The sequence below is a fragment of the Antennarius striatus genome, chromosome 10 (genome assembly GCF_040054535.1).
Source record: "Antennarius striatus isolate MH-2024 chromosome 10, ASM4005453v1, whole genome shotgun sequence".
Taxonomy (NCBI): Eukaryota; Metazoa; Chordata; class Actinopteri; order Lophiiformes; family Antennariidae; genus Antennarius; species Antennarius striatus.
The window spans coordinates 16,359,466-16,491,589 of record NC_090785.1 but is presented as its reverse complement, the minus strand read 5'-3'; the positions used below and the strand labels follow the sequence as shown (position 1 = coordinate 16,491,589).

Here is a 132,124-nt window from a genome sequence, read left to right as displayed (position 1 = left end):
CTGCTCTCCTGATCTTTCTGTCTCTCACAGTCGTTTACTACCTCCATCCATCTTCCCCTCAAGGTCGTCGTCTGCTTCTGTCAGCTGAGATGGACAGTTGTGAAGCAGAGGAAGAGAGGCAGGGATTGCGTTTTCGGCATCCCTGAACTTCAGGAGCAACTTTCGTGTTTCCACAACAATGAGAGAGCACATATCTCAAACAGGGACAGTTAATCTTAAGAGCAGTTGCCTAACCAGCTCTGTCTCGTGATTGACTGTTCCTTTCAGTCAGTCCCTGGGTGACCCTCAACAATACAAAGACGTGAGAGGACCAATAAAGCTCCAGCTGGATAATAACTCATCACACCTCATACGTTTTATTTACTGAGTGATGTAACGGCGTTACCAGTAATAAATCAGCAGTTAATGGGATAAGTGAAGCTTTTAACTGTGGGCCTTGATGTGTGTTCTGACTGAAGCAGTATTTAAGGAGGTCCAACCACAGGCTGGAAAAGGTACCTACTGTCTACCAGTGCAGTACCTTTCTTGTTTTGTTGCCTCTGCGCCATAACCCAGTGGATATTAGACAATATAATCACTGTAGGGTTAAATATATGACTTTATGTTTATGTTACGTAATTATTTACAATTAAAAATGGTAATATATATTATTATGGGTACAGTGTGTGGGGGCTTTAAAGAGATCGATTTAAGGCTACAGTATGCATATGAAAAACACACAGAAACCCCCCCCAGTAATTTATGGAAGTCTGTGAAGTTTAAAAGTCAACGTGATTATTTTGTAATTTGACTCTTATGAATAAATGTGACGTCAAAATCAAATCAAATCTTTCTCTCCCTTTTTGCGGACGATGTTGTCCTGTTGGCCTCATCAAATCTGGACGTTCAGTGAGCTTTGGGTCATGACTGAAAGAAGAAGATCCCGGATACAAATGGCTGAAATGAGTTTCCTCCGTAGAGTGGCTGGGCCCACCCTTATAGATAGGGTGAGGAGCCCAGTCCCCCAGGGAGGAGCTCGGAGTAAAGCCGCTGCTCCCCCACCTCAAGCAGAGCCAGCTGAGGTGGCTCAGACATCTGTTCCAGATGCCTCCTGGACGCCTCCCTGGGGGGGTGTTCCGGGCATGTCCTACCAGGAGGAGACCTCAGGGAAGACCTAGGACACGCTGGAGGGACCATGTCCCTCAGCTGGCCTGGGAATGCCTACGGTTCCCCCTGGAGGAGCTGGAAGAGGTGTGTGGGAAGAAGGAAGTATGGGCATCCTTTCTGATACTGTTGCCCCCGTGACCCTGCTCCGGATAAGCAGTGGAAGATGGATGGATGAATAGTGATTAACTTATGATCAGTGTTTATCATTGTGACTGGTGTCTGCAGACTAGACGGATAATGCTGTTTGGTGGTTTGATCAATCACAGTGCAGCTCATAGACCCAGAAGAACCAAGTAATCCTACACAAATCTGTTTAGTGTTCCTGGTTCATGCCCGACTTCCAAAAAGTCTGGTTGATTAGTGTAGCATTTTATGTCCAAGTCTGTTCTTTTTGTTTGTTTTGAAAAAGTATTATATATTGACTAAAAAGATGTAGAAAAAAGTGTTTACATATTCTTTTACTAATATTTGTGTCACATTTTCATGGTTCTTTCCTTATTCTGGTTCATGCCTCATCCTTGTACTAAAAACCAATGAAGTCCATCTGATTGTTTTTGTACAAGCCTTCTGACAAATTAAACAACCAGTGGACACTGGTGGAAACCTAACCTGCTTGATAGAGGTGATATTTCATGAGAGTGGTTAGCCTCTACACTTCTATACATGGAAAAACAAGCACTTCAATAGCATGCTCTAATGTGTGTCACACACGTGCATGTGTGTGAGTCCTTGGAAATCAAGCAACACTAACACTGTCCTGAGGCAATGCCATATTGTTGATGTGACAGTAGATGCTGTCTTCGCATTTGCCATCCTACTGTGAGTGCCGCTATCTTAGACTGAGAAACGGCCTGAGGGCTGGATATATGAGGGGTGAGAGGTGCTACATGCTGTTGAACAGGGTGTGCAACATCTCTGGGCAAAGAGTATATGCTTTGGCTCATGCACACTCATGTCTGTCTGTATAGATGTCTTTGTGCAGAATTAAACTCCCACGTACAAATGTGTGCAGTCGCTGCCTTTAGCTGCATGTGGGTGTATGCAACACGCATGGATGAACAAGGGGCAGGCACAACAGAAGACAGAAAGAAGACAGGTGAATCACAAGTGACTTCTAAGGTAAAAATAATGATGACAAATGAACATCCATGAGAAAAATGTTAGACTTTTGCAGCAGTCAACACAAAGTGTTCAAAAGGGCAGCAAACATTTCCTCCCAACTGGCCACGAGACTTCTCACCGTCTCTCCAATACAAGCTGGCAGGAGCATCTTGACCACTATCGATTTCCTTTCATTCTCCATCTGGAAATACATGGCTCACATGCCGGAAGGAGACACTGCAACAAAGTTAGACCACCACTTTCAGTCCAGCACTATTGAAATGCAAGGAAGAGAAGAACAAACTTGTTTGGGAACAAACCTGCATTAAAAAAACAAAATGCTTCCAGCAATAGTTAGCAGCATCGTGACACACCAAAAAGACCTCACAGTAAGCCAAACCAAAATGGGTACTTAGAGAAGACACCGGAGCTCCAAAACCAAGTGATGCATTGACATTAATTGAGGCAAAATAATATTAACTAATCTCAGAAGTCCACTTGAATGCTCACTTCACCCAAAAAATGTAAACCAGTAGCGTACCTCTTGCAATGTCCATAACATCAGGCAATTATACAAGTCTGTCCAAATAATTATTGATCCAGTCACATCCCACCAGCCATGGATGAAATCATTTATTCTTTTAAATTCCTGATCTGGAAATGAAAATGTTGATAAATTGATGTGTTAATAGTAGCAGTAGCAAGTCGCAAGTATTAGTTAGGCCAAATAGGTAGTTTTGTCACTGCATGCTGCAATGCATTCTGGTATGTATGTACCATCAGTAGCTAACTGGGTCTCAGTACAAATGACTCACCAGAGTCATCCTGTTGATATAAACCTGTGACTGGTCACCTATCTCCTGTGGCGTTCTCCTCTCTTCTGTCTATGTGTTAAGGATCAGCCACACCAGCTACAAGAATAAGGAGGATATGTATGCTACTTAGCCATAAGGAATCAACCGAATCAAACAATGAATTACATAAAAAATAATAAAAGTAATTGGAATGTCTGGAATTTGGATGTTCTGCCTGCGTCTGCGTGGGTTCTCTGTGGGCTCTACAGCTTTTCCCCACTAGGGTTTACCATAACCCAAACCTGTCTGTCCAAATCCACCAGGGTCATCCAGGGATAACTGGAACCTATCCTTGGTTTCAGGGATATCCTGTCTATGCGGAGTTTCTATGTTCTCAACTTCCAAAAATTGCAAAATAGACAAATTGGTCACACCAAATTGTCCATAGGTGTGAATGTGAGTGTTGAGTGTCTGTTTTTCATGTAGCCCTGCGATGAGCTAGCGTCTTATCCGGTGTGTGCCTCACCTTTCCCCTGTAACCAGCTGGAATAGGCTCCAGCAGACCCATGACCCACAATGCAGATAAGTGGCTGTATGGATGGATGGATGGAAGATCACCTTGCAATGTGGAAATCAATTTTTCACAATATCTTGTCGTGGCTGTTACAGCCGAGGACAGCTTATTGCCAGCCAATCAACTATCGTTTTTAGAGATTTAAAGGAACAGAAACAGGCCAAAGCTTTTCTCCTCACATACCGTATGACATTATGAAAATAGGTGCCGTCACATCTTCCTCCAGCACTGACAAACTGCTGTGGAGATTTCTGTTTTGATGGTAGGATTTAAAAAGAGCACAAATAGATGTAAAGACTGCAATTTCTTCCCTGTTACTCTGTTCTATGTGAATGTGTGTGGTCCGTACCTGTGTATCGAAGTCTCCTGGAAGCTAATCAGGTTTTCCTATTAGAGAATCAGTGAACAGCTTTAGTCTGTCTCTAATGAGACACAGAGAAGCTCTGTTTCACCAGTCGTACGACATACCCTCATTGACTAAGCCTCAGCATCCGCTCTGGAGGGACTCCTCACAGACACCGTTTATCCGAAAAAACAAACAAACAACTGGAGTGGATTTATTGAGATGTTAGTAACTACAACAAAGAGAAGACAAATTAACAATAGCCAAAATAGCAACTTTAGCTATAAGTGATTTAACTTTTTTTAATTAAAAAAAGAGTGGTCCATGTCCAAAAATTATTTTTTTTACCACTTTCTTATAGAACCCCAAGAGCAGCCATTTTAATGCTGCACAAGTCAGTTTTAACCCTTATTTAGGGTTTAATTTAATCAGAAGAGAGTGCCAGGCCTTGGCAGGGGTATAGATGGGTCAGAGGACATGATGGAGCTCTTCAATGACAGGTGTTAAATCATTTTAAGTTCCTGTAAGACACAATACATGGAATTAATGACTTTATGCTAGTCTATGGTGACTATTGACGAGAAGATTGTATTTAAATTCCCCCCACTCTTCTTCCCAATGCTCCACCTGTACCTTTTGTCCAATGTTAACTTTTATGTAACACCATAGACCATAAGTGTCAAAACTGATTTTCACCGAGGGCTACATCAGCATCATGGCTGTCCTCAAAGGGCCAGATGTAACTTATAAATGTAACTGAATGTAACTCAATGTAATGTAAAATGAATGTAACTTCTCCTTAATGTTAAATAACTCTCAATGTATTACTTATTCAAGTTAAAAACATTACAGTTTGTAAGTTAAAAAAAGTACAAACAGTAATCTGTTAGCTTGATGCTCTGTTTTGGCATAAATCCTTTTAATTTGTCAGGTTAGGAAACCCACAGAACTCCATCAATCAAGGATCAAACTATCCAAGATAATAAAAGTGTGTGGGAAATCTGTATCTGGACAAACCAACATTTTCTCTGGATTCGAACAGGAACTCTCCCCATGATTTGCATACCTTAAATGTCTTTGTTTTCTCACTTTCTGTTTTCATCAATACTGCATGTCTTCTTGTCTGTCTATAATTTTCGGCCATCTTTGCTGTTTATTGTTTGAATATGACAATCTTCATCATTTTTCAATTGGAGGCACTTTTTTTCCCCTTATTCTTATATTTACTCCTCAGACATGAGTGTCAAAAAGTGCCAGAATTGTAGGAAGAATTACTGGTCCTCAAAGATGCAGGACAGTGACAAAACCAGATTTAATTTTAGATTAGGCCTGATTACTTGTGCTTTTAGAATCTGGAGACATGATGTCATTTTCCAAAGATAAAATTCATTAGAAGTGCAAGCTCAAAATTTCCAATTACAAACCACAACCATGGTAACGACAGGACAATAATTCAGTGCTGAGAATATGAGAGTACTGTACCAATACTAATGTGAATCCTGAACACTGGATGAGAAGTACAAACATAATGCTGAAAACCTTGGAAAAGAGAAGAATTCATTATACAGTTGGCTTTTTAATTGTCTGGAATTGATTTCACTAATCATAAGGTGTGACCCAGCATGGCATCTTGCTTTCTCTATGTAACACACACCTACACAATGAGCACCACCGCATACAACAACACATTCTAAATTTGCATCCTCATCACAATAATTATTCTTCTGGACTGAGAATAAAATGAGAAATGGCTGTCCTAAAACTTGTCTTCCAGTTGATGAAAGCCAATTTTCAATTCACGACATCCACACACTGGTGCACTTAGGATTGATCTACAAACAGCAGACACGGCACCGTTAGTTTGTGTGTCGGGGGAACAACAATCAAGTGAATCAATACAAAAAACTCTGCCACAGAGGTTTGACAATAAACAGGTTGAAGTCTGTCTCGCTAAACTCCAACTGGTTGTTGAAACACGTATTTGACAGATACATTTTATTGTCTTGTTGTTTCTAAACAAAATGATACAGAAGGTACTTCTGAGTTGAAGTCTAACTCCTATACTCAGCAAAAAAAGCACAAATTGAGTTTCATGCTTGAATAAATGAAATGTAGCATTTTCTTAATAATAATAATAATAGTTCAGTAATAATAAGAATACAAATACATATTTTTTACTATAACCGCATAACTAAATGTTTTGTTTACATTATTCCTCTGTGCAAACAAAACAAAACAAAGCATGACAAATACACAAAAAAATACAAAAAACAAACAAACAAACAAACAAACAAAATAATGAGCACCAGTCTTTTGTATGGTAGACTATGGTTGACATTAGCTGGAGTCTGCAAATATTCTTAGTCATCCAAGCCCACAGATGTTTATCTGGAATCATATTGATCTGCCATGTAGCCCTACACTTGCATGCTATTTTAGAGGTAATAGAGGTAAGAATGTGTAAATTAATTACAAAAAAAGGTAATCCTTTGAGTTTGCTCTCTCTGAATTTTCTTTTCCATCTTAGTTGAAAAAACTCGGAAGAATCAAATATTGTGCAGCTTTTCTCCTGCTAAACAGTGCAAAAGTTGTTTTCACACACACACACGCACGCACGCACGCACGCATGCACGCACACACACACACACACACACACACACTCACATTCACACAAATCCAGTGGTCAGTTTACTTTGTTGTCTCTGTCTTTCTGTCCCAGTTTTGTAATAGCTGTACAAAGAACTATGCAGGTCTGAGTGGAGATGAGCTACTTGCGGGGAAACACACGCTGGAGAGGTAGACATTTGGAAGGATGAAGTGCTTAGTTCCTTGGTACAAACTGTAATGGCTGTAAAATGATAAGAAAATTGCATTCCATAAACTCTGTTTGTTGTATTTATTTACTCTCTAGCTTTCTCTGTATCGTCACGGAGGGGACTGTGTGTTTACAGCAATGGACAAATTCTTTATGGCGTACCTCAAAATCTTGTTGTATTGCGACCATGTGGCCAAGACACACAAAAGAAACGCCATTCGTCTCATGCTGGCACCTTGTAGAATTGTAGACTGTGCTGACATTGTTAGACAAGAAAAAAAAGATTTGAGTATAAAGGTAACACGAAGGGGGCAGTTCTGCTGTTTCCTACATCTAAATTTCTAAAAGGAAATAAACTGACAGTGGTGACCAGGGACCAGTCTTAAATACAGTAAGCTGAACTCTATGGAGGTAGTTTGTTGGCTTTTTGATCTCGTGATGTCAGTGCCAGTTGAAATATTTGCTGTTGACTTTCCTAACATAAACAAAATAAATCAAATGCACTAACTGGAGTACTAACTAGCCTTGGATTACTCTCCAGCCCTGCTATAAGTAAGGCAAGGCCTCCTAGAGAGGAGGTGTTGTGAGCTGTGTGATAGAAGGAGGGGGGCATACAGCTGGTGCTCCCTCTGGGCCAAAGACTAAGCCAACAAACCGTCTGTAGCTAATGCCCGCTCTCTGGACAATAAACTGGACTATTTGAGGCAACAGCTACTTTCCCAAGAAGGGATTGCTGTGTTATTATTATCTCAAGCCACTTTCAGGCAGGCATTGCTCAGCAACACTGAAATGAATTTCCTTTTGGTGTGTTCAGTCTGGACCAGGGACTTCCTGTTTCTACCAAATGGTTAATCCCCCTGAAACCTTGACTGAATGTACACACATTCGTCCAGCTGCAAGGGGCAACATCCATTTCTAGTAAGAGCCTTGTTGGTATGATGTGTGTTTACTTTCATAATGTATGATTAGCTGAAACCCACTGTTTGATTACTTTTAGCAGTTAAGTGTGCAATGTGACCTCATGTAAATGTGAGGTATTAGAAAGCATTGATCTCCAGACTTTGTGCTTTTTCTGAGAATGCCTTTTGTAGACCTTGGGATGCTGCTGCTGTCTAACCTCAGCAAGAAGGAAAATGATTTCTCATGTTTGCATATTGCTCCATTTAACTTCTTGTATTTCACTTTCTCATGCTCAACTTTCCTAGAAAAAAACTTCTTACAGATGAGGATAACTGTGATTGGAATTGATGCAAACCTGCATCTTAATTAAATGTTATCTGCACTTGTTAATTTGCATTCCCCTAACAAGGACTTGTAAATGAACCCAAGTCAGTTATTTTTATTGCCTTGTATTTTTTGTAACTCAGGCTTTTTCCTACTTTTTTTCCTCCTGCTTTTTTACGCTGACTGTAGACTGTCTGAGATTATTTTTTGGGATCATTGCATTCCTTTTTGACCCCGCTCTATTTTCCACTCTGCTTGAAATATCTTCAGTCATATCCCATTTGCCCAAGGCATAGAGTAAGATCTGTGAGTCCCATGGAAATAAAACTAAACAAATACACATGGTTTATTCCTTTATTAGGTTACAAAAACATGATGACTTCCTTCCAGGACACTTAGGTTAGAAAAATGTTTTTTTTTTCTCAAAAGTCTGATTCTAATATGTGTCACTTAGCTATTTTTAAGCTGTTAAACCTTTTGTTGATCATAGTTTTAATATGAAAACTCAGTAATGCTCTTTCCATACTTACATACATACAAAAAAACCCCCCAACACTAAAGGTGTCTCTGATGAGCAAACTGTGATGATTAGATTCCTGTATTAAAATAGTGTGAAAAACAGAAAGCGACAAAGAAATATTCAAATGTCAAATTTCAAGCACTTTCAAACACAGACAGGAAATCATTCTTTTTGAAATAGCAAATCAAAATAAACAATGAAATCAACACAAAACTGGCTTTGAACAACATCAGCCTCTGTGGATTATTGAACATCAGCTTCAGTGTTTTATTTTTTTGCACTCTTCAAAGTGCACAACACTTCCCCCCCACATCCAAACTCACCTTTATAATACAAACATTTAGTGTCTTTGTGTTTTTGTCCTTTTTTACAAATCTACTGTGGCATATAAAACATCTTTCTGAAGGTAAAAGCTCCACTGAAGAGTGCTGTGCCGCGTCCTAACTAATACATTATCAGCAAAATGAGACACCTACATGGAGGGAGAAAGGAAAAGTACTCACACGGTAGGTACCCAATTCAGGTACTCTGATGCATGATTGGGAGAACACACATATTAAGCTGGGAAGAGAAAAAGTCTTTTATATACATAATAGGTGAAGATATGCATTATTTCAGTAAACATTGACTGCCCATTTTCCTTGCTATTATGATGGTGTAGTGAAAGAGAGAGGTCATATATTAGATTTGGTACCATATTGTTTAAAGCAAAAAACTGAGAGAAGAAAAATAATTTACAACTGGCTGTGGAAGCAAAGGAGGAATGCTGCCTTTTTACACCTGCTTAGCAACTGTTATGAAATGAGAGGTCAGAGGGAGTGCACAGAACATAATCTGACGCTGACCTCTGGCATTCAACAGTAACAGCAATCCTTTTTCAGCACGACTTTCCAGTCACCTCAAAGTAAAATCACACCCTTTCTGACTTTTTACTACCAGCCGTGTGTGATGATATGTATTTTAAGGCATTTCACAAGTGTAATTTGCTATTTTGATGCACTTACTCGAACTTCCTTCATCTGTTATTACTTATGGTAACATATCTATGTGTTTGAGCTGTACGATAATCCTTGAAGTTGAAAAACATTCTATTTAGAGGTAAGGGTTTTATGGTTTTTTGTAGGAAAAAGGCACAGAATGTACCGTTTCATAGCTTCAATGTGGCTTAAAAATTCACGATGCTCTACATTTCTATCAATGTCAACAAATCCCATGCAAATTTGACTTGACAAAACAAGTGTCAAAGTCTGATGGACTGTAATTAGGTCTAAGCATGTCATGGAAAATGTACTGTAACTGCTGACTTCATCTTATTTGTCGGTTGATTTGATTGACATTCTCTCCAGTGTGTGCATTCATGAACTGTCATTTTCAGCCTCTGCCCTAGAAGCATGAGTCCTCATTCAGTCATAACATGGGTGCAGAGCAGCATGGAAGACATATTAGCAAACTCTGGGCCAATAGTAGGTTTCAACCAGAAGAGCTTATACTTAAAAAGGGGGGCAGTTTTTGTTGTGTGAATACATGTTTATATCAGTAAAAACAGAAGGATCTCAGCATTAAGAATATTTACTAACCTTCTCAGGTAACTTGCAGGCAGTGTAAAAAAATATCATGTAAAATATAGCATATCATGTCATGTAGCATATCATGTAAAATATATCACCAGTGATTTCCTTCAATGTGAGGATCGTGCTTTTGTAATTTACTTTGTAATTTATACTGTCAGATGTCCAGTGTGTGGTTGTGGTCAGCTATCTGCAACATCTATCTTCTGACATTATTTGCTGTAGAATCCTCACTACAATAAAGAAAAGTGAACTGCGTCCTGCCACAAAAGTGATTGATTGATTGAAAAGTGATTGAGAAGATTGATCGATATCAAGCCCTTTGATAGGATTTGTTGACAGAGAAAAGAATTGTGATTATACTGGTGTAATTCTCCCTCTGCTCTTTAAAATGTCAGGCTAAATTCCAGGTTAATTTCTAGCAATATCAATATTGACCAGCCGCCGCCGCCGCAGGACTACGCACCACGATTGCCAAAATAAGCAGAGAAATGCAAAAATGTACATCACCAATAGCCATTCTGTGTTAACACTAGTGAAATATGTACTGGTGGACTCTTCCTTCAAGGCCTTTATTGCCAAACCCAGGCTGTCAGACCTTTGTCATCTCTGGCCTCCACTCTCCAGGGACTGCCACTCTGATTTCTGTTAATGTGACATGAACTGAAAGGAAAAATTCTGTAGCCGAACAGGGTAGTGACCCCCATAACCTTGACTTCCATTTAACAATCAGCTGTGAATCCGTCAGTTAAGTCGAGTCTTCTGTTCTTAACTTTTCCTTTCCTTGCCTTTCCTTTTCATCCCTCTGACAGGCCACACACCATCTGCTGGATATATACTGAGAGTGAATGGCAGCATTTTCTCTATTTAATTAAAAGGGGAAAACACATCACCAGAGAAATTAGATTATGCAGCAATCGCTCCAATGAGAGTTTGAAGAATATTTTCTCTGAATCCATAATTGTAAATTAAATCCATATACGTAAATTAAAAAAAAAAAAAAATTAAAATTGATGTGCTGCAAAATGATTTTGTAGAATATTGATAGATTCTCTATGAATGTCACAAAAGTTGAATGCAGTGTAAGGTCAGTCAGTACTGTACATTAGGGGTCTCTGTTAGGGGCTTCTATTCTATAACTTTCTAACACAGGTCATTTCTGAATCTGCCCTCAGACTTTTTTTTGTCATTATCAAATACTTAAACTCTAGTTTTCTGTTGCAAATCTAATGACCCCATAGCAAAAAGTCTACAATTTGTGTATGGGCATTTGTGAGAATGCTCATATGACACAAAGACAAGGCAAGATGTGTTATATGAGGTGTAGCAGCAATGAATGAGTGTTGTAGCCTTGTCAACCACTGATTTAAACAACAGAAACCTCCAGTTGAGTGAGAATAAAATCAAACTACATTTGACACAGCTTTTTGCGCTATTATAATAGTGTAAACCATATATTATATAATAAAAACCAATAATGCTACACAGAGCACTTTGTAATTTCAACATGGTGTGTAAGTTTGACAGAGAAAGAGAGAAATGTAACAAAACAATATCAAATCATCAAAGCAGTAAGAACTCTTCCTCCTCTGCCACATCTGTGCAAAAACAGGTTCCATGTTCCGTCAGAAAGCATCTAGGTAGTACTAGGTCAGCAGTGGAGGTGAAGATATTGCACACGCAGACTAAAGTCAACAGCTCCATTGAAATGGCACAGCGCAGGCGTCACACTAAAGAAGAGTTTTCTTTTTTTACATAAATGAACACTGTAAAAAATGTCAAAAACACACCCCGATGACGGCTTTATTGCAGCGCATTTCCCTTCCCCTTTTTAATATGTCTTTTTTCAAACATCCATTAGTAAAAAAAACAAAAAAAATCATTGTGAGTCTGTTCATAGTTCATAAGGAGCGTTTTCGAGAGTGCACTTTGGCAGTAAGTTTTGTTCAGGTCAGGAGCATTGGCAGCCGGGTCAGATGGATCAGATGGGTCAAACCAGACAGCCAGGTTGTTAGAGTCTTGAGCTCTTCTTCTGCTCCACCCTGCCTATTCCTAGCCGCCAGCACAGTCATGTGATAATCACATACCGGAGGCACCCAGTCCCATGCTGGCAGTGTGGCTCATACAGGGAAGTGTCTGAACAGTCTTGGGGAAGTCGTGGGTGAGGATTCGTCCGTTCTCTCCACCACTCCCGTTTCCGCTCATCCTGGTCAGGGTGGAGCAGTGCATGGCGTCATTGATGGATTGCTGTTAATAACAAGCAAACAGATGACAGTTAGTCTGCATACTAGATACCAGTCTTACAAATAAGCATTCATTATACAATAATCATAACGGACAAACTAATGTAACTGCAAGGGCTAGTACCATACAGAACTGTGTAATTCTCAGAGATCTGTTTCATGAATTTAGTGTAAGAACACAAACAGGTGTTTACGTCACCATGTGAATGCTGGCAGAACAAGTTTTAAAGTGTCCTAGAGTACTGGTGTTCACCCTCTTTATTGGGGCCTGACTGATATTCGTGGGTGGTAAACCAGGGTGTTAGCTGGTGTGCATCAATGTCCTAATATGTAGCAGAAGGAGCGGAGCAGTAAGAAGGGAGATGAAGCTTGGTTTTATAGCTCCGTTCTCTGGTCTAGCGGTATATAAGACACCAGGCTCGAAAGCTCATCTAATGATGTTTTTTTTGTGTGTGTGTGCCTGTTTGGTATCTGTTCACATCCCCCTATTCTATTGCTGATTAAATTGGGCGAAGCAGGCACGGTCCGGAGCAACGAGTAAGTGCTGCAAGGGGACTCGAGATTTACACCAGTGGGTAATTGAATCGCTGTTGTTGTTTCGTTCAAGCCAAATAGCATTACAGGGCTACTATACTAATAGGCTCCTCACCAATATCATCAGCATACTGATCAGCTGGCCATTTCTGGGCTGACTAAAACATAAAAGCTTCATTCAGGGAATGGCTTCTCATCTTGGCCCAGCTTTGCCTTCTTTGGTTTTCACATAGTACATCACAAAGGAGCTTTTATGTTGCAAGAATGATAAACAGTTATAGTAAATTTATCCTCAAAACAGATGACAAACAACAGTGAAACTCTCATTATCAGAGACACCTCACATTTCCCAGGAAGGCATTGCAAGCAACATGTCCTCACTTTCAGACTGCTCAACGTACAACAACTTGAGTATTAGAATGTTCTAGGCTAAAGCAGTGATGGAAGACACGGGCCTCATTGGGCCTGTCTTATGGCATACATATAAAGGATGTTCACCACAATGGGCCCTGCATTTGCAAGACAGTCAGCAAACAGAGAAGAAGGAGCAGGGGAGAGAGTTGCTCAGAGTGACAGATTAATGTACCACTGTGATTCAAATTGCCTTTATACCTGTGCTGCACAGGGATATTTTTAATGAATTTGTGCCAGAGGTGGGTCCAACTATTTTTTTTGCAAGTCTCAAATCTTTGCACTGAAGTTCCGAATTAATTCCCAAATGATAAAGAAGGCACAATGTAGGGATAGAATCTTTACTGTTTAAGTTATATTCATGGCCATTTGTGAACAGATGTAAATGGGGAGCACCTGAATGCATAATGAAGTCCTTATCCCTGTGTGTGTCAAACTCATAGATATATCGTTTTCTATGAAATTGTAGATGATTTAGGTGCAAAAATCTAAACAACACTGCAGTGCATGGCCTTCCAAGATCTACTCACCGAATGGAAACTGTGTTTTGGGTGATGATGTCAAGTTTTTATTTTTTTTGTCACAATGAGTCTGAAGTCATTAAATGTAGGTAGTCCTCAACTTAAGAACAATTGACTTACGAACTTTTGGAGAAATGAACAAACGGCCAGCTTCATACCTTGGATACTTTACTGTTTAATTTTTTTTAATTTAAATTTTATTTACTATTATAATCCCCGACGGGAAATTAAGAATGCACACTCAATCACACGCATGTATATTAGTGTGTACAACCCTGTGAAGTACACACAACCACACACAAGGGGGCCTGTAAGCATGCAATGGGAGGTAGAGTGGCGGGCAGTCCCTTTCTGGAGTGCCCAAATGAGCAGCTTGTGAGGGGGACGGCGCCCTGCTCAAGGGTGCGTCGGGAGTACTCTGGAGATGAGCTGGCACATCCCACTGTCAGCTCACACTCTGGGTGTTTTTGGGCAGAGCGGGAATCAAACCGCCGACCTTAGAACACTGGACGACCCGCTCTGTCGCTGCGCTATCACTGAGCCACTAATGCCCCCTTATGATGGATGATAAAGCAAAGGCTAGTGAAGATAGTCGTGGTGAACATCTCTCTGATGACAACTCTGCCTCTCGCCAAAAATAATTCCCCTCCTCTTGGCCCTTTGATCTAAAAGTGAGCTACACAATACGATCTACAGTACCGTACAATGAATCGTTATCAACAGCTGACTCTGGCTGTTGTTGTTGGATGCTCTTAAAAACTGGTCGAGAGTTCCTTGAAGTGTTTTCTTCTTCTCATAGAATATACCAAAACAGGACGAAGACGGTTCTGGCCGTAACATATAAAGAGAAAAAGTTTACCCTAAACTAATCTGAATTCAAAGCAAACGCCTGAATGACAAGTGACGGTTAACAGTAGATATTGGAACTATACATATGTGTCGTAATGATTTATGTTTTTATTTTTATTTAATGGACAGTCACATTATATTATGTGTTGTTTATGGTTTTCTAGTAATATTGTTTGTAGTAAACAAATATAAATTAGACTGAAATGATGTAAACCTGATTTTAATTTTTACGTGTATTTTTTTGAAAACCAACTTATAATCGAGAATGACTTAACTCAAAACAACCTGTGCCTGTGTTTTATTTCATTATGTGTAATTGTTTCTGATAAGTTTTAGGGAATAGGACTTCTGTATTTGAGTACAAATGGCATTTAAATTACCTCAAATGGTGATTACAGCGTGCAATTTACTAAGTAACAATTAAGAACAATTCAATTTAAAAAACAACCTCTTGGAACCGATTGTATTTGTATGTTGAGGACTACCTGTATGCAGCTAGAGTCTAATTAATGTCCCACTCATGTGACCCAAGTCCACAGCTCTAATGTGTGCTGCTAGGTCATTCTAATGGGAAATGCTATGTGCTAACAGCCAGGCACAAACACAGGGAATTGCAGTATTTGTCAGTCCCTGTTGTAAATATGAAAACTTTACAATGAGAAGCAAAAGACATAAGGGCAACTTTAGAATCAAGTGATTGAACAACACTGGGGGAGATCAGCGAGGTAAAGACTGAGTGGTAGAGGGAGAGAGAGGTACAGGAGAGCATTTGCATTGCAGTGGAAGCCGTGAGAGGCCCTACTGTGATCACGGTTAGATGGACGGAGAGGGTGAGGAGGCAGATGTCATCAGCATCATCATCATCAAGGTTGGCTCACAACGTTTCCTACCCCAAGGCTGTGCTCTGCCCTTATATCTTAACAGTGTTGTTGGCGTACAGGCCATAGCTCTGCAGCTCTGTGTAGGGGGCACTAGCACCACTGTCTAAGGCTGAGCAGTGAAAGGCCTGAGCGGCTGACGCGGCAGCAGCTCGTGCAGTGGACACCTTCATTCGGCGCGACTCGGTCCTGGACTTGTAACAGAACTCCACCAGTGCCACCAGCATGGCCAGGCCCAGACCACCAATCAGGATGTAGAAGACTCCTGCCACATTGCTGAGGCTCAGAGCGCTTGTCTTGTCCTGGAGGATGGAGGGCAGAGCAAAGGGGTGAGGGGTAACAATATAACAAAACTCTGGAACTTTCCTGACACACGACTCAGACAGACACACAAAAACACACACTTTCAAACCCACTTCAAAGGGACACACATTCATACATATATGTAGATGAGACTGACTACCTGGACATTTACGTACAGCACAAGACGAGATGAAACCTCCACAGGAAAATAAAATGTTAAGAATTAAGAAAGATTTTAGAGGCCTGTCTCATAAAGCAGCCTTTTGTATTTACGTGCGTATCTTTAGAGCTAATATCTAACAATGCAGGACAAACTTGGAAGAATCTTTTCCAGGCCTAGATTTTATTTTATGTTATTAAATACTGTATATTATTATCAGTTTTGTTATTGTGAGATTTAGTTCTATTTACAGTATTTCTAGTGCTAAAAATGTCGTTGCTGTTGTATGTGCAATTTAATCTGTTAACACCGTTCCAAACAGTGTTGTCCAAACTGTGGGATCAATGTTGTATTTAGAGTGACATCACTCAACCCGAGTCACTACTCAGAGCTCAGTGAATTTATGACGGCTTAGCCTGATGCCCACTGAGGGCCTAATGATAGGTCAGATAATCATTTAACATGAATAATGTGCTCCCATAGGATTGCTTAATCAACTGTTGGCACATTTTACCATGTACATTGATAAAAACGATCATAAATCAATTGAGTTACAGCGGAGGTTTTTTGGATGAACTGAAATTCTTTCATTGCCCAAAAGCAGCCATGCTGAACTTGTTCTCTGTCACTGCATTAACGGAGATTATGAGGCGACTTCATGATGGGACTATCATCTAAATAGTACTGACTATTGACACCACAATTACAAGCAGTAATCAGAAAAAGTAATGAAACACAACGTCTGTATGCTGAAAATTAGCACCTGCTAATTTAGTCAAGCTACATTTTGACTCTAGATGTTTATAAATCTTTATTTGCAATTTAACAAATTACACATAAATAAACATTAGCTTCACTTTTCCCACATTTTTGGGTTAAACTATGAAAGCTAGACATTAATTCAAATAAAACATCTCTATCGTGGATCGACTTTGTGAGAAAGGCCCCAGATAAGTAGACACTGTTGTGAAACTAACATTCCAGTCTCTATTATGATAATGAGATGGAGCCACGCTAGGATGAAACATCCAGGATGTGACGAGACAATTACATCAAACCACAAAGGCAACAAAAAGTAGAAAATACAGTAGTTATACAAGACTCTTTATTATATTCCATTTTTGTGAGGAAAGAAGTACAGGTCAGGTTCATAAACACCCTACATAAGATGCATTAATGCACCAGCAGCGGCACAAACAATTCTCTATTTTAAGGGTCACTGTTCTCAAAGTGGCATCACCTAGTTTATTTGTAGCCTTTAAAGTGTTCTCATGGATCTATGCGGCCTAAAGAGGATCTTATTTCATGTAAATCCATTTGTGGAATATCTACAAGTTTCGTGCCACAAGAGAATCTTAAGTTCTACTAGGATGGTTTTCATTTTATTACGTCTCTATTTACCTTTTATGTTAGCAAACAGCACCAATGATATTTAGGTTTTCATTTCTTTCAATCAATTAAAAACTTTTTCAACGCAAAGTATAAATTAGCATTTGAGTGCATTTGTTCTGCATTTCACCAAGATTTTGTAACTTTACGTAAATCTTAATAAGGTTTTTATAATGATGTGCATGCTTGACAAACCAAGTGCCATAGAAGACTCTGACTCATGTTACATAGAGATTCCTATGCCCTGCTGCAACAAGCTCAAAAACACCTTGGATAAGGTGGAGAGAAGCAGGACAGGTAAATGTGAATGTGCATACAACATGTTAAATATATAAGTCAAAAGAATAACCGGCTAACCTTACAGGCTGTTGGTACTAGTTAGCTAAAATGTGAATATAAAAAAAGATTCAACCTTTTCAAAACCATCAAATAATCAATGTAAAGTCAGGGTATGAACTCCAAAAAAACACAATTAATTAATTTACTCTTTTTTTTTTTTTTTACTGGGACATTGCTCATTGATTAACATTTTAATTTGCATATGAAAACAAATATACCAGAGTTAGTTTATATGGCTTATTCTCATCCACATTTAAAGTGACTTTCTGCTGTTTGTCACTGCCTAATTAATACATTAAATGGCCTGGATCTCCTTACCGCAAATCTTCAGCTAAACTCTTATGGAAATAATCAGTTTGCTTGATATATGCCCCCTGGACAGTCTGTCATGGCACATGGTTTGGCACTAAAGTTTCAAATTATGAGTAAAGGCGATAAAAAAATGAGCCTCAAGACCAAAGGACAGCAATAATATGAGATATCTGAGTTAAATAGCAAAAGCTTTCCTGTCAGAAAGTATTACTCCTTTAGAAAGGGTGCGTCATAGAGCACAACTTCATTGCAAAGGCAGGGGAAGACTACACTGATCTAATAGATTGACAGGTTTTACATTTACACATGCATAATCTAGAATGAGAGCTATTGGGCAGGATTATCATGAAGGCCAAAAGGAAAATGTTAAAACTCAATAAAGAGGCTTCATGTCATCGGTGTCATTCATGCTTGTTTGTGTTTTGTTTTCCAACTTTTATCCCTGGGAAGGAGTTGCATTCTAAGAAACGCTGTCAGCGAGATTCAGTCTACAGTACAAACTTTAAGTTAACATCACGCCACATCTATGGCTGTATGTGTGTTTGTGGGACTAGACAATCTATTTAGAGGGGATTTAGCCAATCTAGAGTGTAACTGTAGTCACTACATTTATAGCAAACCATTGTAATGATCCCCAGTAATCCACCAGACAATTATGAACACACTGGTAAGGAACATTAAATCTCTGACAACACAAGCTCATCAGTGGGAACAAACAGACACTAGAGTATAACCCGTGTGTTGGCCTGAATATAAGAAAGTGTTTCCTCTGGAAATTACAGTATATCACACTAGATGATTAAAATTATGTTGTATTACATAGTCAGATATTGTCTTTGAATCAAATGCAACAGAACTAATGATTTAAAAGTAAGCTACATTAAGCTGGCTTGTTTCTGAGCAAGATATTTCCTAATCATTCCTGATTATACACCTGCCAAATTTGATCAAACCTAGAATTGCCGACTAGGCCCAGATGTGACTTTTTAAAGAAACAAAAAAACCTCCTCCAATAAAAACAATATTTAAAAAATCAGTAAAAGTAAGACAGATTTTTACACAAATCAAGACAAATCAAGATATTTTTCTGCTATTGCTTTACCTGTTCTGGTCTGAGTAATTGCTTCTGGAAATTAATGCAAGGTAACAATAGTAAATCCCAAAAAGACTGTTTTGGCTGCTACACATGTAAAGTTTAGCTAAATGTAGTTACCTAGGTTCTCTAAAACATTTTAGCAGTTAATTTGTTCAAACAGTAAGTATTGAACCAAAGTAATATTACAAAATAAAGTAATTCTTAAGTATTTCCATCAGATAAGTTCACGAATCCCTAGATTTGTTGTTTCTGAAAAACTAACGTGTATGTCTACATCTCTACATTCATTGTTACATTTGCAATTTGCAGCACATTGTGTATGCTGCAACTTGAGGGCAGTCTTATGTTCAGACCAATGTAGGAGTATCAATAAGGAGTATTGATCAAAGTTTGATATAGAGGCTGAGGACTGGACTGGGGCTTGTCTGGGATCAGGGTTGTGCGGTGAGGTGACAGATTTGGGTTGCAGACTAACCTTTCTTCCGGAGTCCTTGTTGCCACACTCCCCTTTATCGTACCACCATTTGTTTTTCAGTTTGTCTAAGACGGCTTGTTCATTGAGTTTCAACACCGCTAGGTTTACTGGGATTCTTCAAACCGTAAGAAAATAACATAAATAACATATTATACCATGTTATTTTATGTTATTCAATCAGAAATACAAAGCAGCAAATACATACAGGCATTAATCCTTGAGATTGCTTATAGGTCAAAGAATAAAATGAAGTATATGTCACACACACACATTCAAACACATACAAATATGGCATAAACATCATTAGAAGCATTAGAGTCAAAGTGATATGCATTAATACTCCATCTAGCTCGATTGGCTTGTCCCTAAGGCAATAGATGTGTATTACTATATCACTTTGGGTAACCGGCACACTGCTCATTCACACTGATGCAACAAAAACGCCCTAGTTGCATCTTTTGTCACTGAACAAATCCTAAATCAAAAAGATGCAGAATATCTCAAAATATAACTGAGACTTTAGCTTTTGTTTTTTTACTTTGTTTTAGATGGGAGACATTACATTTGGCCTTTGCTCTCTCCCACACAACAAGGGATCAAACGTTGCCTGAATGGTACTGCAGTGTGGGCCTGCCGGTTACCCTCCCACCCCCCACCCCCCACTCCCATTGGTGGTGGGTTACATTTATCAAACTGGCTCTGACCTTGGAGTCCCCGCCCCCGCTGCCGCACTCTCCCTTGTCGTACCACCACTTGTTTTTCAATTTGTCCAAGAGGCCCTGCTCGTTCAGTTTTAACACTGCCAGGTTTACTGGGTTTCTTGAAAATAATATGAAATGATAGCCATTAGGAGACACCCTATGGGACAGATGTACAGATTGATCGTATGGTGGTGGTGAATATGGCAACATTGACTTACAATTTGAGACTCCAGCATATAACTATTGATATGAAGAAGGAGTGCTGGCTTTAGATGCAAGTGTTACTTATGTTGAGCGCCCACAAGCGAGTCAGGTTTTACCAAGCAGGGGCCTCAGAAGGAGGCAGAACAAACACTATAAATAGAGATGCCTTGGTTGCGGAAGTCTGTCCAGAGAAGTTAATTTCCTTTCAGAGGCAGCAGCATACAAATTGCCATGGTAACGAACCAATCAATATTCATCCCATAAGGGCACTTTTAGTGACTAGAAGCAGGTGGTTATTAATTTACAACCATTACAGACAGATGCACCTTAATGTTTTGACTGTCTGTTTTAAAAAGGCTAATTCTTAAACAGCCTGAAAGGAAATCGTGTGACCAGCTTTTGTCATGTATTCATGAACATTAACTCTGTGATCCACCTCAACCTTCACATCTCTAAAAGGTTTGCTCGCTCTCTGGTGAGTGTGTGTGTGCGCGTGTATTTCCTATAGCTGACAGGCTGCAGACAAAGACTGTATGCATCCAAAGATCAGGGCAGGACAAAACTGGATTCAAAATTTGCATACAAGATGTTAAAAAAGCTTAGAGCCTTTGCCAGGCTGTGTACTCCCTCAATTCAGTTCAAATCCCTCTGTGCAGAAACAGTTTAGTTTGGTGTTTTTTTTTGGCTTTCTCACTAGCAGAGCGGGACAGTCTTTATCCCCAACCTTAAGTGAACAACACAGCTGTAGGGAATACATGTATCCTGACAGCTGGTAAAACCTCTGAATTCTTTCTCAGCCAAGTGACTGAAGAGAAAGAAGTCAAAGTGAATGGACATGAATGATCCTGCCAGCCAGTAGTTAGTATAGTCAGTTGGTCTGATAGGTTCTGATGTTTTGGGAGGATGGGGAGGGGATGCACCAAATGTTAGGTGGGATGGGCTAAATACTCAGGCAGACAGGGGGTTAGCAGGACATCATTCATATCTGAAATTAAAGAGGGAGCACAGAATTTATTCATAACATTTCACAGTAAGAAAATATTGTATATTTCCAGATAGACATTCAGCATGCCCTGAAAATAAAGGGTTATGTAATTTGACTTCATTTTCAAAGTGCTGCAGTTAGTTAGGCCTGCATTGAACAATACATGCATTTTAATATGAAAACAGTGTTTAGTGTTGACAGCGTTATTCCTTGTAAAGCCACATGACCAGTACTTAATATATCATAGTTTAATTGTGCTTTTTGTTCACCAAAGTCATTGAAATCCTGATTAGATAATGATTGAAGATACAAAATATGGAGTAAATCCTTCGGATTTGTTAATTTTAAGATAAAATAAAATACAATAAATTAAAACAAATGTTATATTTCCTTGGAACTTTGAAAATGTACCTAACTAATCCTCAGTGAAGTGTACAAATTGATGCATTAACAAAGCGCTGCAGGTATGACTAAATGCAGCTCTTTGAACATTCACTCATGTCTGATCACAGGTGAGTAGAAGACGTCAGTTCTTAATTCAGTCATAAAAATATCTCAGTCATTCTAATTTCCATCCTTTGACACAAGACTGCCAGTCATAAAAGTATATTATATGTTAATAAAAGTCAATATTAGACATGTGTGAATGGTCTAAGAATAAAGTATCACAGAGATAGAGAGGTAATGGAGCCATCCTTAGCATTCAAATACTGCCTCCCATCTTTCCATATTAAGTTTGGTCCAATCTGACTACACGACTTGAGAGCAGATTAATTTCACCACTTGTCTTGTCAATAAAACAACACTTAGGGCCTATATCAAATGTAATTTTGTATGGAACTTAAATGGAGCTTCACAGACTGTGACCTTTGGCTGTCAACCAAGGTGCAACTAGAATGAATCCTTGGCGAGTTTGAGTGAAATCTTCCCATATGGCTCCTTTCATTAAAATGAATGAGGCCTATTAGAGAGAGATTAAAAGCTTCAGATGGCACCAGCTCCTGCACTTTCTCTGTAGCTGAAAAATGAATGGGGAGCTGGTAAAAGTGTTAATGTAATGTGAAATGACATCTGCTGCTCTTGGACATGGATAGCAGAAAAGTATATCCAGAATAAATAATCACTCATTATGTCAGTTATCACATCACATGTGTCAAATATAAATTTGACTCCACTGACTTCTCATTCAAAGTTTGAGCCCCAGCATGAGTAGAGAAGTAGCCAAATGGGTTTACTCTTTAAGCTTTAATCCTGCCTGTTGGGTGTAAGGGGGATGTTTATATTTGGTGTGAGTGAATGCTTCATTTCAACATAAATCAGACGAGAGCAGTCTCCACAAATGCTCATGATTAGTTTTAGAGAGCAATTAGAGGGGAGCAGGAGGCAACTGCTGCTTAAAGATAGGAAATCTCATTCTCCTACTTGACACTTCTGCTAGTGCTCAGAAGTCAGCAATAAAGAGACTAGCTGCAAACATACATATTTACATACATCCAAAAATACATACATATGTACTGTGTGTGTGTGTGTGTGTGTGTGTGTGTGTGTGTGTGTGTGTGTGTGTGTGTGTGTGTGTGTGTGTGTGTGTGTGTGTGTGTGTGTGTGTATTCGTACACACACACACACACACACACACACACGTATATGTGAAGTCAACTTTTGGAGGTGAAAATGAACGTGATGGAATTACAATTGTTTTTGTGATGATGTGTAAACTATAAATAACAGATGGAAAAGATTTTGTGAAAGTTTCATGCCTCGAAGGAGAATATAAAGATTAAAAAAATATGGAACAAATATAAACAACTTCAGATTTATAAAGGTGGTCATACATGGGATAATAGTGCAAGAACTGAGCTTGATGGACAAATAAATAGAAGACAGTTGATGCTGAGACAGATGATGCACAATATGACGTTCCAAAAGAAACATTTGGAGGCTACACGGCAGCAGCAATGGTTTACCTGAGATGAGAGCCCTTGGGTGTGGCAATGCCATAACCTTTAGAGTCCAGGTTTCCTCCCACCTTCATTGTGTCACACGGTTTCCTTTGTTCTATGTACTCGTTCATTGTGGATTCAAGCAGGTAGGCATACTTGCCCTTTGACTTCCTGACTCTTATCACGCCCTCATCTGTGGTCTTGACAAACACGGATGGGTCAGCAGCCTTCATGTAGGACCACATCTTCTCAAACACGGCAATCTTAGATCGCTGCCAACCAGGATTGTTAATGAGAGAGGGAGAAAGAGCATTAATGTGAATGGATCATTGTCTCTATTTATGTAGATGTCACCATGTTAAAGATTGAATTCTTACTGCAGCGAATGCAGCATATCACACAGGTTATACTGAATGTCAGCGATTATTTATTTTCCTCACCCGGAAGAATTCTTTGGTGGAGCCGGCATCTAATGTTCCATAGGTGATCTCTGTCTGCTTAGCCAAATCCTCGGCACTCTCTATCGGAGACACCATCCTCTCCACTGTCAGGAAGGCAGCCAGATTGGCGGTATAGGATGAGATGATGATGAGTGTGAAGAACCACCAGACGCCTCCAACAATGCGGCCAGATAAAGAACTAAAACACAGGATGGGGTATTTAGGTCAAAACTACACACATAAAGTATTAAAGAAGCAATATGTTTTCATGTTTCCATACATCTTTAATCCCTGGTGATGAATTTCTTAAGCTTTATTCCATTTATTTATATTACAAATAAATCTTGTTTTTCCTGGCCAATTTTACACACAATCAGGAAAAACAATCTGAAAACCTTGTGATGTTCACACCATCCAAGTGACCTACATTACATCACACTCCCTGCACTCACACACTCTTCATTCCTCCATGCTCAAGAGCTTAGTCCAATGTGGTAAGGAAAGATAACCAGTTCCACAAAGGCCCACTCAGCTTCCTGCCTGCCAAATTAATCTCACTTTAAGAAAGTTGCCAATATGTTTCATGGAACTGTGCACATTAATTGTTAGGGATTAATAGAAAGAGGAGGACACTTAGCCATTGCTCTAAATACACTCCATATAAAAAAACCCAAAAAAAACAAAACAAGTGGATGATTTGCAAGCAAAATCCCCTGAGTCAAATCCCCGTCTTTCCATGCTCTCTGCGAGTCTCCACCTTAAGAGAAGCCAGCTTGAACAGCAACAACAGGAATCACGCTGTGTTACATATCGGGCCCTTGACAAGCGCGGAAGCACAGAGCTGCAAAGCTTACGCAATGAAAATGACACAAATCTGAAACAAAAGGGCTTTTCATGATTCACCTTTGTGCTGTCAAGCCATATGGAGCTCGAACATGAAGGCAAGATTAAGCATGAAAAAATGTGAGATGCCAAAACATAAGTATTTAAGATGCTTTTCAGATGATGGGTAGATGATGAAAGAGCAGCTGGGAAGCAAGTGGATCGCAAACAGAATGAATGCGGAACCTTTAAAATCAGTTGGGAGAAAGCAGAGCTGCCTGTAGGGCGTGCGTGTGTGTGTGTGTGTGTGTGTGTGTGATTGTGTGTGTGTGTGTGTGTGTGTGTGTGTGTGTGTGTGTGTGTGTGTGTGAGTGTGTGTTGTGGTGTATTTTGACTTGTTCACTGATCACTGTTCTAAAGGGTGAGGTTTAGGGTTAAGCTTTTTCTGTGCACTGAGAGGAGAAAAATGCTTTCCTAAATACATCAGTGGAAATATGCTACAGCAGCACACAACTCAGCAAGTGGTTGATTCTCCTGTGCCACAGCTCTACTTTCTAGCCCTTATAGTTAAAGAACTGAATACATCCATTTATATTTATGACTTTTGAACACCAGACCATCTTAAAGTAAAACTCACAGACTAGAGAATTGGCATAATGTTATTTGTTACTTCAGCTCAAGAAAAGTCCACCAAAAATCGGGTTGCAGCAGTGCCTTCCTGCATCCAAACAGATCAATAAACTCTGTTCTTCATGAATAAACACATTCATTAAGAAATGAAAAATTTCTTAATTCATGTATACAATGATTTCCCTTTTTAAAAGGTTTTTTCCCCTTTTATACATAGTGATATAATATGTATAAAAGGGGCAATCAAATAGATGAAGAGAATAAAAAGAATGGAATAAATAAGCATATCAGAAAGTCATAATAGTTGATAAATGTCAGTTAATATGAATTATTTTGTAAAATATCAATCCCTATCATATGTTAAAAACATCTATGTAAATGCACATAATAAGCTGCAACAATAAACTTCACAAACAAAGGAAGTGCTGGTGTCAAAGGTGGTTCAGATCTGATTCTAAAACATATATAAACACCATGAATGTTTTTCCGAGTGCAAAAATATTCTGAAAGTGGTAACCATGATACATTTCTGTTCCACTTAAGTGACTGTTGTCTTCTTTTTTCGGGACAAAAGAGGCACAATGTGACAAATAACAAAATCATTTGGGGGATAACAAAGAGTGCCATATTATGTAGGGGCAGCAAGAAAGGGAGAGAAAGGGAGAGGGGGATTGAGAGAGAGAGAGAGAGAGAGAGAGAGAGAGAGAGAGAGAGAGAGAGAGAGAGAGAGAGAGAGAGAGAGAGAGAGAGAGAGAGAGAGAGAGAGAGAGAGAGAGAGAGAGAGAGAGAGAGAGAAATGGTCGAGATGAAAATGAAGGAGGATAGAACCACCAGCGGCTGCCAGCGGCTGAGGAACGCCTTGGCTTTGACTGCTGCTGGCCTACAGAGATGGCAGCAAACAGCTGTGTGGTTCTTCCCTGTCCATTACTTGTCCTGCTTTTATATCCCATTCCTTTTTCCTCTCACTTCCAGTCACCTGACATCTTTGCCGGTCTCCCCCATGTGCTGGGAGGTAGCCAATAAGGTCAAGAAATGACTAACATACATTTTGATGCTAGGTATGCACACAAAAAACACTTGGACATCAATGATTTGTTTATGTCCTTTGCCTGTGAGGAGAAGAGTCACCGTTTGCTATGTGTGTGTTGTGAGATGTTTGTACATGTGGGTAGGTGTGTGTGTTACTTCTTCTGCAGCAGTCCTCCTACACGGTTGAACAGGCGACTGACAAACACAGACCTTTTTGTCTGTTTCCTTCTGAACTCCATCTCTTTGAGTATTTCTTCCTCTCCTCATACATTATTGCACAGCAGCCAACCTCTGCACTTTGGTAAGACATTTACTAAGTGGCCTTATTACAGTAAGTGGAATCTTCCAAGAAGCACAGTAATTTCAAGGAGTCTTATTCAATAGTCTTGTCAAGACAATGATTAATCAATTATTCACTCTGCCTCTTTTATTGAATTACAAAGAAAAAGAATATCAATGGGAGCAGCAGCAACAGTCTTGTCTGAACAGCAGGGAGGTAGACATTCATGTGAATCAACTTTATGTGCTTAACACTGATATTAAAGCATTGTTAACAAATATGTATACCTAATAATGAACAACTAATGCTTATAAAACTTTTGGTTCGCGTAAAGTTTTAAAATGTCACATTTTGCTTTGGGAAATTTTGATAAAAAATCTCATTCAATTATTATTAAGTAAATAAGTACAACATAATCATTAAATTAACTGATCATGAAATACAGTGTGCCCTCGCGCATTAACACATTAAACAGTTGATAAGAGTGTGGGAAAAGGTAATACAGATAGAAGGTGGTTTAATATCAGTATGGGCAGGGTTCATAAACATTTAAATTACTGGAAAAAATAAGATAAATAGTTAGTTGCTCAATCACGGAATTAATTAATTCCGTGTGGTTCCTGGAACACATTAACCGCAAAGAAAGGGCATACTGTAAACATTTATAGTGATGTTAGGGTTTGATAGCATTTTAGCAAACTTTAATCCAGTACAAATTTGTGAATGAGAAAAAATGTTCAAATTCCTTATTTCTTCCATTTTTGGTTTAAGATATTTATGTAACAAAGTTAAAAATCAATGGTTATTCACATTATGGAACTCAGAGTAACATTTCTTAATGGTAATGAAAATGAAAAAGCTTTTAGAGCTTGTACTTAAATGTATTTATTCTTCAGTAAGTTTCAGGGCAAGCAACAACACTGACACAAAAGTCATGAGTTTAATATGGTAAAGGGTTTTCTTATGACTCCTTATTATCATATCTGACAAACATGAACACAGAGGAGGAGATCTGTTTGTAGATTGCTCTAACTTCTAACCTCTGCTCTAACATGACACTAGGAGTTATATGTTGCTGAGTAGGTCTATAATGGTGTTTACATATGGTTCCTTTTGTGAGGGTGGGTGGGGCTGCTAAAAATGTAGGTTACATTTGTGTTCCTGCATGCATGATATTCAAAAAGTATATCCAGTAATGAGCCAATGAAAAAGTGTGTGTTGTTAGCAGTCACAGCTGTGTCTGGAGATGAGAGATGGACGCTCTCTCTGATCGATGGTGGAGCCAGATCTTAAACCTTTGCTGTATGATCTCCACCCACAGCTCAATGAGAATCTGCTGAAACACTAAACTGTAATTAGAAGTCCCCTGAGTTGGCCTCCTCTATTCGATATGATGATTAGCAATGAATAATGACTTTAACAAATGTAAAAAATATTAGTCAGAAATGGCCACAGTACAATGTATTAGTAAATACAGAGGTCTGACTGAGAAAGAAATTTGTCTCTAATTATGGTGTGATTATAAGACAGACCAGGAAAAGTTTGCTTTACACCGCTTTGTTGGTTTTTTTTTTTTTTAAATGAGCGAAACATCTGTGTTTTCTTAATGATATTGTTCAAATATGTCTAAAGTGGCAAAGGCTTGTTTTGTGTAAGTCAATATAAAAGACAAATGACGGTGAAAAAGGCTGGTAAAATAAAGTTTACAAGCAAAACATCCTTTGAAACTAAACATTACTGGATTTTTCCTGTTATTGTGTCCAAAGTGATGTTTTTGTGTCCAAAGTGTTTGACATTAACAGCTCTCTGACTGGGGAGATTTGCTGTCTGCACATAAGCACATGATCATGTAACATTTCATAGTTCATTCTGCACTGATCTGTGTAAACAGTACTAGAATCAATGCAGTAATCATTTTATTATTATGTTCATATATCTCAGCTGTCTTCATCTTCTTGAACAGCTTTTGTTGACTGCAGTTTCCCAAGCTCTGTCTTAGAAACTTAAATGTTACGGGTTGATTAAAGTTCCATGAAGCTCTCAATTCCCTATAGCCTCCTGAGTGCAAACATTGCTTAAGAACATGCATAATAATGTGGGCATATCAGGACATTTAACCAGAATGAAGAATTTATAAGAGGGGTTGCCTTTGTTATGTAATCTTGTAACCCTATAGGTTGTTGCGTTTCCTCTAACCACACACAAAAAGGTGATCCTCTTCCTCCACTGTGTCAATTGTGTCACAACCTTTTAATATGAACGTAAGAATATGTTAAGTGGATTCTTGGCCACAGGAAACAACAGACACATTATGAATTTGTATATATCTATTGCGTACAGTATTTTTATTTCTTTCTAACACCTTATTGTACGTCTGTGTCTTGTTAACGCTAAATGAGGCTGTGAGTGTTGTGGCCAATATAGTTGCAAATTAGTGGGTTTACTTCTGATTTTGTTTGCTTGGTAGCTTTTGCTTCTGTTCTGACAGGCACACAATTATTAGACTGTATATTTTAGAAGCCCTTTCATCTTCAAGGCCACAATAACAAGGAGGCTTTATGCGGGGATGAAGAAATAATGATTTATTAAAACATCTCTCTCTTGCCTGCTCTCTTCCTGTAAAGGTCAGTATTACCATGTTTCTGGAAAAAGAACATTATGCTAATGTTGTTACTAGCCTGCAGCAACCAAGTTGAAAGCTGGCTATTACACTTATTCACGTACGTTATGGAATATTTCGCAAAAAGTATTAATACTCAAAACACTATGAAATTGTTTAATGCCTCTTTGTTTTATTAAGAATTATCTAAGCTAAGTGGTTACCTTGTGACATGTGTCTGCTTTGAATCATGCTGCATGAAAACACATCAGCTGCTGCAGAGGAATCAGTATGATTAAGATACTGCTGCAGTCATTGTTCTGCTGAATGATATCATGGATGTCGTCTCTTCCTCATGTAACCTGAGAGAAGTCGGTGCTTGTGAGCTGTGAGAAGGCTTGCTATGCGCCCACACACATACGCACAACCTCTTAGTCACTGAAGCTGCAAAACAAAACTCCCAACACAGAAACATCACAAAAGATCATGCATATGAACTGAATTTTAAACCATTAAATCTGGCTGTGTGATACAACATAGAGATGGGTTGCCTGTGCTCTCTGCCCAGACACGCTTGATCTGAGGCTGTACTGTAAAGAGAATAAAATATTTCTCCTTAAGGTTGCCATGGTAGCACTCCAAAACAGAGTATCTGAGCTAAGGGAGACTTCAGTCACCTTGCTCCTCCACATCTCTCTGTCTTTGTCTCTATAAGGGCATCCGCCCCTATAGTTGGATAGAATTGCAGCGTGAAAGCTCTCATTTTAGCCTCCTTCAGGCCGGCCTACACAGGGCAGAAAGATAAGCCTCTCAGCATCACGCTGCACATCTTTCCAGTTTAACTCTTGGCAATGTTTACAGTGGTCCAGGTAGATTTCCCTTGTGACCCCAGGCTGGTGTATAAATCAGGTTTGCAGGAAAGGCATTCACATACTGTCACAGTTGGATTACAGTCTTTCTCTGGAAACATATGTGACCCTCTGTGTGAGTGTTTAACATGCAGCTTGGAGAAGCATACCCCTGCTGAAGGGTTGCTGTCTTTGTCTGTGTGATACCACAGTGAAAATCCTCCAGGGGTGGGTATCTTACTCGTTTCTGCTTTTGAGTATGCATGCATGGATGATCAAAAGTTGACTCCATGCAATTTTCAGATAAATAAAACATAAGCAACACTGTGAACTAAACTGAACCGTCTCTTGATAAATAAATTATTCCTCCTACCAAGTATTTCCTAACTGCTTGACAACAGCTCAGTATCACCACAATTATATAACCCAGTGGTGTGTAACATGATCTGATTTCTTCTGGTTAATGATAATGACAACAAGAACACAAAGCGATACGTTATTGATTCCAGTTCAAGATCAATAACTCCCTTCATCACAGTGATCTACTTGGCTCCTCCCTGAGGGCTTGATTAACAACTCATCAGCCTTTTACTTTAGATCCAAAAGCCAACTGGAGAAAATGACATTAATGCATGAATGTCTTGGCTGCAGTACGGCTGTATGGATGACAGAATTTCCTATGAGATTCTGTGAATGACAGAAAATGAAGCTAGCACTGCACTAGAAGTTGAATATCCTAAAATACACACCCTGAAAATAAATAATTTGCACAAAAAAAAAAAGATTACTAAAAAAATTGCAGCAGTGTTACATAACGTCATATGATAGAAAATGTTCGATTTAGGATTTTTAACTAATCAAGTGCATGTTATGCCTAACTGTACCTGGCTTATGAGAAAACAAAAAGTAAAGGTTTTCCCACTGTGGAGAAAATCTTTACTCCCAAAACACACATCTAGCATCATGTTTGCGGTGAGAAAAAAAAATCACATTCTCTGCATACATAAGGAAATGCATGGATGATGTCACAGTCACCAGAACAATCTCCATTTGAGCCAACCAGAAGCCATGGCTGACAGGGGAAGTCCACAGGCTCCTGAGGGCATGGAACGCGGCCTTCAGAGCTGGGGATGAGGTGGGCCCAAGGACAGCCAGGGCCAACCTGTCACGAGGCATCAGAGTGGCCAAGAGACAGTACTCCAGGAGGATCGCCACCCACTTCAGCAACAGCAGAGACACCAAGAACCTGTGGCGGAGGATTCAGTCCATTACGGACTACAAGCCCCTTCCGCAGTCCTGCGACAGCTCCACCACTCTGCTGAATCAGCTGAATGACTTCTTTGAGGCAGACAACAGCCTCCCAGCAGAGAAGACTCCACCCCCTCCTGGCGACCAGGTGTTGACGCTTTCTCCGGACAGCGTGAGGCAAGTCCTCAGAAGGACCAATGCACGGAAAGCCCCAGCTCCTGACCACAGTCCTGGTCGTGTCCTGAGAGACTGTGCTGATGAGCTCACTGATGTCTTCACAGACATCTTCAACATTTCCCTGAGCCAGGCTGTTGTCCCCAACTGCCTCAAAGCCACCACCCAGTTGCGCTCACTCCCATCCTCATGAAGTGCTACAAGCGGTATCCATGCACTACATCAAATCTGCCCTCCCTTCAACCCTGGACACTTTTCAGTATGCTTACCGGTCCAACCGCTCGATCGATGACACCATCTCCACTGCCCTACATTCAACCCTCACCCACCTGGAGACCAAAGACGCGTACAGCAGAATGCTGTTCATCGACTTCAGCTCAGCATTCAACACAATCATCCCCCAGCAGGTCATCCATAAACTGGACCAGCTTGGACTCAACCCCTCCATATGCAACTGGCTGCTGGACAGGGAGACCACAGGCAGTTCGAGCCAACAACACCTCCAGCACCATCACGCTGAACACGGGAGCCCCCAAAGGATGTGTACTGAGCCTCCTCCTCTTCACTCTGCTGACCCACGACTGCACACCAACTTCCAGCTCCAACCTCTTCATAAAGTTTGCAGACGACACGACTGTGGTGGGTCTCATCAGCAACAAGGATGAGACAGCCTACAGAAATGAGGTGGGCCTCCTGGCTATGTGGTGCAAGGACAACAATCTCCATCTGAATGTGGAGAAGATGAAGGAGATTGTTGTGGACTTCAGGAGAGCACACACCCAGCATGCTCCACTAACCATCAATGGTGCTGCAGTGGAAAGGGTCAGCAGCACCAAGTTCCTGGGTGTGCACATCTCCAAGGACCTGTCCTGGGGCCGCAACACTGCATCACTGGCCTAAACAGCCCAACAGTGCCTCCACTTCCTCCGCAAACTGAGGAGAGCAAGAGCCCCACCCCCCATCATGCTCACCTTCTACAGAGGCACCATCGAGAGCATCCTGACCACTGTATGGTATGGCGCCTGCACCGTTTCCTGCTGTATAACCCTGCAGTGCATCGTGAGAGCAGCTGAAAAGATCACTGGTGTCTCTCTCCCTTCCCTTACAGACATTTATAACACCCGCCTCACCAGCAAAGCCATCAGCATTGCAGGTGATCCCACCCCCCCTCTCACAGCCTTTTCAGCCTGCTGCCATCAGGTAGAAGACTCAAGGACATTTTCTTTCACCAAGCGGTCAGGAGGCTCAACTCCCTCCCTGCTCTGCCCCCTGCCACAGCTCTGAACTCTACTCTCACTCTGCCCTGCCCTCCCCCCAGCAACTGACTACCTATCTCTCTCCCCGAGCCAACTCAGGGACTGAGCACACGTCACTTCCCCTACGGGATTACAGAGTGTATAGAGATGTTTACCACCCCTTGTGTTTCATCTCATACTCTGTGCTGTACTGTCTGATGTACTGCCTGTTGTCCTGCCTGTGTTGTACTGTCTGTGTTGTACTGCCTGTGTTGTACTGCCTGTTGTACTGCCTGTCTACCGTGGGTCAGAGAGGACTGCAATTTCATCTGTGTTGTATGTCGTGCACATATGGTACACTTGACAATAAAGCTGACTTTGACTTTCGACTTTATTTATTACAATATTTTTTTTAACTTGCACTCAGCTTTTATCTACACAATTTTAATAACATTAAATGTAATCAAAAATAATTTTAAATAATTTTAAAATAATTATCCAGATATTTGAACAAGGTTCGGTTACTTGTCAGTGCAATATCTTAATGTGGGACATCACGAATAGTCTTACCAGGTGAAGCTATTTTTGCACATATCGTGCAGTGCTGGTTAGCTTGAAATAGAAATGATCAAAGGTCATGTGCTTACAAAAAATCAGAAGCTTGATAGGCCGACATGTTCATAACTGCTCTCATATGATTGTTGTTGACTATTGTTGATCAAGTTTAAGTCTCACTAGAAATGAAATTCAAAGTCTTTACATTGAGTCTACAGTATTTTGCCCTTGCCTCTTTGGAGCTTCAAAAGCTGACAAAAAACTCAGTGCAGGAAATCCCCCTCACCCCACTCCCCCAGGTTATCATAAAACACAACATACTCAATCCATTATAGAATGATTCCAACCGTCAGGCTGAGAAATTGTTGTGGCAGCGGGCCGACTGTGAGCAGTAGAGATGATTTATTTCAGTCTATAATAATGTAAAGGGAGCAGCAGACACTGAGGAGAGGATACAACTCCATGAGACCATGACACACACACACACACACACACACACACACACACACACACACACACACACACACACACACACACACACACACACACACACGGCAACAAAGGATTTCGAACATATGTGCTACTGCTTTTCATGTACTTTCTAAACTTCTGCATCCATCCCTCCATCCCTCCATCCATCCATCAATGCATCCATCCATCCATCCATCCAATCATCCATCCATCCATCCATCCCTCCATCCATCCATCTGTTTGCTTGAAGGTGAGATGACCGTAATCATCTCGTCCTCAGCAGCTCTTCCACTTTGCGTTTCACGGGTCTTGCCTATCACGACTATTGGTATGGGACAGAATACACCCCGGATGTGTTGCCAGCAAATTTCAGGGCCACATGAAAGACAAAGAACCACTCACACATTCACTCATGTGTATGGACAATTTGGAGAACCCTTGCAGACACGGGGAGAAGAAACAAACTCCATGGAAAGGAATCCAACTCAGAAACTTCTCGCTGCGAGGTGACTGTGCTACCCACTGCGCCATCATACTGTCCTGTACAGGAAACCCTCCCCTGATTCTGCCAATGTGAATTGTAGTATTATTCCATTGGTGCTGGTTTAGTGTGTACATCTGTTTAACACAGGTAGGGGCCACGTGAAATGCTCCGAATCAGTTTAGCCATGAGAGGCAGGCAGATGCAGAAAACTGGGGGAGCAGACCAGGATGAAAAAGGTAAATATAGAGGAATGAGGCAATGGATGGATGAATGAAGTCCACATGTCTGCAGAGATAAAGACAGGATAGGACCAACAGCCTGGGCTGGAAATTGTGGGGCGTCCTGACTGACAGTGCTGACATTTAGAAAAGAGCACAGTAAACAAGGTTTCCCAGAGAATAAATAGCAGGGAGAGCAGAGTGGCTGATGCGCACACAAGTACTGTACACATTAATGAATCACATCAGTGTATGAACGTGGGCCTACAAGCGTGCATACAAACACTGTTAGGCACATGCACAGTTTGTCAGGAGAGAAGGAAATGCATTGAATGTTTGCTTTTTACACAACTAGAATGCACACATGCAGGCAGACATGAGGACTAAACAGGGCCACAGATTATTCGAGGGTGCAGTGGATCATTAGTGTCGTTCCTTGACCTTTTTCGTCTGTGACCAAATGGAGAAATGTTTCCAGACGCTTACATCAGAGCTGAATACACCCGTAGATCAAACTGCCCCCATTTTAGCTGTACAGATTAATGAAAGTAGAGAGTGAAGAGTGGCTCACAGACAACCTGCTCAGAAATGTAGAGTATACAGCAACAATTCAATACACATCAGATAATCTGTGTATAATCAAATAAAACAGTATTTTTGTAATATTTGTAAACTGAATCTAATAAAATACCACATCAACTACTTCAAATACAACTTCTACAACTAATAGTAACATAATAGTACGTTGAAATACAAGTTTTTTCTCAGGGATGGAAAACTGAGATGGGGCAGTGTCCCATTGCATGGCTCATATGTCGACCAAAAATATGGACAGAGCGATGCTCATCACTCAAAAAACCTGTATGTCGAGCAGCTCGTATCTCAAGGTAGTACTGTGATAGTACTGTAATAGTAGACTTTATACTTATTACTTCTTAAATGTTAGAGGGAAATATTGTGTAGAATGTTTAAAAGGCTGTTTAAATTTTCATATTACGATTGTAAGAGCAAAAAAAAACCATATGAACAATTTTGGAAAGCATGAATGACGTGTTGCTTCCATGTTCATTCAGTTTTAAGTTTGAGTAGTTGTAGTAGCAGCAGTAGTAATTCAGGTTTACCTGTTTTATACATACTGGTAGTTTGAATCTGCAACTGTGCACTGCATCATCAAATTGACGCTGAGACAAATAATTAATTAAAATTTTCTGAAGATTTGTCCCGATATCAAAAACATATTTCAGTATAAAACCAAGTTTAAGGTCTGATTATCTATTTTTTGGTTGATAGTGCATAAATACATGTGAATGTACATGCATTACCTACGTAAATGAGGCTGGGACAAAAAATATTTCAGCTTAGGGGGTTAAAAATCAAGAATAAGGATAAATTAAATTGATAAATGAAAAAAAATGAAAAATGAAAATGTTCACTGGGTTCATGTGAAGTCCAGACAAAGCGGTATGGCTATAATTTCTGTTTTCGTCTTACAACATGCAAGCAACATAAGTTCACATCCTTTTAAAGCTAGCAGAGGGGCTTGCACCTCTATGTGCTCACAGGCACTTAGTGCCAACAACAGCATTTAGGTCACCTACATTTTGAAGGGGACAATTCCTTCAGGGCAACGCTGAGTGGGGTGAAACATTCACTGTGTTCGTGTTGAAGGTAGAAGCAGAATTAACCATCGCATTGTGGCCTGTTGAACACATTAACAAACTGCTGGTGGTTGGTAAATGCTCTCAAACTGTTTCACCAAAGGCACAAAAAGAGAGGACGAAAAGTCACCTTGGAAGGACATAGTCAGAAAAATTTGACACAAGTCCTTGGAGAACAGAAGACCTTAAAGCTATAACAGTAATTGCACTGTTCCACCTGAAAATGATTTAAATGAGAGCATAAAATGGAGCCATTGCATGTCTTAGTGCTTGTCAACGAGGGCTACATCTCGATCAAAATTGTTCTCAGTAGACAAAACAATTTATTTTGTCCTTGTATAATGTATGTATACTGTAAGTGTACAAGGACTCTACTTCAGTCTTTCACACAGTTTTATCTAAGCAAAATAATGTAGATAAATGGGCAAGTATGCACATGTACGCATACATAGATACAACCTCAAATCCCATGCATAAGAACAATTTCACATTTACAGATTAACCACAGGGAATGAACAATGCATGCAGATGCATGGTGCCATTCTCCCTGTCTCTTGGAAAGCATACAGGGAAATCAATAGTTATTGCAGATGCCTTTCCGGCATTGAGAAAGGAGCACTGTGGACAATAGCCCTCATCTTGCATGAGAAGCAGCACAATCTCAAGGCAGAAAATGGTAAATGTCAGGTGAATGCCTGAGGGGAATAGAAATGTAGCACCACCATCATATACTGATGAAGACCAACGTACCACATGCAGACAAGAACGTGTGGAAATGTTCTTGTAGTTGTGTAAGGTAACGGCACGTATATTTATTAAATGTCACAAGATAGGAGCCAAGATAAAAATGCAGATATGAACATATCTATATTTCATGAAATCAAGAAAGGCTGACTAAGAACAGCTGCTTGATAACTGACCAGAAGGTGGGTATGAGAAACACTTTCATGATCGAGAAGATCCATCAACAGCTACTCAAGTCCGTAACAAATATGACGCAATTTCTGTCTTTGAAGCAACAATCCTGTCCTGGTGAATTAAAGTCTACAGTATGTATTATGCATTTGTGCTCAAGCAAACTGTGCCTATACATAATGTACATGTAGCTTAATGCTTAAAAAGATAAGAAGCTCTATGTCCGTGTCCCAACCTGCCACTGCTGGGTCATGGCTTAGACTGATAACACTGACATTATCTTCTCATCTCCTCCAGCTAGTCCCTCTGGAAAACTCAGAAAGGCAACCTCAGTGTCGCTAATTTCAGACACTTAATGAGATTTTATAATTGGTGACCTTCTGAGAACAGTTCCATACCACAGCTCATGAGAGCACTTGAGGGGAGCCACTCAATACTCACACCAGGATCCTTGATAATAGTGAACCTGGGGTCTGCTATCTCACAGCCAACTGACTGATTGATCAACAGAAATATGAAAGCAAGCAGCTAAAAATACTTATTTTCCCCCCGAGTTTAGTGCATTTTTGTATCAACACAGGAAGTACGTGGAGAAAGGAGAGTGCACACACAACATAACACTCAACACAACACAACCACATCATAATCTTCGTCTGTTGCTCTTCATCAAAGTTTTTGCAGTCTGGAGGACAAGTGACTGACAAAGAACACAATCTAAGTAAACAAAGTCCAACTGAGTTGAGCAAAAAATTGACACGATATTGTGAAGAGATGATAGAGCAGACAGAAACATCTTTGTATGTTACATGTGGATGGTGCTTAGAGTCTCTTGCTATGAAAAAAATCTAGAGACTATAAATGTTAGGACAGCCACTTTAACTGAAAATCAAGTTCGAACTTATTTGAAACAATTCATTTGAATGACCAGAAAAAACTGATCATGATGTTACAAAGATGATTTTTATTATTATTTAACATTAAATTAGGTCTGTTTTGTACCCTTACATGACATAGTCAGACCATTTTGTACACTTTGTACTTGTCTATCAAATCTCAGCAACCTCTCTTGGTTAGCAGTCAGCAGCTTAATCTGCAGATTTGAGGAGGAGCTTTGCTGATATGCCAATAATGTCAATATTTGGAGCTCCATTTGCTGGAACATAAGGCAAACTACTTCAGATGGTTTCTCATACTTTTTGATTATAAATTAAAAAATCCAACAAGTAGAACAAATATGTGCGATGCACCAAAATTTGCGGTCTTACCGTGGAGAAATATCACAGCCCTGCTGCATGAAGGCTCCCAGTGAAAACCAGAGAGAGTTGAAGATACCAAATTCATTTGTCTGCTCCAGACTCTGCTGGTTGGTGTTCTGCTGCACCGGCGTCTGACCCTGCACTCCGTTGGATGCCGATGCCTGGGTGGGAGTTTGCGGCTCTCCTCCTTCCTCGGAGTCCTCAGCATGCCACTCGTAGGGACTGAATCGACTGACGAGGAAGAGGACGACGCTGACGCCAATGTAGGCAAAGACAATGCACATCCAGATCTCGTAAGCCAGTGGGTCCAGGAATGAAAACACACCCGGTTTGGATTTGGTGGGTTTCTTAATCATAATGGAGATACCCAGAGACATGAAGGGCTTGGAGAAGTCGATCACTTCTTCACGAACCAGGGTGATGGTCAGAGGCGCTACTGCTACATCTGCTTTCTGATGGAGACAGGCAGGTGTAAAAACATTAACTCTTTGAAACATCTACGGTAAAGAATATAGTTTGAGCTATACCCAGTGGAATTTTTTAAAGTCTCCATGTACCTTGCTAAAATATAGTCAACAGTATAAAAAGAAAACTCCTTCCACTCACCCCATACACCAGTTCTCCCACCATGCCATTCCACATGTTGCTGTCAGGATCTTTTGCTCCATACTTGCCATCTGAAACAATCTTTAGTTTGTATTGATAGCCCACATGTTTGGCTATCTCTGCAGCCAGCTCGACGATGTAGCCCTCGTACTTATCGTTTCCCACAAGCTGCTCATGGCTCTTCTTCAGCATCACATATGGAGACTCCTATAGGTTAGTCATGAGTGAAAACAGATTTCTTAAAATAAATTTGTATTTAATTTTTACAACTGTCAAAAATCATTAAAAAGCTTGTGAAATAATTCAGAATTTAATTGCTTTGAAAAACAAAAACTAAACTTTTTTATTTATTAGAAAGTGAAATTTAGTTGTCGCTTTTTTTCCCACCAATTCTTCATAGCTGAGGCTTTATACCAAAAAATAAGACTTAGTTGATGGGAAAATTGGACGTTATTGTGGAGGATTTGGAAAGAAATAGAATTATACAAAATTATAGTTTATTATTTTGCCTTTGTTCCTTGAAGGTATGATATACAATTCTTACTCATAAGGTGCTAGAGCATGATCAAACAACCTTGCCATTTTGACGACTGTTGATATCACCACTGGAGCTGAGAAGGCCTCAGATGTGAAATGAATAAGTATTAGTGTGTGCTTGTTGATGTTTGAGCCATATAGATGGTGAAGCAGGCATTGCAGACCTCTGCTCCAGGGCCATGCTGTTCTCGTTAAAGCATGGTGTACCATCATTTGTACATCTCACACTGATTGGACGTCTTGAGAAATTAAAGCTGACATGACACCTGGGGCTCGGCTTCACTTCAAGAAAAATGTATTTCACATAGAATTCCAGTCAAGTCAGATGGAATTGTCTACCAGTGCTTGGAGGGCCTCAATTCCCACAAGTTGTTATGTGTGCCTAGTTTTTGCTAAGACTGTGCTGAGCTGTGCAAATCTTGCCTTCGTATTTCACCAGGGTGTAGAGACGGGAGGAGAGGGGTTGTTACAGTTATCTGGGTTCTCAGTTCTTTATGGCTGAGGTGAAAGTAATCATTGTTACATATGGAGCCCGAGGCCCAATGGTACAGAAACAACGCCCCAGGGAGACAGTGTCGAGAAAGGTCTGGCATGTCGTTCTTTGACAAGGCATGCACAGAGATGTACATGTGTGAGTATGCAAGTGTGATCGTGCACTCTAACACACATGCAGACAGAGATGTGGCGTGGCATACAAGGGGCCCGCCAGGACTCGGCTTCATTGACCTCGAACAACTCTACTGAGATTAGCTGTCACTCAGCCATGTTAAAACTGAAATACAAACACACATACACACAGGAAAAAGCACTGATCAAGCACACATTATGTGTGGAAATGCAACCATACCGACACAGAATGCAAATTAAAGCAAACGCAATATGCAAAATAGAAATTGCATGTTCAATTGGTTTTATAATGGGTAAAATTGTTAAAATCCACTGATTTTCTTCCTTTAGAACAACATAATCTAAGACGGACAAAATTTTGGATATTACACAGTTTATTCAAGTCTTTTATGTGTGTGTGTTTGTGTGTGTGTGAGTATAATATAAAGTGCCATTACGATTGTGAATCTTCAAGTAATTTGTTGTTCATTTTATGTTATACTGGCTGTAAACAGAAGTTGGGCGGCATGGTGACATAGTGGGTAGCACTGTTGCCTCATAGCTAGAAGGTTCTGGGTTCCGATCCTTTCTACCTGTATTTGAGTGGGTTTTCTCCGGGTCCTCCAGCTTCCTCCCAACTACAAATACATTCAGCTTGGATGAATTGATCATCTAAATTGGTCACAGATGTGATTGTGTGCGTGAGTGGTTGTTTGTCTTTCGTGTGGCGTCTCGCCCGTAAGTCAGCTGGGATAGGGTCCAGTAACCCCACGAAAGCGGAATAAGCGGTCAGGAAGATGAATGAATAAATACTAAATACAAGTACCTAAATACAAGCAACCTAACCCCATATTGTGTGTGTGTGTGTGTGTGTGTGTGTGTGTGTGTGTGTGTGTGTGTGTGTGTGTGTGTGTGTGTATGTGTGTGTGTGTGTGTGTGTGTGTGTATACACAGAGAGAGAGAGTACCCTATTTAAATATAATACCCTATTTAAATTTTAGTCACATTCAGGTTTTAGTATTGCGTCTGTGATGTACAGAACTTGAGTGCTCCGTTCAGAATGTTCTGCTTCACTCTACCTGACTGGCCTGGTCTGTATGCACATGTTAAGATAGCAGTGACTGTAAGAAAGCAAAGGGCTACCTTCACTCTGGAAAAATAACACGTTCCATCATGTAACGAGTCAGTGAGCACAGAAGTTATAAGGTGCAAAAACTCTACTACCTACCCACAACCCAATAACACCTTATCTCTCCTCTTAGGTTCCAAGACAAAGAAGCAATTTATCTTCCTAGAAAAAGGGACACTGATAGGAGATTATGTCAAACACACTTATGTTAGGTCTGTACTCATGGGAGACGTCATCCTCAGGGTATAAGTGAGATTTTTCATATTTTTTTAAATGAGATGACAACAGAACAAATTATGTTTTACATGATATTTTACATTATGATCTACAAAGTACTAAATCAAAAGCTCCAAACCTATTTTTTTAATCTATTCAAGTCATGTGAAGTACTTCCTCTTGCACACTTTCAAGACAATGTGAAACAACTTCATGTTAGTTCTCATATAACAAGACAATGTGAATGATGTGTCAGATTTGAGATTAGTTAGTTCCAGGCAAATGACACGTCAGGGGAGACTGAACCACTTAAGCTTCACTTTATTTCTCATGCTATTTGTCATTCAAACCTCTACCGCTCCAACTTATTAACAGTTCGGACCATCAACTGAGTTATCAGCTGTTCTCATCAGCTATTCACACCAATCCATCAGTGTAACACACCTTCATCACCAGCGTCTAAGCACCAAAGACTTTCTGACACTTTTTCCATATTTCAATGATTTATTCGCTGCATTTAAAGAAACACTTAATGAGCTAAATTTTCAGCTTTATTCCTTATTTATGTTTGTGTTTTTTAATTCAGTGATTAGTTGTGAAAGTTTCAGAATGTGTGCATGAAGACAAAAGTTTGATATGACCTGGAAGCATTGACATATTGTTCTGACACTTTTCACTGTCCGCTCACACACCAAGTAAAAGTAAATGTAGCTTCAATTAGAGACCTTCAATAGGTAACATATTTGTTAACAAGTAACAAGTAGCAGGTATAAACTGAAGGAGCTGCACTGCTCCCTTGCAATTAGCCAAATTGACTATATCAGCTTTATTGGCAGGGTTTGTTTAACCTCTCTTTATTGCAGCCAATGTAGTACCATTTTTTGATACTTAAGCAATTCTGTTCCCCTAGTGGGAAATACACTTGCTGTAAAACTCTCCCCAAATCTTAATTACACTTAATTACAACTAAGATGCTGATGTGAACAGTTTTCCCATTTGGGTACTTGTATTTACAGCCAGTATAACATAAAATGAATGAAAAATTACATGGTGATTCACAATGGTAATGTCACTTTATATTATTGTGCTCATCTGTTTCCTGCTGATGCTACAAGGTCCCTTCCTCATTATAGAGATTACGTAGATTGGAGTGAGCCAGTGTTGTTTTTTTCTGTTATTTTCCATTGTCTCTCAGCTCCATTGCATCCTCTAAGCCTTTATCTTAGTCATGAGTTTCCTTTAAGGGAAGGAGATCCTGGTGGTTGAAATCCTTCACTCCATTCATTAACCCTGAGTGATAAGTTGGACTTGCAACATCCTGGCAGACATGAAGTATGCTGCAGCATTTCTAAAACCAGCCATTCTCATTTTAAAGTATATATTTAAATACATTTAACAGCAAAAACAATGCATGCCCCCAGAGTTTCTTGGAGATAAGTGCTGGACTTTCAGGCAACTACATATCTCTCAGTGTCTCTTGATATTAAATATTCAATAAGATGCAGACGCTGAGTACTGCTAGCATCTTAATTACTTTTACTGTGAAACTACCAGGTGTTAAAGCTGTGTTCATTTCTTCTGAGAACACATCACCATTATCTCCTTATTTTACCCGACTCTCTAAACCTTACAGAGCACAGCAGATCAATCTGGACAAGTCATGTTGAAGACCCTGGTGGTGACGGCTGAGCCACATAAAGAACATGGGAGGACAGATAAATGAAAGACGGAGTGATGCCTCACAGCCTCGGCGAGGAGCATTACTTTGCCTTCCTCCGTTTCCCCCATCTCATCAGCCCTCTCCCCCGCCAATCCCTAAATTTACATTTATTTACCAAGATTGTGGTGACTATGTAAGTTCTGTTCTGCAGGCCGTAGGTGTCGTTGCTGCCTCTCATGAAGCTGCCAGTAGTCACATACTTTTCATCTTCATTCCAGTAGCCAACCTAAGACGCAGAGAGCAGGGCAGACACTGTAAGTCCAACTAACTTGCTTTTACTCCTACTCACATAAAGTTTCTGTAAATTTGTGTGAAACCAATTCAAAGGGTTAATTTTTTGGACTTCAAGAGATCACACAAGCAACAGTGACTACTTCCGATTGGTTGGAACATGATCAGTCTTTCTAAACTGTTGTGTTCAATTACTGCTGGGAAAATAAGTTTGAGTTTGAGGGCCATGGTAGTGTTTTTTTTAAAAAAAATTTTAAACCAATTTACAATTTATTAATCTATTTTGCAGAGATAAAACCAACTCTTGGAACCTTAAACAGGACAAATGACTGAATTAATATACGTATTGTTTGCCTTAGGTTGAGAAAACTGATAGCATTCAGGATTTTACATTATGACAATAAATCTTTTCAAAAAATAAATCGACAATTTTTTATAAAAACGAGCAAATACAATAAAGCAGATTCCTGATATGTTAAAGAATGAGAGATGAGCTAATTCTGAATAAACCTCTTGAATAGATTTTCTGGTAGGCTTTACTGTTCAAATAAAATAATGATAAATTAAAAATAATAAATCATGCAATAAATCAAAATTAATAAATTATGCTATTACGTGACTGTTGAACTCCAGGATATTTTATAGTCATCCAAAAAAAACAATTGAGCTACAATTTAGACCCCGTCCACACGATGACAGATTTTTTGAAAACGCAACTTTTCTGTTGCGTTTACGCCTTCCGTCCACACGACAACGCAGATATCCGGAACGAAAACGCAACTTTTTGAAAACGCTGGCCGAGGTGGATTTTTTTAAAAACGCTGGGTCTGCGTTGTCGTGTGGACGGTGTATCCGCAACTTTTTAAAAACGCTGACGTCATGCCTGCGACGAAAACCGCTGTGACGTCATATTTATGGGCCTGTGTGTTGTGACAACAACACACGGAGGATTCCTATTGGATAAAATTTGACTCAATACTGCCACCACATGATTTGGCATGCTTACAGCCGTTTTCGAAAACGCACTGGTGCGTTTACATGTGGACGGAGATTTTTTTGAAAACGTAGTCGTGTGGACGCGGATCGTTTTTGATGTGTTTTTAAAAAGTTGCGTTTTAAAAAAAATCCGTCATCGTGTGGACGGGGCGTAAGTGTTTTTGTATTTTGTAAATACTGTGCATGGACCATATACGATTCAGGGTTATTCCAACAATTGCTCACTGGTGCAATTCAAATTGGTATTTGAGCAGGAGTACATATCTTAGACTGGTTCTTCAGAGTGTAGACTCACCTTCTTTGGCCCTGAAGGAGCTAGTTCCATGATGCCAACGGTGTAGTTGGTTCTGCGTCCCTTTTCATTGAACTGAATATGACCGGTCAATCCATCGATTCGAACCTGTAATGGAGTCACAGATATTGAAAGAGTAACTCATGGACCAAGAGTTTTATGGAAGCTGAGCAAATATAACGGCTGACGTGTTACACAGCTCAATATTCTTTATGCTTGCACTGACAGACAATTGCATGTTATGCTTACACACAATGCATGTTAAGCTTCACTCAATATTTGCATTGTAGTCATCTGTAAAAATCCACAGGGCCTGTGTCGTTGTGGAAGTGAATGACAGACGGTGTGCATGTAGTTGCACAGTGCAGCGTGTTTGTCTTGGCTGTGTGATGGAGTTAATTGAGCGAACACGGCTTCAATCTCCTCCCTATCCGCAGGCAGATGGTTAGATTGACTCTGACCAGGGCTGTTCACTATCACTTTGTAGACAAACACGGAGTCACATGCATACATTTGCATGCAATTACATGTATGGCATCCCAAATACAGCGTAATAATTGCATTATACTTGTATTCTGCCAGTAAATAGTGCTCCAGGACAAATAAATACTACATATGACATACATACATGTGTGACTATTTGCGCATCATATTTTTAGACATACTATCCAACATTTACATTAAAAAAATTCCTCGATATGCAGGCATTATTATGTGTTTGTCTTCAAGAAATCAAAAAGTCAGTCTAACATTTCTATTTCCACTGCCAAATATTGCATTCCTAAACTCAATTGCTGATGTCATATTCCATGATGATCACAGCTGAGTGTTATTGCCTGCAGGTTTTGTTTACTAGCTGCAATGTCACATTTGATACCAGAGAGCTCTCCTACGACTTAATGTGAAGTTTACACGACAGAATGAGACCTAATCTGTTCAGCCAGCCTCAACTCAGGAACTATTAGCCAATGTGCCACTCGAGAATATGCATTTGTGTATTTGGAAGGCCTATGGACACACATGTGTGTGCACATTAGCACTTTCCCATGTATGCTACACACAAACCTGCTGCAAAGCTCTCTGGATGTCTATGCCCTGTCCCCAGGGAGCTGGTGGGTTGGCAAGACATTCTCCAGCGTTGCCCCTGCGAGAGATGTCTATCCTTTGTCTCCTTAGATTCTGGAAGGCTGTGGACATGACCTTCACGCCATCATACGTCAGAGCGCCTGTGTACTGTAAAGACAGAGCTGAGAGTTCAAACAGAGGCAAAGGCACTAATAACTGATAAAATTGTAGTCTATAGAAAGTAAGAAAAAATATCCATATATACAGTATTTTCCGCACTATAAGGCGCACCTTCAATGAATGGCCTATTTTAAACCTTTTTCACATAAAAGGTGCACTGGTTTATAAGGTGCATATGATTATAAAGTCTACCTTCAATGAATGGCCTATTTACAAACTTTTTTCACAAATAAAGCCCACCGGATTATAAGGCGCACTGTCGGTTTTTGAGAAAATGAAAGGCTTTTAGGTGTGCCTCATATTGCGGAAAACACTGTAATGCAAGAATAAAAGACAAACAAGTATCTTTTGAGGATCCACAAGGTTCGTTTTATACCTAATAATATCACTTCTTTTTCTTTTTTTGTTTATTTTAACTAATTTTAATGCTCTATCTTCCTCACAGAATGACAAACAGCATGGTGCAGTTATAGTTGTATGCTCGAGATTGCACAGATTGGGTATGAAGAAGAACACAGACCATTAGTACATTACAATCTGTCCGTGTTGGGAGATTTAAAAAATTAATGCAATTGTTCTTTGAGCAAAAATGGCAAAGATAACAGAGACACACTTATCGTTTAAGCTCCTGGGGGATTGCTGGAGGCAATAACATCATTTCTATTTTGCAACAGCTGCGTGATCTTGTTTTTAAAACAAAAAGACTTGCTGTGGGCCATGATCCAAAGCATCACTTCAGTAAATCTAGACCCTAAGTTACATACTGTCGGCCACATTTGTTGAATAAAAACTGACTCATTGGGACAGAGTATTGGGAGACAGCAGAGACAGAAGGTCCACCAGTAAAACTCACACTCCTAGCTCTTGAGGCTCGTAGTCTGAGTCAACAACATGAATGTCACTATGTTATTATCAATGCTCCAGATGATTACTGATTATTACTGATTGAAATTCAGTAATAAAATGATGACAAACTTCTTGTGTTACACTAACAATGCTAGAAGAAGACAAGGAAGATGGATTAGAGAGCAAATACATCATACTTTGAGTCCACTCTTTGGCATTTTGGAGTCTTTAATGTCAAACTCCATCCACTGCTGGACGACGTGGCTGACGGTGGGCTCTGAATTATTGACAAGCTGGAAGCCGGTGATATTCGCCCCACCTTTCCTCAGGTCAGTTAGGTCGATGTCCAGAAAGCCCTGACACACACAGTGGAAACAGACAGTGGAGAGGCAGAGAGGCGAGCTGTGAGAGAGGTAGCACTTAGGGATACATGCTTATCTGAGTAAAAGGAATTAATTCCTGAGAGGAATTCGGAGAAAATCCCTGTCATGGACATTTCACCATTCCATGGAAAATATGACTGACAGACATTTGTATGTCACATTTTGTGACCAAGTGTTCAGTCTTTATGATATCTGGAGTGACAACACCACTTGATCCACTGCTTACACAAGAAAACCATGGCTGAAAATATCAAATAAGGAAAATGTGTCTGTGGGGTAAAAGAAGTACATAATGACCTTGTTGGAGTCATTCTTAAAACTTTCCTCTTCTTCTTTCCTTTAAAGAATTTACAGACAAGTTCAAAATAGACACTATTTTTCCAAAAGCACCCCCCCTCAAAAAAACAAAAAACAAGACAAAACAGAATAAGAGCAGGAAATAAATAATATGCTGTGTAAAGGGGTATGAAATCGACAAAACCTTTTGTCTGTGACAAGTTTTTCCATTGAGCAAACCTCATCTCTGGTGCAACAAATGGGTCAAAATTGAGTAAGGAAAACAACTTTTTTCACGACTGTAAAAACACAATTTATACTTCATATGAGCAAACTGACAGAAAATTGCCTCAGTTTAAATGTTCCTAAAAGTAGACAAATTCAGGAATCCAGTCATGAGATCACAGCTCTAGAACACCTGCAGGGAATGAGGAAAATTTCACACACGCGCACGCGCACGCGCACGCACACACACACACACACACACACACACACACACACACACACACACACACACACACACACACACACACACACACACACACACACACACACACACACACGATGTTAATGCTAACGTGATTAAAACCTCACAAGCTGCTGTGAACAAAAGATGCCGTCGGCAGACTGGGAAAGAGAAAGAAAGATCTTGCTGTAATGGCATCTCCCACTTATATTTTCTCCCATGACAATTTTGTGGAGATGGCTATCTGTCAGAGGGTGAAAGGCAGAGAGTAGGAGAGGCAGATTCAGCCTCAGCAGGCTGCCTGTCAGCATGGCGGGAAGAAGATGCAGACATGAGAGAGTGGGTGAGATCAGACATAGAGCAGGTGATGTAAGGGCAGATTCTTCTGTGATTTGTCTTAAATTTAAGAGCAAACTTTAGACATATGAGAAAAGAAGGTGCATAGGATTCTGTATGACAACATTCACTTCTCTATCCATTTTCATTCTTCATTACGCTGATGGTAATTGCATGCCATTTGAAGCTTTGGTTCTCTCTTGGCCATGTGTCTGCTTCTGACTGTCACTTGTTTGCTCTCCTTTATCTTCATATCAGATATAGTGAAAGCAATAGACGTCACATAAAAGTGCCTGGCTGCTAACTAGCATACTGCTCAAATATTTTCATGCCCCTCGGGTCCAGATGGTGACAGGTACAAAATGAAAACTAGCTCAATCTTCAGGAGACAAATGCAAAGCAAAGGATCCGTCTTACAGCTGCCTCTCTAATGTTTCAGCTTGTGCGAACAAGTCTCCATATTTCTCAGCTCAACACACACAATTTAGTTTCTCTGCTTCATGTATGAGCTAATGCAGTGGGGCCAGCTGCAAAGGTTACTACAGAGACTAGCCTTCACCAATGCTGGACATAGAATGTGGCGTTATAGATGTCTATGAGTATTTTAGCAATGATAACATTCAAATCAGTTTTACTTTGTCCACCACACTGTCAGTCATAAAGCTGTGTGCACACGACTAGGCGTACACACCAGAAAAGAAGTTAAGAACCTTCAAAAGGTACAAGGACATTGAAAAGTTTTTTTTTTGGGGTCGGGACAAACTTTAGACCTCTTTTAATAGACTTATTATAAATTACTGCGACCACTTTACGTATCAGCTGTTATTAACATCCAAGCCTTATCATTTGAAATTAAAACAGGCAAATGGGCCAGACGAGAGAGATTGAGCCAATCTAAAAGTCCAGCAGTGAGAAATTGTTCAAGCCAGCAGCTGCATATTAATGCTGTTATTACTACATCTGCTGCTGATGTCAATTTTCTCTTCATTTGGCTACAGTTAGTGAGTCTGAACAGTGCTGAAGGGGTCTACATACAATTTACACTACAACAATGGAAGCAGAGAATGGGACCTAATGGATATAAGCTTGAACACACTGGCTCCCTGACCTTTTTCCCCTCACTTCAAATCTGTAGAGATTTGTGCCTCTGACAGATTTGTGCTTCTGACTGTTTCCTGCTCTATGCTGCAGTATGTCTGTGGGTGGGAGAGGGCACGAAGCAAATATGTGATGAGAAGGAAAAGGAGATGAGAGAATATTATAGATATGCAACAGATTGTCTGAGGATAAATTGTTCTGCAGATGCATATCTATTAAAATGACAACAAGGTAATGAAAATCCAAACCTAATTAATGCAAATTCAATGAGTTGTGAATCAGTAAATGTGTGAATACTGCAACACAGTATAATGTAATTCCTTACCAAGTTAGCCAGGATGTAGTGGTAGCTCTTTGCATTCTTCCCTTGTTCAACTATCTGGAAGACAAGGTCACATCAGAGATAGAGAATAAAATACTTGTGATGCACAAACCAGCAGTATATCTGCTGTAAAGCACGATACTCAACCTTGTGCAGGACGGACACAAAGTAGGACGCTCACCTTTAAATGTGATAAAAGGTGAATAATTTACCAGAGATAAGATTTAGCACCAAATTAAAAATTCAACAGGCATACATATATACCCACCCTGTATATTTTAATATTCTGTCCTCTATCTGATTGATAAATGTCATTACTGTGACGGACAACATGTTCCACAGTGCTGGTCAGACAATCATAAAACCACAATTAACTAAATACCAAATACAAAACTAACAATGAGGTTGTTTTTATGTTAATGAGAAGCAGCTACATTGAAGTCAAGTAAGTAAAAATTAAATAGTCAGAAATAATATCTGTAGTCAGAAAGAACTGCATACAAGTGAACATCTTCTTCATATATTCCAGACTTCTCTATTGATTATTGAGTGTCACAATTATTCAATCAATTTCCAAATCTCAAAAGTGTATATTGATACTTCACATCCTCTGCTTCCTCCATGGTTGTCATGAATGTTTTGATTTCATTGTTTATTTGAAATAAAAAAAAAAAAATCCACTTCTACAAGTGGAACATGCTGACTAGTAGTACTCCCATGAGCTCTGACAATGTCATAGTATGATATCTGTCAGCAAAGTTGTCACAAAGCCCTCTGCCTCACTGATGCTAAATCTCTCTTCTGACTGCGGCAGCCTCACACTCAAACAGTGGGAGTCACAGGTCAGCTGGTAACGGCAGTTTGAACACGACGCTCAGAGACATAGCGTAGCCAAGCCGTTTATCTGTAAATGAAGTGGGCACACGGGACGATGCTTTGGTGGACATTTATGAATGTAATATTCCGTGACATAGATTTAAAAAAAACACATGTTGTTGGTGGCTGTTCAAGGAAAAGTTTATTTTGCCAACGTCTGAATAAAAAGCCTGTTGTATTGTATAGAAATAAATGTGTATAATGTGAGTTTTCACTCACATAAAAGGAGGCAGTGCGCACCACTTATTGAATGACGTACAATCAATGAATAGCACACTAGTTTGGATGCTCCATCTGCTATCTGTTCAGGCATTATAAATGACTGCACATTTCAAACCCTCTTCTCCTGTGAGCCCTATCCCTCATTTGCTCCCTCTGTTGTGTGTGGTGTCTGAGTAATGATGCTGTAGGTCATGACAGAAGGTGGCATTTGTTATTAATGGTGACCCCAGTACAATATAGTCCCTGTGGCAAAACCCCCAGGCCAGGAAAAACTAGTGGGAAGGAGGAGAGGCACACGCCAGCACTGACACCAATACACCCGACACCAGGGAATAGCATTACCATCCGAGTGATCCACTGAAAATGCTAAGAATGCAAGAAGCATTTTACTTATGCATGCAAATTTGAAGAGTCAGTAAGAGTTGAGGGCCTAGAGAACTGGTCACTTTGCGTCTCTCATTGAGAAACATTTTTGGAAGAAGCTCTTTGGTCAGGACGAATGTTCTCAGAGGAGACTGCATCATCGTTCAGTAAGAATTCACCCTCAGGGTACCATCAGTGACATTATCATAAGGGAAAGTGTACACTTTATCAGATGACTGAGACAAACTTAGGACTGAGTTTAAAGGGCAAAAGAGGTCCATGAAATTGTGTGTGTGTGTGTGTGTGTGTGTGTGCGTGCGTGCGTGCGTGTGTGTGTCAGTCAGTTCCCCATTGTTTAGGTGAACAGGCAAAGAGCATGGAGGCAGGCAGATGTGGGTGATTGATGGCGGCCGTCTGAATGCAGATCGTCTCTGGCTCAGCTGTGGTAAAATGGTGGGAAGTGATGCAATAACCTTAACTGAAGACACCAGGTCATCAATAATGTTCACACGGAGCAGCCATGACTCACCTATACTTGTATGTGTATCTGTATGTGCATGTGTGTGTGTGTGTGTGTGTGTGTGTGTGTGTGTGTGTGTGTGTGTTTATAACCAACAAGGCAATGGAAGAAAAAATAAAAAATAAAAATCTGACGCAAAACTAAAGTGACATCAAGAAGCAAAATTATTCAGATTAAAATATCAAAGGTGAGGATGTGTCTGGTGTTACAAAAGCCTGCATGAGAACAGAATGGCTCCAGCTGTGTTACTGCTGCAATCCAAAGACCTCCATCCTAAATTTAAAATGTTTTATGGTAGAAATGTTGACGTCTAATAGAAAAAGAAAGACACAGGCAACACCAATTTTCTTAATGATAGCTCAGCTCCATCAAGTGTCCCGGTGAGCCGGGAGGACAATTTCCTGTCTCAAACACCTGTGCTTTCCCACTGTGACAAGTCTGAAATTAAATGTCTACACTGAAAATATCTATAATATCAGCAGCAGCTTTACAACCTTTTTATTTCACTAAAAGTTTCAAACAATTGCAACTTCATTTCATAGGTTGGTCAATTAATGCGGTCTTTATTTTTGGATTGCCAACAGTAATTTCACTGGCTGGAATGACAACTGACATAAGTAAAGGGAGAGAAAACACACAAAATATGGGTAGAAATGAATTTTCTCCATGCTTTCAGTTGAAACCATTTGAGTAAATTCCTTTTAAACTAAAGTGTTAACTCATTTAATTTAATCTTTTATTTTATAATACAATTGTTGGGCTGAATATTTTTATTTCTTAAAAGACAATTCTAACAGATTGACGACTCAATGCAAATTATTGAATATCCGTGAATAAGTCTAACTGGGATTGCTAAATGGACAAAGATGCTGACGTTACTCCAAACACTAAAATCATCTACAAGTCGCCTTAACCTTCCATCCATCCATTTTCAACCACTTATCCAGGGCCGGGTCGCAGCCCTGGATAAGAGGATGCCCATATTTCCTTCTCCTCAGACACCTCCTCCTGCTCCTCCAGGGGGATCCCGAGGAGTTCCCAGGCCAGCCAAGAGACATTGTCCCTCCAGCCCGTCCTAGGTCTTCCTCGAGGTCTCCTCCCGGTAGGACATGCCCAGAAAACCTCCCCAGGGAGGCGACGCTCATGACCATAGGTGAGAGTAGGAACGTAAATTGTTAATCTTGCTACTTAGCTATTTCTTCACCACGACAGACCTATACAGTGACCACATCCCTGCGGAAGCTGCATCGATCCATCTGTCAATCTCACGTTCTATCCTTCCCTCACTCGTGAACAAGACTCCAATGTACTTAAACTCCTCCACAGGGGGGCAAAGACTCTCCACCGACCCGAAGAGGGAACACCACCCTTTTCCAGTCGAGAACCATGGCCTCGGATTTAGAGGTGCTGATTCTTATCCCACTCGCGTCACACTCAGCTGCAAACTGTCCCAGTGCAATCTGAAGGTCCAGGTTTGATGAGGCCAAGAGGACAAAATTTTCCACAAAGCAGAGATGAAATGCTTTGGTCTCCAAACCGGACTCCATCCAGATCCTGGCTGCTCCTAGAAATTCTGTCCATAAAGTTTATTTACAGAAACTATGATAGAGGGCAGCCCTGCTGAAGTCCAACATGCACCAGGACAGGTCTGACTTCATGTCGGCAATGCGGACCAAGCTATGGCTTCAGTCATACAGGGACCAGACAGCCCTCAGCAAAGGGCCCCGAACCCCATACTCCCGAAGCACTCCCCACAAGATACCACAAGGGACACAATCGAATGCCTTCTCCAGATCCACAAAACACATGTGGACTGGTTGGGCAAACTCCCATGAACCCTCGAGCACTTGATGGTGGGTGTAGAGATGGTCCAGTGTTCTGCGACCGGGACAAAAACGGCATGGTTCCTCCTGAATCCACGGTTCAACTATAGGTCTACTCCTCCTCCCCAGTACCCTGGAATAGACTTTCACCGGGAGGCTGAGGAGTGTGATCCCCCTATAGTTGGTCCCCCTTTTTGAAAAGAGGGACCACCGCCCCAGTCTGCCAATCCAAAGTTACTGTCCCCAACTGCAATGCAATGTTATAGAGATGTGCCAACAATGACAGTCCCTGACATCCAGAGACTTGAGGTACTCAAGGCGAATCTCATCCACCACCTCGGTAACTTCAGCTTGGGTGATGAACGAGTCCACCTCTGAGACCTCATCCTCTGCTTCCTTTGTCTAAGACATGGTAGCAGGATTGAGGAGATCCTTGAAGTATTCTTTCCACCACCCAACAATATCCTCAGTTGAGGTCAGCAGCTCTCCGCGTCTACTGTAAACAGTGTTGGCTGTGCACCGCTTTCCCCTCCTGAGGCACCGAATGGTTTGCCAGAATTTCTTCGAGGCTGTCCTCCTCAATGGCCTTCTTGAACTTTTCCCAGACCCGACTTTTTGTCTCCGCAACTACTCAAGCTGCAGTACGCCTGGCCTGCCTGTACCCGTCAGCTGCCTCCGTAGTCCCACAATTCAACAAGATTTGATATATTCTTCAGCTTGGCGGCATCCCTAACTTCCGGTGTCCACCACCGGGTTCGGGGGTTACCACCACGACAGGCACCAGAGACCTTTTTAAAAAAATTTTTTTTTTAAATGCCTGAGCAGTGCATATATACAATTTCCTCCGGGATTAATAAAGTATCTATCTATCTATCTTGCAACTACAGCTCCGAGCAGCCGCTTCGACAAAGGACTTGGAAAACATGGTCCAGTCTGACTCAATGTCCCCAGCCTCCTGCGGGATCTGAGACAAGCTCCCTCGGAGGTGGGAGTTGAAGACCTCACTGACAGAGGGTTCCGCCAGACGTTCCCAACAGACTCTCAAAACACTTTTTTATGGACATCCCTGTGGTTGAACAAGGTGTTTGTTATGGACAAATTGTGACTAGCACAGAAGTCAAATAACAGAACACCACTCGTGTTCAGATCGGGGAGGTTGTTCGTCCCAATCACCCCTTTCCAGGTCTCACTGTCATTGCCCACGAGAGCATTGAAGTCCCCAAGGAGAACAATGGAGTCCCCACTCGGAGCACTATTCATTACCCCTCTCAGGAACTCCAAGAAGGCCAGGTATTCTGCTGTTTGGCCAGTAGGCCGAGACAGTCCTTTTTCATTGCAAAACACGGAAGAGCTCTTTACCTTTTTCAGGATGCCAGTCAGTCTTTCTGTCTCACAGTCGATGATAATTTGGCCCTCCTTCCTCTTGTCCAAGTCTTGGAACACTTTCAAGAAGGAAGCCTCTGTCATGGTCTCCACATTGACTGAGGTCACCAGCCAGTTCCTCTCCGCTGCTGTGTCCAGAACCTTCTGCAGCACCGACAGGCCTGGATAGTAAAGAGTCGAAGAGTGAAGAAGAGTGAAAGAAGGGAGCTAAAGGAGGACCTAAATTTGTATATTTATTAAGCTCTGCAAAAGACTGTAAGATGAATGAAGTTCAGAATGACAGACTGCTAGTCCACTGATATGTAAGGCTATATATTTTATTATATTTGGCAGCATGAGACATAAATCATGCAGGCTGATTTTGCATAGCATGTTCTCAGATTATGGGCTAAAAGATATATTAAACAGAAGCCGTGCAGAAAACTAAACCGCTCTTTATAAGCTTATCAATCAGGATCTCCCCTGTAGCTCTGGTGATAAAGTACAATGAGAGGGTCAGTCCATTAAACACGCTGACACCTACAGGTGTGCCTTCCCAACTCACACAGTGCCAAGCTAAATAATCACCTCTTTCACACAAATCATTAGTCCATGCATCATCACAGATGACACACTCACAGCCAGCTTTACATCCTCGGAGCACCAATTACAGGTGATGCTACTCAATTACTATGTCACCAATATGCTGCTGGGACTCTCAAGCATCACAGCAAGAAAGTCAAGGAGCCAATGAGCAAAAGGCTCATGCAAATGCAGGAAAGGAAGGTGATTAGAGCAGACATTGATCTTGAGCTCTGATTTACAGTCCGATTCTCTGTTGCACTCTTTTGCTGCTGGCAGTGGAGCAATCAGATTCGAGCTGGCAGACACAGTTGTTACCTAAAATAATGAAGTCATTTCACTCGCAGCAGACTGGTAAGCATTACCCAAATGAATTATAGCAATTATGAAATTTAGGAATGTAAACTAAAACAGAAAGCTGTATTTGTTTTTTCTTCACAAAGCTATTAAAATTACACATTTCGTGCCACTACGGATGTGTTTTGCAAATCTTTGTTGTGTGTTCATATGGCGGATTTAGGAATACTGATCAAATGTAAAAATGGCTAATCAACAAGAATGCAGACCTGCTAGAGGAATGCTGAGAAATTCATACTTCTAGAAATAAATACAACCACAAAACAGCACATGTAAATAAAATACACACACAGATCATGTAGCAAAGTATGTCCATAAAGACACAAGGACGCTTGGCATCTTTGTTGGTGACTCTATTCATTTAATGATGATCATGACTCAAAAATAAGCCATTAAAGATTTAACAGTAGTTGTGAAACTGATGACAGTCATTGGAAAATTAGAGGTATTTAATTGTGGTTGTGAATAAGGTCAGTGGCTCCTGAGCTAAATGAACAACTACCAGTGAATGGTGTCAAATCCCAATCACCAGGGAAAGCACCAGACTTGACAATCCGATGCAAGCATTTGGAGGTGCCTTTGAACCTGAGCTCATCAAAATGATAGAATATTTTAATTATTTTCTAACTTGATTTTCAATTACCTTACTTCTCTCCTTATGCAATCATGTGTTTATCTATTTGTTTATCTGGTTGTACATGTTGTATTATGTTGTATTATGTTCCAACTCTTTAGCTTACAGCTGGGCAGCAATCAACATGAGCTAAAATTAGTCCTAATTAAAGCTTAGACATGAGAATGTGTTATATATTACAGAGACCTGCTATCAAGTTTCCCACAGTGTTATCGCTGCAGCTGAATTATTACAACTTGACATTTCATACATCAAATGCTTCCTTCTCTTTTTTGTCTCACTGCATTTACCCTGAATATCATCTCACCTTTTTTAAAGATGATACATCTAATGCATAGCTGTACATCAGAGCCAGCCTGATGTGGAGGCTCGTTCAGGACTGGCTAAGGTAAAAATTGCCCTCCAAAGGAATTGTGGAAGAGAATAATGCCCTAATGGAATTGGGCTGTCATTAACACTCTTCTGGCCCAAGGCAATACACGGAGCCCTGGACACAGAGGAATCGCAAGCAAGGAAAATAATATTTGAGAAAAAACAATTTCTTGACTATTGCTTATAATGGATTTTAATGTTCTATCCAATTTGTTTTCATGTTCTTGCATTTTATTAGAAAGTAAGACAGATGTTTTCAGAAAAAAAGAAAAAAAAGTGTGGCTTTAGAGACATCTGAAAAAAATGTTATGAAAGAAGCTGCATGTGTGTATATGCGTGTGCGTGTATGATAACTTGAGATAAAACACGCGGAAAGCTGAAATGCAGTAGAAATAAGTCTACCATGATTATTTTAGACTTGAATAGAACAGAATATAATGGGGGTTTCAAAAGACACTGAGATAAGTTTAATATGTCGCACATGAACTACACTGTACATCATAGTGAATAGTGTAGAGTCAGCAGTTTTGATGATAATTGTCTGTGTATGAAATTAAAGGAACTAACGGTATTACACTGTTATTTTTACAAATGCACACAGCATTTCTTCTAAAGTAAAGACGCTTTAGCTGTCTGGAACCTGCTATTTATCAAACTGATCCATACCATCACTAATGCCCATTAAACATTTATATGATATGGAAGACAGGTTTCATGCCAAACAAATTCATGCCACACAAATTCCTCACAACTAAATATGATTATTTATTTTTTTGTAAAGGCTTAAAATAGGGATGTGATTGTGACTAAAGCGTAGTTTCCAGGCAACAGAGGAGGACTGATAAGCATTCCACTGACTCCATCCCATTTCCATCTCAACTGCACAGGGGTGACCCCCGCAAATATACACACAAACACACACATGCCCAACAGTTTGTGAGTACATAATGAAAGGATCAAGAAAAAAAAAAGGCCATCGTGGATCAATATGAATCTAGACCGCTGTAAAATCTCTCCTTTCACGGATCGGTTGTGTGCTTTGCAGAGTGAAATGATGGCATCTGTATTTCAAAACTGACACTTTGCAGCTTGTGCACACAGAGGTTCCAAGGCTTGAGATTCAAGATCTAAGACTTTACTTTTAACAAATTCAAAGTGAATTGACATTAAGGAAATGATGGGATGAAGGTACATTTCTTTGTCATTGCCCTGTGTTTCTGGTATGCACATTTAGCTACAGCAAGAGCACGATGATGGGAACACCCACCATATTCGTGATAACGTTTGTCTATTTAACTTCACAGAAGGCCCAAATGTAAGGGCGCCTCAATTCAGCATCTGTTGAATCACCCCTCCGATAGAAGCAAAAAAGCAAAACCTCAGAAAGACAGAAGAAAAAGTTACCAAATGTTTAGATCAGCATATGCTAACTAACACTGGCCAAAGATGACTGAATGTGCATTTAAATTTATTTGATCTTCATGCAAAGTGACTGCACTGACATTCATCAGAGGACGGAGAAGAAATAAAAGCAGGTGGTAACGGGACACTCTGATGGCAAAGCTGCACAGGTCTCCCTCTGTTGTGGTTTTCTGAGTTGGTTCTGTGTATGGTTTCATACTGTAATACTAAAGCATGAAGCCTTGCATTGTTTTGCTTTGTTTGCACAACAGAAATGCATTAAGTTGTCAATAGAAATGAACATACCCTGTGTCCATTGCAATATAAGAGCACTGCAGTATGTTTGTGTTCACTTAGGGAGACTTTCATTATAAACCAGTGGGAGATCTACGTTGTTAAAACCGTCCATACACATTTGAAATCCAGCCACTGCCATTGTCTCTTCTCAATTTGAAATATTGCTTTTTCAAATGAATATACATCATGTCACTGTTATTCTGCCTGATTGTGATGCAGCTATATTCCCATTGATGCCTGTGGTAGTTTCTGCACAGTCTAGTGTGTTTATAAATATTTACAGTACCCCAATCAGATTGTCGATCATGTAAGGTTACAGCATTATTAGATCATGATTATAATGGGTTTGAGAGGCTAGAGGGATGTTTTCATTCACAGCAGATTATAAACCCTCATTAGTTGGAGACCCAATGTTGGTGTAATAAGTCTGTGTAAGTGTTTTCAAAAAGGAGGTCAGCTATAATGTTCTGAAAATAGCATTAGCTTGGAGCCACGTCTTTATCCTTCTTAGAGTTATCATAATTATAATAACTAAGTAAGTTAGATCTCTACATTGTTCAGGCTGTTTTTGCGCATCCATGTTACAAGCAAATTGCAGCTATTAACTATAAAAAGCAACTTTTATTGAAGGTTCATTTGCATGTTGCATTCCATTAATATTGTAGCGACTTCAAAACCAAAGAGTCGCTGAGAGGTTGACGCCGGGGCCTTCCTTTCTCAGACGCGCCTCAAGGATAAATCACTATGATACTACAAAAAAATGTTTAATCTTTTTTTAACGGAAAAAAACAAACAATCAACTCATAAAACTGTGCACAAACTCATAATATAAGTGATCACACAAAGTAGCATAGCGATAAGAGCGTTGCGTTGCGTGTTGTGGTGTTGTGGTCAAAATATGGCAACCCCGCTTACCCTCTCTCTCTCTATCCACACATGTGAGCAGGTACCCCTATTTAACCTATATTAAACGTTCACGCCCACGTTCACGCCCACATCTACTTATTCCCTCAAATGAGATCCCAAAAAACAGCATCAGTAACAACAGCAGATACAATATTTAAACCATCATACCCCTACAAAATACCTATAAATCCATTCATGGCTCCTACAAATATTATAAAGGGATCAATCCAAGGGGAATGATGACTCCACTAACAATTGCATGTGCAAAATGGGCGTTTAAATTGTGTATGTTTCTGCCACACACACGCAAAAACACATACACACAAAAAAAAACAAACTACAGGCTTCACAGTCATGCTCTAACACCCACAGCACCGGGACAGATGGCATGGCATCGTGGTAAGGGTAAAGCTGATTGTCTAGAGAAGACAGGAGCAAAAGCTGAGGCTGACAGGTGTGCTGGTTTATTGCTGCCTGCCTCTGCAGTGGTTCATTTATTTAAATGGTAAGTTATAGCACTTTTTTGTATTTTTCTTTTTAGATGTGATGTGAGGAAAGGCATAGTTGCAAACCAGATTCCTGCTGACAAATACTCCATGAAAAGCTTGATCTTTTTGTTCTGTTGTGTGATTTGTCCTGCAGTGCAGGTGACTGTTTCTTTATTCTGTGTTGTCTTTCTGTGGAAACATGGTGGTCTAAAATACATGCTCTACTAGCTCATTGTTGCACAAAAGCTATAATTGACCCCAATGGGGTCGCCATGGCAATATGAAGAAAACTAATGTTGGTTGGTTTAATGACTGGGTCTGCTTCTGACTGCTATCATGACCATGTGGTTTAGTACATTTAAAAGAAATCCCACGGTGAAACTACACATGCTTCCATTGAAAGGTGAATGAATATGATAATACTTTAGGAGATGTGATTATAATGAAATCCAGTTTAGACTCTCCATATTTCAGAGGATTACCTCAGGTATCTTGGCACTTCGCTGTTTTAATGATGACCACTAAGAATAATGAAATTAAACATAGGCTGACATTTCGTACCTGAGTCAGAACTGTACATGTAAACAAACTTGGTCCATCCGTAGTGATCAATCACCCCCACCAGAGCATCCTGGAGTTCAGGCCTCAGCTGGATGACAAACTGGTTGGCCGTCTCAATGGGGAAAGACGGAGTGACGAAGCAGACGTGCAGCGCTCCGCAGAACGACATGAGCATGTTGACTGTCTTCCTGTCATACAGGCCAATGATGGCATACACACCCTTGGAGAACTGGGAACAAACTGCCAGAAAAAAAAGGACAGGAAAAGAAAACACAGAGAAGCTTAGTTTCTGGATTAATAACGGGATTTGGGAATATTTACAATATAAGAAAACATTCTAGCACAGAGAAAAAAAAACACCACAAAGCCAAAAGAGAAGCTTTCTTTTGTCTTAACTAAAACGCTCTTCATTTACTGTAAATTCCGGCATATTTTAGCAACTCTTTTCATTGTTTTTGAAACCGGCAGCTTAAATAATGATTAGAAAGCAATCAATATGGCTACTGAAGAAGGAAATAGAGCTGCTCCACGTAGGGTTGGCATCATCGATAGTGAGATGTTGGAGATGACCATGTTGTTTCACAACCGTACAGAAACTGTTTGGAAAAAATACATGATTCAAAATTTAAAATATCCCATGTTTCGCCATCTCGATGCCTATATGTAGAATGGACACACACAAATACACACACACACACACACACAGACACACACACACACACACACACACACACACACACACACACACACACATACACACAAATACCCGCTTCACTCGCCATCATGGGTCACAGGGTGCTGGAGCCTATCCCAGCTGACTGGGTGAGCAAGGCAGGGTATTCTCCGGGCACGACGCCAGTGTACTGTGGAGCCACATGTAAACAGACAACCATGCACTCATACCTACGGGCAACTTGGTATTACCAATGCACCTAAGCTACATTTTTTAGGGGTGGGAGGAAGTCAGAAAACCCAGAAAAAACCCACGCAGACACGGGGAGAACATGCAAACTCCGCAAAGAGTGGTACCTGAACTTGAAACTGCCTTGCTGTGTGGCGACAGCGCTACCCACTGCACCACTGTGTCTCCTTCATACAGTATATGTAAGCAATATATGTTTGTTACATATACTGTATAAAGAAGTAGATTGATTGATTGATTGATTGATTGAAAGATTGCAATTGATTGATCTGCAGCCCTATACTGGATTCAGTTGAATTCAGCTTCTACTTTACTTTTGTTCGTCACCTCAATAGCAAACCCAAGAAATGCTAATTCTGATAGGAAAAAATATAAATCTGGAGCAAGAGAAAGAAATACATGCCATCAACCAAGCGGCCAAACAGTCAATCCTTTCAGTTGAACGTGTATTCATTATGTAGTAAATGAATTTTCAGTTGGGCGCACTTTGAAAACTTTTTGTCTACTGAGCGACTAGCCTATGGAATCATTGCTGGCTACCTGTGCACTGCCAGTCTGTATGTTGCTTTCAGCAAGATCCAGGAGTTGAAGACGGATTACGAGTTAAGAGGTTAATCAATGAATCTCATGGGTTCCATTGACATTTTACTGGCAGCAGGAGGCAGTTCTTCTCATTTGCTTTTCCCCCTTGCTCTCTCTATTGTCTCGTCGTCACTCAGATTTCCAACACACTGACTAATATCTTAAAATAGCTCATTTATGGCTTTGGCCTGGTCTTTGGATGGAATATCCTCTCTGTAATTTCATGCTATCTTTGCACATGCAGGTCTGGCTTGGGCTATTTTCTGCTGTAGCTATTGGTGGGCCTTACTTATCACAGTATTTACCAAACAGATTGAAGTCGCTGCCTGTCCCCATGAGAGGTCCAGCTCACTGCTAAAAGCTGAGGCAGCGATGGAGAGGATGGCCCACACCCAAAACGCCTAACCTGTCACAGACATGCACCCTCAGGCAGGCAAATGTGCGCGCATGTGTGTGCGTGTGCATGTGTGTGTGTGATAGAGATAGCTGCAGAATGAGAAAGAGAGAACGAGAGACGAATTCAGCGGTATCACATAAAAGTAAATGTGCACACACATGAATGCACACACACACATATGTAGCCTCTAGTGCTCCAAAAGCCTGGTGACTCACCCTACTTAAAGCAAGCACTGAAATAGACATTTTGAGCCTCGCCACACTGACTCAGTGACAGAACTATCTTTCCTTCATGGTCTGCACACGCTCTTGCTATTAAATCGACACTCTCTCAGCTATTGCTTTCCTGTAGCACACATTATATTCCCCCTTACAATTTTCTAGGACCAATTTCACCATCACTGGCCTCTATGTTCTGCCTGGATAAAAGGTAATGAGAGCTTGTTTGACTTTTTGTGTAGTGTCCCATTATTCTGCCCTACAGCAAGTTGCCATGTTTCACTGAATATGAGTCATTTCTCATACCTACAGTGTGCCGGCCTGACAATAGAAAGCAGTGCCCATGTGGCACAGACCTCCTGCTCTGAGTTTACAAAGGGATCCATGTGCTCCTCTAATTTGACAAAAGTGTGATGGAACATTAGTGTTACTCAACAGTCAAAGGTCTCGCTCACATAGCAGGATAGAGGAGTGGCATATTGAGTATTTGCAGCTTGAGTGAGCGTCTTGTTAACGCCACTCTGTGTGTGTTTTGACATTTGAGACCGGGTTGAGAGGCCAAATGTGATCTTGAAGACCCCAGGAACACCTGTCCACCTTGGCACACCATGTCTTCTTGCCGCAGCTACAGCTGCCATGGTGGCAGGACTGAGGTTGCCTGGGCAACAGTCTGTTTCTCTGGCATGCATTATAGGCTAGCTAAGAGCCACTGAAAGACTTTTGGAAGATGAAGAGGGAATTTGGATATTTAGTATAATTAGGTTTCGCCTCAATGAATTTGTGTATAGCTAACCGACCCAGCTTTGCAAAATCTTAATTCTGGAACCATCACTTTTCATGACTTTTCTCATGCACTGCAATTTTATTTTATACTTGAAACAATCCATAATCCACAAACCAACAAAATTCTTCAGTGTTTGTATATGGATGATGCAGGAGTGCTCACTAGAACTAACCTCACTTTAAAAATGTTTATTCCTTTGAAACTTTCCATATGAATGGAAAACAAGATGATTTGCATTCAGTCTGGCCAAAGAGATTTGGGCTGCAGGAAAAGAGAGGAAAACTCAAATCCTGAAGGGACTGATACTTACTCAACAGGAGGAGCTGTCAGAAACACAACTCACGCAGCTACTGTCTTCCCTGTTCTCTGTTTCGCATGCCCTGCAGCTGTTCCTCTGCTTAGCATGAGCCAAATATCAAATGACAGATGTGTCTGTGCCGGCTGCACAAAGAGGGTGTGTTTGTGTCAGTTGTTCCTGCATCTGACGTTTTGGTTGATAAGAGAGTTGCTAGGGGTTGTTAACGGCATCCTTCATACTTCCCATGAATGTTTATTGCTCTGCACAGAACTGTACAAATCTACTGCAGGGGTCAACATTATATATTTTTTTCTCATTTGCCTGGCTGGGGCAGAGATCACCTTGGACAAAGTCAAATTTTACTCACCACAGACTGTTTTAATTATTAACATAGATATCAAATAACAAAAGCAGTAAGGAGAAGGGACTGACTTCTGAATTACTCCTGTCAATAACCTTGGAAAAAAGTATGTACGTAATTCTTCGCTTACAGTTTGTTTGCTTTTACAAAACGAGATTTGTTTTGTAAAATATCTACAAGAATATATTGTGTTTTATATTCCCCGGGCAATTCTTATTGTGTTAATTACTTAAAATTTTAAATTAATGTAGTAGTGATCTTGTAATTATGGAAAATGTCAACAGTAAACACATCTTATACTGCTTTTATAGCCCAAGCTGTACCAATAGGTAATGGGTTGTTTCCTGGCCCACGCAATCTCACCAATGAAAAAGCTACTACACAAATATATAGATATAGATGACAACAATATGGTAGCAGATTCAGTTACAACGTCAGCTTGACTCGGCAACTAGGTTAAATATTAATCTGGCAAAAAAACAAACAAACAGCCCTATATTTTAAATAATGTGGAATTTTAAAAACGTTCTAAGCAATAGAAACAAATCAATTTAAGCATTGAAACAATTTACAGTGAATTATGCAAATAAGGTCAATTGTTTGCCAGAAATACTGGCCAACTGCATCAGTCAAGGGTATCAAGGTGCCCTTGTGAATGGTACCTGCCTCTCAGGAGCTGCTCGCCAACCTGTATTTAGAGCTGTGCTTTACAGAATAGCTTCTTTATGTAGGTGCATGCGTTTCGTTTTTCTTTTCCAGACCTCTGCATTGTATGATATGCCGAAAAAATGAATTGATATGGAAATTGAATTTCACCAAGTTTGCAAAGCTGTTTTTCAAATGAAATTTGAGGGAAACCAACCTAACCAGGTTTGCAAGAATCCATACAAGTGTAGTGTTTTGGTAGCATTGGCTCAACAACAACTGTAATCCTCATATATTTACTGTTACAACACACAAAACACAAATTCTGATGAGTGTCATATGCTTTACATGCTGCCAGGTTTCTACTTTTTTTGTCTTGACTTGCACGACATTATCCTGAGCAACGTTATGGTCAGAGTTATTTTCACAGCTTGTGGTGATGTACTGCCTGGATGCTTCTTGGTCAGTCATCTCAAAAGGTCCTGCTTGAATGAAGTCTGTGACAAAGTCTGTGTGAACTGTGGACAGAAAAGTCATTAGACTCCACAAAATAGGACAGCTGTTTAAGTAGCTTCTCAAACCATGTGACCTACAAACCATGTACTTTGTATTTTTCAAAAAATATGTTTTCTAAAGTCTGGTATTGTAAATAAATAAACGTATGATATGAGTCTCAATCCTACACATTACCTCCAAGTTTATGTGGTTCATCTTGTGACACCAAAGAGGTAAAGCTGCCCTTCTTTAGTCAAGACAAGCAGCGAAATGGGGACACAAAGATCACAGACACAGGCAAGATCATGAAGTTGCAACGATCATAAGAAAAGATCATCCCTGGAATTTTTTTCTGATCGCTCCATTCTCATTCCAACCTAAAGCTTGAACATAGCCTTTTGATCTCACCTTGACTTATTACGACACAAGGTGACTTCATGCCTCGGAAATGCCATTTATTTCGAAACCAATCTTTTTATTTCCTAAATACCTACCTAATTTCTTCCCTGTCTTTGTGTGCAATTAAAAGTCATACCACTGACATGCTGGAAAACATTTGAAGTATTTGATGATTCCGCACATATAACTCTAGACTGTGAGTCTAGCAACATGTTAAATAATCACAACAATCAATTAGACATATCTGTTGGTAACGTAGTCTGAAAAATGTCTAAATTTGTTGAAAGTAGCCTGAAAAAATCTTTAAAAATGTGACAGTACTGAATGTCTTGTTTATATGTTTGATTTATGACACATTTTCTGTTTTTACATTTTCGATATGTTGTGTTGATAGGCTTGATAATTCCTTTTTATATATTTGAAAACCGGCAGCACAGTGTCTCCGTGGTTAGCACGTCGCCGCACAGCAAAGCGGTTCAGGGTTCGAGTCCGGCTCTGTGCGGACTTTGCATATTCTCCCGGTGTCTGCGTGGGTTCTCTCCGGGTTTTCCGGCTTCCTCCCACCTCCAAAAACATGCGTTTCAGCTTTATTGGCCGGTCCCAAATTGACCGTAGGTATGAGTGTGTGTGTGTCTTTGTCTGTGTCTCTGTGTGGCTTTGTGGTGCACTGGCGTTGCGCCCGGAGTTTCCCCCTCCTCACATTCTCAGTCATCTGGGATAAGCTGCAGAACAAGCGGTTAGAAGATGAATGAATGAATATTTGAAAACCCAGAGAAATAATCTAAAATAGATAAAATAGCAAACCCACAAATGTGAGGAACAGGAACCATAGAATGTGTTGTTGTTGTTGTTGTTGTTACGCTTCCATAGACGGGGTTGTTTTTGTTGTTTTATTTTCCACTAATCATTTATTAATTAATCATCCTCAATCACCTGCTTCACCGTGGCTTTTACATTTCAAACTCTCTTCTCATTACCGCTGCTACGCCATCAAACAAATCCGTGAGGGATTATTTTACATCTCTTTTCCTCATCGCTCTGCTGTCAGCTCTCAGGCGTGAAATGCAAAACAATACATTGTACTGTATATAATGAAAATATGTAAGATAATCTATAGAATATACTATACAAATGTATTATACGAATGCAGCTATGAGAACAGGTTCACACCTTAATTTAATGAAAAAAATATACATATACAGTATATGTATATATATTTATATATGCAATGAACGCTATAATATATTTTACAACACATTTAAAAGCCTCCTTTTGAAAGAGGAGAGTGGTGACAAGGGTAGGAGGGTTGCTGTCACATTTAGTAATTATATACACCAGGGCAAAAGGTCACTCGATCAAACGCAGAGCCCTTTGAAGAGAGATAAACACACCTGACACAGATGCTGGGAGACACACACACACACACACACAGTCGTCCTCCCTTCAGCCACCCATGGCTAATAACTGTCATATGATCTGTGTAATAAAAACGGAGAGCATTTGTGGTCCCCTTGGTCCTATCAATCACTTGGAGAGATAATCAGCTACGCTAATGAAAGGCAAGGCAAAAGAAGTCGACATTTAGTTCACACATGGCTGCATATACATGCATTCAGGACCTGCTAAGATTGTATCCTTCCAGATGCCCCAGCTAAATACCAAATACTCCTTGTGTTTGACAAGAGAGCATCTCACACATAGCTTGTGCTTGTGAATAATCCCCCAGGGAATAGATCGAGGTGACTTCTCTGAGCCCTCCAACACAGCTGACTGGCACAGCGGAATCAATCCTCCATGACTCAGAGGACAGAGACCCAGGAGACCAATACCCAGAACCTACAAGGATTTCAAGCCCTAACTAAGAATGAGGATTTAACTGCGAGAACAGCTTTGTGAGATCTCGGAAAATAATGAGATCTATTCTGGAGTACATGATTCATTTGGTGGTAATTTATTTATTTATTGCAAACAGATTAGGGTAGCATGGTGGCCTTGTGGATAGCGCTGTTGCCTCACAGCAAGAATGTCTTGGGTTTGATTCCGCCTAGGTTCTTACTGTGCACAGTTTGCATGCCCTCCCTGTGTCTGAGTGGGTTCTCTCTGGGCTTTCCAGCTTCCTACCACCTCCAAAAACACACAATTATGGTGAATTGGCCACTCTAAATTGAACATAGGTATAGGTGGGTATTTGTCTCTGTATTTGCCCCTGCCATGAACTGGCAACTTATCAAGGATATACCCTGCCTCTCACCCAATGATATCTGGGATAGGCTCCAGCGTAAATTACAGGTTGTGTCTTCTGCAAAAAAAAAAAAAAAAGAATGATCAATGAAAGGAATGAACAAACAAACCAACAAACAAAGGAAGGAAGGAAGGAACAAACAAATGAATGAAACAAATTGTAACTTTTTTCTGCAATTCTGCAAAAATTCGAAACATGTTTCGAAAAAAAAAAAAAAATGAAGGTGAGTTTTACCTCATTGCCCTTTCACCTCTCTAGAGATCAAATAAGCCCAGTAGCCCTGTATTCCAGAGAGGTGCACTTGCTTCCCTCCACTATAAACGTGTTTGGTTTCTCAAGCTTCAGGAAGATTTATTATCCGTGCAAGAGCAATAAAATGGTGTTTATGTCACTGCTGTTACCAGTGTGCGCCAGGAAGAAAGACATAATAATAAAGAAAAGGGACAAAGAAGGTTGTTAATACAAATATTGAAAGAAGAAAAGGTGCAAAAAAAAGAGAAAAAGGGCGGACAGAGAGACACTATTCCAAACACCTACCCAAAGGGGATATCAGAGGCCGGAGCAGCTGACCAGCAAAACAGATCTAGATTAATGTTATGGAGGGCTTGATACTCAAGAGAGCATTAGTTGAAACAGGGGTAATAAGCTAATACGGATGAGCTAAATAGCAAGCACGACTTGAAATCTAGATGAGGGTGACAGAAGGCAAAACTGCTTGTTACAGAGGAGAAGAAAGAAATTAGTGTGTGAGAGGACATGATAGGAAGACTGCTGTGAACAAAGAGAACAGATGCCAACCTAGCAGTAGGAAACACGGAGACCACACAGCGAAATCTAGATCTCTCCTATTTTCTCAAAGTGCTAAAACAATGGCACCACGTCGCCTCATTACATGGGTAATCGAGGGTGTGAGGCAGCTCTGCTCTGAACATTTCTCCTCCTTCCACTGTCTGTCACGTTCTCCCGTGGGGCCATTGTTCCACCTCCTTGCTGTTCTCTCAGCAGTTCAAATGTGGATTGCTGGAGTCCAGCCACCTACTGAATGAACAGTTACCTCGGCAGTGGGTCAGAAAACCAGCCCAGATCAAATCCTTTATGATGAAAATTATCCCCTGAACCATCATCCCTTCACAATTACCTCCCATCTGCTTATCAGTGTCAACAGGTGCAGGGGGACGAGCCCTCTTATACTTTCATTTCTGTGACTAAACAAGTGATGGAGGTGAATATGTGGATTGAACCCTAAAACACTAATACACCAAGCACTGTTTTACAAGTTAACTAGACAGAACTTAATGCAGCTCAGTTTCCTGGTGTGTTTTTTTGTTTGTTTTTTTTTGACAAATTTGACCCTCGTGATATGAACATGATGATGAGCCATTAAATTATGAAATCCCATGATGATTCTAATGAATATTGAATATTTCAAGTAAAGCATTGTTTCATAGTAATCTGTAGAACTGAGAAAATGGCTTGAGTCCTTTAGGTCAAAATGGAAAATTAAAATATAGCCACTCCAGAATTGCAGAGGTTTTTCCATGCTGTATACCCAGTGAAGTCACAGTCCATCAAGTAGTAGGAAGGATTAATTAATGAATTAATCGATAGAGATGGTAAAAAGGTAGACTTTGCAATATTAGGGAAACTGAAATCAAATTTGACAGCGCTGTTGCCTATCAGGGAAAAGGTTCTGGGTTTGATTCATTTCTGTGTAGAGTTTGTATGTTCTCTCCATGTCTCCGTGGGTTCTCTCTGGGTTCTTCGGGTTCCTCCCGCCTACAAAAACATGCTGCTTAGGTGACTCACAACAAAATTGTCCATAGGTGTGATTGTGAGCACCAATGGTTGTTTGTCTTTCTTGTGGTACTATGAGTGGGTGTCTCGGCCGGGGTATAACCCGCCTCTCACCCATAATTAACTGTGATAGGCTAGATCTGTGACCCACAAGATGGATAAACAGCATTAGAAGAGAACATTGTGATCATCTTGTCGACAAGAAAATAGATGGATGGATGGATGGATGGATGGATGGATGGATGGATGGAAATTAAATTCCAGACCACCCATTTAATTGCATGTCCATAATTTAATGAATTCCTCTGCCATATGCCTAATCATCCAACCAAGCTGCATGAAAATTCATGAGATTTTTTTGTGTAATCCTGCTAACAGACAACCGCTGATGAAAACAAAATCTCTTCGCGGCGGTAACAACTGTCTTCTAGATTCCAGCTGAGCTACTGGGAAATGAAAGATTCATAGCAGAGCTGAGTCTCGGAATCTCTGAACAGCCAGAAACACTGCATAGCTTTTCTTAAAATGACTGACAAGAGGTCCAACTAACAATCACGTTGTTACAGCTCGGAATCTGATGGCTTTCATTGAATCAAATATAACAGAATAATGCTAAATCTACATAATCAAATTTTATCACTTTAAATCTGTCTGATGATTTGCTTACAGCCTCAGATAACTAATTTATTGTCAATGCCACAGGGTAGACAAGTTAGAACAAGTATGAAATATTCAGGATCCCCAAAAACAGGAGCATTTCAATGAAGAACAACTTCAGAGAGATATTCAAGTTGAACCTACTATTTGAAATTTTTATTATATGTCCGATAAAAGTTCAATGTCAGCATAAAAAAATCCCAAAGTGCTTAAAACTCCCAAACAGACGTGTACATGAAGTTTCACAAAAAGTATTTGAATCATGTCCCTGAAACCATCTTACTTGAGTAACATGTTTCAGCCCATCTCATTTTTCGGATGTTGTTGTTGATGTTCCAACACTGATGAAAGTAAAATCTGTCTTAATAACATGTCTGGAAAGAAGAAAATAAACTGAATAAAAAAACCAAAACAAACAAGAATAAATTCTGATCACTGCATGAAGACTGGGAGCTTGGGGTAACAAAGGTAAGAAATTAAAATTGTCTTCCACCAGAAACTTGGCACCATTATCTCTTTAAACATCAACAGAAAGAGCCCCTGCACTAGAGACCATGCTTAAAAATGATAGTCCACCTGACACCACAGGATATTATTAAAATTATGTGAGAGGGAGGTGCATCACCTCAGCGGAGCACTCTTGTGATCTTGGAGAGAACGAGATGGAACAAACAACAGCTTGATATTGTGCAACAGCACAGCAAAAGCAGAAGAGTTTAGAAGAGTAGTTATTGGTCATCATAGTTTTGTTTTTTTTTTCACTTAGAACTAGAAGTGAGATTTTCACTGTCCAATTTAATAGAAACATGTGACATGCCAGGTAACATTAGCATCATGCCTCACCGGGTCCATTGTCATCCTATTTGGAAATTAATCATGAAATCAAGCATTTTTTTCAAGTTTTATATGAACATGTATGCTATTAATCCAGGAGTTATGATTAATGGGGTAAATCAAGATGAAAGCTTGAAAGCTGAAACTTGTGTTTTATCTCAAGGGACTGGTCCTATTGAAGAGTCAGTCGTACTGTGTAGACTATAAACACATGGATCTGTCCTCTCTGATCTGAGACATTAATCACAAAAGACTACTATAATTGCCTAAAAGAATGCCTTGATTATCGTATACATTTATCTTGTTTGTTTCTTCTAGAATTCCAAATATTAGGTGTCACGACCAGCCAGTCATTTAGCACTGTGAGTATCTGCAGTTGCAGTTGTGAAGATGACAACAGCAGTCTTTTGCTGTCGCAGTACGAGCAGGTACACCCTGTCACACTGTTTAATATGCTTGTACACTTTGCTCCTCATTAAAGTACACAGAAGCTCCTCGGATGACAAAAGGGGGGTTCTGCTTTGCTGCGACACCATGACAGCTGTCGTCATCCGGAGCCGGTCCCTCCAACTCGCAGCACAAATCTTGGTCCTAACACATTGTTTTCTAATTGCCAGACCCACACGTCTCTGTTCAGACCTCCGCGTCCCAGCTGCCATTGCTTCCATAGACGACAGATTTGTTTTAAATACTTGGTGAGCTTCCATGAATACAGAGAAGGTTTGGGCGCAGGCCTCGGAAGACGATGAGTGGAACAAATGATGTTAACGCCGCCATTGCTAATGCATGCCTGTTTGTGTGGTGAGGTCAATGTGTGATAAAGATTGATGTAATATCAACATGACAAAATTCTCAAATCTCAAGGAGCTGAATGGCCATTAGGGTTTCCATTATGTGGCAGATGGTGGTTAGAAAATGATTACATAGAGGGTGAGGGGATTAAATGATGGACTGCTATTTTCTCCTTTCTAACCTCACACTCTTCTGTCACCTCTGGGCGGACTTCCCCCATTTGAAAAGCAATGCACACACACCACACGCACACGCACACGCACACGCACACGCACACGCACACACACACACACACACACACACACACACACACACACACACATACAAAATGCAGAAACAATCTTTAGTCCCACTATCACTCTGCTATAAGGGGAGCAGGTTTGGTTGATCTACATTGATTGCTGTCGGCCATTCTCTCTCCCCAGTGCTCTGAAGAAAAAACAAAACAAAAACCCAGGCCTTCTCATTCATCAAACCAGCACCTGCCAGACTCTCGCCCCAGGGAGATCAACCATTAAATTCTTTTTCTTTTTCTCCTTCATCCTCTGTTTTCTACTCAACAGTCACGATCTGTTGTTTTTCCACATTTAGAAGAAGTCATTGAACACACTGTAATCCCACTGAACATGAATGCAGTGGGTAAGCCCATCACTACAGCTGCAGCTCAGTGACTGACAGGGTAGCTACACAATAGAACATGACACCCAAGAGGTCACCAGCCACCAGGTCCGAAACTGTAGCTTAACCTCCTCCCGTCTCCTTTTTCACACATTTCCCCCAGCTGAGACTCTGTATGGTGGCTGTCCTCCTGGAGGAGGGACAGAGTAGTTAAGTGATGCACAGAATACTGTAAGGACAGCAGAAAAAAAATCTCCAGGGGAAAGAATTCTTTTTAAGCCTCTCCAGGCAGACCTTGTTGAGAGATTACTATTTTCAAGCACTACACTGCTTAAGGATTAGTTAAATCGTTATTATAACACATTTATGCTTACAACATCATGAATTGTTTTGGAGATGCTGAGATGAATAATACATTAACTGCATCCACTCAAGCTCTGTCTCTTGTAGCTTTGTGCATGTATGTATATGTGTGTGTGTGTGTGTGTGTGTGTGTGTGTGTGTGTGTGTGTGTGTGTGTGTGTGTGTGTGTGTGTGTGTGTGTGTGTTTGCAAGTGTGTGACCATAAAACAAGAACACTTATTTAAATAAAGTTGGGATGACTTTTAAAACATAAAAAAAAAACCAGAATGTGATAGTTATTGTATTTTACTTTATTTCTAATGAAGTACAAAAAAATTAATTCAGTGTTATTGAAAATGACTTGTGCACTCAGCACTCAGCCTTGGTTTCAGAGTGACAAAACAGAAGAAAAGAGTTGATGAGAAGATTCCAAACTTAAGGTAAAAATGTCAAACTAGCAAAATTGTATGCACAACCATTTACAATTGTGCAGAAGTTCAAAAGTGCTGATAAATCATATTTCAAGTCATTCTTGGTTCCTTCATATTTATTCTTAATAAACTAATCTTGAACTAATCATTACTTACTCTGCAAGCTATCATTTGGAGTTATTCATTAACTACTCAGTTCTTCATTCATTTCAAAATTACTTTTCTGTTTTTTTAAATCATTTGCAAATCCAAAACTGTAATTCATTTTGCTCTGTATCATTGGAAAGCTTGATTAAAGTGAAAAAGAGACAAATAATTCCTCTTGGCAGCGGTGATGGTTGACAAGGAGACACTACTTTGTTAGAAAGTGCTCTGAGTTCTAAAGGTTCAGATCCACACATTTTTAATTGGAGGTAAAATAATACTATTCCAGGAATGCATTAGGTTGTAAATATATTTAAATAAATGAAACAATTGTCCTGTCATGTTCTCTTTCAGATTGATCATCCTAGGGGGAGCCCTGAAAAACCTTTATAAGATCTGAGCACTCAGGTGAAGAACAACGGATCGGGTACAAAGTTATTACTGCTGATGGGAACAATGAGCATAAGAACAAAAACAATGGGCGTACCATTCCCCTTTTTACGTTGGGCTGCCATCAAAGCAATCTGTGAGTATTAGTTCTACCTCTTCGTCACTTCCTCTTACTTTTCCAAATTAATTAAAACACTGCATGAGTGGTGGCCCGGTGGGTAGCGCTGTCGCCACAGCGAGACGGTTCCTGGTTCGAGTCCTAGTCTGTGAGGAGGTTGTATGTTCCCCCCCTGTCTGCATGGGTTCTCTCCAGCTTTTCAGGCTTTCTCCCACCTCCAAAAATATGCATATGAATTGGCTGTTCTCAAAATAGTGTGTGTGTGTGTGTGTGTGTGTGTGTGTGTGTGTGTGTGTGTGTGTGTGTGTGTGTGTGTGTGTGTGTGTGTGTGTGTGTGTGTGTGTGTGTGTGTGTGTGTGTGTGTGTGTGTGTGTGTGTGTGTGCGTGTGTGTCTTTCACATGGCTCCGTGGAGCACCAGTGTCACGCCTGGAGCTGACCCTGCCTCTTGCCCCATGTCCGCTGGGATAGGCTCCAGCAACCCCATGACAGCGGAAGAAGTGAATGAATGAATGAACACTGCATGATATGGTACATGAAATAAAGACAACACATTCATGCAAGGCTAAAAAATATATTTAGGACTAACAATGATATTGTTATGTCTTTTACACTTTTATGATTATATCTGTCAGAAATGTGACATCATCAGTATTATACTGTATCGTTTCTGGTTTTACCAATAACTAAATTAATACCTTCAACACCATGAACATGCAGTCATGACTGTTATGTTGCCATTGGCCTTTTAGTCCATTGGTACCAATGCAGGGTTTGATTTATCTCAGAGGTTCTATGACCCCTGGGCCTGACCTCTAACTGTTGACGACAGCTAGAGATGCAGACCTACAGTCATCCTGTTCGCTAATGATAAATCACACCTATCCTCTATGTCTATCTGGGGGAAAGCTCCCCATCCTCCATATATGTTCCATATTGATCAGCTGGGCATGTTTCTGTACTCCTTTATTGATCATGGCTGCATCCTCTCCCAGACCTTCGTAGACCGATGGAAACACCACAACCCACGTCACAATAATCCCACAAATTGTCTTCTCTCCAAGCACTAATTAGTCTTAATGAAAGATTTATCACCAGGACGGCTGAACTGGATGTAAAATCAAATGTTAGCCAGTGATTCAGAAAAACCTGGACCAAAGTTCTATTGTCTGAAATTTAAATTTTGTTGTTTGGTGCAATATTCTCTGAATGCTTTCAATGTCAGAAATGTCTTTCAACCAAAAATATCCAAAGTCTAAATCTCACCACACACATGTGAAAATCAGAGCAAAGAGTAGATAATATAGGCATGAACCTGCAGGGATTTGACATGAAGCTACAGTAGCATTTCTTTAAAGTCCTTATTATAAACCAAGTCAATAGCAGATTATGGTAATGTGATAGCTAGCCGAGGGGAACTGTGACTAATATTCTCCATGTACACAGCTTCCCTGGCAGTTATTTATAACCACTGGAAACATGTAAAATGAGTCAGTCTAGCAAACACTTTCATTGAAAATGTGAAAACAAAGGCACATGTGGATCTGTAATGCATCGTTTAAACACTTGCTTTATTCAACTGATGGTAAGAAAGAAGTCAGAGAAATGCAGATTCAGTCCATTGTCTCAGGTTACAGCGAAGGTGCTGCCATTATCAATAATATCCTGACAGCTCCGTCTCAACAATCATATTTCTGTTTATGATTTTTTTTCTTCTCGACATTCTTTGTTCTAATTTCTTTCATTTTTTCCTCCTACTCACCCAACTCACTGACCTCAAGCCCTGTTTCTCTTGCTCTTGAAGCAGGTGCCAGTGAATGTGCGTAAGTGTACATGGAGGTTTCTGTATGTGTGTGAGTGTATGTGTGTGTGCGTGCGTGCGTGCATGTGTGTGTTTGTGTGTGTGTGTGTGCGCACGCGCGCGTGTGTGTATGTGGTGGGATGTCTTGCTTGCGCAGGAAGTGATCATAAGTGCCAGCTGATGAGTATTGCCCTAATCTGGAGCCCCTTTCATCCTTTTGCACAAGGGTCCATTCACTCCCAGCTTTTCACACACTCCCCACTCTCACTCCCACACACACATACAGAGGTGAACTGTCACTCACTCAAGACACCCTACACAAATGACAGAATGGACACACAGATGCATGTTCACATGAATACACTCCTCCACACATATTAATAGAAATCCAGGAATAGGCTTCTTTTCACATCTGACTCATTATGCGCAGCCCCAGGAGCCCTTCTTTCTCTTTACAAATATGCCTCTGCAGCCCCCACATCCAAATACTCTTTTAGAGCAAATGACACACAGCAGGGAGAGGTGTCATTTTCATTCATACCATCTACTTCCACTTTGAATCTGTCTGACATGCCCGCACCACAGCCAACCATCACACCCATGAACTGCTGTGATATGCGTGACACAATCACGAAAAGATGTCACATGTGATGAAGTTACACAGAAGACTGAAAGAAGTGACTGGATGGAGAGAACATTTGTGGACATCCTGCAAAGATGATGGCTCCATCAGAAACCCCATGAATATTGGTTATGATTCCTAATTAAATACTGTAACCAGTTTGAAGTAGATTCCTTAAATGGTTTTAAATAATGATATTGCATGTTTTGCTGTATTCTGATCTTTTTTTTAAATTTTGACTTATAAACAAAGGAGACCCTAATCTATTAAGTACCTGACCAGAATGACAAAGTAATACATGCTGCTTATCAAGAAATTAAGCTCTAATTTCTAAATTATTAGCAACCTCCTGTATATTTATTGTAGTCCAACCACTGGATCTATGCTATTTCTAGAAAATCCCTCACCCCCACATCCTATCCCCTTCTCCTTGATTCACCAGGAACATCCCTGGAAGTGTTCAGCACCAGTCTGGCCCTCATATTCACATCACATTCCCCTCTGAGCAGAGGACCATCTTATTAATGAAGGCATCTTGGGTGTGTTTACATTTCATTACACAGCTCTGCTTGTCTCGCTGGTGTAAATGGCTTGGGGGCGGGAGGACGGCCGGTGTGTCGCCTGGGGTGCATCCAGGTTTCCAAATGACTTCTGCCGCTGTTATTGTATAATATAAAATCATAGACATTGTGGGCAGGATATTTATATATACTATATATATATATATATATATATATATATATATATATGAATACATATAAACATATATATGTATCAGAAGGAATTTAAACGATTATCTGCATTATGCTCTTGTAGGCAAGAATTTGCAGTAACAGTCTTTAGCATTCAGCAGGAGCCAGCAATGAATGTCTAATCATCTGCATGATTGTTGTTCCACATTAATACTCTTTCCAAATCCGATTCTAAGCATATCAGAAAGAATGGATACGAACGCATTACATTTAACCTCTGTGATTGATATGAAGATTTGCTTATTTGTTAATATTTATCTGGGCTTACTGTAGCTTGTAAATGTTTGGTATGTGGCTTTTCTTATCTATTTGTTGCACGTACTGACTGAATTGTTTAAGTCTTCCAGGAATCAATTTAATACATCATCTTTGTCCAGACATCTGTGCTCATTCAATCAACATGTGACATTTAAAAAATGTTTTTTTATTATTAGTCCGTCAAGCTGGGTGGTGGAAATTGCAATTTGGTTAGTCAGGGTAATCAGGGCGGGTCTGCAGAGGAGCCTAATGTCTATGCAATAAGATGCGGTATCCATGGACAGAGAATACGACCTAAGTGAGGAGGGACACAGATGATTGTTACCCACTAGATACTAGGTACTCATATACTCTTCACTGGAAAGGTGGAGAAGATGATGAGGCCTCAAAAGACCTGTGGCATTTCTATCTCGCCACGGTGGAATTAAAACATCATACAAACACAGCATGGTGGTGAACTGCAGCACCAAATAGTGACTCACACAATGAGTTGCTATAAGCGTATGTCTGTGCTTTACTCCTGCAATCACTGCTGGCCAGATACAGCACACATTCCTAAGACGGTGTCCAACAAATCAAAGTTCATGAGACAGCGGCAGCATTGCCAGCTCACTGTAGATATCTGGTCTCATTCTCTCAATATTCTACTGACAGTATTCTACTGACAGTATTCTACTGACAGTATTCTAACAACACATTCAACTAGACAATAACTTCAATATAAACACAATGGAGCTAATCATCAGCCATTTGCTAAAGCAATATTAAAAACTTTCTTTCACACGTACTTTGGACCTCTTCACAAGTTTTCTGTGTAGGCAAGGCGACCCCCTTAATTTGACAGTCATTCACACACCATAAAGGATTGTATGTCATGACATAAACATTCATATCTGAATGTACACACACACACACACACACACACACACACACACACACACACACACACACACACACGCTGTTGAGGTTATTCCTGAGACAGGGCTGAAAAAATAACCTGCAGATCATTGGTGAGTCAGTGAAAATCAACTGTGAATGTTCAAAGATGAAACTGGTCTCCATCCTATGTGAAGAGAGTTATCATTCCCAGGCAACAATGACATGAGACGAGACTAGGAGATGTATGATGGGACTATACAACACATCTGTGTGGCAACTTCAGTCAAGTGGAGGACTCATAGCAAACAACAGTGATGACGGACAGTGTTACAACACCAAAATACCAGGGGTTACACTTCAGTCAATTCCAAGCATGACTAAAATCATTAATGACAAGTTAAATACAACGATGAGACAGTGGGTAAAAGTCAGTAAACAAAGAGAACATCATTCTGTTTTACTTCGCAAATACAGCAGGGGAGGCTGAGACCCCAGCAGACAAACATGTGATTACAGTCAACCAACAGATGTTTGTAAGCAGGTGAGAAGTAATTTTAAGCAGGCAACTGCCTCAAGACTTTGAGTTCAGATGACACCAAAGTCCTGGTGGTAAAGCCTAACAATCTACTGGCCATTATAATCCTTAAACTGCAACAGTTGGTGATAAATAACCCATCTGTGCTCAGCCACCGCCCTGCAGATGTCAGATCCACCATCAGCGACTGATGAAAAAGTCATGGCAAACAAAATTCCTGCGGATCCACATTGTTCAAATGGACATGATACCTTACAGACACCATGATGAGATGAACCAGAATGACCTTTCATTGTCTCTTTCTCCAGCCAAACATGAGAAGCTCAAACATGAACAGGTCAGAGGATAAAATAGATGCTTATGTTCTTAGCAATCTGTTTTTTAAGTTGCTTACCGAGCCACAAGGAGTCTTAGTGGAAGGATTGAGATTAAATTCCTTGCAGCAATAAACAAACTGCATGAAAAATAAAAGTAAATTCCATGGCTAGACCTGTGTGTACCATTTAAGTGACACACAATTACTATAGACACAGAAGAAAAGGCTCCGTTTCAGGCCTACAGTATATTTGCCAGCATCCGTGTGGTCGGAATCCCGGAGCCCAAGAATCACAAGACCTGGCACAATTTGAAAAGAAAAGAACAACCTCAGGCGACAGCTGTAGAGAGACTAGTTTGACTGCAGGCAATAACGCAAGTTTTCATTTCGTTGGCGTATGCTTCACGAATGGCCAGCAATGCCATTGCAGTACATCCTCTCCTGATGCTGGCGAAGAGGAGCTCACACAACCTACCTTTAGTCGTGCCACTTCCTAGCGTCCAAACTCTACTTCATCTGAGCAAACACTCCTGGAAGCTACAGCAAACCCCTATGTGGAGTCAAGCATAATACATCCCCATCGCTTTACTGCCTTAGAGCATGACTATAGCGTACGTTATGAATAAGAGCTGCCATTTATTCACATGTTCTATTGTGAGAAGTTAAGATTGTGTAATGGGCAACTGATAATAGATCTAGTGTGCCGAGAAAAATACTTGCTTTCTATTTACTTTGGACTGATGGTCTTTGGTTTATGGCTTTGCTTATTTTGTATAGCACTAAGCTCTAAACAAGTGTTTAAGTGGAGCATGTTGACTCACGCATTTAATAAACAGTTTAATGTCTCACATCTTACAAGACATCTGTGGCTGTGGTGAACGGTAAAGGTTACAGAAAAAAATTACATGACCGTCAGAATGTCATTATGTTTGGGTTTTTTTTCCTGTATTCATAAAACCGAATCGCTTTCTTCCCCCTCAGTAATACAATTGATATCCGTGATGAGCACTGAGCACGCAGACATGGAATAAAGATCAGTTTTTGAATTCCAGACAGGTTTCAAAGTGGAAATGCAACATCCAATGTCTGAAAGAAGTAATTAAAATGTCTGTCACTCTGGCAATGTCACACACTTGGCAGTGAGACAGGAAGGCTGAGTTGTCAAAGGGTATCTCCTGGACTGAGTGAGCTATGGGCATAATCGAAGGAGCTGAATGAGAAAAACACAGTGGACAAGATTCCAGGAGGACAAAATGTTATCGGAATACAAAGGAAGGACACAAAGAAGGAACAATTTAGACCGGCATTTCTTTAGTAATGCTCAGACAGGGAGTAATTGTTTGGCTTACACAATAGCCCACATTATCCCCTGCAGGAGGATGTCATCCCCACTGCTCTCTCCAAGGATTCATATTTTTATCCCTTGAGTGGAGTCTGTGTTTTTGTCACTCAACCAGTGTTCATAGATCTGGTGGAGCCACAATTATTTTGTCTTTAAACGATACAACTCGAACAATTTACGTCAAACAGACACCAATTTTATCTCAATCACGATGAATTCAGATGACAAATATAGAAAACATTGACTGCGAACCTCTGCTACTTCGCTTTTACCGAGGTAACCGGGTTTTTTTTTGTGATCAAATGTGACTTCTGTAAAAACAGAAAGCTCAATCTAAAACCACTGGTGGTGGACTTGGGTGGAGTAAATCATATTTGTGAGCAAATGTATGAATTAAATATTATTCTCATCAGGATTGATGATCGTTGCTTTGAACTGAAGAAAATGGAAGGATAAATGAGACGTATAGAATTTTGTTCCACTCAAACACTTTATGCTACAGTATATGTGGAACATAATATTCATGAACACTAAGGGAAGTCTAATGACCTTCAGATTAAAAAATAATGAATTGGGCTTGAATTGAGTGAACATCAAAATGAGTGTGCATTGACCAGAACACCACACAGGGACTAAGCCTTATTGTTGGCATCAAACTACAAATATCATAGGAGAGAAATCAGACAGGTAATCCTTCAGTCTTAAAAGTTGATAGGAACCGTATATGCGTGCGTGTGTGTGTGTGTGTGTGTGTGTGTGTGTGCTCTGCCAAAAAAAAAAAAAAAAAAAAGATAATCGTATTGTGATCCGTGAATAATTAAAAATGCATTTAGAGCCGTTTTTTTTTTTCTTTCTTTGTTCACATCGCCTCAGAGCCCTGATTTGCGCTCTGGCTCTTTGTTTTATGTTATTTAATTATTTATCAACCTCAGTTTAGACACGGGGATGCGCGCAGGGATCGGTGGCAGCCGTTTTATAGCGCACACAGCTCCACAGATGCATTCAGACTGCTGGATCTCTTGTAAGGCTGCGGAGGTTGATTCGAAGTGCCCGTGGCATCCCCGAAGCCCAAAATCACGATGCAATTATGCTTTGGAAATAGGGCAGAATAAGTCCTTAGAGGTCCCCATGCAACAGTTAATATCAGTAGTATGCCTGTTTATTAGACAGATTAAAGCCGGTGCAGGTTTCAGATTATATCAACTGAGTTATTCGTTCTTTATGAAGTCGCTTAAACAGGTTGTTGGGTTGGATAAGACGCTCAACACGCAGAATCTTTGCGTATTTTAGAACATCCCAGCTAGATAATACTCACAGGCATATGTCATGGAGAAGCTGTTCCCCAGTTTGACCATATCCACCTGCGGCACCAGTTTGGGGATGTCCTGGTGATGAGAGAGGGCGAAGCGAAAAACCTCATATTCGTGCGATTCGGTTGGGAACAATCCTCCTGTTGAGCAACAAAAGAATCGGGAGTTAATGTGGAAACACACTGGAACACCACCCCCCCCACCCATCAAGAAAAAAAATACACAAAAGAAAAAGACGCACGGGATGAACTTGAAATACAGATTTTAATGCAGAGAGAAAGGGTCCGTTTCTGACTTGTGTGCGCCATTCTCACCTATATTGATGTTACTTGGGAAACTTAAACTGGAACCCAAGCACATCCCCAGTAAACTGGTGTAGAGGATGGTGAAGCTTCGCTGCATATTTCCGTTTGCATTGGCGAAGGAAAAAGGAGCCGAAATCCAAGCATATAGGTTTGTCCGCTTGTGAAGTTAAATTCCCCGCTTTTCCTCCACTCCAGTCGCCTCCAAGAGTGAACACTCACACCGACATCGATACAGGAGAGAGACACTTATGGCAATGGCGAGGAGGCACCTTTCTCTCTCCTCTTCCCCCCTCTCCTCTCTCTGCTGATGCTCTCCTGTCCTTGGATGCTGTCGTAGGAGACGGAGAATGACTTCAGCTTTCGGCGCACTAGAAAAAATGCGCACATCTTGACGAGCTGACGAGTCTCCATGTCAATCAATCGTTTATTTAATCATTTAAAACACAGATTATTTTTTTTCCCCCGTCGTTATTTAACGATATTTAACCTGTTAATATTTTCTAAAAAAGGAAATATCGTTGAGGAAATAATCATAAAATGTGGAAATTGGATTTAGAGTCCTTAAAAATGTTTTCTACATGGAACACGTGACGTTATCTCATCTCCTTGGAGGATATATTCACGTTTAACAACAAAGGCAACACTTTCACACGTAATGTTTTAACTATATGTCTTGTCTGTTTAGCTTTTTTTTTTTTTTTTTTTAATTTTTTTTTAATGCAGAGTACGTTCTTAGAGCGCACCCACAGGTTTCTCAGGAGCCGGGATTTCATGGATGTCAATTCACTCTCCTGCCCTACGGTGGTGTTCATATTACAGGCTTCACCACTCATCACTTACTTTTTAATTATCGGACAATCGTTTTTCCAATTTCCAAACCCAGTTCAAGACAAAAAAAAAAATTCTTTATTGTATCTGAATGAAAATAAAATGAAAGCAGTTCGAAGCCTACAAAATATTTTTTATGCAAACTCATAATAAGAAAATCAATAGCATGTTTTGAGATTTCATCCTCATGCCTGCTATGTACCTAAACTACGTGCTTTCTTGTTCAAATTGAAGCAGTTTTCAAGCCAACATTGGCAAGAAGTCTTTAAAGTGCTCAAGAATGAAAGAAAATTAAAATAATTGCATGATAACTGGCCAATATCAGTCTGCTGATGAATATCATGTGATGAGTCTTAAAGCTTTGGAACAACTAAATTGGACCCTGTGGCAAAGCCATTTTCTCGGCTGCTCTTCCAAAAACTAAGACCCAGCTTTAACTGTGGTTTTTATCTTTAATAGCAGAAATCTAAATAATTGGAATATTTTAACAGAAATTATGTCTGCAATGGTGACATCATGAGGACTTCATGTGTTTTGAGAATAAAGGGGGACGACACAAGTCGGTTTTAACCACCTTCACCAAACGAAGCCAACAGAGAGTGTCATCTTGTTTTATTAACTCATTTAGAGTCAGACTCTGTGATCAGAAGGTGCTGTCTACAGTAAATGGTGCAGTAAATCCTACCTGCTAGGCTCAGCTGTCAATCTTGAAGTAACACTCTCTTTTTATTATATCAAAGAACTGACTCAAATCTAATGTAATGGAATAAAATGAAGAATTTAATACATGTCAGCCTAATCAGAAAATGGCACAATCTTTTTTGTATGGCCCATCTCACAACTATCAATGGATTGGCTTATGAACAAATCTATCATCCATCTGTCCACCTATTGATTGACCGGTTACATGCAGTTTAAACAACCACAAAGTAGAGGCAGTGGGTAGTAGATTAGATGTAGTTTTATTGTTTTGACAAACTGCTCTTTGGTTTCTGCTGCTGGTTCAACATGCACAACAGAAAATTTCCCATTTTAAGAAAAAATAAGCAATTCTTTCCTTTCCTGGCCGAGCATACAGAATCAAAAGATAAAAGCATTTGGTGAGACTGGTAACAAGCTGACAAGCAGGTATGACTGAAACCATGTAACTGTCATCGCATTTGCAACCAATTATTTCCATGTAATGGTGCATGTTCCCATGCTTTTGTGCACTTTGTAAAATTAACCAACACTTGCTGTATAATAATAAGACTGACTACAAACCAGGGCCAACAGCCCAGTGCCTGTTCAGAAAACGATGCAGTAAATACTACCTCTTACAGAATATGGATTAGGGATGAACTCTCTTATCAGTCCAAGGCAGGGTACTTTCAGTTTAAATCACTTTCACCACTTATTGTTTTGACAGTAAGATGGCAGGCATTAACTCACTTAACCCATAAAATTAAATTTAGACGATTTGGAGCTAAATGTGAGACGTGTTTCCAATTGAGCGGAAACATTTCTGATAAAAAGTAGGACTCTGGCTGCAGTACTTCACACACTTGAACAATAAAATTGCAAGACGTAAAAGGTTATCTAATTAAATTTGACTGATGAATGTCCCATAATTTCTGTCAGAATTGTCAATTTTACCCTCCTTTGTTCAAACTGATGAGGGTTTAGCTCAAACATAAATGGCAAGGCAAGCGTTCATGACAATGTTTCAGTTCTTTCTTCACATCATTTGAATGTTTTTATCTGTGTGCAATACGTTTTATTACGCCCTTAGCAATTGTGGGTGTGCATAAGGTTTGGCTACTCGCAGTGTCCCATGTGAAAAATATCACTCACAGCCTTTTTTAAAATCTTGATTGATGCAAATGGTTCTTAGAATAACTACAGTAACAACGGTTAAATAAGCTACAGTGCAAAGTGGTGGGAATTACAGAGCTTGTTGTTCTTATATAAAAATACCATCGCCACCAGTCTGACACAGTGCAACACAGAGAAAGAAGTACACAGTCTGTGTTCCTAAAGATGTTGTCATACATCATAATGTGAGTGCTTGTCTGATGGTTTTTAATACAAGTCAATATGAAGTGTATAATGAGGCTAATCTGTCAAAACCTGCTGGTTCCACTCCAGTTGGAGTGGGGAAAGGAATTTAAAAAAAGAGAAACTCCCCAGTGTGTTATTCCTATAATTGAGCCACGACACTTATGCTGTCAAGCACTTGTGTACGTCATTCTGCTTGAGGCAAAACCATAAAAAAGAACGTTGCTGCAGAGGTTGACAAACGAACAAAATACTTCAATGGGGTCGAGGAGTAGATGTGAAATAGCACACGTATGTCAAACTGCCACTGATAGCTCTCCAGAGACAGCAGGAACAGGACAATAAGAACGGGAGAGCAGACAGGGATGATGCTCGATATGGCAAGAAAATAATATTACTACAATTGACTCGAGGAGTCGATGTGAAATAGCACACGTATGTGTGGGACATTACATGAATTTATCTTTATTGCTTAATCCAATCTCTCTTATGGCGCATAATATGGAACATCATCATATGGTTGGGTGACTATACTCTGAAGGAAGTACATTGGCACTACAAACTCACATTAAATCAATTTATACCAAATATCCATATTAGAGTGGGTGTTGCTGTGGCATAGTGGTTAGTACTGTTTCCTTACAGCAAGAAAGTCATTGGTTCAAACCTCAGCATTCCCAACATGGCTTTTCTTATCTTCTCTCCGCATACTTTGGGTACTCCAGTGTGTCCTCATCGTCAGAAAAAACAAAACAAAACATGCATCTTAGCAATAGTGGTTTATATTGGCCCATAGTCAGGACCAATTCTCCACAATAAATCGTGTTATTTCATTTTACGTTTGTGTAATGACTAATAAAACGTATGTTTCCTTCAAGAGCACATCTGAATGTATAAGTTGCAGTATCGAGAGAAAGAGAAGATGACATTCTATAGAAGTGTGGCTACGTAATACTCGCTGCAGTATTTGCATTATGTGTCTGATCATTAGAACATGTCTCATATGACCTAAAACAAAAAATGACCACAATTAAATGCTATCATGTGAAATAGTCTAAAAGTACTGGTACCTGCAACAGGTAAATATTTTTACTACATAATAATTTAAACAAGGTTTCGCTGGTCACAGGTGATGTACTATCAGTTCAAAAGTGAAATATACAGTACTTAGCCCATTTAATGTTTCTGTAGTTAAGAGTGTCTAAATAGTTGTTACGGTGAAATGCCCAGGGGGGTGTGTGTGGCCTCAGCGAACATGCATGTGCCAATAAATAATTATTAGGCCATGCGCACAGAGTATTAGCTCTTCTACAGTGGTGTGAGATTTATTGCACTGAGCATGAGAACACACACACACGCACGGCACAATATTTTCTTCTTTCTGGTGGGGGGGCGTAAAAACGATTGAGAAGCAGTGCCATAGATCAGCAAAGCTTTTTGACCTTTCCTGTCCTTCACCTAGAAAATGCCCACATTCGGTCAGACCTGTGCTGGTCAGTAGTGCAGTCTCTTTCCTGAAGATAACAATGCACCAACAATGGCCCTGATCACACCCTATCACAAGACCAACACTCACATCACAACAGAAGAGTGGAATTATATTTGTCACTGGATGTGAAAATGTCAACACTTGTGGCACTGACAGGAGCAGCAACACTTGCACCGGGTTACGCATCATTTTTCAGTAGACGATCAGTCCAAGAGAGCTGACACCGAAGCAGTAACTGTTAATATTTGGCCCTCATAAATGTATTGCAAAATTTTGTCAAAATTTTAGGCTTCACACACACACACACACACCCACGCACGCACGCACGCACACACACACACACACACACACACAATCAGACATGAGTTTGTTTTTCTGGTGAGTTGGTGAAAGACAGATAAAGTCAGTTCAGATATTAATTAGGAATTCCACCATGATCCTGTGAGTTTTTTTAGTCCATTTGTTTTTGAGTGCTCTCATCTTTGGCAGACTTGACGAACTCGGAAAGCCCTTGTTTAATAATCTTCACAAACAAAAGAAAACAGCGAGACAAAAATCATAAAATGATATAGAGTGGGTCGTCCTCCTATCTCTCTCAGTACGATCCCTCCGTTGTGCAGAAGCGATCAATCTTGATGTCACACCCAGACTGCAGTAATAGATTCTGATGGTTTTGGCTTGTTACTGGCTTTATCTCAACAGTTGATTACAGCACTTGTTGACTGACTGACACCATGGAAGTACACCAGCCTTGGATAAATGTCTGGCATTAGCACAGAATCAATAGGAAGCAGATCAGTCTGGACTCAATGCATGCTCATTTCTGCTCTGTACCTTAATGGAGATGAATTATTGACATAGACTTAATTAGATGGTCATCTCATTGATTCAGTAGGTCTGAGAGGCCTGCATTTATGAAAGCCTGAGAAAATACTGGCAATCTTATAAATGGTAAAAGAGAAGGTGTTCATAGCCCTTGAAGGATACAACTTTTATTATTGGCTTGAACATACAAAGGCTAAATTTGACAACAAAATACATTTGATATTTGTCAGTGCAAACTTGTTAAAAAAAGGTTTTAGTTAGTTTATTTGGGGGGAATAAACAAATCAGAGTTGGAATTATGGTTTTCTGTATCTGGAGAGATGGTGCAATGAAAAAAACAGATTTATCTGAAACATGAAATGACATAAAAATAGCCAAAAATGGTTGGTTGGTTGGTTGCTATGTATAACTTGCAAAGTGGCATTGAAAGAAAATAGGCCATTTACCAAAAACATAATGATCCAGGACACTTACCAGAAAACAACACAGTTATGGCTTGAGTGGTCAGTCTCCAGATATTAAGCCCATAGAGAAAACCTGTATGTGGGTGTGTATCAAGGTCAGACTAGTCGGCAGAAAAAGTGGGACCACAGACCAATTGTGTGAAGCAGTTAGAGATGAACAGCGTTTTTTAGCTCACTGCGAGAAGCTCTCAGACTGCAAATGATGGTTTTCTGAAGATATAAGGGGAGATTTTCTCAATTTACAAAAATATATTCTGCACACAGACACTGCTACTTCATTGTGCAACACTGTCACTTATTTAAATTGTGTCTGTTTTTATTTTTTCATAAGCAAAATCAACTGACAACTGACATAAAAGATTAATTTTGTGATTTTTACATCACACTCATTTCTTACTTATTTGGAAAGTAGGTCCTTTGAAAGACTTAAAAGTCAAGAGTTGTCCTCAAATTTCTGTATAAAAGATGGGAACCCTTGCTTTCCTTGCTTTTAAAATTATGGGGAAAAAAACAGTATATGTGGTCACACTTGTTTTTTCTATCAGTGAGTCTTACATAGTCACTGAAGTGGTTTATGCATTGAATGCATAGTCAATTAGAGAAATCCAATGATCAAGCAGGCATATGGTAGAAAGAAAAAAGCCTTCATGTGAAGTGGGAATAAGCATGCGATCCTCCTGTCTATCTTTCTATTCCTATTCAGGTGTTCTTTTTTTCTAGTGCAACCTCTTGCTTTGACATACTATCAGCATAATTGCTTTTCCTCTCCACTGGACATGGGGGAAGTGAAGTTCTCCTAATGTTACTGGTAATACTGATTGATGAGTTGATACTTGTGTGGTTCCACAACATCAAGCATCGCCGTATAAAGACATGACAAATTTCATGGAACAAATTGTAATGACTGATTAATTCCCCACGGGAAAATGGAAATATTGTGAATACCTATATACTTCATCGGAGGCTGTAGAGTTCTACGATTGGCTGGACATGGTGGGGGTTTGTATCCATTGTTCAGTTGTACAGACACAAGAGAAGGATGACAACGGGGAATTTCACAGCTAAAGCTGCCAAATGTCTCAAAGAGAAGTAATTGATTAATCAGCCAAATTTCAAATTTAGATTATTTTTGCAATTTGACTGGGAATTAATTAGCTTCCAAATCCTGGGAAACTATTTCCACTACCCTTTTTCTGACTAATAGGATTTATCTGGTGGAACAATCATGCATTTCAGTAGTTCTACATAAAGATGTTGTTGCATGTTAAAATATGCATCTGTCACCTCAGTTAGTCAATTTACCGTATGATCATTGGGGTAATTATGACTATGACTAACCTGATCCTTCATTGAATCCCCAATGAGAAGACCTAATTGTCTGGTCCATTGAGCTACCGAAACTCATACAAATTATGGCTGATTTAGTGGGAAAATGGCTGAGGTTAGGAATCAAGAAACCAAGAAAGCCTTTTTTAAAAAAAACAAAAAAACCCACAAAAAAACAAAACAAAACAAGCTTTTCTATAGAGTTTTATACAAGTAACTTGAAACTTTTTGGAAGTAATCAAAACAACTTAAAACCATGGAGGTGGAAAGAAAACAGCAATATTGATTTTTATTTGATATATCAATATATAAATATTGTACACACAAAAAGGACAACATGCTGGTGTAATGGGTAGTGTTGCCTCACAGCAAAAAAGGTCCAGTGCTCACGTTCACCTGAGACCTTTCTGTTTGTAGTTTGTATATTCTCCCCTTGTCTGGGTTCTCTGGTCTCCTCCCACTACCGAAAACATGCAGTGAAGGATGAACTGGTGAGTTTGAATTTAAGGTAGGCATAAATATGATAAATATGTGAATGGTTGTGAGCCTATACGGACCTGTAATGACTCGCCTTGACCGAGTGCATCCCCGTCATGTCCAATACTTTCAAAATCTTAACCATTTCGTGGTTCTGGTACACATTCTGTGGTGTCACACGTAAGGGCGTAACAAATCCACCGTCTCTAGTGATTTTTGAAGAAGCAGTCCTGTAATCATATTTGAAATTTATCAAGGTGGCCCAGACCGTCGTTGAGAAAATTGGGAGGTATAAGATTGAATCTGTAAACACATTCTACAACCGGGTAATCTGGGCCAAAAACCAGGACCAATCAAAGCTCAAGACCATTGATTGTAGGGAGGTGTGGAGGCAGGTGAAATTGGTCTGATTCTCCTGTATTTTGAGCCCGACTGAACTGATTTCATGCTTGTGTTATTAAGATAACTACCTGCAGACTTGCAGGGAACAGAGTGGCCAAAAAACCAGAATAAAAAGTTCTTTTCTCCCATTATGCTTTGCTGTGAGTGTTTTTCCATCACAAAGCATATCATGTAAAAGAACTTGTTTACCTCTTGCTTAACACGCCTCCTCAAGCTGAAAGCTAACATGATGAAACAGTGACAGAACAGATATATGAAAGTACAAGAAGGGCTGGAGGAGAAAAACTGCACTTCAAACCACAGAGAATTTATCAGAAGATACAAAGAAACTTTGGAAAGAAAACAAGGTTCTCTCTGGTCTTTTGCACGAGTTGATTCTCGACACTTGCTTGTTTGCGAGTCAGAGGCTGGCTGCGTGAGTCGGCATGATGCCAATCTGTAATTATATTCACAGTCTTCGGGAACAACAGAAAATTCTGCTGATTAATATGTTTATGTAACCAAACTTATCAAGTTAATTAAATCAAGATAGACTCACAAATAAATGTTAACATTCTGACTCTGAGTACTTTTTTTTTTTAAATATTGGGCCAATTTCTTTTTTATTCAAGCAGCTTCCTGTCTGTAATTTTTTAAAAACAAATTAATTGAAACCAATAAACCAACACTAAGGAAGTTGGTTTAAAGGAATAAGCCAAAATTTTAGCTCATAGTAAAATAACAAACTATGGTACTAACAACAATAACAAGGGCTCTGTTGAATTCAAATACTAGTTATCATGACTGCATGAACAATAACATGCATGAAAGACACCCAATAGAAACTTGTGAGACTTCACTAAAGCTACACATCACAAACCATTCAGAATTTTAAAAACATGCTTTCAAGGACACACATGTCTCGACTACCATGATGAAACTCACATGAAAAAATCCATATATGCCTAAAACTGTCAAAATAAGCAAATCAGTGTCATCAGTTATGAGATGCACAGCTTTAGGGACTCTACAAAGCATGTGTTAAGAGATAAGAATAAACCATATCCCAATACTCAAATAAACAAGCAAGCAAGCAAACAAACAAACAAAAACACACTGTTAGAACTAGGCCAAGGAGGTTCTCATATATTCTGTGTAGTGGCTACACAGTAACTAGTATCAATGCATGCCATGTCTTGCTTTTGTTTCACTGTAGAGGGAAAATGCATCTTTTCACACAAAACATTTTAATCCCTCAACCATCTGCTTTTGCAAGAAATGCGCGCTCATCGATTTGAGAAATGATTTGCTTAAGTGAACCAGTTTAAGCAGATTTGTTTTTGGCATGCTGCTTGATAATGGCAATGATACATTCCTGATGCATGTGATCTAACAACAGTACGTTTCAGGTATGGAAACTGATGTGATGCCATGCTGTCTCACAATCTAACATTTTCATGTAAAAAAAAATCTGCCTCTGCTGCTTTTAGGATCAATTGAAACAAATTAGCAATCTGCCCAAATGCAATCAGATATGACTATAAGAGGAGCCAAAGGAAAATAGATGAATGACATGTTGTCAATCATACACTGGTCAGTGGGAACTGCTTTCATGGAATCATTTCAGACTAAAAGAGCTTTTTTGCTGCTTGTGATTATATCATCTTGCCAGAGGGAGAGCGAAGGAAGATAAAAAATATAACAATGAAAACATTAACATTGCTATTTTAAACAATGAATTAATAATTACTTGTAGCTGTAGGAGTGTCCTAAAAGTGCAGAAGGAGAAGCGTGCACTCAAGACTTTCAAATCTTCATCCAAAAAAAAAAAAGAAATTTGGATACAAAGTAATTAATTTTCTAATCATAAAATCCCTCTGAAACATTCGCAGCAGGATTGAATAACCACTTTCTGCTGCCTCTTTATCTCTCTCTCTCTCTCTCTCTCTCTCTCTCTCTCACACACACCCACACACACACACACACACACACACACACACACACACACACACGCACACACACACACACACACACACACACACACACACACAAGAAGGGTCCAATATCATGGCTCATGTACTACAGTATACATCGCAGGTGATGGAGTTGACAGCTCCTTCCCGTGAAAGCAACCACGCATCACATATTTGCCCAGGGAAATCAGCACTGGTCCAATCAATTTGAATGTGCGTGTGCTTGTGTATGTGTGTGTGTGTGTGTGTGTGTGTGTGTGTGTGTGTGTGTGTGTGTGTGTGTGTGTGTGTGTGTGTGTGTGTGTGTGTGTGTGTGTGTGTGTGTGTGTGTGTGTGTTTGTGTTCATATCAGAAACTCACACCTTTGCTGCAGCCACAGTGTATGAGCTCATTACATCAGCAGGTCTAATGATCTTAGTCGCTGTCTGATGCAGTCTGGCTGACTCGATACTTGAAGCAAGATTCTTGGGTAGCTGGTGGGGGGGCGGGGGGTTGGGGGCTGAGAAGTTTGCCAGAGCTGCACAGACAGAAAAGAACAACAGCAGAACTTTGATATTCCACCAAGCAGAAAGTCCAGGCTCAATCAGAGGCCAAACACAACATGCAGAGCATCATTCCTTTATATCCATTTGGGGGGGAAATATGTTTGCTGGTTGACCATTGAATTAGGCTTCTGCAGCACAAGCCTCTGTTTTGATCTAATGGCTGAATGCTCTACAGCAGCCCTGAAACAGCATCCCCTCCAGGTGTCCTCCGGTTTATTTGGAGGTATGAAAAGAGATAGCCCTTCTGTTTGGATGCCCTAGCTGTGCAAAGCAGAAGTGCATACATGTTAGCTCTAACTGAGCATTCATGAGCGTTTCAAGGTCACTATAGAAATTTAATAGACCTCTAAAGGGAAAATGCAGAGTATGTCTGTTTTAGAAAGAAATAAAAAGAGCTTATTCTGATCTGGTAAACACGTTATTCAAGGTCGCGCAGTGTCATGAGTCGGCATTGTGATTTAAATGTACTATTAATATGTTAATGGTTTAATCAAAAGTTTGCTGAATGTTTTTGCATTACATTGTAGAAAAAGAACATAATGTTGATATGTATGTGATTTGTTTGCAATGCAAGATGTCCAAGATGCATATTGCATTATTATTATTTATTATTATTATTATTACATTTTATTTATCTTCTCACAAAGTATGGAAATAAAGAGTCCGGGTAAGTTGTTAGTTACGTCTCCAATAAAATTGAGTTGACTTGTTTAATAATTGCACTTATTAAAACTAACTGATATTTGTTAATATATTCTCAAAAAGGTTGGTGAAACATACACTTATTATTACAAATATTTAAACCACGTAATCTGTCATTCAAATAATACTTTATTTTAAGTAAGTAAACTTAATTTACATGTGTCTATTTCACACAAATATTCCTGTTGGAGTTTTACTCATTAATTTTGATGTGGTCAAATAAAATACTCACCATGATGATATCCAGAATTTTTATTGAGCATGCATAACTACTGTATATATTACTGTCACATTTACTAGGTCCTTCAATCATTTTTTAGTGTATATCGATACAGCAGATGGACAGATTGTAGCTTCAAGTGCCCAAGAGGGCAAAACACAAAATGATTAAAAAAAACAAAAAACTAACAAAAAAAACCCAAAACACTTTCAGCGATGTAGTTATATTTTGCTAGCTTTGAATGTAGTCAGTCAAGTTGATTTGTTTTTAGTCTGTTTGCAGCATTAAGCAACAAAGGTGCTGACTCCAGATGCATATTTAAAGCTTCAATCCTTAAGAGCTGCGATTAATGGTTGCATGTGTGATCTAATACTATACAAAACACTCCTTGAGCATGTTACTCTGTTAGAAGCGTAGTGTTCACTTTCGTTTTTAAGAATTTGCATGTATATTCATTCATTCATTCATTTCCTATACAAGCTTCTTCCACAGTCGCAGGTTGCGCCAGAGCACCGCGGAGGGTTGTATTCCAAATCCTAAATGTTACAGCATCTGAGCAGCATTGATTTCCAGCTCCTGAGAACAAAGTGAATGAAAAAAAAAACCCGCACATCTCTCCACGTATTGTGACAGGGAAAAAAGGCAGTCTTTTTGATCATTCACGACTGACACAGATTCCCATGGGACAAACCACAGTGAATCCAATTCTGTGGTTCTAAAAACTACAATAATCCGATGTATTGACCAGTGTGCTGTGAAACTCTGAGGGGCCACCAGTGGAACTTCACAGCAAACAACGAACAAAAAGCTGAATGATACTCATATAGTAAGGAGAAATTAGTCTAAGGGTTTGGGAAGGTCACAGCACATTCTGGCTGCACAGAAATCAATTTCCTTTTGAGCAAAAAATGTCCCTTGTGTTTTATTGACCCATATCTTTGAAGTCACCAACTCCATTCTCTGGTCACACCAAGAGATTTAGTGCCAAAGATGGAATGCAGTAAAGGATGTGGAGCAGTGTTTGGCCTATTTATTGTATACCTGTATGTGATGAAATTACTGAGCTTCTTTAATTCGCAATGTTCATGTATATTTGTGTTTGCACATTAACAGCATGAGGCCCATGCTTGCACATACACCATGTGGTGTGTGTGTGTGTGTGTGTGTGTGTGTGTGTGTGTGTGTGTGTGTGTGTGTGTGTGTGTGTGTGTGTGTGTGTGTGTGTGTGTGTGTGTGTGTGTGTGTGTGTGTGTGTGTGTGTGTGTGTGTGTGTGTGTGTGTGTGTGTGTGTGTGTGTGTGTGTGTGACAGTGTGTGTGTGAGAGAGAGAGTGCTGAATTGGTGCTTTGCTTTGAAGGACAGAGAAAGATGGTTTGGAAGCCAATCTGTTCCTCTGCAGATTCCCTCTCTCATTCCAGACCCTCTTTTCTCTAAAACACCCACTATCTCAAGCGTCTATCCACCAGCACCTCATCCCACTCCTCCACCACCCACATCACTCCCTCTTTTTCTCCTTTATTGCTTCAGTAGACTTTCTCTTTCTCTCCCTCTCTCTCTGTCAATCAGGCCACATGGTCTCCTGTGTATTTGTGTGGGAGAGAAAGGAATCCTTAGCGATGGAGGCAGCGTGGAGATCCATACATGTTTTCAGTGCATTGTCTCAGCTTCAAGAGCATCTCTCTTCAGAGAGAGAGACAGTGATGGGACAGAGGAAAACAAAAGCAGCAGGTTGAGAGAAAATGAAGAAATCCTCTGTGTCCGTACGTGGGTCCTGTTCAAAAAGATGCCTGCTTTTCACATAACCCAATGAGTGGAACTAAGTGGGAATGGAAAACATTTTTTCCTGTCCAATTAAGACAGCGTCCAACTGCTTCCTGACTTCTGTGAGTAGAGGCAATGAGACAAAAAGAAAGAATGTGAGCAAGGGAAGAAATTAACAAGACTTGTTGGATCCCCATTCCTTACCATCCAGTCTCAGTCATTCTACAATGAAGAAAGGGAACAATTGGATAAAAAAAGAAACAGAGTGGTGGCTGATAAAGGGACAGAAAACCTTATGAGGTTCTGGTACCTCTCCCTCTCCATTCACTGTTATAAATAGGAAGTCAGTCCTAATGGAATGGAATGTAGTAATGAATTTTTGTACTCAACATGGAGAAAAGATAGATATAGTGAGGGCCTTGGACAGATTGGGTGTAGAAGTGGTGTACATTGTGTAACAATCAGCGGGTGAGTTGGATGAGAGGAGGTGTAGGGGAACAGCGAGGTTGCTAGCACTCTGCAATGCTTTCATTAGTTCTCTAAATGCTAATGAATAAGTTCATAGCTTTGAAGATGCAGCTATGTTAAATATGCATGGCTTCTCCAACACAGCAGTGGGAAAAGGGTGTGAAAGAGAAGCAGTAACAATGAAATGGTGGGAGGGAAGGTGGAGGGAAGAAAAGGGAGAGAAACGTAAGCCAGATCTGAAAGTCCCATTTCCTTTTCTCTCCTCTAAACTTCCTGTTCATCTCCAAGCCATTTGTCTCTTCTCACTTCCTCCCTTCTCATCTAGTTTACTTCTTTCGATGTCCTTCATAAACTCTCTATTTGTCTACTCTCCTTTGTGCTCATCCTTCCATTTATTTGTCTGTGCTGAACTACTTCCTCTTCTTTTCCTCTCCATCCATCTCTTCTCCTCTTTTACCTTTTTCTCTCTGCTCTTGCTCTGTCCTTTTTTGCCATCCTCTAATGGGATATGATTTCTTTGTTAACAGGCACATGAGAACTGAAAACATCCTCATGGAAGTAATTTAAGAAACCTGATGAAATGAGAATTGCCATCTTAATCGTTGCAAAAAAGAGTTAGCGTGACTTTTCATAGCGCTCTCGTCCATTCCCTTCCCTGCAGGGACAGATGCAGAGTCAGTCATTAGTGTTAAGTCAAAAGACATTAAGCCAAGCTGCTTGTGGTGCAGTAATGACCCGGCACTTTGAAGCGATGACAACAAGGGACAAATCTCGATGGAGGCTTCTAGTTTTCCTCCTGCCTGTAGGAATGAGAAATGTAGTGTTTGGTTTGATGAGGCACAACACAAAAACAACTATATGTGCCACTGATATTATCTGCGTTTGTTGCACATTTGGGGGACTCTGATTTTATGTTTTGTTTTGATGTTTGAACTGTGCAGCACAAATTGAATAAATGCATGTATAATTTCAGTTAATTAAGTATCAAGGTGCGCCAGTCATTAAAAGGTTAATGGCTTTCCATTAATACCTCTGCAAAAGTGATGGGGGGGTGGAGGAGCTCCTTCATTTTGATTTCCAATTAATATGTATGAGTAGATCTGTATGAGAGACCTGATGTGAAGACATATTAGCAGACCTGAGTGAGGTGACAAAGTTATTTGATGACTTGGTTTAAAGGGGAAGTGACCACACTCCTAATGGTATAGCAGATAGAGCAGGAGTGACAAGGGCAAAGAAAGGGAGATTTGTGTGAATTTAAACAACTGTGGTTTTAAATTTTGCTTTACAAAAGACATAAAATAAATATAAAAAAGTTGCCTTTTAAATAGTGTTTATGTGCTTCATATTACATCATCTGCAGATTAGAATTGTATCAAGAATTTGTTATTTTTAAAAAACCAACAGCAGGAGTAAAAATGTATGTTTTTAACAAAAATAGTGGGTTTTTTATTCCTGATTTGTGCTTAATGTGACTGTGGAAATTGTATTATATTATCTACCTCCTCTTTCAGTAGATTAGTGTAAGTTTTATTTATTTAAAAAATGAGTTGTCCTGTCCAAAGAGGTTCCTCTTTTCATCTATTGCCAACAATAACACTGCTTGTTTTTTCATTCAAGTTTCCAAAGTTTAAAACTCTGGTAAATTACTCTTAATTAAGTCACAGAAAACTGCAAGTAATTTAGTATACTTAAATGCAATGGAAATAATTGGCACAGGAGTCCCAAGATGTCTAAAAATTTACTTTGCCAGATGAAACTGAGAGACTTTTCCAAATATATGAGAGAAATGTCAACAAAAGGAGACAGCTTCTGACTTATTCCATTAGAATCTGTCCAGATTCCCATGATACACGATTACTGTTTTACTTTTGGAAATAACACAGTTTCCTCTGGCTTTGCACTGGCCGGTTTAGAGTTCTTCAGGTTCTATTGTACACTCTCAAGTATACATCTTCAAAATGGAATAGTTCAATTTCTTTTTATTTTTTTGTTGTACTCTACAATCTGAGCTGGCGGGGGCAAATAGATGCTAAAGAGACAAGGCTTGAGACTGGAGTTCCCCAAGGCTCCATTCTCAGGCCTCATTTTTTATTATATGTTATTACTGGTCCAACCACTCTACTAATTTCCCTTAAAATTCTAAACTTCTCAGCATTATGCAACATAGCCTGAAACAAAAATTCTAAAAACAAACAAACAGTAATATGGTTTAATGGACATCTGGTACAAAAAGTTGGACAGATGAGTTCTAAAACCTGCTGATGGCAAACATAAGAGCCACAGAATTCAGAGTTTGATTAAGTGTTTGAAAGTTGACCAAAATTTTCAAATATAGACAGTGGAAAGCATAGTAAGACCCTACAGATCTGCATAAATCCCACACAATGGGAATACTTTAATGTCAAAAAATGCAGTGCTTACCATGACTTACGATAACACCAGGATCTCCTTCTTTTTACTCATGCATTGATATAGGGGTTAATGATCACCCATTTATATACTCAGAGTTGACAGCATTAAGTCCTCCATCCGTACTGCTGTTATCTATGTTGTGAATTGTGCTACTTAAATGGGTTCCCTCCTTTAGAAGAGCTCTGGGCAGGGTCTGTGGAGAGGCAGCTAATGGCAGCTAAATGAATTCATGCCCAGATAAGGCGTAGGCTGCAAACACAGCAAAGCAACAACAGCTGTCATAGATAGACAGGGAGGCAGAGATGGAGACAGAGAGAGGCATTACAGAAGAAGAGAGTGAAAAAGGAACCAGAGATGGTGAGAAGTACAAAGACGTAAAACAAATGAAAGGAGTGACAGAAAAATGAGAGGGAAAAAAATCTGTGATGTGCTATCTAGCCACCCAACAAGCGAGGAGGTGTATGGGAGAGAACTGAACAGGGAGTGGCATTAGTCGTAAGAGTATTTACTGACTCTCAGAGCAGACGTTATTAACAAAGTCAAGATATTAAGGTAAATAAAGGAGGGGTACGTGATGTAGGGAAATTGATGTAATTTTCAATGTCTCATCCCCTGCCCTTTTACTTTGAATTGGTGAGCGTTCAAATGCTGGTCAATATTCAAGTTTGACGGAAAAATTGCATGTATCTTTCCACATGCTATTCATCAGCCTAACAGTGATGCCAGAGCTGCTGGCAGTCTCTGTCAGTCCAATAGGAAGGAGGACAATGGGGGCGAAACAGATTAAATCCATTTACTTTTCCTGTGTGCTTTACTAAACTGATGCTGACGAGCAGCCATGCTTTAGCCCAGAGCAAGCAGAGATATGCCAGAGGGAAAAGGAAAAAAAATGGGGGGGGGACATATACTTACAAACTAGTGGCAGGGGGACAGCTCAGTGATAGAGGGGATAGAGGGATACATTTATGTATGACTGATGAGAGGTGGAGAGGGTTGCAGACTGTCAGATGTTCCCTTTATCTCTCATATACGTTTTTGATATGCAGAGTGAGGGAAGGTTGGAGAGGGGAGGGCAGAAGGGATGGGGAGCAAAGATGGAAGGCAGTGATGGATTGGGGGCGGGGGTAATAAGAAGGAGTTAGGGGGTGTTCTATCACATGTGTACCTAGCAGAATCTTGCCTTCAGCCCTGTTCATCTTAAATGAGACCACAAGAAACGTTATGCAAATGAGTCTTAATGGACCAATTCCCACATCCCCCTCTTCCTCCTCTGTTTTCTTCATCTAACAGACTCTTCATCCTCTTCCAGTATAAATGTGTCCCTACGTTCCACGTTTTCTTTTGTAATTCTCTCATTAATTACTACTTAATAATTTCTGCCAAACATATTCTTGTGTTTGCTGAACTGGCCCATCCTCATCATCTCTTCTTCCTTTTTCAGAGAGTGCAACTACAACATTGCTCTCCTTTTCAGATAAGCTAGCTGATCAGAAGATGAATGAGGTCCTCATGATGTAACGATGAGCTTCACTGCAGAGAGGGTGCTTTGAACTAGCATATGATGAGAGGCAGAAGAGAGAAACAGGATAAACACAAGCGGTGGAAGCTGGAAATGAAAGAAAGTGAGTCGTAGAGAGGACTCGGCATCTCAGATGGAATTTTGAGGGAAATTCCTGAATGAAGGTTCATCAAGCTTCATTCTGTATGTCGTATCTAATTTCTTTTATATCTGTTCCTATGGAAACTGCAGTTCTTGTCTGAGCTGCTGAGCGGGGGGATGTTCCGTCACCTTTTTGTGATGATCTGTATCTGCTATGCTCTGTTTTGCCTTTTCCATATGTTTCTGACTTTGTCTTTTATTGGTTTTCAGTTCATGTACTTTCTGGTTCTGTCACTGCCACATTCATTATTCTTTGCACCTAGTTTGTTTTCCCCTGATTGTTCTGTTTGCTCTTTAGCCAATCCGTGTTTACAGTATTTTCCGCACTATAAGGCGCACCGGATTATAAGGCGCACACAATAAAAAATAAATAAAATTTATTTGATAAACTGCTGCGGCTGTAGTTGCACAGTCCGTCCACTAGATAGAGCCACGCTGCTCAGGCGGTCATGATTGCATTCATGACTTCCTGACCACCTTTGAATGGCCCCTATTGTTATGTCAATAAGCCATTCTGAGCCTCATCGAGGAAACCTGATCACTTGATCACTTTGCCATCTTAGAAATAAATCAACACGCATATTAAAAAACCTGACATTAAAAACTGGTTAAATTCATTACGAGTGCAGTCAGTGCGAACAGAGTGGATTATTTCCTGATCTGAAGTTCGAAGCAGATATTTAACCCCTGACGTTCATCTTCGTTTATTAATTAAATATTGTTTCAATCGATCGGTAGTCCAGTCGGAGGTGAGGTGCACCAATTTGCTGCTGTGTGTCCTAAACAATTTTTTAAATTAGTTTTTAATGTCAGGCTGATAATTTACTGGCAAATATGACACTGTTTTACTCCTAGAACTGACTTTAACGTCGGTGTCTCACCGCCGTGAATCTCACAGCACGTCGCTGCAGACAGAATACACAAACCTGAATGCGCCCCTCCGCCGCCCCCCTAGAGCTATCAACTACATTTGTAAATCAACAGCAGCACTACAGACACCTTTGTCTAGCAGTGACTCTGCTCTTGAAATTTCAGAAAAGGCTGGAAGTTCAGCTTTGAGGGTCTTTCATCCACCTTTATGCCAGTTTCTCCGTGTGTTTCCACAGACTAATAGAATGGACCGTCACTAGATTCCAGATGACAACACAATGGCATTTTTAAGACCAATTAAGTTTAAAGTAGGTTATTTCCGACGCCAAATAGTTAGGAAATACTGAGATCAGTGAGTCAGTCAAACTTTATTAATAGAATTGTTGAAAGTTCCTTATGTTTTGCTACGTAATCACCGGTGCTCCTACAGTCTGCTCTACCGTCTGAGAGCAGCTCAGTCAGAGCCGGGACTTCGGTGACGCCCCTTGACTACCGTTGTTAGGGAGTGTGGGCCCGAGTGCCTTGTGAGGGGGCTCCTCTGGTGGCGGAGTGCGGCATAACAGCCGGCTTTTTTTCAGCGACCAATATTGATATGAATATTAATCCATATATAAAACGCATTAGATTATAAGGCGCACTACGGGATTATGAGAAACTTTTAGGCTTTTAAGTGCGCCTTATAGTGCGGAAAATACGGTAATTCTTTCCCATGGTTCACACTTAGTCAATTAGCTAATCATCAGCTCCACCTGAACATAGTTTAGCACCCTGGTCTATTTAAACTCTTTCATTTCAGTTCAGCGCCGTCGCAGTGTAGTAAGTGTTTGAGCAGAGATCCTTGTATGCCAAATTGTTATTCCCAGACCGCTTTCTTACGACCACGAGTTTTGCCCTGCCTTGTCTGTGATTTTTTGGATTTTGACCCCTGCTTGTTTTGACCAAGATTTTTGTCTTTTGGTGCCCCTTGAATGACCTTGGCCTTTTTATTGGATTACTATTCTTTGTCCTGATTCTCTGGTGAAAGATTTGTAAAATGCTTTGAGTTGTCAGTCAGACTAGGAAAGGTGCTACAAGTGAAGTCCATTTAAATAAGTACAGTGCATTTACTGGATATGAGTACACAGGTTAAAACCAACTAACTGACAAAAGGCTTAATTCATAATTTAGCTGTTGTTGGTGTTTTACTTGTGTATGGATGTACACACTTTTATATTTACCTACAGTATGTTTCTTTTATTCTTCCTATAAGGCCACTCTTAACCAGTAGCTTTACAACAATTTGTAAAAACAAGCCTGCTTCTTTTTAGTGGATGAAAACTGGAACATGGTTATTCACTTGGCTCACAGTTGTGGTTCTTTCTGTCTTGCTAGGTTGTCAAATATTTCTATTTCATAAGCTGGGTGTGTTCAAATATTTCTTTCAAAGTCGCAAATGAATTGTTAGCAATAGTTTATAATTTATAAAAACAGTTTGTTTTTAGTGGGTTGAAAATTACCAGCATTGTAGGGGAATTACAGTAAAGTGTTAAAAATTAATAGTTAATTGAATTAATTTAATATACATCAGAATATTTTGGTAATAGTAAAAATAAATGGTCATGCCTCCTCTGCTTGTCAAGTTCTGTAAGATGTTTTCCTTTTGAGGCTTTAGCTTTTGTTTTAAACTAAGCCGGGTTGAACATCCTTGGGGTATTTTTGGTAAACGGTGATTGTATCTTTATCTGTCTTATGCAGCACTTCTGGTTTGTGACTCCCATCCCATTAATAATGCATGGCTCTATAAATTGTTTGTTAACAGAACAATGAAGCTGACACTTAATCAGATTATGAATTTGTGAATAGCACTACTATCAATTTTTTCCTGCCAGATTTTGAATTTTATCAACCATGAAATGCCAGTCAAATGCAGAAACTTTTATTGTAACTGATGATGAAGATGTCACAACTCATCTCAGAAAGGGTTTAATTGGACAAATGACAGACGAACGGGCAGAATCCAGAAACCAGGTGGGGTCAAACACATGAGGCAATCCAAAAGCAAGCAGAAAGATCTGACAAGGGGTACGCAGTAGGCAGGGTCCCGGAAAACAGGTCTAACACACAATCAGAATAATAGCTAGGATATTAACAAACATACAAATTTACAAAGAAATAAGTACTGAAAATAAGTGTTGTGCATATAAACCAATACATAAATCATTTATAACAACACCTGATTGTTTAAGCCCTTCTTCCTTCCTGTACCTGTTGAAAACCATGTTTTTGTAGTGCTTTTTCAACTGGGTCATACTTGGACATTGCTTGAGCTCCCCTTCCAATCCGTTCCAGAGTCTCAGTCGTGCCCTCTGATGTTTTAAATTTAGCTCCCCCCTCAGATCATAATCCCCATCTCTGTCAAATAATAACCTTTAAATATTCCCAGGAAGTAAATTTAAATATATAAATTGTAATTCAACATTCACTACTTTGCTTTATCTGTTCAACAAGCCTTCATCTGGAATTATTCAGATAATCTGTGTGCTACACCATCAAGAGTAGGACAATTAGACATAACTAACTCTGTTATCTATGTATCTATCTCTTTCTCGCTCTCTCTCTATCCCTCTCATCAAAGTCAAATTGTGGATCATGACAGAGTTTTAAATGGTCGTATAAAATTCAATCTGCTAAAGGTGGGAAAATGGTGACCACGGTTTGAACAGGTTTTGCAAGATGAAAATGTACATAGATTTCAATAGGTTATTCCGTTGTTGCTGTCTTTTTGTTCTGCATTTTCTACGTCTGAAAGGTCAGTTGCACATCCTATTTTTTCTTGTAATTATAGTAATCTGTAGGGGGATTCTTAACACAAGAATGATACTGTCCTCTAAATTTTCCATGGGAAAATTATGTGTTCTTTCCTCTGGGTAATTTTTTTATGTACTTTCCACCAATGTACATGAGTAGAGTAAGGAAAGAAATAATTTTTCAAAGTTATAATTTTAGGTATTTGGCACCTTTTCCAACATGCTTTTCATCCTTATTTACCATTCTCTTCTTTCTGTTTCTCTTTCCCTGTCTATATTCTCTCTCTTTTTTTTTTTTTACATCTATCCTCTCTTTCCATGTATGTCAAGGGCTAGTAATCAGCTGTTTAGATAAGATGCTGCATGAATTCCCCTGGCCCTCATCATGGCTGGTTGCCTTATCGAGGTCAATAGAGTGCTTTGCAACACTTACAGCATTTTATCAGCATCTTATGCGAGTGCAGTGGAAGACAAGGAAACAAGCCTGTGGCTATAGAGTTAACTGGAGAGGCTTATTAAGCCCTTCACTGTTTTTGATGACAGGCCATGAGTATATGTAATGTTTCTTGTTCTGAGGCTCCACAAAGACCTGAGGCTCATTAGAGTCTAATCTTATATCCCCAATCCCTCCCTGTTCTTTGGCAGACTGGTCTCACTAGCTATCATTGAAGCTATGTCTATAAAGCTTTTTTCCAAGAGCTCATCTCAAGGTTCAGCCCTGGTCTGTATTTAAGACATCAAAGACAACATCCGACTTCACATGAAAAAAATAAAATGTATACAAAAAGACAGGGTCTGTGGAAAGTTTTATTTTTTTTAATTTACTAAGTGTCTTAACTATCTTCCAGTCTGTGTGGTAGGGCTCAACACGAAACAGTTAATAGCTTGTGAGGATTTGTTTTAATGGGGAGGATGAGGCAATGAGGAGACTGGGTTTAAAGCTGAAATGTAGGTTTTTAATTTATCCCCCCCAAAAAACAAAAAAAAACCATCACAAACAATATACAATAAAAATACAGTAAGTAGGCCTATAAAATGAACAATAAAATCATCAACACAAACCGATGCAAAGACAAGAACAACCATACAAGATGTACTACCACTACTACTGACTAAATACTAACACAACAAGGGAACAAGCTTGGGCCAACCCAAGTATGAGTGAAGGAGAAATCAAAAATCATGTCAACAACATCAAAAACAAAATAACGAAATCAAAAGTCCCCCGTAACATCACATCTCATGATAATGTGCTCCAGTTACATACGACTTCTCAGACCACATCTTTGTGCTGGAGCAAAAAGGAGCTATCCAACAACCATGCTGGTTACTCAACGACAATGAAAAAAAAAACTATTAATGTGAAGGATAATAACACAACAATGTAAATATAAAATAATAAATCTGAAATACTGTGTAATATGTGTTTACTGTCAGCAAAATTAAATTGTGTATTAAACCAATGAGGTAGGAGAGTGTGGTGTAAAGTTACTATGTGGCCCTGGCCATCACTGTAATGGGAATTTAAAACAAACCATTTTTTTTGACATATGTCTCCCTTTCCTGATAAAAGGGAGTGACAGTTAAAACCCAAATGAACAATCATTTAAGAGTCCATTCAAGAGTCCATTTAAGTATGACATAACTAGAGTAAACAAACACACCAATCAGAACAGAAAGGGTGAATGCCTCATTACATTTTAAAAAGCAGGAGAGTCTTTGAAGAAATAGTCCCAGGGGCATTTGTTCTGTTGGAGGTTGGAGTCTGTGGTTGAGAGGATTAGCACAAAAAAAACCCAAAAAACATTTAATATGACATGAGAAAATAGAATTGTCAGTTTGTACAAAATAATAAATGTACTGTTTTGCTATCCTACTAATAATGGCCTTAGGTAGTGTCATCAGAATCACCAGTAAGCCTGAGTGCAAAAGTGTTGAGTCTACAGAGGATCTGTGGCTGTGAAGTGTCAGGGATGAGTCGGTCTAAATTGGTATGGATGATTGAGTCAGAGGAGTGGAAACAAGACATTTACTTAACACTATGACGGAAATTAAACAGAGACAACACTGCAGAACAACATAATGTACCCCAAAACTCCAAGAGAGATCTGTAAGAAAATAAATACTGTTGGATGGATACACAATGTAGAGAAAGTTGTTTCATTACATATCATGTGCTGATTTGATGTAAGTCATTTTGCTGCTGAAACCAAAAGGGTTGATCATTATAAACTCCTCTGTTCACACGTTATACAGCAGTTATTTGTTCTTGTCAAACACAGGTGCACCTCATGTGGTAGGTATTTTTCTTCTTTCAAATTGTCACCAGCTGGATGAAATGATTTACCAGTGGTCTAATTGCTGACTGGACGTTGTGGGCAGGTGACTTCTGCTCAGAGGTGCACATTTCTTCTCCTTTGGGAGTCTAACAGCTGGTTGGTTTGATCTGCCCGCAGCCTGGCATGACAGGTAATTGTTTTTTTCCACTGGTTGCAGGGTATGTAGTCTCATAGCCTTTTGAATTGAGTGCTCACAGTGTATTGGTTATTGATTTTAAACAGTGTTTGCTTGCCTCAGCTTCTTTCCCTTGTGGCATGGGGAGCTACGTCCCTCAGGTAGATCTGGAATGATATGGTCTGAATATATCACTTCGGTGACTTCAGGAAATTTCAATTTATACTTTTCTTAAAGGGGTCCTATTAAGAAAATCACATTTTTTCAGGTCAACATATACGTAGTGGTCCTCCCTAACCCAACCAACTTCTAGAATCTGGTAGACAAACGCTTCCTGCATCAATAAATATTTGGAATTTTAGGAATTCATGGCCCAGATCGAATCAAAATCATCGGATTTTGCTAGAGCACAATTTGTGACATAACAAATTGCGCTCTGTGATTGGGCAGAGTGATTCACGATATTGATTGGTTGATATGCCCAAGTGCATGGCCATCTCAGAGGTGGAGTTTGTTCAGGTTACAGTAGATTTGTGTGGTAATGTCCTAGCTCAGAACTACACACTGAAAGTTCCTCATAAACTGTTGAAGTCAGCTAGCATTTGGCTTACTAGTTAGCTCTGCATCAGTCATGCGTGTGTGTGTGTCTGCTGAAGGTGTGTCCTCATTGTCATAGCGGACACAGCTGCGTGTGTCCACACCACTCATAAAAAAAACAGCCTCAGCCTTTATTGACAGCCTAACAGATATTCACTGTCACCAGTCAAGGGTTACGTTCAGCTGACATAAAGTCTGCATGTGAAATAATCCAGGCATAAATCAAGAGGTGACATTATCATTCATTCCCAGCCTTGTGAGAGACAAAGACTGGATACGTTCATACACACACACACACACACACACACACACACACACACACACACACACACACACACACACACACACACACACACACACACACACACACACACACACACACACACACACACACACACACACACACACCTTCCCCTGCTCCAGCTGTGTCATAGGAAATCGAGGCCAAACCGGTAATCTGACTGAGATAGAAGTGACTGACTCTATCCATTACAGGATGTAATACCCCTGCATTTTCTTCACTGTAGGTTAGTGGATGCAGAATAGGGAAAATAGCCAACAATAGCCAGTTCAACATACAGTGGTACCTCTACTTAAAAATTAATTGGTTCTGGAAGAAATTTCGTGAGTAGATGTAAATGCCCTAATCCGTTCCAAGCCCCCCAAAATTCAGACCGAAATGTTTTCTAAAGCATAAAAATGCATCAAAACATGTAACAAATACATGTTACAATTAGATTATTACACAATAAATGAACGTTGTGCATAATGTAAAAAACAAAGAATAGAATAAAGAATAAAAGTGATGTTCATTTACCTTTTAACTGCTGTCCTCATTGTTTTTTTGCCCTCTTTGGTTCATGCGCTCTTGCCTCACCATGCCAATCAACAGAGTGAATTCCAGTCCTCCTTTTGAACTTCTCCAACCACCCACGCAATGCCTTAAACTCCTTAAACTTCCTTTTGTTTTAATAACATGGCGATTGTAGATGCATTACGGCCATATTCTTTGGCGAGATCAACCAAACGCATCCCTGCCTCATGCTTTTCTATGATCTCTTGCTTTGTTTGTATGGAAAAAAACCTCTCTTCTTCTTCTTCTTGTCTTTTCCTCGTTTTTCCATCACTTTCTTGGGGTCCATAGTGAATACTCAAAAGTTAATATACTTACGTAAAACCATCAGAACACCTCATGGGTCGAGGGCCGATTGACGAGGACGCTGCATAGACACCTATCTAGCTACACACGGAGGTCCCTCTTAGCCAATGGGATGCCAGGAAGATGCTAGGTAACAGCCAATGGCAGAGCAGCTATGAGAATGTTGCGTTCAGGAACCTTTGGGAGCTACAAGTAGCAGCCCACACTGTATACTTGAAATTTCTTTTGTAACTAGAGGCAATATTTTTCTGTTTAGGCGTTTCGTACGTAGAAAATTTCATATGTAGAGACATTTATAAGTAGAGGTACCACTGTACCACTGTAAGATAGAAAGATGAAAAAGGTGTTATATTCAGGGAGGGAAAGTGATGAAAATTAGATCACAACCCTGATCTTGAAAAACTAGGACAAAGTCAAATTTTTAATTTTATAACTTTTTAGGTACACATCTCTGAAACCTGATAAGATATAATCACAAAACAAAAAGCAACATTTTCAGGAAGCCAGAGGAACACAAATTTGTAAGTCAGAGTAAAATTTTACATTCAGGGTTGTCGTGGGATGTTGCAGCCTCTGACTGCCTTGTTTCTATTTTTTGTGCTTAGTCATTTTACTATCCCCCCATTTCTTAAAATGGAAATGGTATGGGGGTGGTTGGTTTTTTTTTTTTTCCCTGTTTCAGTAGGAAACACTGGTCATTGATCTGAGGTATCCTTTATCAGCCTCATCAGTATTACACAATGCTCCGCTATGTCTTTGGCAAGGAATTGCTTGCTTGGCAAACTAACACTTTCCCTTTGCCAAATCAAATAACATTTAAAGAATGCTCTCTTTAAACATGCCCTCTGCTTTCAGACTCCCATTTACAAATTCAAATCTTTGAATGTAATTTATCATAAATCACAATTCCATTGAATGACAATATATATTTTTAGTAGCTGCAATATTTTCACATCAGGATTTCACTTCTCATTGGCATCTATTCACCCCAAAGAGTAAGCAAAGTAAGTGTAATTTGATCAGCTTGAGAATGAAAAGTCCCTAAACAGGCTCATAGCACTTGAAAACAGCAAGATTTTACTTATGAAAATTCTGCAGGCACATAATCTGCACACACTTCGCCCACATGGGACCTGTCACAGTTATTCTTGAGTAAATAGAAATGTCCTGTGTTTTCACCAAGTAATAAAAAACAGACTTGAATGCGTTTGGAAGCTTGATGCTTTTTCGACATCAACATTGTTCAGCTGAGTATCCCCTGCCTCGTCATATTCATTGTTCCTACAGTGAATTAATTCAGATGTACTTGACATCTAAGATATTTCATTTATCCTAGCTACAGTACTTTGTTAATATGAGGTGACAGTGCTGAAGATGCAAGCATCAATTAATGCAGTAACGACAGGTACCAAGATAAGGTGGTGTGTTAACAGTTTCAGCAGACAGTCCTTATCTCCAGCTGGCAGCTTGACATGGCAAGAATAACTCACTTTTAATACCCATGGCTGTTGCATGATAATGGGTACACTCCAGGCACAATGGGAGACTTCTCACCTCTTTAACCCCATGACTTCATTTCTTTCCCACAAACTGCTGCCACTTGGTTGGAGGAGGCTAATTTTTTTTTTATTGTTTGTCCTCACCAAAAATTTATTCTGGCCCTCATCAATCATGTCAGACATTATATTTTCAAAGTTTTTATTCAGCTCTATCATTTCCTGGCTTTCCGTAAGACATTAATGCTGAATTATTTTCATTTGAAACACCAAACTTATTAGTCTGGTGTAGTCTACTGCAAACTTCACTGTGGTGTCACAGAATCATCACTCACAGTTATGCTGATGTTCAAACTGTTGGAGGTCTGGAGAAACTTTCATTAAACAACCACAGTGCAGCTTCTCAAGAAGATGAGCGTACTACCTAAATCTGTCTGACATTATTTGGACATTTGAAAGGATTTCAATTCAGTCACCCTTAGAGAGCTGACCTATAGTACAACAGAAATGCTTAACAGGCTACATGTGCATCACAGATATTTTCAAACTCTTTTTTATGAGCAGGACCTGAAAACTACCTCTGACCAATTTTTACTTTTCCGCAATACAGAGAAAGGTACCTAAAGGAGGTACTGGTCATGGTAGAGCAAAATCTGGTACTGGGAGGATTGGTTCCAACAAATTAATCTTAGTCTATTTTTGTGATTCCCTGACCTTTTATCTTACAAAATTGCCCACTTCAAGACTGTCATTGACTAACACTTTTATCCAAACCATAGTGATGAAATTGTCTTTTTCTTTTCCATTAACATTGATGTGACTGCTTTAGGCTTTGTGATGATAAAATAACTTCAGAAAGGGCTGGCAAAATAACTGTGACATTCCACAAGCTGAGCATGAGTCAATGATCTAATGTACCAGTCAAAAATACCCACAAAACATCATATTTGAATGTGCACTTATTTACAATCTATTGAATAAGTTATCTTTGAGGAATTAATCCCTGACCTGATAGATGGAGTTTAAGAAAGAAATATGGTGTAAAGTAATTATTTAGATGATGGTTAATCAAAATAACTGTTTATAATTTTATTCTAATTAATGACTACAAATAATGTCTTATTAACCGGGTGCTTTTGTGTAGCCATTCTCCCCTACTCCTGCATCCTTCAGCATCTGCTATATTTTGCTGACCTCAAAACACACACACACACACACACACACACACACACACACACACACACACACACACACACACACACACACACACACACACACACACACACACACACACACACACACACCTGATAATGATTTTTGCCGCTGATCCAATTGAATGACTATTAGGAGGGATAATACGTTGCTGCCCGTTGCTGGACTGATTCTCTTGGGTAACTTAGTTTTATCTAGCAGTTCTGTAGAAGAAAATCAATACAGGAGTTGTTAACTTTAGTCAGTTAATGCATTTGCTTGATAGTCTAAACTGGAGCTAGGTCAATAATAATACGATGCCTTTTGACCAAATGACCAGGTGCCATAATTGGACCACATTTTAGCAAGCGGGGTCAGATGAAGTCAAGTAAAAACCTCTGAGAGATGGCTACAAAATGTGGGAAGGAATGACTATTTCATGAATGGCAGTGGTTGGAACTGAATTCATTCTGAGTAGTTCATGTAAAAAAGCTAAAGAAGATGGAAGGAGGAAGTCAGAGCAATAGGCTTTACCCTGGCAGATCAAATTATTGAACTCCATTTGCTGTATTATCATTGCAGATTAACATTTTATGAGCATGTGAAATTACCCATGAACATCTTTTGCCTTGTAATAAAATCAGGTGCAGAAGAGCCATTCTGTGAGAAAGCTGGAAATAAAGAGGCCTAGTTTCTATCTAATCTGGTTTTTAGGTGTCTTATGAGTCAGTTTGAGGTAAAAGCAGTAAAAAAAAATTATAGACCTTTAAAAAGACACTGGCGACAATATATCAGACGGCATTAAGGTGACCTCTACAAATTTATAATGAGAATGAAAACCACAAAAGCTGATAGTAAGTTTTACTTACCAACAAAGGCCTTTTCTGTTCCAAATACAATTCTGTAGCCCTCTGTGGGGACAAATTTTGTTCAGTGTTACACAAGTCAATGAACTTGAAACTGCTTAGATAATCCCTTCTGATAAGGAATGACATTTTTTTCATGTGGCTCTTCATGTCTTTCCTTTAGTAGCTTTCAATCCTTATTGACTGGATCACATGTATAAATGTATTCTCTATGGCTTTGCTGGTGTGTTTCCATGCTAGTTTGACAAACTTCTCTTGTTCTTCTCTGTTCCAGAGCCCAGATTTACAGGGAATGAGAGTTTGGAAATGTTTTACCTTCCTGGAAATGAAGTGGTTCTACCTCATATGTTGTGCAATTACTTATTGAAATAGAAGCAAAATAAATTGCATCAAAATACAATGTGAATACAATTCCATTTTGGGAAGTTTTCTCACGGAAGTTGTCTGTATTTGAACCGTCACAGAGCAGCATTGGGCGACCCTTCTAATGCCTGGGGAGAGAATTGGCAAGTTTTGCTAAAGGATACGTTGGTGATATACAGTAACTGGGCTGGAACCACAAACATTTGGATATGGGGACAACGCTCTTCCCACCTAAACAATGTAAGATGGGTTTGTGTATCTATACTGTATTTGTATCTTTTGGGACATTGATGAAAATAAAAAATTATATTGTTATTTATATCAAACTGCTATAATCTCAACAGTGTGGAAGCACTGCAATTACAGGAACACAATATTCTGATTCTAAATTGTCTTCAAAACATGTACATTTCATGAGCCTCTTGAAGTCCAACTCCTTTTAGAGTGATGAGTCATTTTCCGGTGCTCCAGGTCAAATTTCAATACACTGACCAGTTGTGGGTAGCAGTCAGAGATGAATAGGTGAACGATGAAGAGAGTTCCTGCAAAATACTGTAAAAGCATTCAGGCAATGAGCAGTTGTCTGAAAAAAAGCGAGCGGAATGAAAGGTAGCCCTGAAGTGCTTATCACAACCATGGTTAGAAAACAGCCAAATAAATAAATAAATAAAAGAACACAACTACAAAAACAAAACACAACAAACCCAAAACACAACAACAAATTTGTAACTGATATTAACAAAATTGTGGTACAGACAGAAATAACTGGAAGGTGGACATATGTCACATGAAATCAGAATGAGGAAATGAAATATAATCTTCTTTTCCTTTCAGCTTTTCCCTTCAGGGGTCACCACAGCGAATCAATTGCCTCCATCTAACCCTGTCCTTTGAATCCTCTTCTCTCACACCAACTACCTTCATGTCTTCCCTCATTACATCCATAAACCTCCTCTTTGGTCGTCCTCTTGGCCTCCTGCCTGGCAGTTCAAAACTCAGGATCCTTCCACCAATATATTCACTATCTCTCCTCTGGACATGTCCAAACCATCTCAGTCTGGCCTCTCTGACTTTATCTCCAAACCCTCTACCATGTGCTGTCCCTCTGATGTACTCATTCCTGATCCTATTCTTCCTGGTCACTCCCAGAGAGAACCTCGGCATCTTCATCTCTGCTACCTCCAGCTTTGTCTCCTGTCTTTTCCTCAGCTGGTCTCACCACAGTTTTGTACACCTTTCCTTTCATTTTAGCTGAAACTCTTCTATCACACATCACACCTGACACTTTTCTCCACCCGTTCCATTCTGCCTGTACATGTTTCTTCACCTCTTTTCCACACTCTCCATTGCCCTGGACTGTTGACCCTAAGTACTTAAAATCTTCCACCTTCTTGATCTCTTCTCCCTGTAACCTCACTCTTCCACTTGGGTCCCTCTCATTCACACACATGTACTTTGTCTTACTGCAGCTAACCTTCATTCCTCTCCTTTCAAGGACAAACCTCCACCTCTCTAGCTTCTCCTCCACCTGTTCCCTGGCCTCACTACAGATCACAATGTCATCTGCAAACATCATAGTCCATGGAGATTCCTGTCTAACCTCGTCTGTCAGCCTGTCCATCACCATAGCGAACAAGAAGGGGCTCAGAGCTGATCCCTGATGCAGTCCCACCTCCACCTTGAACTCCTCTGTCACTCCTACAGCACACCTCACCACTGTCTTACAGTCCTCATACATGTCCTGCACTGCTCTAACATACTTCTCTGCCACTCCAGACTTCCTCATACAATACCACAGTTCCTCTCTGGGCACCCTGTCATAAGCTTTCTCCAGATCTACTAAAACACAATGCAGGTCCATTTGGCCTTCTCTGTACTTCTCTATCAACATCCTCAAAGCAAATGCTGCATCTGTAGTACTCTTTTTTGGCATGAAACCATACTGCTGCTCACAAATGTTCACTTCTGCCCTTAGTCTAGCTTCCACTACTCTTTCCCATAACTTTATTGTATGGCTCATCAGCTTTATTCCTCTGTAGTTGCCACAACTCTGCACATCTCCCTTGTTCTTAAAAATGGGCACCAGCACACTTCTCCTCCATTCCTCAGGCATCTTCTCACTATCTAAGATCCTGTTGAACAACCCAGTCAGAAACTCTATTGCCACCTCTCCTAGGGACTTCCAAACCTCTACAGGTATATCATCAGGACCGACTGCCTTTCCACTCTTCATCCTCTTCAGTGCCCTCCTCACTTCATCCTGACTAATCTTTGCTACATCCTGGTCCACAACAGTCACATCTTCTAGTCTTTGTTCTCTCTCATTTTCCACGTTCATCAACTATTCAAAGTACTCTTTCCATCTTCCCATCACACTACTGGCACCTGTCAATAGACTTCCATCTCTGTCCTTAATCACCCTAACCTGCTGCACGTCCTTCCCATCTCTATCTCTCTGTCTAGCCAACTTGTATAGATCAGTCTCTCCCTCCTTACTGTCCAACCTAGCATACAAGTCATCATAAGCTTCTTGTTTGGCCTTTGCTACCTCTACCTTCAATTTATGCTGCATCTCACTGTACTCCTGTCTACTCTCCTCAGTCGTCTCAGTGTCCAACTTCCTCTTAGCTAACCTCTTTCTCTGTATACAGTCCTGTACCTCCTCATTCCACCACCAAGTCTCCTTATCTACTTTCCTTCCAGATGACACACCAAGTACTCTCTTACCTGTCTCCCTGATCACATTAGCTGGAGTTTTCCAGTCATCTGGGAGCACCTCCTTGCCACCCAGAGCCTGTCTCAACTCCTTCCTAAAAGTCATGCAACACTCCTCCTTTTTTAGCTTCCACCATTTCGTCTTCTGCTCTGCCTTTGCACTCTTCATCTTCCTCACCACCAGAGTCATCCTACACACCACCATCCTATGCTGTTTGGTTGCACTCTCGCCTACCACTACTTTGAAGTCACTGATCTCCTTCAGGTTATACCGTCTACACAAGATGTAGTCTACCTGTGTGCTCCTACCGCCACTCTTATAGGTCACTCTATGTTCCTGCCTCTTCTGGAAGAAAGTATTCACTACAGCCATTTCCATCCTTTTTGCAAAGTCAACTACCATCTGTCCTTCTGCGTTCCTCTCCTGGATACCAAACCTGCCCATCACCTCCTCATCACCTTTGTTTTCTGCATCAACATGTCCATTGAAGTCTGCTCCAATGACAACTCTCTCACTTCTAGGCATGCTCTGCATCAATTCATCAAAGTCCGACCAGAATTTCTCCTTCTCCTCCAGCTCACATCCTACCTGTGGAGCATACCCACTAACAACATTGAACATCACACCTTCTATTTCTAGCTTCAGACTCATCACTCTATCTGACACTCTTTTTACCTCCAGGACATTCCTAACAAACTCCTCCTTCAAGATAACTCCTACTCCATTTCTCTTCCTATCTACACCATGATAGAACAACTTGAACCCTGCTCCTAAAGTTCGAGCCTTGCTACCTTTCCACCTGGTCTCATGCACACACAGTATGTCTACCTTCTTCCTCTGCATCATGTCAACCAACTCTCTACCTTTTCCTGTCATAGTTCCAACATTCAACGTCCCTACTCTTAGTCCTATACTCTTGGCGCTCCTCTTCTCTTTCTTCGAGCGAACGCACTTTCCTCCTCTCCTGCTTCGACCAACAGTAATCCAATTTCCACCGGCGCCCTGCAGATCAACAGCGCCGATGGCGGTCGTTGTTAACCCGGGCCTCGACCGATCCGGTATGGAAGTCATAGGTTTGATTCGCATCTTTGATTTGGCAAAAGTTTTACGCTGGACTCTTGCGGCTACATTAGAAAATGTAAATAGATAATAAACTAAGTTTTATCTGGAAAGATATCAGAAAACATTTTTTTTTTCCTGAAAGGGAGACGACCATTGCATTCATTCATTCATTGCATTCACCAGAAAATTTTAGATAACGCGTACTTACCTTGTCTGGTAGAGGGTTATATGTTTAGTGCTTCATGATTGCGATTTATCATCTGATGTCATGCTTTTTCCATTTCTTGTATTTTGTTTAAAATTTGTCATTATGATTATTATTTACAACTGGGATCTCCCAAAAGTTGTTGCATTTTGTTATCTGTAATTGTTTTTTGGGGGGGTGGGGGTTATGATACATTGCAGGGGCAGCAAGGTAACGCAGCGGATATTCCTGTTTTCTCACAACGAGAAGATTCCAGGTTCGATTCCATTCTGCGTGGGGTTTGTATGTTTGTGATTTGTACTTCAAGGCCACCATAGTAAAGCTATGCCTAAAGTCAGTCCTGTACACAGACAATACAATGCAGGTATACATCAGATTAAGATCTTTTGAGTTATGTCATTCTCGATTGTAAAGCTATAAATAACAGTCATTTCTTTATTTGTTTTATAACCTTAAAAAATGCTTTTATTTTATCATATATTCATGAATAATGTGTCTATGATGTAAGATAAACATTGCCAAATGTTATTCATGAATTTAGATTTTTTTTTCTTTAACTATAATAAATTCAGTTTATTTGTGTGTAAGCTTAAAATAGATTTTTATTAACAATATATTCTTGAAAATGCATTCATAAATAAAGTACATTACAGAAATTGGAATGGTTATTTTTGGTTTAGCCTGGAGTCGAGTTAATTTGACATACGTTATTTTTTCAACTTATGAAAAGTCTCCTGGAGCCAATTAGTGAAGTAGGGTAATGTAAACATGTAATGTTTAACATTGCTGAATATTTAATTTGTATTTGCTACACGAAAATAGTAATACATTTTTTTAAATCAGAAATTGGCCCAGGATTGTGCATATGGAGCAACAGACTGCACAAGCAGTCCAAGTGTTTTAGTAACTATGCTTAAATTCTGCTTGTTGTGTTGTTACATCAAGAAAAAGGATTATAGTAGATCCTTCACTGTCACAAGAGACCCTACACAGTTAAATATCGCTCTCACAATCGTAAACCTCAACAACAAGCAAACACTAAACAACAATTACAAATACATTTAACAAATACAAATTACGAAAATAATATGTACATGGTTACTTAAAGTGTGAATCACTGTCACAGGATGGCTTTGCTTCCTGACCATAGCTGACATTTCTCATGTTCTTTTTTTATGTGCTTGTAGCAATAGTCAAATGACTTGAAGGTGGAATAAGGTTGCAATACTTGAAAAGTAGTGTTTGTAGCTTGTTTCTTCTACCTTCAAGTTCCTGTGTGGTTAACCCAGAATCACCATGATCCCGGTGATTCATCTCTACAACACATAACCGTATCCTAAAATAGATCAAGCTCCAGCCATAGGGGGCCACTGAAAAAGGATTCTGAAGCTGCTCACATGCATGCACCAGTGCAACAAGGCAAATTCATGATTTAATGACTGCAAAACTACCTCAAATTTTCCCAAATGTTTACTGCAAGTAATTCATTAGATTGGAGAATGGAAAAACCACCTTTCTGCTTATATAAAGATAACACACTTCAGTTTCACTGTTGGGTTTATCTGCCTGTAAAAGTGCATAGATAGATTGATAGATGGATATATAGACAGATTTGATTAGCTCAGGATAAGGCTCTTCATGTTGTTTGATGCAGTACATCCAGCCTTCTGTGTCTTCTAGTCACTCTCTGTGACTGCTGTCATATTTGATTTATGACTCCCTTATCCCCAACATACCATTCATCACTGTCAAAGCAATTACTGGCCATTGCTTCCTATTGCAAGAGACTTTTCCTCCTTCAGAGTAAATCTAGATCTGTTGTGTAGGACTAGATGTTCATATCCCTCAGTAGACTAATATTTACTGCACCAAGGAAACTCTGTGGAGTTTAAATGAATGATGGCATCCTTTCAGTTGTCAAGTGGGTGCCCCATTTCATTGATGTTTCGTTGATCAGGCCATGACACGTCCAGAGGGTTCAGGAGTGAGTCCCAGTGTCCCAAGTTCACTCCCTATCAGCTCACTTGAAGGCCCAGGTTGGACCTTTAGTTTTCATCCACAGCCACTGGCTGCCCCTCTCAGCAGCCCTGGCGAGGTTTTTGACCACCATCCTGTGGGCTTTCCCTTGCACTCCCATTTACCTGAGTTGCTTGGATGTTGAAGTTGCCATAAATCCTCTGCAGCCCACTTCCACTGGGTGTACTGTCACTTTCCAGGCTTGTTGTTGGGCACCTGCAACAAGTTTGCCGTACCTCAGCTTCTTACTCTTGCAGGCGTCTTCCCTTGCACTCTCCCAGGACACCATGAGCTACATGATGTAAATGAGCTTGAGGGAGGATGACCACAGACCAAGGTCTGGTTGCAGATTGGTGAATATGATCTCATCTGGGAAGCAGAATTTCCTGCCCAGGTCTTTCAGCATCTTCCAGTTCCGTGCTTTGCCCAGATGCCCAGTGTCAGTTCTTATGGTGCGAAGTTGGCTTGACCCTCTAGGACAAATGTCCCACAGACCTTTCCAGGAGATTTCCTGCTTTCCTGCTTCAAAGAAAGGGGATGTCTATGCGACCTCTCTGCTTACCTGTAAACACTTTTACTCTAGGGTATCTTCAGGGGTATCTCCAAGGATTGAAGTAACCTTACACGGAAGTAACCACATACCAAATCTGGAGCTGGTATCTTGCTGTAGCTATTCACAAATCACATTGTCCGTTCCCTTGTTGTGTTTGTTACCGGGATATCTGCTGATGAGTATGTTTGTTTTGTCTTCATGATATTTGTTTAAATCCACATGGAAAGTAAAAGAATCCTCCCAAAATGAGATATAACGTTTATAATGTGTGTAGTGAACCAACATAGTGTAATGAGCTAGCAGTGTGTTATGAAAGACTAGATATACTGTCAAGTACAGGTAAGACATTGTTAAATTTCCCAGTGTTGAGTATTATCACCATGAGTATTATTACCCGGATTTGGTTTACTCACCAAACCCTGATGACTCACAAACTCAGTGAAGTGACTTCTGATGCCACATACCAAATAATTCAAAGTGTCTTCCCATCTGATTACAAGATTCCATCCGCACATTTATTATTATAGGACCTGGACATGACACCAGAGAAAAAATCAGCCTTTTTAAAACCTTCTGACAAAGAGGCCAGTAAAATTGAAGGTATTCTGTAATACAGTACTGTATTTGTTGTGTTGTTCATTGCTACAAAGTAAATAGAAAAACATGGTAACACTATTTGACCATTACTTTGCTTTTTCTTGGAGTGGGGAGTGGGGCCTATATCTCTTAGTCTACATATTTCTGCTCTATACATTAGTGTGTGAATACTGAGATTAATAGTTTGATGAGAATCAGTGGACACACGCATTCATAGAGGCAAAGCTGGAGGACACAAGAAAAGATGAATGAGCTGGCAGAGCAGGAATACTTTTGAGGTCGGACTGTAGATAGCACTTTCATTATGTGCTTTTTGTATTTCCCCCTTTAAAAGTGACCCTTTTACAGATACCCTCTGTGCTTTGAATATTTCTGAAGGATCAAGCACCTCCTGCACGCATTTACAAAGATCCATCTAATGCAGGGGTATATTCAGCATGATGTATTACATTTAACCAGCTACGTTAATTAGGCCATTCAGTAAGCCATACAATACATTAATTAACTAAGTCTAAAAATCCCACGCAAAATGTGCTCAATTAATTTGAATTCTGTATTGCAAAGAACTGAAAGTCATTTTCATAGTTGTCTTAGACTAATTAAGAAGCATATTCTTCATCAGGGCACTACTACAGGGCACTGGTAGGTAGAGGGATTTTGTACTCTGATACAAAGATATCAGCATATCACATTACACGTAACAAAAGGAATGTTTACAAAACTTTATTAAAAATTAACAACAATGATCGTGAATTCATCGTTTCAAGTTTTGTCTTTTCCAAACCTGACTTCAGCATTTTCCATTGATCACTTGGATCATTTACTGATCCCATTGATGATTACGATGTCTACATCGACTTCGTTGACCTGAACTCAGTAACCTCTCAAGGATTCATCTTCTGAGGAGGGATCTGAGAAATTTGTAGGTTCTGTTCCAGGTTTTGGACAAAAAGAACATCACTAAATGTTTCTTTGATCTAGCTCTCTAGTTATATAAGGATTCTAACAAAGAGCAGAGAAGCAAACAAAAATAATAGCTGAAGTGAGAAAGAAAATTGATTAGCAGTCAGTCTATACAAACACAACATAACTCAAAGGAGAACTAAATGAAAGCTATAGAGTTACAGATGAGAAACATCAGGAAGATCCACACAGATGCAACAGACTATCAGAAAGAGATAATCTATTAGTACAGACTGAGGCCCACAACCTGTAACAACTTCATTACCTGCAATAAAATGGTCAATGACCATTGTAAAAAAAAAGAAAAGAAAATAACATAAAATAAAAGCCCACTCCTGGTTGGGGTGGGCAGTGGTAGTGTTTGGCCTGAGGGGGAAATCTGTATCCCAGATTCACACAGTGCAGAAAGCAGAAGCAGATTGTGATCAATGCATTCGCTTCTACCTACTTGGCAGAGGAATGTAATAACATTGACTTGTTGTACTTTCACAGGTATCTACACCCCAAGGCAAAATGAAAGCAAAATCCCACAATGTCAGTATGTTACATAGATTGGAGTCATATAACACATATTTAGCTTAGACTTCAATTTTAATGATAATCAACCTTGTGTTCCTTAGTTCACAGAGCTGCATCAAAACATTTGCAAAAAATAACAAATGTTGAGCCTGAGATCTAAGATTAAGAGCTAACAATTTTATTTAAAGGACTCCTTCCAAAAGTGACCAGTACTAAACATTTTTGAAGTATGTTGATTACTTCTGTTTCTACTAAAACAATAATGATGTAATTAGCCAGATATAGCAATATTAGCATAGACGATTTTCAAACCAAATGAGTAACCAACCATAGATAACAAACAGTACCTGAAAGGCCACCTTGTGATTTATTACTATCATTGGCAAAATCAACTTTGACTAATAACACTTCAGAATATTTGATCAGATAAAAGGGTATGATGGGTCCTTTATTATTCCTTTTTGTTATGCTGGCCCATAACTGAAAAAATGGGATGCAGACTTGTTTAACTATGAAATAAATAATGTTCCTGAGCACATTATCTGGAGTGGATGACCCATTAATATTATCTGTTTTGGTTCAGATGCAGAGCTACAGACTTACCTGAATGGTGTTAACCCCAACACCATACTGTCTACATTTGAACAAGGGACTTGTATTTTTTCAACATTATCCTGACAATAAACAGATTATACTATATGACACCTTTATTCAGGAAACCAACAAAACAGAATAACAGAAACAGCAAACAGGCACATTTTATAACTTACAATTGTTTCTATACAAATTATATCGCAATATCTATCAGATTAACACAAAACTTGGACTTATTTATGATGATGGTCCCTGGACTACTTTTTCGAAAGATGCCATACTCAAGAAAAGGACCATTCAATTAAAATTGCAAGAGGTCCAGTAAGCCACCCCGCCCAACCTTTGGAAGAACCCTAGAACAGAAAGGGATCTCAATTATCAGCAGCTCATTGATTTCCAGTCTTGTTTCAAACAAACCACTGTTCATCCAACACAATTTTATTGAACTGGACATGTTGTGCCTGTTCTAAACTGCTTTATGAACGCAATATAAAAACAGGTTGTAATATATCTGTAATATTTCCTGCTATGTCAAAAGGCTTTGCGGTCTAGATTTGGCCTGTGAACCACTAATTGGTGACCTCTGCTATGGAAAAAAATTAATACAGGCTTACCATTAGTGGATTTAATGAGCTTTATAATGATGATAGCTTGAAACAGGAACATGCTGGTGACAAATTAATTAATTTTTATAAAGGCTCTGTTATTAAGTCAAATAGTGATCTTGGTTCACAAGTGCAGATGTTGCTCCAGAATCTAAACTGGTTCCTCTGAGTTATCGCGGAAGTATATTTTAATGTACATTAATATGGCATAAAATCTAATATGTGTGAATCCAACATTGAACAGTTCACTGCCAACAGCAAAAATCACCTAATGTCCCATTAATTTGGTTCATGAATGTTTCTCTCGATTCTTTAGATTAGATTTCTACAGTATTTTTCACATTATATTTACTCCAGCCTTTCCTCCTTAATTCATTACCATTTCAACACAATCATTTTGGAAGGTTTTCTCTTTTTGAAGTGCAGACCTCACTGAAACAACTAGTGTTGTGATGTTTTATGTACTTCATCAATACTGGCAAAAATGCTTTCTTGGGCAATCAATAATTCAGTGATATTTGGTGTTATTTTCAAAAATAAAAAGCAGCAAAAAAATCTGTTGTCTTTTTTCTCAATGGAATATAGTCTATTTGTCTGGGGGGGAAATTGTCCGGATTCCACAAAACTAGTTCCTCTTGGAATCTAAAACAATTTTTTAATACATGCAAATGCAAAAAGTGTTCTATTTGGAACGATTTCTGCGGTGCTTATGATAGCATATTGTTGATTACTATTTATTCAGTGAGAGGTTCCAGTTGACAATTAGGTTTCCTTAATCTCTGTTTTGTAGCAAAGTCTTGGGCCCAAGGCTGTATCATAATTGTCTGTTCTTGAGGACACAATGCCCAATATTAAAGGTATCTTCTCCTGTTCATATGAAGACAATATATCATTAAATTAAACATTCTACATTATGTTTCAAACTGTCAGTTCTCTTAAACTGCATCTATAAAGTTCAGGTTGATCACAACAGATATTTAATAGCTCTTAATTCTTTACTTTAAATCATCTCATATTATAAGTGCTTCTTTCATTCAAACTTTGAGTTTTGACCAGTGTGTAAATTATGTTACTCACAACTGTCTTAATGCTAAGATCATTTGGAGATGATTATAAATGCATTGATTGTATCCTGTTCTGATTGCTGCAATTTAAATTTCTCCTGTCTGAATGCAAAACAACCTGAAATTCTGCTCTCAGTTTTTTGGCAAAGTCCATCAAATGATCCCTTCCAGAACACTGAGATGCTCCTGAGCAAGGCATCGTCCCCTTTATAAGCTGTTCATTGGGGGCACACCATGACGGAGCTGCCTGCCACTTTACCTCTCATCTGCATGCCTGCAGCCCCCCCCCCCCCCCGTGTGTGTGTGTCATAGGCCTGTTCACATATACATTGAATGTGATTAACAACTGAATAATTAATACTATGCTGGATAAATACTTTCCCATATGGAGAATCAATACAGTTGATTTAATTTCACTTCAATTCATTTCAGATTACACTGATCCTTGAGAAAAAGTTGTAACTTTATGCTTTATTGTCACCATATCATTAAGCACAGTTCACAATGTCATAATTCTAGAACGAAATTTGATGGACTCGATGGAGAATTGGTCCTGAGCCCCTGCACCCTGGGTGCGTTTGCTACTACAGGCCAACATTACCAAATCTGCCTTAAATGCATGTTTTTCGTGATGAGTAAAAGAAAGAAACTTCGCTTTATTAATCCCCAATGGGTAAAATAATTTTTCACTCAGACTATACATATAAATGTTATACATGCGTACAATGTTTGTACAGGACACTGAAACAAACAAACAACACACTATAGACTGGTTAGCATGCAATTAGGCCTAGTTCAGACTGGTCGCCTATGTCTGATTTTTAGCCCATCTAGACTGATATCGGATATCTCATTTGTAGTCTGAACAGGTCCATACCACATGATATCCGATTTTTGCGGGACAAATTGAAACCATATTCAGGAGGTAGTTTCATATCCGATATGGACAGATGCTTCAGTCTGAACAGCTCCAAACACTCCGATTGGATATGGTGGACCGTGACATCATGTCCGCGACGCGAGAGCAAGACGGAAGAGCGTTGTGGAAGAGCAGAAGGAAGAGCTTTGTGCATTATGGAGCTGTACAAAAAGGAAGAAGAAATTGATGATGTCTGGTGAGTGTGAGATTTTCTTCACCTCTACCAGACAGTGATATCACCAATACGCTAATCTAACAACAGTCATCCCTAAAAATCAGATATGGAAGGAAATCGGATATCCCTGCAGTCTGAACGCAGCCATAGTACAGGGGGTGGCAGAGTGACGGGCAGAGATTTCGCGGTGCGCCCCATTTGAGCAGGTTGTAAGGGGGGCAGCACCTTGCTCAAGAGTGCCTCAGCAGTGACTGGGAGCTCACACTCTGAAGATGGCTGGGAATTGTGAATCGGGCCTCCAACCATGGGAACATTGCTGAGCACTGCTGCCCCCAGGTACTCTGGAAAACCAGGCTACCCAGAAAAAAAACCCATTCAGACAAAGAAAAGATGCAAACTCTACACAAAAAGCCCATGTTGGGAATGCTGGGGTTTGAACCCATGACCTTTTTACTGTGAGGTAACAGTGCTAACCAATGTGCCACTGTACTGATACAAAAATTGATTTCATTTCATTTAAATTCATTTCATTTTACATGACATTGATCCTTAAGAAATAGTTGTATATTTTGTAGTAAATGAATAGCTGTTCTCTGCATTTGACCCATCTTTGAGGAGCAGTGACTTGCCCTTGGCATCTGTGGAGCAAGTTGTGGTAAACTGTCCAAAACAGCCACATATCAACCCCCCACACACATTAGCCACTATACAAAGTCTCAGTGATCCTCAGCTGGATGTCAGCCTAAGCTGAGTCCTTTTTACTAATGCATCACATGCTGTCCCTGACATCGCTGATCACAGCTGAGTGGCTAGTTGCCCAACTGCTCAATCCAAACCCCATGTAAGGATTGAACAGGCTGGCATCGTAACGGATCACATCCTGAAGACATGGCCCTGCATCAATGAGGCCTTATTTGTGTTCCATCCTCACTTCTTCCTCCAATGTTCAGAAGGAGGCTTAGCTGGTATGAAGGTCGGGGTTGAGGAAAACACAGTGTGGGCTGACAGAGGATACGAGTAGGATGGATGGATGCTGCTGCCAGGACCTGTCAGTAGTGACAAATGGATGTTACAAAGATGAAGCAAGTAAGACATTACAGAACAGCAATGTGTTGAATCACCGGTATGAGTGTGTGTACATGTGTGTGTTCACCTGTGTGTGTCTTAAATATGCCTGTCCCTGGGGTTTAATGAATGTGTGGGGAAATCAAAGAGAGAGAGTGTGCATATATCGTTCGGCGTGTCCCAAGTTGCAAGGTGCCAACGCTGACAGCAGCCCAGCAAGATGGGAGAGTGCTGGGAAATTGATTTAGGTGGTGGCTGAGGGTGACAGAGATGAATCTATGTATATGTCTGATTACTGGAAAAAAACACAGAGTGAAAACCATGGGATAGAAATGGCAGAACAAAGAAATTGCGGATGGAAGGACAGTGAGAGGTAAAGGTGGAAAACCAGAGAAAGAAAGAACCACACAAGTCATGTGAAAATACGCTATCTGTATATCGATTAAATCAGATCAGCCAACAGCAATCAGTGTTGGACTCTTATTCATTAGCATAAAGCAATTTGATTTGTAAGTGATATTTAACCTAAAGCCTGACTTCAGTCAGGCTTAGTTATAATCAATTTGTACTTCTCTTCTACCGCTTCTACTACACAGCTTTTTCCAAATATTACTTATCAAGTAATCAACTCAATCTGTAAATACTTCTCAGAAACATCATAATGATGGGAAAAGATGGTGACATGAAGAAAAAGACCACACCTACACTGACTGCATTTTTCAGATGATGCTGAACCTGAATCGGAGGTATGGTGCTTTCCTTAAATTTGATCTTTTTCCTCCTGTCACATTATGACCCTAAGCTATTCATTTTCATGAGCTGATTGACATTCAGGTGAATTCTCCTTTTCTGTACTCATCAGTAAAATACCACAGCATGATAGATGTCTTTTATTGTGACTGAGGGTGAAAATGAAGAGGATGGTTTGCTCAAAAAATGTCTTTTTTAGGTCTATGTAGTTAATTTGACCCATGCACTGCATTGCTTCATTGTACGGTCATTGCTGGGGCAGCAGTGGCTCAGTGGTTGAGCGGGTAGTAGAGTGGGTCATCCTATGATCCAAGATCGACGACTCAATCACCCGGTGCATGAGCTGACAGTGGGAGGCATCAGGTCACCCGTGGAGCACTGCCAAGGCACCCCTGAGCAAGGCACTGTCCGTCGTATAGCTATGTATGTAACTATGTATATGTCATGTGCTGTGTTCTAAGGTAGATGCTTACAGTATAATCAAATGTGTTAATATAACTTCAAAGTTTAATCATGTGTGAGGCCTTCAGCCGTTATATACCTGTAAACTGCTAGGAGTCACTGGGGCTAATCTTAGTGTTTAGCTGTTAATGATTAGGAAATACCAACAAAATGTAAGTCACTTTCATTGTATTGTTTACTATTTTTACAGGAAACGATACAACATACAATACATCTTCCTGTTTTTACGGGAAATATGTATGGTGATGCCTCAGAGTTGTTTTGTAAAGACAGTTGTTTCTGAACTTTGTTCAGCAAGAAAAGTCTTGCAATTTCTTTTTCAACGTAAGATGAGAACATGTTTTCAAGTTTTTCAACTTTTTCTCAGTTTGAAACTTTACAGATTATTTAACAAAGGCACATTTTCTGACTAAATATCTTGTGAGCCAGAGGGTCGACAGATGCTTTGCGCTTCTCCACACAAACATTAACATATGGCTACATGCAGAGATTTGGACTCCACCATGGAATAAGCCTCCCCACAAGAGGCCTTTTTACCTTGAGTTAGAGCACACACACACACACACACACACACACACATACTCACTTATACTACCTTACCGGGTCTCACTCATCTTTGCTACTTTGTGGGGTCCACCCTTTCCACTGGTGCTACAACTTTGTAAAAAATCAGGCAAGCTGGAAAAAAAATCTATTTCACAAATATCACTTGAGTTTAACATATTTCCAAACTTTTGTCTCCAAGTAAGTTTTTTGCTGCATTGTGAGGCCCAATTTCTAGCATTTACTACCTTAGACGTCCTTTTTTACACACCTGCACACACATTTCTAGCTTTTATATCGTAGCGTGGTACAAGACATGTGACAAAGACATGAATGCTTTACATTAACCCAACTTTATCAACAAACAAGAAAAAACTTCAATAAATATGGCCTCATCACAACAAAATGCAAAATAAAAAACAGGCAGTGACAAAAACATACAAAACCTTACTGCCTTGCTCTCCACTGGGTTTTTTTTCCAAAAAGGCCTTCTTTTGAGCTTAGATCACCATAACTTTATAAAAGAAAAAACAAGTGGGCTTCATTTCAAAAATATAAAATCAAAAACAGGCAGTGAAAAACATAAAACAAAAACTTTCTACCCTGAGGCCTTCTTTTAGCCTTAGTTCAATTTAAAAAAAAAAAAAACTTAAAGAAAGATAACTTTATAAAAGAAAAAACTGAAAATAAAGTGGGCCACATCTCCATCCATCCATTTTCTGCCACTGTGTCCACCGTGGCGGGTCACAGGGTGCTGAAGCCTATCCCATGCTGGCGTAGGGCGTGAGGCGGGGGACACTGCGGCTGTTGGAGTGGGAGGCTGCTTGTTTATCACCTATGAATTCAGATCAAAACAATCATTTGCAAGCTGGTAAAGATAAAATCTGCTATTTTTAGATATTTCTGTCTTAAAAGCACTAGTTCAGGTGAAAGCAGCTTCTGAAATGACATGTGAACTCAAAAATAACAGCATTGTTCAGTCTATACTAGAGGAACAAGGAAATAAAACAACAAATGAAAGAGTAACATGGGTTACATTCAACATAGCCATGTCAAACCTCTAATACTTAATAAAGTGCTATTTTATGACAGTAATGACTTGACTTGGTTGTTGACAGGTGTTGCCAATTGTTTATAAAGTAATATATTATAAGTTACAGACAGAAGGGCCCCTCAAGGATAAGACTAGAAACGGAGTGTGTAAAGTTAACTGGCTGCAACAAAAGAGAAAACTGTGTGTCCAGGATTTCAAGACCCCACAAGGACAAGACCAGGGACACATGAGTGTGTAAATGCATAGAGGTGAATGTAGACAGAACTAGAAATATGACTAAGGTCAAGTCTGTTACTTCAAATAAGACACAAATCCAGGCAGTAACCATTAGTGAAACACAAGCAGCACTAGCCCTTCTTATTCTGGTTAATGTACAAGTTAAAATAACTGAGAATGATGGCTTCTGCATTGCTACTTTACCTGTTTGTTGTCACAGGCGCTGATGTAATCAGTCTGAGATTGTAGATCCAAGGGTACCATCTCTGGTGCGGATGTTGGAATGGGAGGCTGCTTGTTTATCACCTGTGAATTCAGATCAAAACAATCGTTTGCAAGCTGGTAAAGATAAAACCTGCTATTTGTAGATATTTCTGTCTTAAAAGCACTAGTTCAAGTGAAAGCAGCTTCTGAAATGACATGTAAACTCAAAAATAACAGCATTGTTCAGTCTATACCTGAGGAACAAGGAAATAAAACAACAAATGAAGGAGTAACATGGGTTACATTCAACATAGCCATGTCAAACCTCTAATACTTAATAAAGTGCTATTTTATGACAGTAATGACTTGACTTGGTTGTTGACAGGTGTTGCCAATTGTTTATAAAGTAATATATTATAAGTTACAGACGGAAGGGCCCCACAAGGATAAGACTAGAAACGGAGTGTGTAAAGTTAACTGGCTGCAACAAAAGAGAAAACTGTGTGTCCAGGATTTCAAGACCCCACAAGGACAAGACCAGGGACACATGAGTGTGTAAATGCATAGAGGTGAATGTAGACAGAACTAGAAATATGACTAAGGTCAAGTCTGTTACTTCAAATAGGACACAAATCCAGGCAGTAACCATTAGTGAAACACAAGCAGCACTAGCCCTTCTTATTCTGGTTAATGTACAAGTTAAAATAACTGAGAATGATGGCTTCTGCATTGCTACTTTACCTGTTTGTTGTCACAGGCGCTGATGTAATCAGTCTGAGATTGTAGATCCAAGGGTACCATCTCTGGTGCGGATGTTGGAATGGGAGGCTGCTTGTTTATCACCTGTGAATTCAGATCAAAACAATCGTTTGCAAGCTGGTAAAGATAAAACCTGCTATTTGTAGATATTTCTGTCTTAAAAGCACTAGTTCAAGTGAAAGCAGCTTCTGAAATGACATGTAAACTCAAAAATAACAGCATTGTTCGGTCTATACCTGAGGAACAAGGAAATAAAACAACAAATGAAGGAGTAACATGGGTTACATTCAACATAGCCATGTCAAACCTCTAATACTTAATAAAGTGCTATTTTATGACAGTAATGACTTGACTTGGTTGTTGACAGGTGTTGCCAATTGTTTATAAAGTAATATATTATAAGTTACAGACGGAAGGGCCCCACAAGGATAAGACTAGAAACGGAGTGTGTAAAGTTAACTGGCTGCAACAAAAGAGAAAACTGTGTGTCCAGGATTTCAAGACCCCACAAGGACAAGACCAGGGACACATGAGTGTGTAAATGCATAGAGGTGAATGTAGACAGAACTAGAAATATGACTAAGGTCAAGTCTGTTACTTCAAATAGGACACAAATCCAGGCAGTAACCATTAGTGAAACACAAGCAGCACTAGCCCTTCTTATTCTGGTTAATGTACAAGTTAAAATAACTGAGAATGATGGCTTCTGCATTGCTACTTTACCTGTTTGTTGTCACAGGCGCTGATGTAATCAGTCTGAGATTGTAGATCCAAGGGTACCATCTCTGGTGCGGATGTTGGAATGGGAGGCTGCTTGTTTATCACCTGTGAATTCAGATCAAAACAATCGTTTGCAAGCTGGTAAAGATAAAACCTGCTATTTGTAGATATTTCTGTCTTAAAAGCACTAGTTCAAGTGAAAGCAGCTTCTGAAATGACATGTAAACTCAAAAATAACAGCATTGTTCAGTCTATACCTGAGGAACAAGGAAATAAAACAACAAATGAAGGAGTAACATGGGTTACATTCAACATAGCCATGTCAAACCTCTAATACTTAATAAAGTGCTATTTTATGACAGTAATGACTTGACTTGGTTGTTGACAGGTGTTGCCAATTGTTTATAAAGTAATATATTATAAGTTACAGACGGAAGGGCCCCACAAGGATAAGACTAGAAACGGAGTGTGTAAAGTTAACTGGCTGCAACAAAAGAGAAAACTGTGTGACCAGGATTTCAAGACCCCACAAGGACAAGACCAGGGACACATGAGTGTGTAAATGCATAGAGGTGAATGTAGACAGAACTAGAAATATGACTAAGGTCAAGTCTGTTACATCAAATAGGACACAAATCCAGACAGTAACCATTAGTGAAACACAAGCAGCACTAGCCCTTCTTATTCTGGTTAATGTACAAGTTAAAATAACTGGGAATGATGGCTTCTGCATTGCTACTTTACCTGTTTGTTGTCACAGGCGCTGATGTAATCAGTCTGAGATTGTAGATCCAAGGGTACCAATTTCAGGTGCGGCTGGTGGAATGGGAGGCTGCTTGTTTATCACCTGTGAATTCAGATCAAAACAATCGTTTGCAAGCTGGTAAAGATAAAACCTGCTATTTGTAGATATTTCTGTGTTAAAAGCACTAGTTCGAGTGAAAGCAGCTTCTGAAATGACATGTGAACTCAAAAATAACAGCATTGTTCAGTCTATGCTAGAGGAACAAGGAAATAAAACAACAAATGAAAGAGTAACATGGGTTACATTCAACATAGCCATGTCAAACCTCTAATACTTAATAAAGTGCTATTTTATGACAGTAATGACTTGACTTGGTTGTTGACAGGTGTTGCCAATTGTTTATAAAGTAATATATTATAAGTTACAGACGGAAGGGCCCCACAAGGATAAGACTAGAAACGGAGTGTGTAAAGTTAACTGGCTGCAACAAAAGAGAAAACTGTGTGTCCAGGATTTCAAGACCCCACAAGGACAAGACCAGGGACACATGAGTGTGTAAATGCATAGAGGTGAATGTAGACAGAACTAGAAATATGACTAAGGTCAAGTCTGTTACTTCAAATAGGACACAAATCCAGGCAGTAACCATTAGTGAAACACAAGCAGCACTAGCCCTTCTTATTCTGGTTAATGTACAAGTTAAAATAACTGGGAATGATGGCTTCAGCATTGCTACTTTACCTGTATGCTGTCACAGGCGCTGATGTAATCAGTCTGAGATTGTAGATCCAAGGGTACCATCTCTGGTGCGGATGTTGGAATGGGAGGCTGCTTGTTTATCACCTGTGAATTCAGATCAAAACAATCGTTTGCAAGCTGGTAAACATAAAACCTGCTATTTGTAGATATTTCTGTCTTAAAAGCACTAGTTCAAGTGAAAGCAGCTTCTGAAATGACATGTAAACTCAAAAATAACAGCATTGTTCAGTCTATACCTGAGGAACAAGGAAATAAAACAACAAATGAAGGAGTAACATGGGTTACATTCAACATAGCCATGTCAAACCTCTAATACTTAATAAAGTGCTATTTTATGACAGTAATGACTTGACTTGGTTGTTGACAGGTGTTGCCAATTGTTTATAAAGTAATATATTATAAGTTACAGACGGAAGGGCCCCACAAGGATAAGACTAGAAACGGAGTGTGTAAAGTTAACTGGCTGCAACAAAAGAGAAAACTGTGTGTCCAGGATTTCAAGACCCCACAAGGACAAGACCAGGGACACATGAGTGTGTAAATGCATAGAGGTGAATGTAGACAGAACTAGAAATATGACTAAGGTCAAGTCTGTTACTTCAAATAGGACACAAATCCAGGCAGTAACCATTAGTGAAACACAAGCAGCACTAGCCCTTCTTATTCTGGTTAATGTACAAGTTAAAATAACTGGGAATGATGGCTTCAGCATTGCTACTTTACCTGTATGCTGTCACAGGCGCTGATGTAATCAGTCTGAGATTGTAGATCCAAGGGTACCATCTCTGGTGCGGATGTTGGAATGGGAGGCTGCTTGTTTATCACCTGTGAATTCAGATCAAAACAATCGTTTGCAAGCTGGTAAACATAAAACCTGCTATTTGTAGATATTTCTGTCTTAAAAGCACTAGTTCAAGTGAAAGCAGCTTCTGAAATGACATGTAAACTCAAAAATAACAGCATTGTTCAGTCTATACTAGTGGAACAAGGAAATAAAACAACAAATGAAGGAGTAACATGGGTTACATTCAACATAGCCATGTCAAATCTCTAATACTTAATAAAGTGCTATTTTATGACAGTAATGACTTGACTTGGTTGTTGACAGGTGTTGCCAATTGTTTATAAAGTAATATATTATAAGTTACAGACGGAAGGGCCCCACAAGGATAAGACTAGAAACGGAGTGTGTAAAGTTAACTGGCTGCAACAAAAGAGAAAACTGTGTGACCAGGATTTCAAGACCCCACAAGGACAAGACCAGGGACACATGAGTGTGTAAATGCATAGAGGTGAATGTAGACAGAACTAGAAATATGACTAAGGTCAAGTCTGTTACATCAAATAGGACACAAATCCAGACAGTAACCATTAGTGAAACACAAGCAGCACTAGCCCTTCTTATTCTGGTTAATGTACAAGTTAAAATAACTGGGAATGATGGCTTCTGCATTGCTACTTTACCTGTTTGTTGTCACAGGCACTGATGTAATCAGTCTGAGATTGTAGATCCAAGGGTACCAATTTCAGGTGCGGCTGGTGGAATGGGAGGCTGCTTGTTTATCACCTG

The 132,124-nt window shown here is 39.8% G+C and overlaps 1 protein-coding gene across 1 annotated transcript; it reads right to left on the bottom strand.

The window, feature by feature from the left end:
• Nucleotides 1-11,199: 11,199 nt before the first annotated feature.
• On the bottom strand, nt 11,200-82,108 carry gria1a (glutamate receptor, ionotropic, AMPA 1a). The gene is made up of 16 exons (XM_068325027.1): nt 81,947-82,108; nt 81,638-81,772; nt 60,357-60,596; nt 54,756-54,940; nt 49,596-49,649; nt 46,909-47,067; nt 45,686-45,853; nt 44,624-44,728; nt 43,217-43,327; nt 38,894-39,100; nt 38,297-38,739; nt 23,866-24,064; nt 23,450-23,697; nt 20,300-20,414; nt 15,689-15,823; nt 11,200-12,332 (listed from the first exon to the last, which is right to left on the bottom strand). Exons 1-16 carry the CDS (start codon nt 82,032-82,034, stop codon nt 12,165-12,167), a joined length of 2,760 nt encoding a protein of 919 aa, XP_068181128.1. The 5' UTR covers nt 82,035-82,108; the 3' UTR covers nt 11,200-12,164.
• Between the last annotated feature and the right edge of the window lie 50,016 nt (nt 82,109-132,124).

What these genes read in the sequence shown, in the direction of transcription:
- gria1a (XM_068325027.1), bottom strand. Translation starts at nt 82,034, where the DNA reads ATGCAGCGAAGCTTCACCATCCTCTACACCAGTTTACTGGGGATGTGC. An exon ending in TGACTGGCATCCTGAAAAAG is followed by an intron (nt 49,650 to 54,755) that starts GTAAAGAGCTCT and finishes CTTGTCTTCCAG; the next exon opens with ATAGTTGAACAAGGGAAGAA. An exon ending in TGCCAAAGAGTGGACTCAAA is followed by an intron (nt 45,854 to 46,908) that starts GTATGATGTATT and finishes CTGTCTTTACAG; the next exon opens with TACACAGGCGCTCTGACGTA.